Raw genomic sequence first — 142,606 nt, forward strand, 5'->3', positions numbered from 1 at the left:
GGAGGCCTTTAAGGAGGCTGGTGAATGAACTACTTCCTGTCTCTCAACAACAGAGAAACTTCTTTCTTTAGTAATGATATGAACAACTTACTGTGATCAGGTCACCCAGGCTTCTAATATCACTCGTCCATTCCTCGGCCTCGTTGCCAGTCCAGTACTCACTTGGGATCCACAGGAACAGAACATGTTGGCAGATACTTTATAATGTGTTCAACATTTTAAAAGAGCTACAGTCTTATAGTGGGAGAAAATAATAAAAACAGGTTAATAAACCTTCATCCACAACACTGGTTCGCACCAGTGCTCGTCCTCTGGGGGGTGTATATTCCAGCCTTGAGGAGGTGGTGAGGTGGCTGACCCAGCACTTCTACAATACCTCTCATCTGGAGAGAGGATATAGAGAATCACATCAGTCGACATCCAACATCAAGACTCCTATTGGATTTGGGCAGAATGTTATAGTCTTTGCATTTAAATCGACACATATTTGAATACTTACTTCCTGGTACTCACAGTTGACCGAAAAAGGTTGTTTGGCAAGGTAGAGGAGTACGCAGGCAAGACCCCACATATCGATGGCCTTTTATTCACGGAGGCCATCGATATGTGGGGTCTTGCCTGACTCCAGGCTCCAGGGTAACTTCTGGTGACCTGTGAGTAAAACAAGAACCAAAAGAGCTAAATCCACTTTTGGTTTGATTTGATTTACAAATCGTAACCATGGTACTACTTGCATAACACTAACCCTTAACCCAACCCAAACCCAACCTTAACTTTAACCTTAACCTTAACATTAACATTAACATTAACATTAACATTAACATTAACATTAACATTAACATTAACATTAACATGTCTTTCCTTCAAATTTTATGATCTATTCTGAGTGGGTTCACTTTTTGTTCCCTTGAGAATTCTGACTTAGGTCCAATAAACATGAGTAATGAGTGTGCCCACCCACCCAAACACATATACACACACACACACACACACACACACACACACAATTAATTTCTCAATTGCATACAAACACACATCTCTGACAGATATCAGCGTTCGTGACTCCTCAGTCATTTACCCATAATTCCCCTCCCTTCTTTCCTCAGCTCCCTGCTCTCTCTATCTCTCTTCACTTACTTCCTCCTTCCTCCTCTTTTCATTTCCCTCGGTCTCAGTCTGGTGGCTAGAGTTAATTGGCTGCTGTCTAATTGCTGCTCATTAGCCTGAGTAACAAAACATGTGAGACGTGGCAAACAAAAACCTTCCTCTGGCTCTCGCTCGGCTCTGCTCTGGGTCTTTGGAATTCCCATTCCGGTGTCATTCCCCATCCCTGCCTCATAGCGGCAGTGAGCGCAATACCTGCTGCTTGTCGCTTCACTCACCCTGAACCGAACATCTGAAAGACACAGATGAGTAAGTTTGATGCACAATGAGAATTTGAAACTTAACAAATCATTCATTTCGGGCTGTTTGCTTACACTCATGATTAAACTAGAATGTGCGTACCTCTGCCAAGGCCCAACAGTCTCCTTATTCAACCACGTTCAAATTCATTAGATCCAGTTACATCAGAGTCAGTAACTGTAAATTATTTGACTTATGCACCGCTCCATCATTACGCTGCTGTTAAACTACTGTTATTTACTACTGACCAAATTTACACATCATTTAGTTCACTATAGAACATAATGATTAATACACTGTTAAATTACTGTTAAGCTCCTGCGATTCTACCTTTGACATTCATTTTTGCACATTTGTTTTGTTACATTTTTCAATGTATTTCCTGCAAATCTAGTACTATTATTATTGATTATTATTTGATTGCAGCTTTTTACTTTATTAACACATTTACTTCCTTTTACCCCCTGATTCTTCACCTACAGTGTATAATATGCACACGAGGTAATGTACACAGACACAAGACCAGGCATATGTTTTCCTTCACACACATTGTAGAAATCCTCATGGTGCATGCAAGCACCCACCCACATGTGCAGACACACACATCAGAGAGGCCAGCCTCCTCGCCCACACCCTGTTTGCATTTGGCAGGTTCTTTATATTTGGGTAATGCCCCTCCACGGAGCCTGGCCCTCTAGTCTCCCCTCCCAATTTAATCCATCATAGAAAAACCTTGTGGGTTTAATTCCTCTCTCAAGGCAAAGTGCTTTGCTGGCATGGCAGTCAAATCTATACACAAGGAGTGCATCAAGCTTTAAAGTGGACATCGCCACAGCAGAGCAGTTTAGTCGGAGTGACATGAAATATAGACTATGCTGTGTCACCGTAGAACAAGGGAGGACAAAAAGCAAAAAAAATTTTTTAAAAGGGCTGCTGCTGTCCTCAGGGTGTGTGGTGCGCTGTGGTGAGAAACGAGAAAGAGTGAGATGGAAAACACAATACTCACAATAGTACACATACACAGACACACACCGGCAAACCTTGTGATATGCCAAGAAAATTATTTACTACTCAAGAGCCGGCCCTAAATGATTAGATTAGTCTCCTGGCTCAGTGGCTTCTGTAGCGCAAAGAGACAGGACGGGATGAGACATTAATAATGTTGGAGAGACAACACAAGAAATGAAAGAACAGTGAAATGATAAGAAATGAAACCCTGTACATTTCAAAATAGCTCTAAAATCAACCCAACATAGGTTTCAGTGAGTCCGATCTTTTTCTCCCACCATATAAACTGATCTTTGCAGCCACGAAATATTCATCGTCCAGTCAGAGGGCGCGAAAATCTGCAGCGTCACTCAACTATCATCAACCAAATGAAGTATGAGAGGATGTTTGTTAAATTCAGGAGAGTGACTTACGAGTAAATGTGAGTTCAACAAATAAGTAAACTTGAGGGCACGGATATTTTTTTAACTGATAATAATAACAACGTGTTGAATGACAATGTGAAAAATGACTCGACAATGTTAAAGGGGTCGCCGTGGTAACAACCCTGCAGAGTTATCACCTGAATCGGCCTCTACCCTCAGTGTTGAGGTGTTTTATAGTCGCCTGGCCCATAAACTTTACTGTTTTAAATCAAACTCACCCCATTCATGCTGCCGTTTTCCACCGTTTTGAAGGTAATAAGCTCATAAAAATCCAACTGTACCTGGACCTGTTCAGCATCAAGTAGCCGTTAGCGCTGTTTCCGGTCCCTGTTAAACACTGAGGGAAACATCTGGCTCTTACACTGCAAAATGCACCAGCTAGTAGCTTTTCAGTCCTTTGGTAATGATCTGAAAGTTACAATAAATCTCCAGGTGAAGGGAGCTGTAAGGTTGATGATGATTATCTATGGGTTTGTCAATGATAGTTACTGCCTAATACTATCCCTTTTCGATTCAAATGTATGTATTGGCTGTAGCTGCTAAAAGTAAATTACTATGAGATATGGAACAAATGGAAACAAAATAGTTATATTGTAAACAAATTGACAAACAATAACTGCACTCAGACCTGCTGCAACCAACATGCTCACACCCGTAGATATCAGTTCTTTTAATGTGTTGATTAACATTAAGATCCATGTGGAAAATGTTGAAAAATGCTGTATCTCTCAATGTTTTCTACGGTTGTAATAAGACAATTCCTGGATCCGCACCTTGGTCCATGTCCCATCTTTCCGCCAAGTTTTGTGGAAATCCGTCACGCAATTTTTTGTGTAATCTTATTGACAAAAAGCTACTTCCAACCCCCATAGCAAAATGATTTGGCCCAGATGTGGCCCACACTGACAACCAGCCAAGTAACCTTGCTGAATTATGACACATGGGCGGTCCGCTCCTGTTTACCAGTATCGCATGTAAACCCGACTTTTGGTTATATCTGGGCTGTAATCACCATATCCGTCATTGGCCAAATCATGTTCACATCACAATTACACTTGCATGTTTGCCAAGAAAGTTCCTGAAGGAGACAATATTTAACATTTGTTTTGGGATATCAGGTCCACATGTGTTACTTTACAAGTTCACATCCATTTTGTTCGGGCTACAAAAGGCCACAAGTGCCACATCATTGCCTTTAGTGGCCCACATCTGTATGCTATCTGAAACTCAGTGCTGTCTCAACAAAATGTCTTCTTGTGAAGAGCAAATTTGGTTAAAAAATTCAACAATGCAAGCCTACCTCTGCACAATCTACAGCGCTCAAAACTCACTGGCAACAGAAACAGCATGCTGCCCCAGTGGCCGCCATGCGAGGTGGTAGAAGCTCCATGTCACCTTCTTCAAACTCTACAGCCCTGTGTACTCTTGACCTCAGCATGAGCAGATTATGGGAGACTCTACTTAAACTCACTGAGGCTGCTGGAGGGGTTCTTTGCAAGCGGCTCTGAATGGAAGAAAGAAAGAAAGAAAGAAAGAAAGAATGAAAGAAAGAAAGAAAGAAAGAAAGAAAGAAAGAAAGAAAGAAAGAAAGAAAGATAGAAAGAAAGATAGAAAGAAATAAAGAAGGAATCCATTCTTGAAAGCATTGAATGCTCTGATGAGAAATTAAAGTGGGGGATGCCAGCAGCTCATGGGTGAAGGGGTGTCACAACAGAGACAATGCAGAGCAATAGAGGAAAGAGAGAGGGATGATGAGTGAAGAAGAGAAAGAAGGAGAGCGTGAGGGAGAGAGAGAGAGAGAGAGAGATGTGGGCGATTGTTCCTATGAGAGAGTTGTCATGGTAACAAGTCATCATGATCAGCCTGATGATGATCAGAGAAGACTTTTGGAAAGGAAAGTGCAAATACGTACAGACGACATGTAATCACATGAGACAGGAAATGCCAATACAGCGTGCCACTGCGATAGGTCAGAGTGGGCTGCGTGTGGCAGAATCTCATTTTAATTTTGCACTTATGTTTCAAACTTTTTATTACACAAACAAGCACTTAATTTACCCGATTAAGCTGGAGTAAATCGAATGAACGCTCAAATTAATTGGCTTGTTTGTGCTCATTTATTGCTAATGTGTGTGGCTGCATTTGCCATCAGATATATCATGCAGCATACAGTGTCCACAGTGTGAGCAGTATCGTGCCTGATCTTAAAGGCCCAGTCCACTCACTTGACTTCAAATTGTTGCAGTTCAATTTGTCAATATTTGGCAAACGTAAATCTTCACTCATTAAACTCGCCTTTTTTTATTCCCTATGCAACTGCAATTTGGACACCATCAATAACTGCCTAATGCCCACTTAACTGGTTATAACTAGTTATACTTAATGAGCAAACACATGAACCTGAGGAAGGAGAGGGAGTTGCTGGGAACAGTAGAGACATTTGCTTTTCAGAACTTTGGGTAATGGAACTCTTCCTTCCTTGTATTTGGTCATTGATTTGGATTTGTACCTCTGTCGAGGAGTTCATGTTTTCTTCTTGTTTCATTTTTACTGTTTGTGCACAATTATGCAATATCGATTGGACCGATCACCATGACACTTTGAAGGTGAAAGGATAGGGTATCGCTCGGGAAACGACCCATCCAAATTTGGCTGTGGTTCCCGATCAGGGGGAAGATCTAGGAATTATCTGACACACCCACCAAACGATCAAAAATGTACCTTGAAGCCTGTTGAACATATAGGTTCAAGTGAACCTGTTGTTAGACCCACAAACTGTGGAAAAAACAGTGCAAACTTTTTTGAGATTGAACGTGTCCCTTGTTTCCCTCCTCTGTGATCATCTGCTCCATCCTGATTTGTTTCTCCTGTGTTCAGTCATCTCTACCTCCCCTGTGTATTTAGTCCAGTGCTCCTTGTTCTCTCTTAGTTTTGAGATGTTTACAAGTCTTATATTACTATTTGAGGAACAGCAGCCGGTTGTTTTGTTTCACCACAGGAAAATTTCTGGCAGAAGTTAAATACAACCGATGTTCTGGTTTTTTTTATGCTGCTGAGAGAATAAAACTTGGTGAGCTATGGGCACCTTTGACTGTCTGTCCCCTTTGGCAGGTCAAGACAGATCACACGCACTGATCTGAAAGAGATGTCTGTGTCTCTCTCCTTTTTCTTGCTTTGCCAAGAGGGACACCCCGCCCACTTCTTCTGGTGAGAGTCATAGTATCACGTTAGAGAACATGGCTGGTGAAGGTAAGAACAAACACTGCAGAAAGGGACTGGTTGTGTGGAATGATTGTCTTGCAGTCAGCCTTAATACGCCTATAGTGGTAAACTTTAGCAGCTCTAGGGGATTACCACAGATGACAATTCTGGGGCCTTCAATCTCACCACACTCAAAGTGTGAAGGAGTTGCTATTTGACTATAAAAGTCAGAAATCAAAGTGCAGGAAGTTTGAATTATAGCAGACATATGATTCTTTTTCAGTGTTTCAGAGACAGGAGCTAATTATCAACCTGAATGAGAATAATACGTCTCCTTTAACCATTAAGTTTAAAAGCACAGATCCTGAATCATGCTTGTGCTAAGCATTTCAAATAAGAAGATCATGGGATCATGAAGTGTCTATATCTAGACCACTGTACCTCATATGAAATAAATCCCTATCTGCTTTTGTTCCATAGTTATACATATTGTTATTCTGGATCCTAACATCGCCATTAAAGTGTGAGTAGCTCTCTTCTTTTACCCTTTAACTGCTTTAATATTTTGAGGTGACCATCATACATATGCAATTAGGAAGAGAAGAAGACGAGTGGAAAGAAGTCCTAAGCGCTTGTAGAAAAAAGCTGGCAGTGCCATCTGAAAGAGCCTTGTCCCCACTGAGCTGCTGAGGTGAGGTAATGTAGCAACAACCAGCAATGAGTCTGTGGGCTGGTGTCACAGAGGTAGCTAATCTCAACCTATGTCAGGGGGGATGCATTATTCATTTGACTTGTACTGCTTTAGGTAACAACAGGTGTCAAATTGAGCAGTAAAGGATTTGTCTTTCGAGAGTCTCGCCGAAGGAAATATTACCCTAAATAAATGAAGGGAAGAGAAGTCCCCTCTCAAGACTTTTTTCCTGAGGCATCTCTTTAAAAAAGTTTAGTATAGCAAACCGCTGGGGTTTTTACAAATGTTGGTACCACCATTAACCTTAATATGCAACCTGGTGCGTTTTGGTCCCCTGTAGCTCTGTGCTAAAGTTCATGTTTCACTTCCCTCGGATTTAAGATACAGCAAAATATTTAAAATAATTTCTCACCAGAGATTGTTAATCCTATGATTAGATTATGGTGTTCAAAGGTTACATTTGCTATTGCTTAACACATTTTGTGTCTTGTGAACACAAGAACACATGGGGGACTTTCTCAAAGAAGAATTGATAAGAATTTGGTGATCAAACGTTAAGGTCGCTTTGATCTCATGAAAAACATTTTCTGTCTCTGGAACATGACAGTTCAAACACCTTGTGGGAATTTATTTAAATTTTGTGTGAGCATCCATAAACAAATTTATACAGAGTTCAGGGTGACCTCATGCTCAACATTCAATTGGGGATGCGTTCAAAAAGTCAGAATAATCTCTATTCCTAACTATTATGCCTTGACCCTGATGGGATATCTCACAGGGTCAAGGAAAGATGTGAAGCAGAAGCTGTAAGAAATTAGGAAAAGAGAACCACTGTGCGGAGAAATTACTGCTCTATCTAAACTTTGCCTTTTTTTAAATAACAACTTTATTTATACCAGAAGATATTCACAAAATGTGCAGTACTCTGTGCTGTAGACTGTGTGCTGACAGTTAAAGTAAAGTTTCCTGTCCAAAATAGAATGGCAGTTCAGATTAGATGCAGGGAACATTAATTCATCACTTACGTAGAGGTATTTAACACAAAACAGATTTAATAAAAAATTTAACCAAAAGGACTGAAATGCTGAAATAATATAACAACGTGATGAGAAAACCTTATATTACTGGTGGGGAGATTTCGTTGTGATGATGTTGTGAACTATAAATTTGAACAGCTCTTAAAATGGTGGACATTGAAATACTTCCAGGTCATTTCACTCAGTTAGGAAGGATCCTATCAACAAGGCCTATTTGAACGCAACCTACAACTCCGGATGACCAGATTAGAATCTGGGGATCAAAGGTCAACATCACTGTGACCTTACAAACACGTTTTGCCTTGTTACCTTAAGTATTAGAGAATATGGGTCTGGAAAATAAATGTATGTAGACTGATACTGCACTGGTTCGTGGAGGCCTAAAACAGTTTGGCACTTCTTGTTATCTCATAAAATTATAATGTGAGTCAGTGTGAAAAATAATTGGGGGACATTGGAAACCCCCTAATGCTCCTTTTTTCTTATGGGTTGCGCAAATAACCTTTTAATGCATTTCGCAACTTCAACATTAAAATAACATTGTGCCTTATGCTTTTAACAACTAAAGTCTAAGTCTCTCTCAACCTTTCTCTCTGGGCTCTTCTCCCCTGCAGCATAGCTTGGTCTACTCCCTCTAATATATCGGCACATGTGTTGTGATGTTTAGATGCATCTAGTCTCAGTGCTTTGCTGTGTGTGTGTTGTGTGTGTGTGTGTTAAACAAGTGCCTAAGTCTCTTTTGTGTGCACTTGTCAGAGGGGATAATTTGTCCCATATAAGCAAGATATTGTCATGCTGGAGCTTGTTTTAGAGGAAACACGGTTTCTGGGCTGACAGTGGCTGCTGCCCCCGGCCGAGCTTTTACTTTCTACTCTCTCGGTCGCATCTGGTTAATTTTCCTTCCTCTCTTTTCTTCTCTCTTCCTCTCCTTTCCTTGTCTCTTCACCACGCACCCCTGTCCACCTCTGTTGTGCGTCTCAGCCTCCCTCTATGCACTGCTGTGACAGCTAACAGAGGTCTCTGTTTACCCTCATTCATCAGTCAATCATCGCTCGCTGCAGGGTTCCAAACACAACTATTTTCCATCCTTGCCATCACTGTTTTCACATTGACGACAAAAAAGGTTGACACATAATTATGAGATGTTAATTCATCGAGCTGCGATGGACTTGTACATTTCTTTTTCTTTTTTTTTCAATTTACAATAATATCCGGCCACAACCCATTCCTGCTTAATTCTTTGGGGGAAATATGTAGTGACGGACAAGATATTATCATCTTTGTCAGTGTGAAAAGTGGGGCAGAGAATATATTATTATGTGGTCGGTGTAATAAACTATCACACTAAGGGATTCTCAAGATATATTTTGGTCCATTTGGTAATTGTTATATATCAGAAGCGACACTATAATTATTTTGTCAGCCTGATAAAGAATTAATGTAGATCGCTGTAAAAGCTCAGTAGGAAGATCTTGAATTCTCCCAATATGTCATCAATGGATTCGCAAAAAAAATTCTGAATCTTTCTCATGTTCATTTCTCTCCTTTTAAATTATATTTACTTAAGCCAATTCAATATAGTGTGCCTTATTCTGTTGCATGTATTTATATGAATAAATCACAGTTTGAGGGCTATTTTTTTAAATGTGATTATATTTTTAGCTTTTGAGCCAAATGCATGTCAAATTACCATAGCAGTATTTTTAATAAGGCGTTGATGTTCTCTGTGTTGTGTGCCCCATTAGGTTTTTTCGGCACAGTCTGGGGGAATGATTAATTCATCAGTAAGCTGTCTTTAAATATGAAAGTGCATGCCTCTATCTTGACAACAAAACTCACAGTTGGAGGACTTGAATAATGCGCTAGTTATCTGTTCTTACCAAAACCACGGCCAATGACTTATTTTTCTGTGAAGAGAAACAACGGGGCCCGAAGTAGCTTTAAGGAGAAATATCTGCATAGCGGTAACAAATGAGGGAATGCCGACAATGATTGGTGATCCTGGAAACATCAGCTATACATCACATGGAAAACAAGCATCAAAAGCACACTATTCACCATTTATTACATTTATTACATTACATTACATGTCATTTAGCTGACGCTTTTGTCCAAAGCGACTTACAATTTTATTACAATCAACATTTATGAGGGGCCATTTAGGGGTTCAGTATCTTGCCAAGGACACTTAGGCATGCAGATGGGAAAGAGCGGGATTCGAACCAGCAACCTTCTTGTTGCAGAATACCCACTCTATTCCCTAGGCCACCTTGCCTCCTACCATGTCAATTTATAATGGCAACAGAGAATCTCCAGGGGCCGAGGGATCACTTGACTTAAATACGGGCTAAGGCTGGCACTGTCATACCACAGACCATCTGTTTTTTTGGGCTGATAAATTTAACGTCTTGTTTTTTCTTTTGATGAAGATGATGATTGTGATGTGATTCTTAATTTTACATATGGAAACTAAAGCCCTGCGGCTGAATTTAAGTTATTCTCATTTTATTGGAAAATGACCCCAAAGGGAGCCCTGAGGGACACCATATTTTAATTATGAATATGGCTATTAATGGCTAATTCCTATGTAAAGAGATGGTGGGGTAATAGTCCTGAGCAATGTCTCAATTTGCATTCCCTCTGTGTGTGTGTTGGGATCCAAACATCCCTGTGACCATTGTCCCTCTCAAAGTTTATAAAGCAAAAATGTAATGTGTGGACTTGCTAATTGTCATCCCTTTTATGCGATGGGATGTCTTTCGGACAAAACTTTAAAACCAGAAATACTGAAACTAGACCTTATGTATTAGTCTTTGGGCTATACACAGCATGGCAGGGCTTGGCTAACAATGTTATCCTAGACTGTCTATTCAGATGGAAAACAGCTCTCCAAAAGTGAAGCTAGACCATCTTGATCACTTCCTGGTGGCTGTCTGCAGTGTAGCTCATAAACCCTGCCTCCTCCATGTTAGCAGATGGGACATGGACCAAAATAAAAGTACACATCAAATGATTTTTTTCTCAAAAATGGTTGCTATCATTTTAGGTTCTGGTTATCACATCGATGTTGGATCAAGGAACTTATAAGTCTGGTTGTAATTAGTCAAAACTAGGTGAAATGTCATGATTGACAGGATATTGATGGGACTTTGATACTATGATACAAAACCACAGACAATACTGTGCAGACTCTGGCTCCAGATTAAGTGAAAAGCGTAAAATGGCGGCGCTCGTATCTGAGATATTTTGGCTCCATTTTTGTACAATTGGAGGAAGTGGAGAGGTGTTGTCCACCTTCAGATACAGACTATAGTTAGCTAGCTTGATTGTTCTTTTGATAGGTCTACCATATACAGGGAAGCTTTATTCAGTTAAGGTTCTGGTTGAAGGTCACTCGGCTTCACAACCCCCATGGACTTTATAGGTGACACCTTGAAGGGAGCACAAACGTCGAGGGCAGGGTCTTCCTACGAAAACATTTTTGATCACAGATTTGTGAAAAGAGTATTGGCTATATTACCTTTAAAGAAAAGCACTTTGACACAATACCCAGATTTACTCCAGACCGATCACGGAGGGTCATCGTTTTCCCACTGGGGATGTTACCATAAACCAGAGAAACATATGTATGTGCCTCCTCTCTTCTTGTATGAGGCCTGCAGGAATATTATAATCTAATCATGACTCCAATAAGTCTCATTCTAACTAGATCATGGACTCTGTATATTTCTCATCCAGGTTTCCATGGTATGCACACAAACACACACACACACACACACACACACACACACACACACAAACACACACACACACACACACACACAGCAACGTCATGTTCCAAATAATCTGCGACAACCACAAAACAAGTAGTTTCCACAGGTCCTGCAGGCATACACGTATATATATATTTAAATTGTGCATTGTAACAGTGTGTGAAAGTGTGTATATATAAATATAAAGTGTGTATATATACACACTTTCACACACTTTCACCTCACAACATGATGTCCTATGATTTTTCTTTTTGTAATTAAAATTTGAATAAATATATATATATATATATATATATATATATACACACTTTCACACACTGTTACAATGTCATTATTTGAAACATTTCAAAGAAGTTGCTGTTTTATGTTTTTAAATGATGTATATGTTTGTTTTGTCCTACGGGGACCAATAAAGTTTATTCAAATTACAAAAAGAAAAATCATAGGACATTATGTTGTGAGGTCCTTTGATTTCATAGGACATCATGTTGTTAGGTCCTTTGAGAGGCTTAGCTTTAATGGAAAGGAGAGTTTTGATGGACAGGACTCAGTTCGCCTTTGGTGGTTGGGGAGATATCCACCAGCAAGTAGTCTCTGGATTACAAATTGGTTCCCAGTTTTACTGAACTGCTAATATCATGTCATCCTGGGAATATCTAGAAGATTCTTCTGCTGCCTCAGGTAAGACTCTGAAAACAGTGGCCTGTGTGTCACTTTCTGCACTGACTTCATGTCCGAGAAAGATCAACTCTTTGTTTGTGACCTGAGGCCAATGAGGTTTTAGCTGTTTGATCTACAGCATCAACATTATCTTGTCTGATCCGTTTACTGAAAACATAAATAACTTAAGTCATCAGGTTATCAACGCAATGTCGGTCAAATGTTTAGTCTTCACATGGTCTTAAAATGACAACCAGAGAAATGCAAAGACATTTGAGTCCTGTTGTGCGTTATTTCGTATTGTGTTCTCTGAATGTATCTCTCACACTGAAAACACACGTCACATAATCTGTATCCACCATCTCTCTTCACAGTTTCACTGACAGCACCTGACGCTCAGGACTGCCTCACGATCCACAGCAGCTCTTCCTCCTATTCAGTCCTGGAATTTCTTGGGGAAGGCGGCTTTGGAACAATCGTCTCGTCTATGAACCTCATCACCAAAAAGATGGTGGCTTTGAAGATCATGAAGGACACCAGGTCCGCCCGGGACGCTGAGCATGAGGCAGGACACTGAAGTCTTTGTTAAATTCCTGTGCTCAGGTGTTGTCTGCTCCATCAGAGCATGTCGCTGCTCACAAACTGCTGATAGTGTAGTCTTATCACGTCTCCTCTCCTCTCTTCAGGTAACCATGCTGAAAGTCATCAGCGACCTGGATGCTGATCTCAACAACATGGTCAAGTTCCATGAAGTATTCCAGCACCTGGGCCAGACCTGTTTGGTGTTTGAACGGCTGGACATTAGTCTCTATGACCTGCTAAAGCAGCGAGAGTGGGAGCCGTATCCTCTCCATGAGATCCGCCCAGTTGCCAAGCAGGTATGTTGCAGCGATCAATGCATCATGAAACCAACACTCTTCTGTTAAAAAGATCCCCTAAACCTAAACCTAAACCGAACACCCAACAATAGCACATGGAAGAAATAATTCTAAATGTTGTGTATTCTTTGTGTCCCTGCAGCTCTTTGTGGCCTTAGATGCCCTGAAGGGTCTCGGGGTCCTGCACACGGACATAAAACCAGACAATGTTATGTTCGTGAACATGAAGGATCAGCCACTCAAGGTTAAGTTAATTGACTTTGGCTTAGCCGTGATGGCGTCCCAAGTCTGGCTGGGGATGAAGATCCAGCCGTGTGGGTACAGGTGAGTTCATCCTGCACAGCATCTGTTTAGCAACGTTATTTTCTCTGCCCTGAAATGTTCCAACAGATTTTTCATCTGTGGCTCATGTCTTTCCTTCTCAGGGCTCCGGAGATCTCTCTGGGTCTTCCATTCACCGAGGCCGTCGATGTATGGGGGGTCGGGTGCGTACTGGCGTTCCTGTACCTGGCTCAAAACCTGTTCTCCTTAAAGTGCGAATATGAAATGGTATATATCACATAACCAATTGGATTTTTTATTCATATTTATAGAGAATGCAAGGGGATGTGATTCTCATGATGTGTACTCTGTCTGCAGATGAAGGACTTGGTGACAGTGCTGGGCCTGCCGCAGGACCACCAGCTCCGTGCTGGCAAGTACAGCGAGCGATTCTTCATCGAAGAGGAGGGTGAAGACAGTCCATCATGGAGACTGATGGTAGAGTAAACATGTTCTTGTATGTTTGGGAATTTTAATGGAGCATGTTTAAATCATACTGCCCTGTTCTCATCTTTATTTATTTTTGTTCCTTCAGACTGCAGACGAATACAATGCTGTTAATAACGTGAAAACAGAGGAAAACGAGAGCTTCATCCAGCAGCTGGACTCCCTCAACGGCCTGATTCATGTGAGTACTCACTCATGAGTTGAACAAGTAAAGACTGGATCTGCACCAATTATTTATCTTTCATTCGGGAGCTTGATCATCTGACCTGAAACCTGTTTTAAAATCCAGATCCATCCAAAATTGGGGGCGGCTGAGATGGGAGACCGCATGGCCTTTGTGTCTCTGTTGGAGGGGCTGCTGCATCTCGACTGGGATCAGAGGATCTCTCCTCGTCAAGCTCTGAAGCTGCCCTTCATATCCATGAGCCACCTGAGGGAGGACGTCCGCAGCAGAGACTAGTTAGTGCCCACATGTCCTTTCACACTGGAACAAAACACATCAGGTTGGATGGATGGATGGTTTGAATTAATTTACAGTGACTGATTTACTAATTGATTGTCTTCCTTCATCCAGTCGGACCACCTCCGAAGAAGCAATGAGGGTCTGCCCCACTGAGGACAGCGTCCACTGTTCAACCTCAGACAGCGGCTACTCTGGCTCCATGGACCAAGACTCCTCGGATTTGATGGAGGCTCTAGACTCCCCAATTGCCACCAGTGAACTGTCCTGGTGTTCTGACATGACAATAGTGTCCCCAGACACCACCTGCTCGCCGACCTTCAATGACACCAGAGAGAAAGTCTCCAAAGGGTCTGACCTGCAGATCCACTCCAGCGTTACCTGGGTCTGGTCGCCCATCAGAGATTATGACGACAGTGAGGAACTCTACAAAGGGTCTGACCTGCAGATCCACTCCAGCGCTACCTGGGCCTGGTCGCCCATCAGAGAATATGACATCAGTGAGGAACTCTACAAAGGGTCTGACTTGCAGAGCAACCCCAGAGATACCACAGTCTGGTCGACCATCGGAGATGATGACACCAGTGAGGAAGTCTCCAAAGGGTCTGATCTGAAGAGCAACCCTAGAGATACCTCGGTCTGGTCGGCCATCAGAGATGATGACACCAGTGAGGACGGCTCCAAAGGGTCTGATCTGAAGAGCAACCCCAGAGATACCTCGGTCTGGTCAGCCATCAGAGATGATGACACCAGTGAGGAACTCTACAAAGGGTCTGACCTGCAGAGCAACCCCAGAGATGCCTCGGTCTGGTTGACCATCGGAGATGATGACACCAGTGAGGACGTCTCCAAAGGGTCTGACCTGCAGAGCAACCCCAGAGATACCTCGGTCTGGTTGACCATTGGAGATGATGACACTAGTGAGGAACTCTCCAAAGGGTCTAACCCGATGATCAACTCCAGCGATACCTCGGTCTGGTTGACCATCGAAGATGATAACACCAGTGAGGATGTCTCCAAAGGGTCTGACGTGAAGAGCAACCCTAGAGATACCTCGGTCTGGTCGGCCATCAGTGATGATGCCACCAGTGAGGAAGTCTCCAAAGGGTCTGATCTGCAGAGCAACCCCAGAGATGCCTTGGTCTGGTTGACCATCAGAGATGATGACGTCAGTGAGGTAGTCTCCGTAGAGTCTGACCTGATGATCAACCCCAGAGATACCTCTGTCTGTTTGATCATTGGAAATGATGACACCAGTGAGGAAGTCTCCTGGAGTTCTGACGAGGCCTCAGACATCACCGCTCCAGCCAAAGCTTCCTCGAGTGGAAAAAAAAAGCTGCTGAAAAGAATAAGAAAGAGAATTAGAAAATTCTTCTCATGCCTCACATGCTGCTTCCGTCCAAATTTGGAAGACTGAACTATTTTTGAGGGATTTAACATGCTGAACTTCTTACCAAACTTTGCAGAAAATGAGAAAGTGGTGAAAATGTACACTACCGTTAAAAAGTTTGGGGTCACTTAGAAATGTCCTTATTTTTCCAAGAAAAGCACTGTTTTTTTCAATGACGATAACATTAAATTAATCAGAAAAACACTTTATACATTGTTAAAGTGGTAAATGATTATTCATTGAACTATCTACATAGGTGTATAGAGGCCCATTTCCAGCAACTATCACTATATTGTTCTAATGGTACATTGTGTTTCCTAATCACCTTAGAAGACTAATGGATGATTAGAAAACCTTTGAAAACACTTGCGCAATTATGTTAGCACAGCTGAAAACTGTTTAGCTGGTGAGAGAAGCTATAAAACTGGCCTTCCTTTGAGCTAGTTGAGTATCTGGAGCATCCCATTTGTGGGTTCCATTATACTCTCAAAATGGCCAAAGAAAGAGAACTTTAATGTGAAACTCCCCAGTCTATTCTTGTTCTTAGAAATGAAGGCTATTCCATGCGAGAAATTGTGAAGAAATTTCCTACAACGGTGTGTACTACTCCCTTCAGAGAACAGCACAAACGGGCTCTAACCAGAGTAGAAAGAGAAGTGGGAGGCCCCGGTGAACAACTCAGCAAGAAGACTATATTAGAGAGAGTATATTAGTTTGAGATATAGACGCCTCGCAGGTCTTCAACTGGCGGCATCTTTAAATGGTAGCCGCAAAACACCAGTGTCAACGTCTACAGTGAAAAGGCGACTCCGGGATGCTAGCCTTCTAGGCAGAGTGGCAATGAAAAAGCCCTATCTGAGACTGGCCAATGAAAAGAAAAGATTGATATTGGCAAAAGAACAGAGACATTGGACAGAGGAAGATTGAAAAAAAGTGTTATGGAGAGACGAACCAAAGTTTGAGGTGTTTGGATCACACAGAAGAACATTTGTGAGATGCAGAACAGGTGGAAAGATGCTGGAAGAGTGCCTGACGCCATCTGCCAAGCATGGTGGAGGTAATGTGATGGTCTGTGGCTGCTTTGGTGCTGGTAAAGTAGGAGATTTGTTCAAGGTAACAGGGATTTTAAATAAGTAAGGCTATCACTCCATTTTGCAACGCCATGCCATACCCTGTGGACAGCGCTTGATTGGAGCCAATTTCCTTCTACAACAGGACAATGACCCAACGCACACCTCCAAATTATGCAAGAACTATTTAGGGAAGAAGCAGGCTGGTATGCTGTCTGTAATGGAGTGGCCAGCGCAGTCACCAGATCTCAACCCCCTTGAGCTGTTGTGGGAGCAGCTTGACCGTATGGTACGCAAGAAGTGCCCATCAAGCTAATCCAACTTAACGGGAGGGGCTTCAGGAAGCGTGGGTTGCTAATTTTTACAGATTACCTCAACAAATTAACAGCTAGAATGCCAAAGGTCTATAATGCTGTACTTGCTGCAAATGGAGCATTCTTTGACGAAAGCAACGTTTGAAGAACAGAATTTATATTTCAAATAAAAATCATTAGTTCTAACCTTTTCAATGTCTTGACTATATTTTCTATTCATTTTGCAACTCATTCAATTAATAAAAGTGTGACTTTTCATGGAAAACACGAAATTGTCTGGGTGACCCCAAACTATTGAACGATAGTGTACATATTCTGAAAATTGGCTCTGCAAGGCCCCCTGGAACCAGCCCCTAGGTTTCCCCTTGACCGATCTTCACTAAAATCGGTATATAGGTGTATCATGACCAGCTACAAAAAAAAAAGTCGCTAGGGGTATAATGAAAGTACTTGTCCGAGGGCTTTCATCAGATCAACTTCAAACTAAGATTAGTGTCATCACAACAAGATGGAGGTAAAACACATCAAAGTCCCGGCCTGATGACGTCTACTAAGAATTTATGACTTAAAACCCCAGCGCCCCCTGGTGGCAACAAGAAATGTCTTCTTTTTTGCTTGTCTTACACTTGGATGTATTCCTCCTCATCCACTGACCTCAACCATATCAGACTGTATCAGATGTGTCTCAAGACATTGATAATGTTTTAAAGTCAACTCGCTGTGAAATACGAAATTGCTGTAACTTCCGTGTTCATGGTTCCATCTCACTCAAACTACATGTGTGTGTTAACATCCCCCCTGAAGATATTCATATGGTTTTACGGAATGGTGTTATTAAAGCAAGATGGAGAAAAAAACTGATTTAACTGAAAAAAACTGATTTAAAGATCGATCGTTCGTCACACCGTGTGACCGTGGCGTGGCTTCAAAGTTTGATTAAACGCCATCAAAACACGAGGTTCTGTACCTCAGACACATATTGTCCAATCAAGACCAAACTACAGACACAAACACGCACACACACACACACACACACACATACACACACACACACACACACACACGCACACACACAGACAAACAGGCCGACATCCAGCACGTCCTCTTCTTCTCCTCCTCTACCTCCTCCCATCTCCTGGACGCTATGCTGTAAATAAGCATCTTATGTGACCCCCCCCCCCAGGAAAAAAACCACCAACCCATTTCCAACAGCACCACCACCACCACCACGTCCCCAGGGGCATCTGCAGAAGTATTATTATCTAATCAAAGCTCTAATAAGACCAAACAAGATCCTGGGGCCTTCTTACACACCCACCCACCCTCCCAACCACCTACCCTCTGGGCTGAGAGTGGCCATTAACCACCCTCCACCCCCTGGTTCTCAGTAACACACACACACACTCTTTCCCTCTGCACTCCCTACATCAGTCTTTAGCACTGGCCGGGCTGTGGAGGCAGTGAGAGGAAAGACACAGTATTAGTATTCAGAGCACAGGGAGGAAAACCAGAAGAGAGAGAGAGAGAGAGAGAGAGAGAGAGAGAGGGGGACAGTGAAATAGAGAGGAGGAAAAAACAGAAGGAGGGGGTAAAATATAAGAGAAGAACACAGGAAACGGGAGGGAGAAGAGGGGAGGGGAGAGATATCATATTGTTCATTTCTCCCTCCCAGTCTACACCATCTCCTTCTCCTTCTTCTTCTTCTTCCTCTCTTCTTCCTCTTTTTCTTCTTGCTCGGTGCGTCCTGGAGAGGACGGCAGATAGAGGCACGGACAGAAGGAGGGCGGACTGCCCCTTTAACAAGCGTCGCATCTGACTAAAACAGCGGAGCAGCTCGTAAATCGGGAATCGGACGGAGAGGGAGGCAGTGGGTTCTGCAGCGCCGAGGTAGGGAGACAGTCCCCATGTTTTTTTGTTAAAAGGCTCCCGCAGGCAGCGATGAGTCCAAGGCTCCGTGGTGCGATGCGCGTTATTCGCGTCATCCATGTACCTGCTTCGATCCCGCAGATCCCGCACCGTGCACTGACGCTGGATCTGCCCTGAATCCAGCATCATGTTTTCCATCAATATTACATGTGTGTTAATCGTGTCCCCAACATTTTGCATCCTGCCATTGGTGGCTACATGTTCCCGAGCACATAGAGTGGACATGCATGTACAGGCAGTCCACATAGAAAGGGTGCACGAGCCTGTGTAACACGTAACATGTCTGCATTACAAGTGGATCAATGGCAGCTCTCCTCACTGGTGATGATGATGATTTAACTTTTTTTTTCTTCTTGATCCCACGCAAACCCCATTAGATGCAAGCCGAACAGACAGTGGGGTGATGCGAGCACGGGCACGCGAAAAACACACAGACAGGTTGACGTGCGTAAGACGTGCGTAATCCCCCCCCCCCCCTTCCCCTCCCCATCCCCTGCACCCTCCTCTCCACCCACACCCCACCATCAGGGAGGCACCAGGTCCTCTGGTTCTCAAAAAGAGAGAAAAAAGACCCACTGAGACCCACTGACTCACCGACTCTGACATAGCAGGAGGTGAAAAATGAAGTGAGGGCGGCCCGTTGTCTGTGTGTGTGTGTGTGTGATTACACTCCCTGTCTGTAAATAGGTCCCCCTCTGCAGCTCCAGTGGCTGTGTGCCGGAGACAGGAAGAGCAGCACCAGTATCTCAGGGTTTTCCTGGCTGCACGGCCACTCGCTTTCTATTTCCGGTTTCATGTTATAGATAATTTAGTCACTGGCAGCTCCAAATGGGCCAACGTGCTGAGGAGCTGTGAAAGCCTGAACAGCAGCCTTTTTGAATGTGTGAATGACTGTGCGATAGAAATAGGTGGAGATAAAAGATCTTGCTCGGATGCGAGTGCATGTCCGATTGCATGTTTATAGAGATATATGGTCTTAGCCAGATATAACAGCCCCCTGTCTCCCATCTCATGTTGTTTATTTGCTGAAAGGGTGTCCAGGAGCTATTATAGGACAGGCTAAATTGGAACAACCTCGAGGCAGAGGCTCAGCAAAGCCATTACCTCTAGTCAATAGACATTAATATCCCCACGCTCAATCTTGGCCTCATACGGCGCCCTCTCTGTCCCGTTGAAACACAGCACTGCTCCACTGGAGTAACCAGAAGGATGGGTTGTAGTAGCCCGATCTGTTTAGCCCTGTGCATCAATCCGTCACAGACGAATAAGCAGAGGGGAGCGATGATAGCATTGTGTCACGCAGACCTCGCTGTGGCCTCAAAAAGGAAGTGATGCAAAACAAAAGGGTGGATATGCCAGAGCCGGTGGAGCGAGGTCATGACCTCCCTGAATCAGGGGCCATCCCGGAAAATGGCGGATGATCTAAGGGTACAAAAGTACATCGATTCGAGGTGGTACACAACATGATGCTGCTCAGCAGGGTACAACGGAGCAGACAGCATCAAAGTCTGGAACAGAGAGGAGCGGGGTCACAGGGCCAAGTCGCCCGTCTGTGGCGTAGCAGCAGCTTGGAACCGACGTGAATTTAGAAGGAAGACTGTTAATGTGAAAAATGTTGTGAAAGCACAGACATCGCAAGTGTAAAATTTGCTTAAACACTTAAGCACATTTGCAGACTTTATAAAAAATAACAAATAAAGCATTCGGGGCAAGGATGAGAGGTTCAATTAAAGATTACTTCTAGGTACAGATGGAAACAAAAGAGAAAGCGTGGCAGCAGATAAGAGGACTTGAAAGCAGGTTCAATGAAATCCGCTTGAAACATCCTATTAGGTATATCCAATGGATTAGACTCCTTTGTCTACGGGAGCATTATGTTCACACACAAAAACCAGTCTGACTGTTCTCAGTTAAATTTTGCAATTATGAAAGTGTTCAGTGTTCGTAGACAATTTGCCTACGAACTAAAAGCCAGATGATGATATAGGGTTGCAATAGATCACAGGGCTGTGGTGAGCATCTTCTGCTTCTCATTCAGCTGGCAGCAGCGTTTCAAATGCCTTATCACTGTAAATCCCCAACCAGGCTGAGGTGTGTGATTCATCCCTCGGAGACAGATTCCACAGACAGATTTCAGGTTTCCGGCGCGCTCTCTAACATGATCCTTGTTACTGAATACAAAAAAAAGCAGCCCCTTTGATTTTTCCTTTTTTTGAAAAAAAAAAAGGTGTTCGGATTCGTGCCGGTTCCAGGATTTTTGTTCTGTTCTGACTGTTTTTGTTGGAATATCTGAGAGATGGGGAAAAACCAGCGGAATTCTTCTGTGATGAATGCTGAGCCAAATATCCAAGAAATCCAGCGCATCTATTCAAAATATGTATTGGTGTATGCCCAGGCAATAAGATTCAGGAGCACTGTGTCGACTTTTTTTTTTTCTTTGCATTTTGGATGTGCTTCCTCAGTCTAATTTGTATTGGATTTTGGGGATTTTATTTTCTCTGCTCTCCATGCACCTGATGGCAGCTCCAAATCTCCCTGCCCTGTGCAAATACAAGAATGATCCCTTCATTATAAGGGAGAACAAACATAGACGCCTCATCTGCTTTATCGCCTGTAAACTACATTGAGGAGGTAACGACTGGACAGAGCCAATCAAAAAGAGATGTTTAACTGGAGGGGCCGGCCAGGGGGCTCAGTGTCTTGCTCAAGGACACCTGTGAAGTGTTGAACTCGCAGCAGCTCTGACTTCGCAGCAGCCTTGTTTCAGGTGTTTCCCTCAGATTTCACCCCCCTGATCTGACTGACCGGCTTATTTTCGTAGCACGACCTGCAAACTCGGATTTATCTTACTCCATCTTGTGATTAGATGGTGACCTTGCACTTGGTCCAGTCTCATCTGCCCGATTGGACAGTGACCTTACTGGTGGACTGGTCTGTGTTGTGGCGTATTTGTTCCCGGGGAGTATTGATCCCGGGCAGAGCAGCAGTCAATGGGAGCATCTGTGGGAGGTTTAGTGTTGCTCTCAGCACTTCAGTTGAAAAGTGTGTTTCTGGGCATGACGGTATCTAAGTGGACAGTTTCGTCGACACGTGTCTGAAGACATATTTATCAGTAAATAACGAGAAAATATTTTGCCTGTTGTAACTTGCATCCTCAAACCCGTGATTACCATTGTTGCTGTGTCACCCTCGCCGGCGGCTTCCTATGTGATTTGTTTCGGCCCATCTGTACTCCAATTTCTTTCCCTCCCTCTTTATCTGTCTCGCCACCAATTTAATGTCAGCATCTCTCTTATCCCTCCCTCCCCTTCTTTCTCTTCCTCTTTCTCTAACCACACAATCTTTCTTTCTGTCCGTCTCGTGCCTTTCTACTTTTCCTCTCCCTCCCTTCGGATGCTCTCGCTGGCATTTGAGGCGGCCAGTTTTTGTGCCAGACAGCCATTCCTCAGATTGAGATATCCTGGGTTTTAAAGTCACTCAGACAGATTTAGTATCTTAATGGGGGGAGAGTGAAGGTTGGGGGGAGGGTTGCAGGGGGTTCAAGAGGAGCGCCAGTGTGGGGATGTTGGGTGAGGATGGCGTTTTTTGATTCGCTTATTTGGGATTCACTTCACGGCAGTAGGCTGTGCCGTGATGGACAGATAAACCGACTCTGCAATAAATTGAGTAAGACTGAGTTAGACTGACACACTATCCTAATGTGACAATCAGCCTCTCAAAAGAGACAAGGACGGAGCGGGAGACAAGAGAGGAGGAGTGTGTTTCTGTCCTCAGCAGGAGAGACAGAAAACTCTGAGGGGAGTGGACGTATTTCTTGTTTCGGCTCTTGTTGGGAGTGAAATGTGTCTTTGCCTAATGTGGTGATTGATTGATGGCCGGAAGACAGATGGACACATAAGTTGAACATTGCTGGGGAGGAACTACTCAATGCACAAAGACTGACACTGACACCTCACAGAGCAACATACATCAAATGATCAATAGCCCTTCCCCTGTCGACCAGGCCCTTTGCTTGAGAAATAGGCCCGTCGCTTTACAAGGACAAAGCATCTCGGCGGAGAAGTGAGCTGACCTCTCACCATGAACATTGTTTTTTCCAGTGATTTATTCTCGATCAAGATCAGGGCATGTGCAGGACTCCCGGCGAGGCATATTCAATACCAGTTTTTTTTTGTTGCAACCAATCTGTATTATTAGACGCAACTTTGCATATACTCCCCTTAGACCATGTCCCCCGAGCCTCACAGACTGTGAGAAACTGGAGTTTGGGCATTGACCCGCTTTTATTTCGACAGAATGAGTTCAAAAATAAAGACAGTATGCTAAAGAAGTCTAGTTTCTCTTCGATGAAAGGACATGGATCCCACACATTCAGACTCAATGCGGTTAATTATTCCTTAATCTGATGTTTTAGAGGACTTTATCGCTCTCAAAACGTTGCTGTTCCTGCTGTTGTTTGTCTCTGCTGCACTTGTCTTTGTGTGTCTTATTGATTCATTGATCTCTTTTTTTTCCAGGTGATGTTGGAGAGCTTCAAAAAAAGAGTCTCCACAAATCCACCGGCGACGCCAAAGCCACGCTGATGAGACCACAGAAAGCGACGAGTTCCGCAGTTTCCTGTTGGAGCTTCACGCCCAAGAGCTTGTCTCCTTCACCAACTTAAACAAGTGAGGAAAAACAAAAAGATCCACTAGTCTGCAGGCGCCCGTTTCTGGGCTGGGAAACGTTTAGGAAAATAACAAGCTAAAGGTTACGCATGCACTGCAGGCATAACTCTCCATTCCGCAGCCAAATATATTTGGATAGAAAACATTACATGCAGAGAAAGTCCCCGCTCCGGTTTGTAAAGTCACCATTGCCCAGAACCTTGAGAGTCAAGCTCAAAAAAGGTAAAACACAATAAATCTGGCTTTTTAACAACATTTAAGCTAAAAAGAATGATTTCATTTGGATTTGCTTCCCCCTTTAGATCTACAGTGAATGGTGAAAATGTTGAGCTGAATCTGTGGTAGCTGGTGGTTCTTTCAGCCAAGACACTTAATCTCTTTCTTCTAATCTTTTGGTTTTGTTTGAGCAGCGTGTGTCCCTCACTCTCACACGGATTTGATTTGACTATTCAAAATTATCTAAATTACCCCGTAATAACAGTAAACACTGCTTTGTATGGACATTTTACATAAAGTGTCAGAATGATCGACTCATTCGTTAGCTTTAGACACCAAACTCATCACTGGTTCCACAGGAGGTCACTGCCAGTATGGCCCTGCGCAATCCAGTACCACGTGGAGTGAGAACTGAATTATCTGGTGCTATTCAAGGTCTGAAGATTGAATTTTAATTATTAGTGAAAATGAGTCCTTTGGTATGAAACATGTCCGTTAGGAAATTGGGAGAATAAATGATTAACTCAGTGTAATGTGTGTTAGAGAAGGTTTGTGTTTGGAACGCTCAAAGAATCAATACACAACTGTGCATAACGTTGCAGCTTTCAGCCACTTTTCAGAATACTTTATTTGTACCTCAAGGGGTAATTTAATGTTCATTACCTCAGCGATTTGGTTCTTCCAGCCACATAAGACTGTATAGTGTCTTCATTTGCCCAAAAGCCTTTCAACGCCAGCCCTGCACAGGGGGAAATGAAAATTAATTTCGGATTTGAAAAACGCTGAGGAGCAAAGCCGTGAGCGGTGTTTTGTTTTTCAACAATCACTTAATCAATTACAACAAATCCGCAGATGTTGTTGTCAATGTTGTTCAATCAGGTAGTATTTTCTACCAAATGTTTAGCCTCTGGTGTGACAAGTGGTTTGATACGTTTCTTTGGATAAATTGGGTGAACTGAACCAACCACTCATCCCTCCATCTTTCTATATAGCTTCTTCTTTTGAGGGTTGTGGGTGGAGCTCGACCCAATCGTAGCTGACATAGGGTGAAAGGGCAGGTTGACCAGCGGATCGCAGAGCTGACATACAGAGACAAACAACCATTCACAGACCATTAAGAGTCTCTCATTAACCTGAGCACTGTCTTTGGACTGCGTGAGGAAGCTGGAGAACACCCACGCAGACCAAGGGAGAACGTGACCCAACCCAAGCTGAACTGTGGCTTTACTGTAAATTTCAACAATCTCAGCAAACATCTCGCTAACTTTCTCACACACCAGGAGATACGTGACTGCAACACGATCAAATGTTCTCACCTTGTACTTGATGCCAGGCCCTGAGACGTACAACTCTTTAAAGTGTATGCTAAAGCGATATTATGTAGCACTGAAGCCAATGATCTATCGGGCACACACCGATGGTTTTGGCATCGGTGTTCCCACTTTAATAGTTAAGGTGACCAATCTGCCAAAAAGTTGATTTGTACACTTTTATGTTCTTACTCTGACGCTGCCAGTTTCTCTCCCTTTATCTTTTTCAGTGTGGGCGGTGGGTGTTGCTCAGTCATTCATGGGCACTTCAGTCTGGTCTCTGTGATCTGGACCAAGACACCCGGCAGAGCTTCTTGTGTTCTTCCTCCATCGCTGCCTCCCTCCCTCAGCTTCCTCCTCCTGCTCCTCAGTTCACACATTGTAAAAGGTGGACGGGCCAATACTCCACTTACCAGAGCGCCGTCCGATAGGTGAGGGCGGCGAGGGCTGCGCTGTCATTGGCTGACTGCTGGTGAGAGTGCGATGCGGATAGGAGGATGTCGGGGGACTGGGATGAAGACCTGTGTAAGAAGGCGCTGGTGTTGGTGGAAGAGCTGTGCTTCAACTCCCCAAGGGGCTACAGCCAAAGCGAACGCTGCCAGGAGTTCGTCTACCTGCTGAGAGGTCACAACAGACTGGACACAGGTAACTCACAGCTACCCGGAGTGTGAAAGTACATACACATACAGTATATAATAGTAAACTTAAAGTGCAACCCCCCACCAGACATTCTAGTCTTCAACTAGACTTTCAAAATTACAGAGCTACCAGGTTAGTGGCATGGGGCCTCGTTGGGGGTTTCTGACCATGGTGTTGTCGGAGTGTCCTGTACATGGCTGATGGATAGAATTCAAAGATGGGGTAAATGCTTCACAAGGACAACTGTAGATGTTTGAACTAAAGACAAAAACAAATACACCCCTCTTTTCACTGCCTGGTCAGCCCCCCACATGCACTGTAATAACTTGCAATACAAAGCGAATCACCGATCTCAACTGTTTGGATCAAGCCACCACAAACCTTAGCAGATGGGACAACAGAATACTGAACACAATTCAAGCAAATGAAAATGAATGTTACCGCCTGTCAAACAGAGACAGGAACCTCTTCATTCATCTTAACTCATGATGGCCTCTGCACTGTTGATCGATGTTGCTTTTACGGCTTACAGATGTTCATGGAGGTCTTCATCCATTTGTTATTTCTTCTTTGGCTTAGCTGCAGTCGGTGGTGCTTGCACTTAGCATTTGGATCAAAACTGCGGAAATGATTGTGTGGATAACTTGTGAGATAGTGGTGTTAAGCAATCTGAAGACACTTTTTCAGGTCGTCCTCCCATCCCCCAATAGTAGGAGTGATGACGTTCCTGTGTACAAGCACAAACATCTATGTTGCTAATTGGCTGGAACATGTGTCATGCTGCTCGGGTGTAGTCCAGCTTTCTTTGTTTCACAAAAACAGAGCGAGGGCTGTGTATTTAAACCCGATTTTTATTCCAGTTTACGCACAGAATGTAGCTAGTGAGGAGATATTAGCAGACTTTGATAAATAAAGTATTAGAATAAAACTGCTAACCCCACCTTTCAGGTTCTCACAAAACTGTCATTGCTGTAGGTTTATCAGATTATCACAGAATATCAGCCATTCCTGGGGCCCCCTCTTAGCTCGGGGCCCCAGGCAACTGCCTGTATGCGCATGTATCACAAATGTAAAAGGGGCTTTTATCGCATTTGTTTTGAAAGGACTCCACAGTTTGTCGAGCCGGCTTCATCCTGCCTAAAGCAGTACCCCACTGTAGTAGTAAAGGGTCATCTCCTGCAGACTTGAAATGTGGCTTATAAAACCAAGTAGTTTCCTCCCTCACTCAGAACAGAGGCTGTGGTCAGCTGGATTTGTGTCAGTTGGAATGTAAGCTTTAACATTGGAAGAGGTGTGAAAACGTCCAGAGGAGCGTGTCAAACATCAGTATGAGCTGCTCTGCGAGAAACAAAACCATGAATTTAACAGACTCCTTTCAAGCCTGCAGGGGGCGAATCTTTGATACCAAAAGATTTTGTGTTTTGCTGTAACTGATCACTCAGACCTGTAGTCTGGGCTTCAGTGAAGATTTCCAGGTTCCCACCCTGATCGGAATCAATGTGATTCTGTGGTGGAAACAATAACATTCAGAATACCCACACATAACGTGAACAGGTCATTTTCAGGGTTGCCAGATCTCCTGTGAAAACCCACAGCAACATGAGTGTACGCTTGACTTTCCGGTATGAAAGGCAAATGTTAAGGAGTGCTTATGTTTAAAGAAAGTTAGAAAACTTTGCACTCAGGACAACAAACTATGAAATATTCATCTGTTAGATTGAAATGGCAACGGTACAAGTCCATCCCATTTCTTTTACGAGCCTCAAAAGACTCTCAGTAGAACCCGGAGATTGTTATCATAGAGTTGGGTTACACACACGTTTATAGATATATATATCTATGTATATATTTATATATATAGATATCTATATCTATATATATATATTTATAAAAAAAGTATATATATATATATATAATTATATACATAATTTTTTTTTACCAAACTGAGCAGATGGATGTTGCTGCATTGTGAAGTGTGCCGTGTGCAGGGTATTGTGTGGTTTCTCATTGAGGCATTTGGAAATGCAATGCACTGTTATGCAGATTAGCGTGGATATCTGTGGCTCAGTGTAGATTAGCCCGGATTGGCTGCGTGTTGCCTCTGGAGATTTGGATGGCTCTATGAAGAAATGGCACACCGTGGTTTGAGGCGTTGCCCCCCCTCGCTTGCCAGCTGTGATTTTTTTTCTTTTTCGGTGTTTGCTGACGGAAGTCTCTGAGCCCTCCGAGGACTGCGACCGCCGAAAGCTGTCAACGAATGGCTTGTGTAAGCAGCAGAGAAGTGTTTGATGTGGAGCAATGTAAAACTCCCTATGGACTTGCATCAGGCGCTGATTGACAGGGAGTCTCGGTCGCTCTTCGCGGTGCACTTCAGAGACCTCCATCCCACCCACCTTCCCTCCCGCTGACTCGCTCTTTATGCTTTGTGGATTAGCAATGGATCTTTGGCAGGATCAGTGCTTGGGAAGGCACTGTGACTGCCCTAAAGAGAGAGAAATGGAGGAGCGTGGTTTGGCCTCCGACAGTCCCTGTGCCCGTTGGATCACAGCCGCGTCTTATCAACGTCCCCTGATCTGCCAGACACGTTCAACCTACTCCTCTGCCTCCTCGCTGTGTTTTACCCCCTCCAGATCAATACATTAACCTTTCCCATCCTTAAACCCCTCCCCTCTTTATGTTTTGCTCTAAATCACTGTCAATTATTTTACCCATGCTGTTGTAGCTGGATCGACTTTATCAGTCTTCCCCCATTCTTCCTCCACCTCTGAGGAAACAAGAAAAGGGAATAAACCCAGTCAGCTTATATGTCCGTTCCAACATGTGCACCAATCCATTTTCACCCCTCTTTTTCCGTCTATCCCAGCCCTGCAGGCCATTCGCTGCTTCGGATCGTTTTTTTCTTTTCCTCCATTCCGATTCATCACTACTGTCCTTTCTGCCCTGATTGTTTTTCTACCTAGTCTCTACCTTCCTTTGCCTGCTTTTCCTTTCCTCGCGCTCCATCACTCTCCTCCCTCCTCCTGTCTCCCGATCTTCATCGTCACGTACTGTCTTGCCTCGCTCTCGCTTCCCCTGTTCTCTCTTTTCCATCTCTTGTCGCTCACTTCCCACCCCTTCTTGTTCCCCACCGCGACAGATCGATGTCCCCCATCGCCCATCCCCCACCTCCCCCCCTTCCCCCAATCATATCTTTGGAACAAGTGCTGATTAATGACATACACAGACTGATGAATAATTCAAACCAGACAGAGCGAAGAGAGGGAGGCAGCGGAGGTGGTGGAGAAGGTAAGGGTGACAAACAAAAGAGACAGTCGGCAGGAGAGGAATCAAGTCGGAGCGTGCAGAGGCAGACAGCATGGAGAAAGAAATTACAGCGAGGAATGAGGGTTGTTGGAGGGGATTGTATAGAGGAGAATGTGAGAGAGAAAAAAGAGAGGGAGGGACACGTAAAGACGGAAGCGAACAGAATTCCAGAGGACATACCCAAGGGCCCGAGGGTTGACGGCTGCTGTTGTGTTTTTATTCTGTTACGGATAAAACATCCTTCTCTTTGTGTATCATTTAACAATGTCGTTGTCATTCACACTGAATTTGAGTAAACTGGAAAAAAAAATGGGTTCAGGAAAAGGAGCCATTTGTGTGACACTGTCAAAGTGTGTTGTGGTGGTGGGAGGGAGGGGTCGGGAAACATTATCCTCTGATGTTAAGTACACTACAGCAATGATTGGCCTGCCCACAGACAGGAGGACTTGTTAATTAGTGGGCCCCTGGTCTGGATGGCGACAGGGAAAAATCCCCATTAGACAATGCATCTGTATTTTGTCTTCCTGGTCTTCTTACATGGAATTTTCATGTTCAGATCTATGTTTCTATATTTCATTGGGATCTATGATTGATTACTTTTTTACACTAGTAACATGCTCCTAAAGAAAAAGGCTTTAGTATATTTATAATTTTTCAATGTATGTTTAGTCGATTTATTCAGAATTAGGTTTTATTATATTTTTTATTTTATTATATGTTATAAGCGCTTTGGGTATTTACCAATTTATGAATTCATCATTCATTTACATATGATACACTCAGACACATGCAGTCGTGTCCTTCTCCACGACAGGCTGAAATAAAAAAAGTTCCCGAGCTCTGGAGCTGATTCTCTCTTTCCTTCCTGCTCCCTCTCTGACGGAGGCTGTTGCAGGAGCTGTCCAGCAGTCTGGTGCTGAAACTGCGTTTTTTTCTTTTTAGTAGCCTACTTTCTTTTCTTTTTTTTTACCATTTGGATGAGTCATGCTCCACCCTCACAAACACCCACATCCCCACCCTCACATCCACCCCCCCCCCCACCGCCCCACCCCACCCCTCAACCACAATCCTTGAGCCGGTACAGATTAAAACGCTCATAAACCATGAGGAAATGCAGGCCGACATTGAAAAGAGGCATCCCCGCGGGGTGGTAGTATTTTTTTCTTTATTTTAATTATTTTCAAAATCCCCCCATCCGACTCACCCGCCTCACCTCCTCTCCTCCCCTAATAATATCCACTCCACCGACGTTTGCCCCCATTTTAAGCTCAGGATTTAAACGTGGGATCTGAGCTCCTGGGGATGGTTGCATTATAGGATTTTATACCCACTGCAGGCTCCCTCTCCTGCTCCACAATATGTGATTTTTAGATCCAGTGGTTGTGGTGATGCGGCTGCATGGTCTACAGTTGATTTGTCAGGCACATGATCTTCACAATGTTTAAATGTGTAAATACAGGACACACATTCACTGGGAGCACAGAAGTATGGGTTGTGTTGTAACTCTTTCCACTGGTCAGTCCACAGCTTTGCTTCAGCTCAATGGATTGCCAAGACATTTTAAACACTCATTCATGTTTCTGAGATGATGAAACTTACCGACAATGGTGATTTTCTGACTTTTTTCTTAACTTCGATCAGGAGTTTCACATTTGTGGTTTTAACACTGAACTAACACGTATGCGTTGCTTGACAGTTGGCATTCCCGACGCTTGGTGCCAGTGGGATTGTCTTAACAACAAAAATCCCATTCTAATGCTTGGGACGGTTTCATGCTTACGTGCCTTGCTAGCTATTAATGCTAAAGAGAAGTACACAAGAAATAAAATCCACAACTACAGCAGCTGCCTCTGCCACCCCTTTCACATGAATGTACATTTTATTGGCTAGGAACTGTGTTTTGTTTGTTAAATATGATTTGATTAGATGAGCGGTAAATTAATATGTAAAACAAAAGCAACACAGCCATTGTGGGATCTCACACAGTAACGCAAGACTAATTTGTGTGCGTTGAAGGCTTTAACTGAAACGCTGCTTATTCACTTGTGTTCGTGTCGCAGTTGGTTACTGATCTGTTGCTGAGATGTTCTTCTCTCTGTGTGAAAATAAACATTTTATTCTGTATTTCCTCTCCTTTACCTTCTTCCCTGACCCTCTGCAGAAATCTCTGTCAGTCTGCTGTCGGTCATCGTGACATTCTGCGGCATCGTCCTCCTCTCCGTCTCCCTCTTCGTCTCTTGGAAGCTCTGCTGGCTGCCATGGCGGGACAAGGAGGGCGGAGGCCTGAGCCTGACGTCGGGGCTGCTGCCCGGAAGCGCCGGCGTCGGAAGCCTCGGTGGCACAGGGGGGTCGTCACTCTTGCCGCCTCTGCTGCAGAGGAAGGAGGGCACCTCCTCGTCCTCGCTCTACCCCTCACTGGGCCAGCAGGGCCAGCACCATCCCCACTTCTCTGACCTGGTGGGCCTGGAGAGGGGGGAAGTGGGATGTGTGGCTGGTGGGCCACAAGAGACCCAGGAGCATTCCTACCTGGACATGGACTCCTACCCCAACAACGCTGGTGAGAAAGGTAGCTGACATTAGACACTATCTGTACCAGTGTGGCTGTGAAGCTTTGGCAGATAACTTCTCGTCTTAATAAACCCACAGCAGTGAGTTCAGTGCATATATCCACATACAGTACAAATAATATATCGCTGTTGCACCAATGTGATGCATGCTGACCATTATTGTTCATATAAATTCTTTTTTTTTCAAGTGCATGTAATTTCTTTCAGTACATATAAATTCAAGTACTATCACTTTTGCATCTTACTGGCCTAGTTTCTCATTACAGACCCTTAGTTATGCAGAAGTAAAAAGTTTAAGCTACAACAAATATTGCCTACATTTCCATTGAAGGATGGATTTGTTTATTCCTCATAGCTGCATAATGAATGTTTGGCCTTAAGGTGCAGCTCACAGACTTACAGACTGACATCTAATCGCCTCATAAGGTTGTTGGATAATGTGTTTGCAGCCAGAAGACGTGTGGACACCTGACGATTATGGCCCCACCTTTCACTTGCCTTTCAGCTGTGCATTGGTCTCTGTAAACTCCAGAGAAAATATGGCTCTTTAGCTACTAAACGTTTACCTTTTATTCACCGTTTAGTTTTATCAGAGCTTGTTTGCAGAACACTGCTGCCTGCTGCCCCTGTTGGAAACGAGGCTGATGTGAGCAGTGGTACTGAACCGAAGACTAAATGTGCCCGAACAATGAGCTCGCCAAAGCCGGAGCATTGGCCATTAATTCTGTGTTGGTTTGTTATGGCAAACAACCCCTCCACATTAAACAAAGTAATTTGATCTAATCGTCAAACATGAGGAATACATACTCAGATTTATTGCTGCATCTGCTGGTGGACATCAAGCCACTTCACGTCACTCATTCAACAGTTTGACCACATCTCAAGTGGGAGAACGGGCGGCTTTCCTTTGTGTTACATGATTGTAAATTTAATATCTGATTCTGAGCCGTTCGGAGAAAACAAGATATATGATAACATCCCCTTGGACTCTATCATTGTTTCGGTTGTGTATGTCGTATAGGCCAAATCCACAAAAGACTAAGCAATTAAATGAGTTAATAAGCATGTACATATTGGTGTGTTTGGAATTGGCCACAAAAGTCCAATATCAACCCAAACAATTACAGCAAAAGCCAATGTCACAGAAAAATTATGTTTTAAACAGATGGGCCCAGGCGGCAGCTCTGAGTTGATTCTGTTGTATTTGTGCTGGCTGTCAACACCAGTGCAGGTTGTTTATCATCGCTCACAGTCAAATATTTGCTGGCTGTCTGTATTGAAGCTGGATGTTCCCTCTTTTCATGTGTCTGGGTTGTACTGCACTCGCCCTGGCTCATGTTCTGCTGCTGTAAATACGTCTGATCATTTCTCTCCTCCTCTGCGCTGTTAAATCAGTGGCTGTTAAATCAGTGTAATAAAATCAATGAGATCAATGATGCCGTCCCCGGGTTACGAAAAGACACATTGCTTTTTCTGTTAGAGTCGCTGTAACAAGCGACGCCACAGCAGCGCTCACAAAAGAGAAGGACTTTATCTGTTTTTTTCCCTGTGGTAGGAACTCTGAAGCTGAGTCAGACGTCTCCGGATGTGCCCAACACAGAGGGTGGAGCCCACCCACCAAAAGACCTGCCCAATGCTCATTCCCAGCAGCAGGTCACCCCACGGTCAGTGTACGTGTTTTAATCAAATCCGGCAGTTTGTAGTTGTGTGTTGTTTTTAAAGTCAGAGCAAAACAGTGAATAAAACCAGGGTTGGGCTTTAATCTCAGGCTCATGATCATTAAAGGGAATCCATGGAAAAAGGCTTGATTAAAAATAACATGAAGGAAAAATTACCTGGTAGTTTTTTTTGTAATCGTATTGCTCTTAGAAGATGCTGGCTTTAATCTGGCTTCCCTCTAATGAAGGCTTCTTTTTAAGGGTCCGTAAAAGCAAAAACATCGCTTTTGTTTTGAGCTTCTCCAAATTGGTCTCATCTCGAACCGCATATTATTTATATTTTCAGATTTTTTCCGATCTTCAGATAATTCAACGAGGTCCATGCTGCACATTCTGCTGTTTAGCTCTGTGTTATTTGTGGTTTTAACTCAGAACCAACATCATACAACTAACTAAAAGTTAATTGCATGCAGGTGTAAAAATGGTGTGTCATCTCTTTTGCAAACGCAGTGCAAACAATGGGTAAACTCATTTACATGATTTTAGCCGCTAGAGGTTCTTTGATTAAGCTGCTTTAAAACAAAGTATGTGTTTGTGTGTGTGTGTGTGGGTGTGTGTGTGTGTTTGTACTGTGCTCTCCATTTGATATTCACCCTCTAAGCTCTTATGTGTCTGTTTAGGCCCAAGCCCATGACTCACCAGCTCTCCAGTCCGGATTTCCATGGTGAGGAGAAGGAGCAGGTCACCAGCATTGGGCAAATCAAGCCGGAGCTCTACAGACCCAAGGGCGACCAGGGCGAAGGCAAACAGGGCGACAACTGTGGCAAGATCAGCTTCCTCCTGCGCTACGCCTTTAAGTAGGTTAACACCCGAACAACCAACTACTCTGGAAAAAATTTTAGGATTTTAACAAACATCAAATAATAATAATAAATCATTGGCAGGAATCATTTTATGATCTAAACTCTTACCTGCAAAGATGAGGGCTGTTAATGCACCACCATGTTCACCCAAAGGTGCTGCATCCGCATTTGTGTGTAGTGAAAAAACCTTCTGTCTCTTCTGTGATGCTTATTCCCCTAGGAGCTAGATTGACAAAACAAGCTTTCATATATTTGAGACTTAGAAATGTATAAGCCAACACAGTGTTACCGGACATCATCTTGTTGTCATTGGCAGGTATCCTCAGAGTTACAAATTGGAAGAATGATTTTTACTTGAACTTGAAGTGTAGGCGACTTAAAAACAGAACAACACTGCTGCTTTCAGACGTGCACTAATGTCCAGACATTTTCCAGTAGGGGCTGTATGTGAAAACACAAATGTCTGAGTCAGTTGTTCTGGACATTTTGGAGAACTTTTCCTGCCAAGCCCCCTGGTAAATGTCTGGAAAATGTCACAGCGAGCAAGTGGGCGTGCTGATGACAAGTCCATCACACAACAGGTGCAAAACTAGAAAAGTGCAAATATGTCGGAATGAAATGCACATATAAACTCAAAGGTGAGATGTCATCTTGGAAAGACAATGTGATTCGAGAGCTTTTGGTGATAAGGTGATCGCCTGAATGTTCCAGAAGTTCTCCTATAATATGAACATGTCTGATCCAGATAATCTCTTGCTGTGTTCTTCATATGTAAAAGACAAAGTCCAATTTGTTTTTGTCTGGAAATGGCTTTGTTTCATGTTGTAAGATCCTCTTCTCAGCAGGTTGTCACTTTGGGTTACTAACTTTGCCACATATGAACAAATATGTGGTCGCCGTCAATCGATGTGATCTACGTTACTTGGTTGTTTATGGTTTGACTGAATAACACTGAGGCAATCCGGAACTTATGGCAGATCCGATCCATTTCGTTACATCTCTTTGGAATGAGAGGAACAAAAAATGTCTGGAATATATGAAGCTGAATTTTCCTGCAGTTTATGTCTGAAAACAGCTTGGGAGTCTACAGGAGTGTTAGTGAGCTCTAGTGTGGAGCTGTGCAGCGGTGCTTTGAGCTAAATGCTCACATTAGCATGCTAACATAGAAACGACTCACTGGTTTCGGTATTAACAATTAATCGTTTTTTAATAAAGAAACATGGGACCAATGTAATGACATGATGGGTTCATGTTCAGGCCACTAGTTTGAATTATTTCAATTAATTTTGGTACTACATTAGGATCTAATTATAATACTACCCACAAGCCTTTGCTGTCATTGCCATGGCAAAGAAGACAGAAACTAGAATCCGAGCATTTGCAAATCTTAAAGACTCTGTTGTGAGAGCTGAGAAGGTAACGGAGCACCAAGTTGAAGAATTCACCCTCAAATGACGCCGAATTCCAAAATGAACAGATTTAAGCGGCATCAGTTTTCTCAGCCGAAGTCACATCCAGCTGTCACTCGGCTTATCGGCTCATGTTGAAGGATTTCGGGCTCAGTGATTAGATGCACCTAGGGAGTCGCAGATAATGTTTACAGCTGTGTGTTTTTTTATGTACACTCTAATGTACCTTTAGACCTTTTATCACAGAGCCACATATATTCTATCGCCAATGCATTCTGGCCGACACTGCCGTCCATGGAGTCCTAGCAGGCCGGAAAAAAAAACAAAAAAAACAACAGATAGTCAGTATTGTGTGAGCCACAGTGATAGCAGAGCACTGTGAGGAGAATTTAAACCTTTAAACGAGACCTGAACACTGTTTGATGAATGCAACACTGGGTGTTACTGCCCACACTGTAGCCGTGCATGTCTGCGGTGAATGTAGATGCATCTGTTTTTTTGCACCACTTTGATCACACTTCTTCAGTCAGAGGGCTGCTAGCAGATGCTGGTGTTGCCGCGTCTCTTTATGGCGCACAACAGAGAGAGAGAGAGGGAGCAGGGTGCTTCTTGGGAAAATACCTTTCAGCGTGTTTATCCTCCGCACTTAGCGTTGGAGCATCCATCCTTACTCTGGAAAAGACAACACAATGGTGGCATGAGATGTAGCTCAAATGGGCTCTCGTGTTGTGTTTTATTATACTTTTATTATATTATACATTTATTGGTCACACACACACATGCATACGCACACGACATGCACACACACACGACATGCAAGGGGGGGAAATTTGTCCTCTGCTATGACCCATCTGGTGAACACAGGAGGACACACAGAGCAGTGGGCAGCCATGCACCGTGCCCGTGGAGCAGGTGTTGGGGGAATAAGTTGCCTTACTCAGGGGCACTTAGACAGCGGGTTGGGGTAGGCACTTTGACAGTGGGGAACAGATCCAGGTGTTGTCATCCAGGTATGTTTTGTGTTGTCACTCCGTGGAGTCGAACCAGAGACCACCGTCGGATTTTCTGCCCATAGTCCAACTTTCTGGCACTAGTCCAACGCCTCTGGTGTAGAATTAGACAATCATTACGGATATATCCGAATGAAAACGAAGTAAAACATGACAACTAAGAATTTGGAAAAAGGTTGAGGCGGATGTGTTGTAAACAAAACATGTCCTGTGTCATGTCCTGCCTCCTGCCTGCTCTACCCAGGCTCCACAACACTGCGTTCCTCGAATGTGAAAGACAAAGTCGAAGTAGTTCATGTCTGAAAATGGCTTTTGTTCCACGTTGGACGGTTGTTTTTCACTGGTTCTTCACTCAGCGGGTAGGTTTTGCAAAGTTTGCCACATCTGAACAAACGTGTTGCCTCCACTACCCGTTGGCTTTTTTTCCGAGGAAATGTACACGTCAGATTTGATACAGCATGCCCTTCCTCTTGCATGCTCTACTTAGACACCAGCCCTCGCCTGAATGCTCCAGAAATGTCCCTGTCGCTGTGAACAGGCCTGGCCAAGATAATCTCCTTCTGCATTATTCACTAGACACGAAACAAAATCGAGTTTGAGGCAGTGAGCATTGGATTCATAATCATTCTGAAAAACACATCTGAATATGTTGATAGTATGGAGACACGGCTCCAATGTGGTCTTGTGTGTGCTTGTGGTTATACAACTAAATGAATCAATTAAAGTTTAAGAATAGGAAAGTGGTTCTTTTAAATGTAAGTGACATGGAAGCGTTAATGTCTGTAATGTACTTTGTGGCACAGTTTGCTGTAGCTCCTTTCATTTGGCTCCTTTGAGAATTCTCCGTTGAACATTCTCTGCTGGAAGTTTGGATCCACGTAAGTAAGTAATTGGTTAGGTGCCATGCTGTGAGGACTGCGAGGACGTGTGTTCGCACTGTGAGCTGGGGCGGCTCACGGGGAAGAGCGTGCGGCTCACTGTCTGCAGCTCAGCCGGCAGTGGCCCGTTTTTTTGCCTGCCCCGGCATGTAGAAACATTACACAGGCGAAAGTGCTGATGGTCAGAAAAGAGAGGGAGCGAGAGGCCGTTTCAGTCATGAATAATAAATGGGGAGCCACTTTAAACAGCGCCCCCTGTCAACACGTAATAACAGCAGACGGTTATAGCCGGAGCTATACAGACACGGAGAATTAGCAGGAGGGTTGTATGGAGTGGGAGGGTAATGATGGAAACCATTCATGTGTCCTTTTTCTCCCCATTTATAAAGTCGCAGGATAATTGATGTCGTGCTGTAGTTGCCTGTCATTACACTGGAGGGGAATCGTTTTAGTGAGAGGAGTAGGACCGAGCGAGCGACTGAGGAATAAAGGAGAAAGGTTAGAGATGTAGCTGCAAGACGAGTGTGTTACTTACGTGTGCAGAGACACACGTGGAGGTGTGTTAGGGCCGGGACTGCGATAAGATAGGTATGTTAATGTGTGATACCGCGCTATCGGGAGCAGCAGTCACAACAACAGTGTCAATCTCCCTGAGCTCCTCTGGGAAAGGCGTTTCTATTGACAATCCCATTAAAAGCTGACACATTCCCACCATGGGATTCGCAGCTATCTTCCGGGCATTGTCCACCAGGAATAAGGCCGTGAATTCCTCTCTGTGCTCGAGCAGTCACAGGTATGTTCTGTGCAGCACGCCTCAGAGGTTGTGTAAATACGTCGGTTTTGTTTCAGACTCTGTAATGAGACACGCAAGGGCAGGAAAATCTGCAACCGTGTCTTTGTAAAAAACAACCAACAGCTGGAGAAGGTTTCACAATGATCAGGAGAGAGGTGTCTCTTTTTGTTGTGTACAAGCTTCCTGTCGTGTTGTGTTATATTACATTGAGCACTGGTGACGCCTGAGTCTCCACAACCAACATGTCACGAAATTAGACTGGATTAAAGGATCATTAGACACATAATTGAATTGGTCAGGGTTTTTTAAATAAAATATGTCTCTGGCTGAGCTGGAAATGTAATTTCCCGCTACAGTTTGCTCTGTACATCACCTCCCTGATTTGATGTGATTGCAGAGTGGGCATGTTTGTCTAATTGCCTTAATTGGATGTGATGCAGAGGTAAATACGTGCCCCGATTGGCCACGCTTGTTTTGTCAACAAGCATCCTGTTTGTGGTCGGTGCTCGTGCACAGAAGACATTATCAGTGCCGGGGTCACTGTTGCTGTTTGCCCTGCTGCTCCCTCCTCAGCCCCAACGTTCACTGCAGCAGCTAATGAAGTGCTGACACACTGGTTAACACAGGGAGACACAGTCTAACGAGGTCTGATTAAAGGCCTCCGAGCCTTCCTCATCTTCATCTGGTAATTAAAAGCATAATAAATGGCGCGTGAGACACAGACATCAGTGTGGATAGAGTGGTCGAATGTAAACATTTGTGTGTGGGCCCGCTCGTGGGTGTATATTTGCTTGGTTTATTTCTATAGGGGACAATAATGCTGCTGTTATTTATTGTTAGTAAAGGTTCACATTTTGCCCCTATTTTCTCTATCTTGTGGCAAAAATATGTACGTAATATTGTTGTAATGTTGGCTTATTTCTTGGCAGTGAAACATGACATTTAACATAAGAGAGAGTTTTGATAAGCACTGGTTTGAGGATGTTGCCTTGAAAACTTACTTCACATTTGACATAGGCACAGTCGTGACATGTATGTTTACAATTCGGGTTTTGCTTCAGTCATATACATACTACACAAAGGATGCATGGTGTGTTTAACTGTAAATGGTTAAATGAAATATTAATCAAAATGCATATGAGATACCAATAGTTCAAAATAAGTAAGTAGAGCACATACCTTCGCCAAGACCCAACAGTCGCCTTAAATTCAATCAAGCGGCACCAGATTCACACACTCATAGATATCAGTCCTATAAATATGCCTAACTTTTAATTCATCATGATCCATTTATTATTTTTTTAATATAAAAACAAACATTAAGGTAATGAAAATAATTCTGGTTGGTCACCTGATACAGATCTGAGCCATAATTGAATGGGTTCTTCCCTCACCGACACTTCATCCTTCCACCAGCTTTCATGGTAGTTTGTCGACTAACAAACAAACGCAGATGGCATATAACCTCCTTTGGGAAGGTACATGACACTGATAATAAAAGGTAACTGGTAACCCACTTAAATTTTACCCCTTTAATGACGTTCAGTCCTTTAACTGCGTCTTCCACTTTCAGTCGAGCTGTAAGTAGCAATAATGTCCCAATGACCCAATGAATCCTCCGTTTGTGAATCCCCTTCAAGGCTGAAAATCAACCCACCATAATCAAATATTGATACCATTGATAATTAAATATTGGAAAATAATTAACTGATGAACTTTCTTTAGATCGACTAATTAACCAGTCTGCATTCTTACACGTTACCAGCCGTTTGCATGAGGTTCAGAGGGACGATAGAATAACAGGTATTACTAAGGATTACTAATGAGCTCAGTTTCACCCAGACACTGTCTCACTGTCTGTACATCTATGCTTACATTTACATAGTGCAGGCATACAGCTGCAGGAATGACGCACACAAACACACAATTACTATTTTTGCTACTTCTTGATTCAGAGACACAGCACCACCCACGCTTTTTTGTGTGCGTAAAGCCCTGCTCAGGTGTTTGTGAGTGTGGGTTGATCCTGTCTGGTTTGCATTTGTGTATTTTTGTTATTTTGTGCACCCCCCTGCCTTTTGTATATGAGCATGTGAGAGTCTGATAGAGTCTTCAATTTGTGTTTTTGCGTCTCAGCACGGAGCAGTTGGTGGTGAAGATCCTCAAAGCTCTGGACCTGCCAGCGAAGGACGCCAACGGCTTCTCCGACCCGTACGTCAAGATCTACCTACTGCCAGACAGGAAGAAGAAATTCCAGACCAAGGTGCCTCCCACTCCCAAAACACTCACCTGTATCCTGGCTGCTAAACAGAAAAAAAAGAGCCACACCTCAACATTCACATACTTTAACCGTGGTCAGCTGTGACTTGCTGTTCTCCTGTGGCACTGACGACCCAGCCTCCTCCTGGGGAATCATTACAGTTGCACCGGGGTAATCTAATATAATCTGGGGTATAATTTATTCAAGACAATGTGCTTCAGACCATAACAGGGCACTGATACTCAGCTCCACTGTGTTATTCTGGTGGTTGAGGACAGCTGAGTCAATATTTGAGTACTTTCTGGGATGCTCTGTACCAGGAAATGTACCCTTAGCCCTCGAAAAAAAAAGAAAATCTCTCTCAAAATTTATTTTCTGCAGAGGCTCAAGGCACATGAGCCCAGTGGCTTCTCAAATATGAGTTGTAGTGCTCTGTTGTATATCCGTAAATAACATAGGGTGTATGTACAGCCTTGGAATAAGCCAGGGAGAAATCCTGAGGCTGAAAAGTGTCAGAATTGAACTGTAAAGTGTCTTTCACTGTTGATGAAGCTGCACCAGTTTGAAATCCCTCCCTTTGGTTTTTATTTCCTCCTTTGTGCGTCTGTCTTCTGTAAATCACAAAAGCCATTGAAAAGCATGAATGCCTCGCTCATTTGCATGACACCACTCTTTTTATTTCGTATTTAGACGATTGTCTGACTTCAATCACGTCCTCATTAGCAGGGAATTCTTTCACCATTCATGCTTTTGTCCATCAAAAGCGACAGAGACATCACCTACAAGTAGACGCCGGGGCTTTGTGTTCCCGGTTTCTAAAGGCGCCGCGTCTCCGTCAGCTGCTGTTTAATCCAAAGCTAACAAGTAATCATCAAGTGCTAATAAGCCAGAGTGACAGACCCACTTATGCAGCAACAAAAGTTGGAATTTTGAATATCAAGTGTGTCACGCTGTAATTATCGGCAGCTTTATTGCATGACGGCGTTTGCACCAAATGATTTCATGGCACCTTAATCCCACCAGTTAATCAGCAAACACTAAACAAAATTGTGCGGCAGACTGAATGAGATTGAAGACAAATTTGCAAATGCTGTCCGCGACGTGCGTAAATATGATGAGTAGGAAATTATAGCAGCTTTCTTTCCATCAGGCTTATACCCTGATTTAAAATGATCCGTTTCATTTGACTTGTTATGGAGGCGACAGACGGAGAAGTCAGAAAAAAGGCACCACCGAGTCTCAACAGTAAGCACAGTAAACACAGTTACCCATTGGAAACATTGAGAAGAAAGAACGGCCACCCCTTGAACACGTCTAGGAAGGAAATATTGAGTTTTAAATTTCGTTTCAGGTCTTTATTTCGTTCAAGCATGTTTGATTTGATATTTCGTCCCACACGGAAAGGGGAAATTTACTTTTCTCCCTGCGGCTGAGGAACAAGGTCACCCCGTGCACTGAAGGTTAATTAGGTTGCCCGAGGACATTTCAGTCGGCACGGCCGCGCTATTAATCAAGCCCTTCGGAAATGTTCTGCATCTTAATATGTTTTGTTACTAAAGGGAGGCTGCTCAGTCAATTTGAAATACCCAGTCATGACATTTACATGTGATAATATATCTCCTGCTGCTTTCAGCACAATGTGATTCATCCTGCGGGCAGTTAATCAAGTTTTTATTTTCCCATCGAGTGTGTGTTAAGGCTTTGTGATATGTGAGGAAGTGAGGCCTTTCTTTGTCTCCTATTTTTTCTGGGTGGAACTGAAAAAGAGTTGGGTGGTTAACAGGAGCAGGAAACAGGAACAAATAAAAACATCACTTGCAGTGATACATATTCAGCAAGAGAAACATAACAGCAGAGGGAAGAGCATTTTGACCAACGACAGCTCTATTCTGTTCTTCTCAGGTAAAGAGGTGTTTTCACAAATGAGACACTTTGCATTGAAAGCCACAGACTAAAACTCCGGCAGCTCGTTTGACAGCGGTTACTGTGTCGGTGAAGACACATCCAGGAATCCTCTGCAACTCACAGATTCTACTTCTATAAAAGCATCCTGTTTATGTTATGTTCAAGAAACGCAGACGAGAAATCGACTCAACTGCTCAGCAGATTAGCAAAATATCAACATCTTTGAGGATCATAGATTCCGTCTTCCAAACAGCATCACTCACATTTGTCATTGCAAAATATCCTGAATCTAAAAAACAACAGTTTCATAAAAAAACAAATAGGCGCTCAGCCATAAAATAAGAGTGGTAACTAATTTGTAATTATATAAAGAGTTAACACAAAAATATGAATATCATATGTAAGTAGAAGGAAATTAGAAACTGGTTTACACTATAGATACTGGTGTACAGTATAGATACTGGTGTATCCAAAGCAATGAATGAAAGGAACGACTACAATTGAGGAAAAGTAGATGATAAAAGAATGAAAATAAACAAATAAACAAAAAAAAATACTAATGATTGAAAAAGTGAGAGTATTTAATTTAATTTTGTTCTTTTGTAATTTGTTTCATTAAGGACATATTAATTACAAAGTGCATTAAAAAGGCAAGAAAGGCGTTTTTTGATGATTTTGATATTGCGATGAAGTTATATTTACAAAAACCACAAAGTGTTTTTATAATGAGAACGTATTATCAATAATACAGCAGACATTATTTTTATTGCAGGTGCACAAAGTCTGCAAGGAGGGGTTTATCTTTGTAGCTGTAGCTATGAACTGGTAATGTGTAAAGTGATGATAAAACAGAGTACCCTGAGCCAGCTTTAATGTTCTTTCATATTATCTGATCATAAACAAGGGTCCACACATGCTAAAGATAAAGTTAAGTGGATCTTCATTAATTCAACAAATGAAATATACATTTTCTTTTAGTTTCACCAGTTTTTGAAACATATGTAATTTCAGCTCATGTAATAGGCATTACCGTTTATTGACAGAACTTCAGAGTCAAAAGAAAGGGCTGAAACTGTTGCATGAGGTGGGTGAGCATTAAAGTGAAAGTATGTTATTCACTTGCCCTTTCACTCTCAAAAATATTGCAGGTTGTTGCACCATGAGTCCCTTTCCCAATGCCCCCATACCCACACAGCATTACCCTGTTATGTCGGGTGTTATTATTAATTGTCACTGTGTGTGTGTCTCCTCTCAGGTTCACAGAAAGACCTTAAACCCAGTGTTCAACGAGACGTTTCAGTTCGGCGTGCCGCTGAGTGAGCTACATTCCAGGAAGCTGCATTTCTCTGTGTACGACTTCGACCGCTTCTCCAGACACGACCTGATCGGCCAGGTGGTGGTGGACAACCTGCTGGACTTCAGCGAGGGCAGCGGGGACAAACCCGTCTGGAGGGACATCGTGGAGGGCACCGCGGTAAGGAGGAGATTCCCGCTCTAGATTTGACCAGATCAACAAAAATGAATGAATGCTCAGATTGTTGAAGTCCGACCACAAGATTAAACTGTCCTCTCTTTTTTAAACGGCAAAACTTAAAATTATTTTCTGAGGATTTTATGAAATATAGGCATTATTGTTTGTTGTGTTCAGATGGTGGATGTGCAAATTGGATGCTTGTGATTTGTGCAGACTGGGAATTGCCTGCAGTGGCCTATTGATTCATTCAGCCTGCTTAGGTGAAAAACCAGCTCCCACAGATTACTGGAAAGGCACTGCTGAATACATTCAAACTTTGTATCAAGCAGTGTCCAAGCAGATTTTATATGAACTATTCATTGAAGGCTATAAGCAAATTGAATAGAGGAAAGTCTTCAAATGTTTTGGCAGTGGCGTTTCATTTATTAAATAAGTTTAAAACACTGGCGTCTCAGTGTATTTCAGTGTTGGGACATATTGATTAGTGAGGCCCAGAGCCACCGAGGAGTCATCACGCCGCAGTGTGACCCGAATATCACCGGTGTCATTACCGTGGTGGCACTGAGACCACAGGCGGGGGGTGGGGGGGATCAGTAGATGGGAGTGGAGGGAGGGATATAAAAAGCCTGGAGAATCGTCACCTCTACTTAACACTTTCCTCCACTCGGGGCCATTGACAGATGGGCATATGATTCATTTACAGTGACGGCAGCCCGCCCCCCAATGAAACACCCCCCCTGCCTAAACACTCTGCCTGTCCACATTAGGACGCCTGCTGTCACTCAGCGTCAGTCAAAGACGCACAGTAGCTCTTTTCAAGCAACACACATTCATTGAACACCACGGGATCTCTGCCCGTTAGCGTTTTTTAGCGTCTGTTTCTGATACTAAGTGTGTGTGTGATCGCAGTGTCCCTGCTCCATTTCTGATCCCTAACTGTGTGTGTGTGTTTTTGCGTGTGTGCGTGTGTGTGTGGCTGTGTGTGTGTCTGTGTCTGTGTGTGTGTGCGTGGTGACCCACAGGAGAAGGCTGATCTCGGGGAGCTTAATTTCTCGCTGTGTTACCTCCCCACTGCGGGCAGGCTCACTGCTACAATCATCAAGGCCACCAACCTCAAAGCCATGGACCTGACCGGCTTCTCAGGTAACGGATTAACACGCTCGTACACATCCTGCTGCTGCCAGACCTTCAGCAAGTCATGACCAGACAGTCACTTGAGGGTCAAATATGACAGGAAAGAGCTTCAATGCTAATATCATATTCTGATTTAGAACATCTGGCATGAAGCTCTTCAGATATATTTTTAAACATTTGTTATTATGGTGCCAGTTCCCTGGAATAAAGAAATAACAAATATAAAAAATTTACCTTTCAATAACAAATAAATAACCTTTTTTCCCCACCGATTGCAGTCTCAACTAGAGTGACACTCCTCCGCCAGTAGAGCACACAACTCCGCCATGGCCCTGTCCCCGAATGAAACCAAATTAAAAAGGGATAGTTCACCCAAAGTTGAAAATTCGCTCATTATCTACTCACCACTATGCTGACGGAAGGGTGGGTGAAGGGTTTGAGTCCACTTCAAATTTGACTTTGGAGCAGTATGGACATCTTATGTTAATTTTGTTTACGTTTAAATAATCTGTACAAAAGTATTTTGATAATAATTAATAATGAGTGAATTCCCCCTCATTCCCTTTAAATTCACTGGATCTGATTAAAAGAAAGTAAAAAAAAATATTCCTTAATCTGTCCACTGATCCGCATCTGCACCAAAATGTCGTGCCACACCCCTCCCCAAAATTTGTCATGGAAATCGTTTGCGTAGCTTCTGCATAATCCTGCTAACAAACAAACAAACGCAGATGAAAACATATCTTCCTAGGCGGAGGTAATAAACCTGAATGCAAAGCAGATACAAGAAACCCAACCAGTTGCTTTTGGCTTCAGGAATACATCCTCTCTTTTGTTGGAAGACTCATTTATATGTATTCTCATTATCATAACTGTTTCCTCCTTATACGAGTGAAATCAACAAGTTTACAGACAAAACGAAAAACTGAGAGCGATTCTTCAACGCCTAATAAATCGACAACTGAAGTAGAAGAAGACGAAGCATGATAAACAGAAGAAATTTTTTTTTAAATTACTTTAAATCTTTGCTAAATAACTCCTGGAATGAACTGAGCAACAGAAGATTGATCATTTTGTAAGAGAATCATGGGGTAGATTTTTCCCTCAAGAAATAGAAGTGTGAGTTTATACATTATGAATAAATTACTTAAAGCTGTAAACTTCATTTGTTGCAAAAATGACATCCAGTAAAAATGTGCTACCATATTTTGTTGCAAGCGCAAGTAGGTGGAGCAGCAATTACTGCACGTCTGCAGAAATAGAGGGAGAAACATCGATAGCTTTCCCCCTTGAGACAAACACGACTGCTAATGCTAATATCGAATTAACAATGTTGTTATATACAGGTTTTGGTCTTTAGTTACCTCTCAGCTAAAGACTTGATGATTGCAGCGGCAATGAATTCTCAGATGAAATTAGATCTCAAATGATAATGACCACACACTATTATTGCCCCAGTGATCCCAGGATAATTGCCGCTGCTGAAAAATGCAGGATTGAAATTTGTTGTCTATTGTGTGTGTGTGTGTGTGTGTGTGTGTGTGTGTGTGTGTGTGTGTGTGTGTGTGTTGTCACTGAGCTGCACATGTTGAACGTATAACTAAAGTGATTCAACCTGCACTGCCTTTCTCCCTTTGTGCTCTTAATCCAGCTTTGCCAAGGTGACTTGATTTTCATGCCTTTTATGTTCCCGTCACAGAAACCTGTGAGCATGATCGTGAACAGTGTTTGCAGGAGCCCCCCCACCACCACCACCTTATCTTATGCTCTGTCTCCCTCTCTTTTTCCCTCTCTTTCTTCTTCGTCGTCTCATATCCTATATCCCCTGTTCCATATTTTGTTGCACACCACTCCCTTTTCTCTTCCATCTCTCTCTCTCTCTCTCTCTTTCTCTTTCTCTCTATGTGCTTCTCCCTCAGACCCGTACGTGAAGGCCTCTCTGATCTGCGACGGGCGAAGGCTAAAAAAGCGGAAGACCTCCATTAAGAAAAACACGCTGAACCCCACGTACAACGAGGCGCTGGTGTTTGACATTCCCAATGAAAACATAGAAAGTGTTTCCATCTTCATTGCGGTGATGGACTACGACTGGTGAGTGTGATCATATTGCTGCATGCTCCGGGGACTGATCGTTACTGTGCGAGGGGGCTGTTTATTGAATGTGTGTTTGCACATGCGGCGTGATGTTTGCAATTGCATCATGCTCGTCAAATGTCGGTGGTGTCGCGGCCGTGTTGAACACTGCGAGGGGGCCCCCTCATGAGTCAGCCTCCTGGTGGATCTTCCCTGTTTTACAAAGACGGGCGCCTCATGAATAAGCATGGCTTATGCTAATGGCGTAAGAAGGAGATGTGTAACCCTGCCAGCGTTTGTCTGCCGCTCGCAGCAACACTTGGCTGGCTGATGCATTTGTGTATAGATGCACCACCTCCCTATTATAGTCTGCCCTCCATTTGGCATCTCCATAGGTGTGTGCTTTTGTTATGTTTGTGAGTGTGCCGGCTCCCCCTGCTGACATCAAGCTTTTACACAGCGCTGTGTGTATTTGTGAGCTGCTCTTCAAAATCCTTCCTCAGCCGCTGTACTCTTTCCCTAATACTCAAGGTTGATAAATGAGACTCTCTATGCCTGTTTCTTACCAGCCCTGTCTTCCTCTCTCTCTCTCTCTGCTTTTTTATTTCCTCCCTCTCCCTCTCCAACCCCTTCCCTCTTGTACTCTCTGCTCTGGACACTCTTTTTCTCTGTCTCTCTTGTCCATGCATCCACCCCTCATCCCTTGCTGCGTGTCAGTATTGGTCATAACGAGGTTATAGGGATGTGTCGTGTAGGCAGCGAAGCTGAAGGCCCAGGAAGAGAGCACTGGACGGCCATGCTGGCCAATCCACGCAAACCCATAGAGCACTGGCATCAGCTTGTGGAGGTAATCAGCATAGCATTGTGTGTGTGTGCGTGCACGGCTCATGTGTCATAAGTATGATCCCATACCACATATGTTATGAGGAGCTTGGTGCTGGGCATATAATCAAAGAGATTTTATCATATGATTATCATTAGAAGTAGCAGCAGCAGTGATATTTGAAGAACAGCAGGAGTTGTAGGGAATGTAGTATTGAAATATTGGAACAATAACATTAGCAGTGATCGATGAATTATTCACATGTTCACTTTATATAAGCATTACCAAAATCGTAAAATGTTTCACTGTAAGTTAAGTTCTTGTGTTCATGTAAGGTAAAGGAAAATGACATTATATTAAAGGACCAGTGTGTACGATTAAGTGACATCTAGTGTTGAGGTTGCCAAATGCGACCAAGTGACTACGTTTCGCCTCACCCTATCCCACCTTAGATAGGAATATCTAAGGTGGCCTTCAGGTAATTGTAAAAAAGTGAAAAGTCTTTTGTAGAGTAAAAGTTAGTTTTTTTCCTAAATGGGCTACTGGAGAAAAATGGCGACAATGGGACAACCCAGTAGCTGAATGGTTTTTACCACATAGGCCCATATACTTTGAGAAGCAGGTCTTGGTTAGATTAACCATTTACTGCAGGCCATTCCCCTACTCTTTACTTTGCCAAGGAGGTTATGTTTTCATCTGTGTTTATTTGTCTGTTAGTTGTGTTCTCCGGGGGGGGGGGGGGGGGGGGGGTAATGCTAAATCTATTGAATCAATGAATATTATATTCCGTGTCTGATGAAAGATCCTACTTAGTCCTACACACTGGTCTTCTATATTTGATATCAGCCAAATAAATAAAAAGTGTTGTTTGTTTGGAATAGACATTTATGAAATTTCTTCTCTCCCTGCAGGAAAAAGCGATTGGTACATTTGTGTCGAAGAGCACTACAGAGTCCTCGCCTAAGCCTCACATCGTCGTGGACAGTCCTCACTCTGATTAAAACTGTGAGCCTCCCCCCACTTTGGTGCTTTACAGCATTGGTTTTACACATTTTCGGTCGACAGTGTATCACCACTCTCCAAACGCTCCAATAGTGACTTGATTTCTGCTATTAAAAAAAAAAGAGCAGTGTCTGAATTGGAATCTGGAAGTTTAGAATGCATTCACGTAGTGAGCAGCAGATGCTCTCCAGTCAGATTGACATAAGAGAAGTGGTGGAGCCTTTAAAAGCATGACCTGACTGTAAGTGTGCGATAAAGAGGGGGCTGTCAGATGTAGGAGCTCTGAGGCAGAAGCATCTGTATAATCTAGATATCATAGGTTACGTAATGCTTCGCCCCCTCCTCCCCCAAACTTACAGGGCTGCATACTGTTTATATATTCTCTGGGCCCCCTACTGTCTCTCTCTGGCTTAATCTGCCTCTTCTCCCTTATTCCCTCTTTCCTCAGGTCATTACCATCTCTCCAGCTCCAGACGTTTCTTTCTCTCCTCTCATCTGTGAATAATTCTCTCCATCAAAGAAAGAGAGACGTGGAGACACTGCTAGTGTCCGACTGCTAGTTGCTGTTTGCTCCTGCTAATGAATCCTCCACGTCCTGTGCCGACTTAACGGAGGCGGAACACACATCTACCACAATCTACACCTTGAGCGTCAGACTACACATTTACAAACACACACAGACCTTAAACGGAAAAAATTGGGGCTGATATCAGGTGTAAATTTGGGATCTAACAAACACATAACGTACACACACACACACACACACACACACACACAAATACACACAGAGTTTGTAGTATGTGCGTAGTTCATGTGTGCTTCACATTAGAGTAGTTTTCATCTAGGAGGAGCGTGATGTGACAAACTGGTCTCTCTTCAAAAAAAAAAAAGAAAAAAGAAAGCCATCATAGAATGGTCATTTTAACCAGGACCAAAGGTTCATGCCCTTGTACAGACTATAAAAGAAGAAAATCACTATGTCGATATTTTTCTTTGCAACATTGTTGTACAGTGTATATGCCGTAATGTACAGGAAAGCAGACATTTTCCTGCACAGTACGGACAAAGCATCCATGGAGGATTCTCACGGCCATTTTGGACGCCTTCTCCAGGCTCCGTACCGTCTGGGTTTGGACTTATCTCGCTTATTTTCCCCAGAGGAAAGAAGACGAAGCATCCAGTGGTCTTTATTGATGTCAGAGGAGCGAAAAATGAGAACTCATTGGTCTAAGCATGTTACACAACCTTGAAATGTGTCCCTCTTCGTCATGCGTTTTTCCCCGGCCCACGTGGTGCTCATCAGCATCAACTTTTATTCTTCTGAATGATTTTGCTCCGTCTTTTGTGTCATAGAAAATAAAGGAAAGGGGTTTCTTCATGTCATTTTTGAATCATCCACTGAGGATGAGATGGTGTAGGTGAGTGAGAGACCTGGACTTATTTGATTCTGGCCAAAGTGGCTGACTTTTCCTCAAGTAGATCCACGCAGGTTGATCGCAGCCTGTGTTTAGCATCGGACCAGCATCTGTTTGGAGTGCACTCGCTGGAGGAATAATCCCACGGGAAAGGATTTCACCACTCTGTTTTATTTTTCTATCACCCCAGGACTTATCGAATTATTTTCTCAAAAAGTCATCGTCCAGCTTCAACCGAGAAATGGTAATCGTCGAGTCCACATTCCTCATCATCATCTGACAAGACTTTAGAAGGAGACACACGTCTGTGTTGCTTTTATTAGTGTGTGTTTCCGTGTTTGTGAGCGTGTTTGTTTTGTATTTTCTGTGTGTGTGCGTATGCCTGGGTGTGTCACTGTGACCTTGTGTGTGACACGTTCCTGTGTTCCCCGCCTCCCTCGTCCGTTTCTCTGTCGTCGCCTCCCCCACTTCCCAAACTCCCGGCATCCACAGACTGAAACGCTCGTCTCGGGGCCAAACGTGTCTCCTGTCCCGTGTCTTTACAAGGAGCCATTTTGTGTGTGTGTGTGTGTGTGTGTGTGTAAGTTTGGGAGAGAAAGCATGTGTGTGTGTGTGTATGTGTGTACTATATGTGCCTCATTGCACTAGGTGGGGGAACACTGTCTTTCATAGACATTAGTTTGTATTGTCTATGTCGTCTCAGCTGCCAATCATTCAACCCTCCTTTCCTCTCTTACCCTTTGCCTGATGTAAGTAACTGTGTTGACCGTGTACTTCTTTCAGTAATTTGTGTACTGTATGTGCGAGAAAAAAAACAAAAAACTGAAGGCACAGTTGGTTGAAAATTAAATTGTTGGGTGTGTTTTGATGAAAGAAGGAATGCAAAAAAATAAATAAAAAAGCCTCATTTGTTGCGGCCTACAGATCATGACCAATTTAGTTCCCCTTAAAGCAAGACATCAGGGAGGAGGTGTTGTGAGAAAATAGGCGACTGGAGCTTTTCTGCACTTCCTGTGTGAACCGAGACTTATAAAGCCATGTCTGTCACTGCTACTACGACTACTACTGTAACCTCAGCAAAACAACAGTATAACACCTCACTGCAGCTACTCGTATTGCTGTCGTTGCCCCTTCTCTCATCGTTTCCCCCGAAAACACACACCGTTTCTTTGTGTGTACGTGTGTTTGTGTGTGTGTGTGTTTGTTTCAGGGGGAGGGATCCTGTTTATTTCTCTTTACCTTTGGGTGGTGAGGGTGCAGCGAGACTTGTGGGGGCGTGCTTGATCAGGTATTCGGGAGGGGACACGTCCCGCATAATACCCAGCAAGTATTCAGGGTGGGTTTGTCAGCTGCGGGGTTATCGATCTGCTTGTATAAGTAGATATGGTATTGATCCATCGGTCTCGAGGCCCCATAATTCTCTCTCTTTCCCCAGTCTCTCTATGTCTCTGCCTTTGTCTACCCTATTTAGCCCTTGTGTTAGTGCCTGGTGATAAATTACAGAACTCATAGTGGAACCAGCACATTCCCCTATTCTCTCCCTCCCTCGGCCTGCCTCCCCCCCATCTCTTTTTCTGTCCTTCTGATTACTCTCTGATTACTCATTCTCTCCCCCAGCGATCCTTACCTTTCCTCCTCTCCCGCCACCTATTCCTTTCTCGCTCTGTTTTTCCTCCCACCGCCATCCCCTCTCCCCCGCTCCCTCCACATCCCTCCATCTTGCCCTCTTTCTTTCTCTCGTTCGTTTCTCCGTGTCTCTCCCCTCCCTCTCGATTCTCTTTTCTCTCGCTGTCTTCTCGTGTTAGTGCAGTTCCGAATGGTCATGGGGAAACATGTTTGCATGCTTATATTAACATGAATGATGTCAACTTGATGCAATGAAAAATTATATAAGTGATGCTTTAAGCAAAATCTGACAATGAACTTGATACTAATACTACTAATGATGACTAAATGGAGATCTAGCAATTGTTTATCTCTGTGGTCAAAAACAACAATGATGAAAAAACATTGTTTATGCTGTATTTATCTTTCTGGAATTGGTATTCTTTTTTGATCTTCAGTTGTTTTTTATATATGATTTATTCAAGAGGTTTACTTTTTTATTGGTTATTGCTGAGAATTTGAGTGAGGGGTTCAGTCGGGGGGGGGGGATTGTTTCAGTCAGGACAGCTGTATCAGGTCGCAGGATGTTGGTGAATGTGTCAGCAACAGTGTGACTGAAGCAATGATAATGGAAATAAAGGATATGTATAATCCAGCCTCGTGTTTCTCGCCTCTTTTTTCGTCTGCTCGCTTTAGGAGGTAGACAAGGTGGTGAGGCCTCTGTCACATGTGTCAGGTGGTGAGCTATATATAAAATCCAAAGCCGTGAGCGATTCAGATGCACATAGTCTATATGTGACTCAGGTATGGAAGGTTAGACACTCCTGGACAGAAATAGCATGAACTTGAAATTTCTTTTCCAAGCTCTGACTTTCTGCTGTGCATTAAGTTGTGTGTAATTATTCAGCCACTTTGTCATGAATTCTTTATTGTGGCCGCATTTTTGCCTAAATGCAAAATGGAGCACGGAGGCCTGCCCTGTGTGCTTTCCTCCCCCCCCCACATCTGTTTCATCCCCCTTTATTTTTAAACACTCTTATTATTATTATTTGTCATGTAGCTATTATCTCCTGTTTATGTGAGGAGGCCCAGTAGTAGCAATCCACACAGAGAGAGAGAGAGAGAGTGAGAAGAGGAAGACCAAGCTAAGATGTGCAGGGAAATGACAGAGGAGGAGGAGTGGGAGAGGATTAAACAAATGAAAGAGGATGAAGAGCGGGAGAATGCCAGTGAGGAGGTGGAGCAGGAGGAGGACACAAATGGGAAAACCTGGAAGAGGAGAGGAGATGGCTGCATGCAGGATGTGAGTGGAGACTGGAGGTGGAGGAGGATAGGCTCCGTATATAGACACACTCATCATGGGGCACCTGCAGCATACTGACAGTGTTAACAGTTCAAGAAGAGGGAAACACACACATACACACAAACAGTGATCACATGCACACACACACTCACACACACGTGACAGCGCACCAGTTAGCACAGCTTTAATGCTGTGGACTGTTGAGAAAAAAAGTGAGAGGAGGGAGGGGGGGGGGGGCTGTTGTCTCCATGGCAACGTTCCCACCGTGCAAAAAAAAAAATTCATTTAGTCGGAAAGACATTTCACTCAGTTCAGTGAGCTGAAAGAGGCAAAGAGGGAGGGAGGGGGAGCAAGTTAGAGACCAGGGGAGGTGTGTGTGTGTGTGTGTGTGTGTGTGTGTGTGCGTGTGCGTGTGTGTGTGTGCGTGTGCGTGTGTCTGTGTGCTATATAGAGCTGTTTGGATCACACTGGAGGGATTTATCTCAAGTGGGCTGACAGAGGCATTAGCTCTTATTGCTAATATACCTGATTATTATATAGCACATATTGATAATGAACTCCCTGGCATCATTAAAGATGGATGCAGTAGGTTTGGGTGATACTCGTGCTATTACGTTTGCATGTATCTTTATGTTCAAATGTATTTAAGAGCATGAGATTGCACGCCATAAACCTTCCGTGACTCTAACGCCAAAGTTTTGTTTGCAACGGGACCCTGACCTCTTCATAAAACTCCTTATTATGCCACGCACACAGTTTTTAACATTTTATTCCATCACTATAAATAATACTCAAAACCTTTCAAAATAATGAATTCAATGAATGCATGCGAGTGGAAACCTCAGCCAGTATTAAAGTAGCTTGCCTCTGCAGGGGAACAGTGTATTAATACAGGAGCGGGGCCCCGGGATCTGACCTTCACTATAAATTGCTTTCAAGGCAGAACTTAACGATGCTCACCTTACAAACACAAACTTTTGTGAAACATCCTTTGACATCACGTCTCACCACGGATTCGAATAAGGAACGCTAAAGAGCAATTCATGACTGTAGGATTTTTCATCAAAGGAATTAAATATTTTATGCTATTTAAGAAACGGAAGCCAAAAAAAATCCATATTTAAGCTCTGTTCATTAATCACTACCTGAATTGCACCGCACCAGTGCCAGACTCGATAGAAAGAGCCCCAGAGGCAGGCAGGGCAGGGTTACTATCCCTGCATCCCAAATGCTCTGGGTAGTTCTGGTAACCCATTTGTGTGGATGTCAATGTATCAGCATGCTGGCTGTGATTACCTGTTGTGAGCGGACCATCTGGCCCTCAGCATCCCAGCTGGGTACCACGGTCAGGAGAATGATTGTCTTCAGCGCACCACCTGGACCTTGCAGACATGCAGCACTGGCAATATTCCTCATTCATATTCTATTATGTCGTTTTCTGACCAAACAAAACAGAAATTTCCCAGTTTTTCCAGAGGTACACCCGAAATGCAGGCTTTCTGTAATTGCTTGGCAACTGCCAGCACTGTGTGTGTTGAAGTTCAAAGCAGCGAGTCACACAGTATATTCCTCTGAGCAGCATAAAGCATCAGAGTTGCAAAGTGAAGGGTTGCCTACGCAGGCACATTCACACACATTAACACGCACACACACACACACGCTGAGAAACATTCATGAGCCATTCTGTCGGTTTAATTTGGCCATGTTGCTCAGTCAGAATAAAAAGCTCTTTTGGGGCGAGGGGGGGAGGCTACTTCCATGCAGGAAGTAGCCTTGAGCACAAACCCTCCTCAGGTGAACTCTTCTCAGGTCACCTGTCCATGCTCCTTGACGCCTAAATGGAAAAGCTGCTCTAGCCCACAGCTTGTTGGCCTTCACAGGATTTGGGTGGAATTGACATGTAGCATTGTTTCTGTGGGAGGCTTTGAGTTTGATGAGCTCCGAAGCCCTTTGCTTTGCTGAGCAGATGAGCTGGCATTGCCACAGGGGAGATGATGCTATTGTTGGACCCACAGAAACTGTGCTACCAATGTGTTACAACCACAGGTCAAAGGCCCTGGTGTATTCCACTGATTTGACAGCGGGTTCACATGCTGTGAGCTGGTGCAGTAACTATCCACCTGTTTTCTGCACTGTAGCTATAAGGGAGGTTTAGTGCCGTACAGGAAATATGGTTTGGGGTAGAAGAGCTGCAAACCATGAGGAGGCTTCAGTGTTTCTATCAAATCACAACACTTTTTATTCATTTAAAAACAATTTAAAGAAGAATCAGATGAGATACCACCAAAGGATCAGGCTGTTGTTGGTTTTTGTCCCTTGAGATTTTCCTTTATGTAACTTAACTTAGTCTAAACATAACACATACATTCTCAAGATAGATCCATCTCAAGGCTTTCCGGCTCATGGGAGTACAAGGCCCTATGAGTAACCATGTGTAACAGCAAGAACCAGCATCTACTGTATTTACTGTAGATATTTGCTGACATCTCCTGGAGATCTGGCTCAACAGCATTTTGAAACCTCCAGTGGTTTTGCTGAGAACGCTGTTTTAAACAGCTGTGGCTGAGGGGTAGAGTGGTCGTCCTCCAACCTGAAGGTCGGCGGTTCGATCCCCAGTCTGAACAATCTGCATGCCGAAGTGTCCTTGGGCAAGATGCTGAACCCTGAATGGCCCCCATAGAATAACAAAGTGCTGGGATAGATGCACTGTATGAATGTGTGTATGATTGGGTGAATGTGAAACTGTAGTGTAAAGCGCTTTGAGAGGTCATCAAGACTAGAAAAGCGCTATATAAATACAAATCCATTTACCAAATCCATTTACAAGAAGGAGGAAAACACACTCAACAGTATGACCTGTTATCCATAAAACAATGCACATTTTATTTCACCAGTGAATGTCTCTCACAGGACTTAAGGTTAGGTTTGCTGTCAGCAAATCTCAAGCCGACATCCGTAGTTTTCTACATGTTTTGTCCAGAATATTTTAGTTCTTTGAATGGTGCATATTTCTCACATCACCCTGCTTTCTATGCAAGAAACATACTCAAGGTCAATCTTGAGCAGGGGCTGGGTATCCAGCAGGTCCTGTAGCAGCATCTATTCTGCTGCTCTTCACGTAATGCCAGCAACATGTCAGGTTTCCCTCTCCCTTTCAGGTCGAGCATCACACCAGCAGCAGTTAGATTTGTATATAACCTCACATCTGTACATGATCTTCACTGGGTCAGCAGAGCCAAACTGAATGGAATATCATGCCTCTGTCATTGCAATAATTTAAAAGTCAATGGTTAATGCAATGCAATCTTTTCACAGTCATTTAGGATTTGAAATGTCTTGCACAGATTTCCAGTTTTACCCTTGTCGAAAGTCATCTGTTGGCCCTCTGCCCTGTCTGCCTCAGAATGGCCATTAGATGGATTTGACGCAGATACGATAACAGATGACCTTTGCAATGAGTAATGCCACCGGAGGAGCACTTACAAAGAGTGAGGTTTCAAGGTTTAATCCAAGATAATACTGTATGAGTGATGACCTGGCGCTTCCCAGCTTCATTCAATGTCAGCATCTGATGTCAGGAAAATGCAAATAGACTTGAAATCAATTCAACTTCACTGGATGCAGTTGAATAAATAGCCCCCTCAAATACAGAAGGGCTGCACATTACAGTTTAACTGAGTTAATTTTCTTACCAAATTATATTCAAAGAGATTGTAGATATGGTCTCTTGAAAAAGCATTGCAAATTTCAATTTAAAACATGCTTGGCTGCTCATTGTGTCTTTGGAGGTCTTTGTAAAAAGTCAATGACAAAGAGCCTATTCAAGAAAGTGGAACACATCACAACACTTCTCATACCTCTATGCATTTTCTCTCTGTTAATAAAAGACATTAACAACAAAACTCTACTGTTGGATGGTTGTGGGCCTTAACAAAATGTCCTATTTTGTGAACCTACCAGATGTCAGTTCTTCGGATACAGTTGTGTTTACTGCCCAGAGGCAAAAAGCCAAACATAAGTGCTGACTTTTATGCACCAAATATCACCAACAGCCTCCAAGCAGATTTCAAAGCTATTCTTTAGGCCACTGCCATATTTTTACATCTGTAACCATTATTCATATATACTGCACTGTCTCTGAGCAGCATATTTTATTTATATACCTGTGTATACCTGTTTTATTTTCTTATGTTTAGAAAAAAAGGTTTTCCTTTACATTTTGCAAATCTCAATGTAATAAATTATATGTGTCATGAAAAGCACTTTGATTTGCCTTGGAATTTAAAAGTGCAAATAAATAAATTTGAGAGGGATGATAATGTGGCATTATTATAACCATGACACAGAGATGCTTTAAATTTAATGGATGCTGCCGGCCAATAAAAACAGGATAGTGGATGCCTGTGGCCTTCAGTAAAATACATTTGGCATACATCATAAAAACAAGTTTTCACTTTGATAGTTTGCAGCATGATTTTACACATATTTTCACAAGGTAGGAGCTAATTGATCCGAATCAATATAACCTTGTAACATTTTGCATTTCTAGATGTAAATATAACTATAGAATAATATTAAACTTTATTTATAGACAGCGCATTTTTCAAAAATGGTTGCATAGTGCCTCACAATAAGCAAGACAGCAAATCAGTGAAATCAACATTTAAATAATCAAACAACACAATTTATGTAATTATTGTTATAATCTTGTGATGAACAGCATCTAACAACATCTTTGAATCAGCCTTTTTGTTTTGCATCCATCTTGATTGCAGACTTTAAACAGTAGGTGGCAGCACTCCGCCCCGGTGCGTCTTATCTGCACAAGAGACGGACAAGATGACCCCAACGTTATATTTTGTGGGCGTGTCTTTGTGTCACTTCCGTCATAAATACAACAAATGGCTGATGCTAGCTGTTCCGCTTCAGTCTACTGTCGATTCAGGCTCAGCTTTTCCTTATTTTTGTGTGTTTTCTGAGCCCACGTCTCCATTAGCGGCTGCTCACCATCAGGTCAGTGCACAGCATGTACCAGCCGGATGCTAGCTGGCTAGCTCAGGTTGCTTTAGCTGAGTTAGTTCAAATCGTACCCTGACGTTTACCCTCAAACCACCGTCAAAACCCTGTTGTGGACGCGCAGCGTTCTTATTGTATTTCGTGTGCGCGTGAATAGATAGATAATATCAGTCATAAGGACATTAGTGCTTTGTCTTAGGTGCTAGGGTGGACGCTAGCTTGTTAGCATGCTAGCCCCAGTGCTCACTAACTTTTGGGAACAAATACGCACACACCATCAGGAACAGGAAGCGGTTACAGTGCAAAAGTCAAACTTTGATTACACGTGTGATACTTTTGTTTTTAAAGCCATCAGAGGAATAAAATGTCCCATAAGATGCACTGGCTCCATTTTTCAACTTGTATCGCTAAGCATCTTGGGTAGTTCCATGTCAAATCATCAGGCTCATTACTTCATTATAAACAGTGATGTAAGTGTGCTGAACGAAATTCAATTGATATGTATCTAAACAGGACCATTCCCAGCCCATCAACACATACGTGCTTTGGTCTGACAATGCTGTGATGCTACTTGAGATAATCAATGATATCCCAGCAACCAGTCTAAAACCAAAGACCTGGATGTTCTGATGACATTAAAAATATACCTGGTTGAAAATGTTACCAATTTGATTGAACTGCTGTTTTTGTAATTCAACTTTAAATGTTATTATCACTCATGTGCTTTTATATTCAGGATAGTGCACTGTTAAGTTAAACTGACATGAGAATTTCTCTCTGTGACATGTCAAGGGAGATGTGACCAGTTTAAATCACCCCGCAAAAACTTTATTCATCAAAATGAACTTCCCTTAATTGAGACCTGAGACACATCCAATTGTGGTTCCAATGACCCAGTCGTTCACTGTAGTCAGTGTCAATGAATGCTGAAAAGATTTGATGCTGCTGCCCGTCTCTCCCAGTTGTTCCTTTTCTTTGCCGATAATCAACATAACAGATGAATGAATTTTCTAGGGAGACATTTCATTACTTGTCAAATCTGCTCCTTCTTTGTCCAGTTCCATGGTGGCAGGTTCGACACTCATGGAGCCTTCAGCTAAGCCTGGGACCAACCAGGTGGCCGATGTGGTGTTTGTCATCGAAGGGACAGCGAACCTTGGACCCTACTTTGAATCTTTAAGGAAAAATTACATTCTTCCAGCTATTGAGTAAGGACACAGCAGCACTCCTGTTCTAAGGAATTCTTTTTTTATTCATATTTTATTTATGTTTTGATTTATTTCTGATTTTTGTTTACCATAGATATTTCAATGGAGGGCCCCCAGCAGAAACAGATTTTGGTGGAGATGTGAGTTTTTTTGTCCTTTTTACTATTTAAAAAAATTGTAATGGGTAGTTTAAAAAGTGTTTTTTGAATGTTACTAATAAACTGTTTTTCTGCTTTTCAAGTATGGAGGAACACAGTATGGCCTCGTGGTGTTCAACACAGTGGACTGTGCTCCTGAGTCATACGTCCAATGCCACGCACCAACAAGCTCGGCCTTCGAGTTTGTCTCATGGATCGACAGCATTCAGTAATACATCTTTTATTTACTTAAATATTAAGAAGTGGATGTAACCCTAATCCTAACAGATTGAAAACAGACATTATAAATGGTCAAATATTAAACATTTTCTGTTCTTTTTCCACATAGGTTCATGGGAGGTGGAGCAGAAAGTTGTAGTCTAATTGCAGAGGGCCTCTCTGTGGCCCTGCAACTCTTTGATGATTTTAAGAAGATGAGGGAGCAAATGTAAGACAGTCTCTCTGTTACACACTCCTTACAAAGTTATCTTTAAACAACTATGCATCACTCAGTCTATTGCACTTTAGAAGTTTGTCCTGTTTGGTCATAATAAAGTAAAGTAATTATCATAGTAGCAGTAGGTACTTAACTCTTATAGGGACACAAGTCATGGGGAAAATCTCATCTATTTGCCTTTTCTCTTTTTGCCTTTTCCAGAGGTCAAACCCACAAGGTGTGTGTGCTGCTGTGTAACTCTCCTCCTTATCTGCTCCCTGCTGTGGAGAGTGTCAGCTACACCGGCTGCACAGCAGACAACTTGGTCAAAATCATCAGAGATGTAAGTTCGGAGTGATATTTTCTCCATTAGGCACTTTTATTTCAAAATTAAGTGTATCATTATTTTGTATTATACATATTCTTAGAATTTTTTTTTGTTGTTGGCTTTGTTAGCTCATTATAGAACAACATTATTTAATTTCATTGAATGTGTTTATTTTTTCATACTTTTCTTAGAAAGGAATTCACTTCTCAGTGGTGGCTCCTCGGAAGCTACCGGCTCTCAGGTCGTTGTTTGAGCGGGCGTCTCCTGGAGGTGGCGTGGTTGAACCCCATCCAGACTACAGTCAGGACCCTTTCCACATGGTCCTTGTCAGAGGAATTTCACTTCCTGGTGAGAAACAAAGATTTAAACCTCTATCATTCTGAAATGTCCTCTGAAAGGAACAAGATTGCATAAGACTGTGAGGACATGCTTAATAATATATCTTCACTGATAGCCCTATTGCTTTTCGTTTGATTATTCAGTAAATAATCGCATTTTTGATGGCTTGAACATACTCAAAAACTCACCAAGCTTTGCAAGGGCTTCTGGCCTGATGAAAATGTACATATTCCAGTGTTTCCCCTAGGTTTACGGCTTTTGGGGGGGGAAGCTCGGGGCAGTGGATGCTCTCTGTCCGCTCGTGATGCTCTCTGTCCGCTGGTGGGAGTGTGCTCACACCTGTCTGTGTGTTTGTGTGTGCGCATCGGGATGGAACTCCGCCCTGCACGATACAGAGAGCAGAGGAGAAATCTAAACGTGCGACCATGTAGAGACAGAAATGACATGCTGTTGTATAAATGAGATGAATAACATAAGGCCATTTAGTTTGTTTAATAAAAGAGCAAGCTATAGATCTGTCTTATAGGAAAGGTAACCTTAAATGACTTGTGTTGAGATCTGGCGCTATATTAAAAAAATATATATGGCGCGCCGCCCCCCTAATATAATGGTAGGGGAAACACTGTATTCTAGGGTCATTTGAAATTTGAGTGGAAAAATATCTCAACAGATACGAGGGTCTGGGTTAACCGATATTTATGATATTCGGTACACACAGTATCATGACCGGACGGTAAAAGAAGTCCACGGCACCAATTTTGGTAAAGCAGCAGGAAGTCTGCCATTTTGAATTTGTTTTGGCCTTTTTGGCGATTTTACATTTTGTGTATTTTAACAATCTCCTCCTAGAGCTTTCACCAGTTCAACTTCAAATTTGGTTAGTGTCATCTTGACTTCTTGGAGATTAAAAACAACTGAGTTTTTCTCACACGGTGTGGCCGTGGCATGGCATCAAATTTCAATGTGTCGCAGTGATACAGAAAATTGCTGTTACTTCAGTGTACAATGTTCAATCTCCTTCATATTACATGTGTGTAAAAAAAGCCCCATCCCTTAAGACATTAATATGGTTTAAAGAAATGAGCCTGGCAAAGAAGCTGAATAGCGCCCGCTAAAGAGCAGCCCTGGCACCACGATTGACCGACATGTACCGAAATTGGTAGTGATGTCATTTCATTACAAACAAAGTCACTTAATGACTTGCAAAGTAATGTGCCTCAGTGCAGTCACACTGCTAAGGGGGGCCAGGTGTGGCCACCCGGATAAACAGTAAAGGTTAGAATCAGTTTGTCCTTTAATCAACTCTAAACTGCGTGAATGTTGAACGCAGAAAAATTGAGCTTTATAGTTTTCCATTTTTCTTAGCACAGTACACTGCTGTTTTCTACTTCTTCAGGCTGCAATTAACATGAGTAAATGAGTAAACCCGGCATTAATGTTGTTAATCTCATTCTGTCCATCTTTCTTTGTCTGTGCTTTTCAACTGTGGCTCTAAATTGCCCCTTTCTTTGTATACCTCCTCTATCAATATCAAACTCCTCCAACTTCTACTCTGATTTAGTTTTTTGGTTTTATTCTTGCCAGTTTCCTTTAATCACATCCCGGTAAAATATGGTTTTACGTCACGAGTTGCTAATTTTACATCTGTTAATTGCTGCAGGAGATATAAAAAAATGTGTTAAGTTCGCGCTAGTTCCCATTGTTATAAATAAAACCATTTGAGCTCTTCCCATTGGCTACTCCTACACTTTTGAGAGATGAATATAGAATTCCCTGATAATTATGTGTTATTTTTTACCTATAACGAGGCACTGTTGTACTCTAACACTGTGAATTCTAAATGTTCTCAAGTTTGCCTTGCAAAACTGTGTGAAATCTCTAAGCATCTATTATTGACTGTCTCCAGTTTCCTCAGGTGGAGGACCCGGACCGCTCAAACCCGTCCTCCCTCCTCAGGTGCTCTCTGTCTCTCAGCCTCTCGTTGGACCCTCACAGCCCCCTCTATCCATAAACACACCCCACCCTTATCAGGTAATGGGCAAGAAGCCATACAGCGCAAGGCTGACTGGAGACTTAACTCCTGCCACTTGCTTTTGGCTCAGTTTCAGACTGTGGTGTTTAAGTTCCTTCCCCAAAAGTTTCACCCTTCTTTGTTTTCCCTTTCATCTGCTTGCTGACAGAATTCGGCTGCCATGAGTGCAGCTCAGGTGGCTGCACAGATGGCTGTGGAGGCAGCCAACGTCCAGAAGAGTCGCTGTAAGTTACCTGTGGACTCTGTGGGCATCTGTGAACAATTCATGTCGCCAACATTTTAGTTTCCTTGCCTCTGTGTTAACATAATTTTAGTGTGACTTAAAGTTTGTGCTTTTTACTGAATGTTCTCTTTTACTGGACAATATTTTCTTAAAATAGTATTGATGTATAGATTCTGCATATTTAGATTATTCACTTGTTGCCCAAAATTACAGGAAAAAATTGACAGAATTTATTGTTTTGGGGCATCATAGCTTTTTTGTCTCTTACCATCAATAATGTTCATGTTTTTAAATTTATATAGCGTATGTTCTTGCTAACCCTTTTCTCTCTCTTCCTCCAGTCCCAGGAATGGTCAATCAAGGCCCCCCGTTCAACAGTCAGCAAAACATCCCATCAGTCCCTGGGGTGAAGCTCAGTCAGCCCAGCATATCAACGGTCACCACGTCATCCCAGCCTATGATGCCACAGCAACAGGTTCCTCCAAATCAGCAGCAGCCGGTCCCACCCCCAGGACAGCCGATACCCAATCAGCAACCACAGCAGCAACCTCAGCAGCAGCCCTCAGCGAATCAGCCCACAGCGCCTTCAGTGCAGCCCAACATGGTAAGTTCTGACAAGAATCAATATTATTAAACTAATGAAATTATACCATTTGTTAAAACTTCCGGAACAGTAGCTTAACACCACCTAACTCAATATATAGCCATTGTCACATATTGTTTTATCACTTGAACTCCTGAACCTAAATATTAATTAGTATATAAATTATATATATCCAAAACATAACAAAAAGCAGAACCTAGAGCCAGAGACTTAAAGTATATGTTAACACTTTTTAAAGTTTCCCGTATCGGTGATTGGTTGCTGTAATCCTTCTTCCTGTCTATACTGGCCTTAAAGCAATCCCCTAATCTATTCAAGTGTCCAAGTACAATTGAGCTAGACAAATGAAGAGGATGCATTTCTACAGGAGTCTTGCTTTGTGCCAGATTCCCTCTGTGCTTCCTCTCTGGGTTTCCTTATGGAGCAGCAGTTGAAGGATCATAACGCATTGCAGGAATTTGTACAAAAGACTCAGTAACTTGGAAGAAACTGGCTTGATTTGATTCGCTCAGACTGCGAAAACCAGATGCTACCTTCAACTGAACCTGCACAGAACGAGGACTGTAGATTCTGTCCCCTGTATCTTACATTGTGAATATAAAAGATCTACTATGTAGAAACAAATATCATTTCTAGGTTAAAGGAAGCTCCTCTAAACTGGAAGAATTGCTTTGCTGTTTTCACCCCCTTGTAAACAATATTCATTTTTAATCATATTGATATATTTGAATGGAAATGGCCCAGCTTAAGTCTTGAGTCAGTAAAACCAAGACTTCACTGATCTGTGATGCTGTATCACCAGCAGCCGAGAGCGGAATTTACAGACGCACACACTGTCTGAAGTCTGATATCAAAATGAATTTTAAATTTTAGTAGTACAATCAGATCAAAACCAGAACATGTTCCACTTTCACTAGAAAAGCACAGAGGGTACAGTCATTGTTTTCTTTCTGCTCTCAAATTCATTCATTGAATCTTCTTTCTAGTAGAAGAACATGAATTTTATTTAAATATTGATTAAACCGTCTAAAATGAGCCAAACCTAATATTGAATGATGTTCAACTTTAATCCACTCTACAGAATGACATGCTTTGTTTTATTAACCTAATGAGAAATATAATTTATTTTGTGAACATGTGTTTCAATGAAAGTGTTGGACAGGTAGAGGCTCTGTTCTGTTCTTGAATTGCACCTGTTAACAACATGTAACCTCCTCCTCTTCTATTTCTTTGGACAGCCTGGTGTGTCAGGACCTCAAAGCAATGCAATTGGACAGCAGCAAGGAGTAGCCAATAAGATTGTTGCATGGACTGGCGTTCTCGAGTGGCAAGAGGTAACACTCAGTAAAGTCTATTTTTTAAATAGATCCTTTTTAGTGAAAACATGACTCCCACTGATACACTGATACCTTCAAAGAATGGAATTTCCCAATGGAATTAGTTGGGAACTGGATTTTAGCTGCACTGGCAGGCCAACTTTGTCACCTTCACACAGTCTTAATCCTAAACTAAGCTAACAAGCTTCTGGCTCCAGATTTATATTTAACAGACAGATAAGAGAGTGGTATTGATCCTCTCATCCTACTCTCTGCAGTAAAGTGATTATTTCCCAAAAACTTAAAACTGTTTATTTTTAATTAACTTTCCTGGCCTGATGTCCCAGCTGCCTGTAGTACAAAGCTGAACTCAAAACTTGAGTTGGTATCAACTCCTCTGCCAACATGCTGTGATCATCACCGCTGTGGTATGTCTTTAATAATCGTTGGTCATTGATTGTTATGCACTGTGATTAATTGCACATCATTATGCCATCCTATTTCTATTGGTTTAGCTCAAGGTCAAATCGATTTAGTTTACAGTCGCTGTGCTGATCTTGGAGAGTGGATGTTAAATGGCTTTTATGCGACACTCGTAAGGCCTTTAAGTGTTTGTGTTGGGTAGGACAGACTCGGATCAATCCCCTCTATTGACTACACCCTCATCCTCTCATCTTCTTTGTCAAAAATTATCGGTTAAATGGACCGCAATAAGAGTGAAAAGCTCAGGAAACTCTAAATCTTGCAAATTAAAAATGTACAGTCGCAAAATGGCCTGAGAGGGAAGAATAGGAGAAGGAAACACTGCTCGTAATCTGCTGTTACCTGTTCACAGTGTTATCAGTATGATGATGTTTTGGCTGAATTTCAATCTGTTGATTCTGGAAAGATTTTGCCCTGCAATAACGTTTCAGAATGTGCTTCTTTTTTTGTCCCACCTATAACTGCAAGGAGATGTGTTTAGTCACTGTTCATCCTCCTCCAAATAAGTAATCCATTTGTCCGCATAGAAATCCTAGCATATTGCATAGACAGCACAGGACGTACAGTAGTTCTGACTAATATTTGATTGATGAGCATTGATCCTTTATTGATGTTCTGAAGATTAAGAGTGATGGAATGATTCCCAGTAGGATTGCTGCACAGACGTGTTCTTTTGTGAACAGGTTATCTGTAAAAGTTCATCCATCCATCCTTATTTTAGTTGCTTGTCCTAATTGAGGTCACAGGGCAGAGAGGTGAAGAGTGCAGCTCATTTATGATCATTTTCTTCTATATTCTCAAACTGCTCCTAGGCCAGTTGAGAAAATACTAAATATTCCCTCAGACAATCCCAGTGTCCTGTACCCGTGTATTAAACCCAAGATTAGTGGGTATACGAATGTTTTTTAAACATGTGTAAACTAGCTAGAGAAGGAGATAAACTCCCTTCCCATTGACAGTTGAGGAGTTTGCATTTCTGTTGACCCTCGTGATTCATGTTTGACATCACAAATGCACCATAAGCTGTAGCGCTGTCTCACCTCAGGGTTTTGCCAAGGGAGCGTTCACCTGGGTGTGATGTTTCCATCACTGCTGAATGGACCCTGAGCCATTTAACCTTAGGGACAGGCTCTCCTCTCCCTTTACATGACTGAGCAATCAAGCCTATTCCTGCAGAGAACCTTGATGTTTGATTCGCAGATGTCGTTCCTCATCCAGACCTCCAGCGAACATTGAATATCACGCTCGGACACATACAATACAGCAACCTAATCCACACATAACAGAGGTGTTACTGCAGTTTCACCAGCAGCACCTTGTGGCCCTGTCCATACATTTCCAAACAGAAGGAGTGACACTCTTGCTGGAGTCCAGGGACCATGTTGAACATGCTTTAGTAAACACTTAATTAACAGCTAGCGTGCTACAGACCACATCGTAATCTCAAAATCTTGAGCTTGATAACCCTGTTCTCTTGCCAGAGGCTGTAAACTGATTTAGTCCTTGTCGTGTTGCAGTGTTTTCTTGTTGTGTGTCTTGAACTTGCTACAGGTTTGTCTTTTTTTCCCTTTTTCCAAAACAAATGCACATGCTGTCTGTTCCAAGGTTTTTATGACAGGTGACAGTGGAAACAACACCGCTTTTGTCCACAGAGGTGCCAAAGTCAACAAAAAGGCCTTTAATGGATGTGGTATGGTTCTGGGAAGAATCTATTTCGGTGCAGGTCTAGATCACAGGGCAGATCGAGGATTTTCTTTTTAAAACTGCCATTATAACTCTTAGTAATGTGTCTATAATTTTTGTGAAGTAAGTAAGTTTAAAGAGCTTTGTTTGGTTTTTGTCTCAAAACCCTGTGAGATACTTGTAAAGAACTGTTACCCCTTTATTTGTTTTCAGACTCGCTTCCTAATTTTCAATTTATCTCATTCCACACCCATTCCCCTCTGAATCCATTCCCTGCAGAAGCCTAAAGCCTCATCAATGGATTCCGCCACCAAACTAACGCGTTCTCTGCCATGTCAAGTACATGTGAACCAGGGTGAAAATCTGTGAGTAGCCACTGAAATACTCAGTCCTTGTCTGTATAAATATTTTTTTTTTAAATTGCTGTCCTATTTGTGTCTCCGTACAGAAACACAGACCAGTGGCCCCAGAAGCTTATTATGCAGCTGATTCCACAGCAGTTATTGGTGAGAAATGTTTTTTTTTTTTTCAGTTTGTGAAAGTGCTCCGCTGACTCTAATTTGCAGCAGTGATTTCTTTATGAATGATGCATAACTAAGTCATTTCTCCCCTGCTCTCTTTCTAGACAACCTTAGGTCACCTCTTCAGAAACTCTCGAATGGTTCAGTTTCTCTTCACCAACAAAGACTTGGAGTCGCTGAAAGGCCTCTACCGCATTATGGCCAGTGGTTTCGTAAGTGTTTAATCACTTGTCCTCTTGCTGAACCTCAAATGTGCATTTTCTCCATGTCCCTCGTCTTATGCATCATTCAGTGTGACTCAATACATTTTCCATGAGTGACAAATGAGTGCAGCTCCCACCTCTGTCCAGTAGAAGGGCTGAACCTGAATGTGTGTTGCAGTGATGTGTTCCAGACTCTAGAGGGGGTTCCAGGCCATACGTTCAGACACATTCAGGCTAGATAATAGGATTTTTAAATATGCTTTGCCATCAGTTCAGACAAAAAAAAGCTTTTATTGTTTAGGTCTGATTCAGTTCCAGAAGGCTAGCATAATGATAGGGGTTTTGTCAGTGCGGTGCATTGTTAATAAGGTAACACCATTGAGAAATAGCATTAATAGTATTCAGTCCAGCTGAGCTCTGCCTCAATTTGATTTACGGCCTAGGGAAAGCACTGTATGAATTAAATTAATACCATTTCCATTCAATTTATAAAACCGATATGTTTGATTGAGCAAAGGAGCTCAGGAGGAGGTTATGTCCCCAAGCTCGACCCCATCCCATAATTATGCAAGAGTCCCATGTCAAGGTCTTAATCTGCCCCCCCCCCCCCCCCCCCCGGCAGGCTGGCTGCGTCCACTTCCCCCACACTACGTCGCCCTGTGAGGTGCGGGTGCTGATGCTGCTCTATTCATCCAAGAAGAGAATATTCATGGGCCTCATTCCCAACGACCAGGGCGGTTTCGTCAACGGCATCCGGCAAGTCATCACCAACCACAAGCAGGTCCAGCAGCACAGAGCGGTGAGTGGGGATGGGAGGAGGAAGTGGAGCGGGGTGGTGGGAAGAGAGGAAGGTTTCAGTGCGGGGGAGAATATGTGGTGTGTGGATACCGAAGGGAGGTGATAATGAGGAGGCATTATAGAGCAGCACCAGGGAATTGAGGTGCAATGTTTAAAGCATTAAGGTGCTTTGTTATTGACATTTCATTTAGTGAACCCAGTATCTTCACAGCAGCCACTAACTTCTCTCACTCTAGTGGAGGCTAATGGGGTTAGCATTAGCTGCAGCTGCAACATTAGCTGACTGTTGCACTCTCACCTCATTACCAATGCTTAGGTGATGGGAATATATATGCAATACATCGGTGCATTTTTGTGTTATTAATAACATTATCCATTGGATTAAAAAAAGGTTTACCTGAGCTGAATGCTAAAATATAGCACCCTTAAGAAATGGACATAGCCTCAATATTTTAGGTTTAACAAATATCTTTACCAGCGTTTAGATGTCAACCGAAGTGCAAAGCTATTGTCACCATCATCAACCATTCTATTACTGTGGCAGATACGAGCTGATGAGCACTGCTGTGAAAACTGTTGAAACTACATTCAAGCTAAAGCCAAAAGCAGCTAAACCCTTCCTACATTTATCTTCAGTAGTGTTTTGTAGCTAACTGAGAGTGAAACTTACCTCCAAGCGTTTTTAAAGTCAAAGCGATGGTGATGTTGTCTGAAGTGGACATTTATTTTGGCCGGGCTGCTGCAATTACACAGTTGTTTTTAATTTTAGCCTGTTCACACAATGGAGCACTTTTCAAAGAAACCCCCATGTGCCAACACACAATAACCTTATCATCATAAAGCAACATTAGTTAAGGTCTTATTTAAAATAAAAAAGACATGGACTTTTATTAAGCTGCTTTCAGAGATGCACTGGACTCCAGAAAATCTCCTGACATGCTGTGGAGGGCCTCTGTGAGAACACAGCAGGAGATTCTCCGAAGGATTCACAGCGAGTGGGGGGGTGCGTTAATGATGCAGATGCAGAAATTCACATCTAAAAATGTCGCCAAACGTACTTGTATTTTTTTCCGGACAAATTCATAAACCAAACATTATTTAAAAACGTATCAGGAGATTAATCAGTAACTCAATTAGTTACCCAACCCTCTGGACCTGTGTGTTTTTTTTTTAACAAAATACCGGTTCAGTGTAATGTCATTACAGTAACACAATTTAGAAAAGACACCATATATCAACAACAAGGCAAAAGCACTTTGAGATTCAGTTTTAAATACATTTGAATGTAGTACAAATGTTGCTTTGCCAGGCTCTCAAGATGTAATTGTACATGAGATGCTTTTAGCAAAATGAGGGAGTGGCAGCGATTCAGGCCCGTCTTAAGGGACAGGAAAAGGGAATCTCAAATCCAGGCCCGTCCTTTCAGCCCCCACGGACCAGGTGAACCAGTTCCTGGTGCTGAGTTCACCACGGGTTACAAACTGCTGCCTCGTCCACGTGGCAGAGGAACTTCACTTTCCCTTCCCTGTTCATCTTCATCCCTGGAGACAGGGTAATTTAAAATGTGTCCTCTGGATAAGCCGTCTCCTCCGCTCCAGCTTATTGCATAGCTGCATTTGAGACAATGCAGCATCCAGTCACAGAGAAGAAGCATTCCTCTGTTTAAAAAAGAATGAGGCTTTCTGTTTGGTTAACACGAGTTAAATTACGTTTCTTGTGGCAGTCTGCTCTCGTCAGTGGTGATGGCAGTTGTTTACTCACCCTGCTAATTTTACGTCATTGTAAACCGCGTCTGCCCTATATGTAACTTGAATCTTTGTGTGTGAGCATCGGGGCATTTAGAGAAGCCAGAAGACATAAAATTATAATGAAGATATTTTTTTTTTCCTACCTCTTGTGTATCATCACATATTCAGTGCTGCATCGCTAATAGGGAAGCGCTACAGCAATCTTAACATAATTAAAATTTCAATTTGGACCAGTAGTTAAGGTTTCTCTGTGCAAAGCCCTGGAGTGGCATTCTTCAGGAAGGAGATTGTAGTTTGTTCTGTTCACAGCGAGGATAAATTGAATAATTTCACCCTGAGAAGTGATGTAGGCTTTAAATCGTGATCCAGGATGTTACAGGTTACTGGGTTAAAGACGGGAGATAAATCACAGACAGCACAAGAGAAGAAGAAGCCGATGTTATTGTCGGTCAGAAAACACACCATCCATTAGCGCTGTACCTGGGTGACTTTTTCGATGAATCTCCTTTTTCTCTGAGTCTGTAGTTAATAATTTGTGGTTCAGAGGAGGAGAGAAAAACCCTTTTCCCTCTGTGTCTCCCCCTCTGTGTGAAAAACACACAAACCACCACTGTACCTGCAGAGCACAGCTAGCAACATCACACTTCTCAGATCTCCTTTAATCCTTTTTAAGTCCAGGACCGTCCGAGTTAAATGTGCATACATATTTGTTTTAAATATAAACCTGGATTGTCAGGACCTACTTTGAGGTATGTGTTGGTTGCAGTTAGAGCAACAGGTTGCCTCCTTTCTCCTCACTTTGCCTTCCACTGTGGATTGATAAGATTTTTTACACTGCAGACAGCTGAAGTCGTAAATCATCAATTTGTTTTAAAACCGTGAAATCCAAAATAGCAATCACCTCAGCGGGAGGTGCTTAAAGTAGAATCTCAACTGGTGCATCATCATCCTCCAAGGTTATTTTTGCTTTCCGTCTGTACGCCTACCGACAAAAGGAGCGGACATGCAGATTTAGAGCAACACTTTCAATGTTGTTAACACAGAAAACCTCCAAAACATGCTGCAAATGTGTTGAATTTACTTATTTGTTTGCTTCCTCGAACAGCGTTTTGTGAAGGTACGTTGGCGACAAAATCTATTTGAGTTGTCGGCGATCAGTCATGGATTCGTCAGAGCGGAATCCGTTTTGACTGAGCCTGTCCACTCATAAATGCACTCGTTTTTCTGGAATCGTCTGAGCACACAAGATTGATGTAGCAAGCTGCAACAGGACACGCCCACATCCAGATGTTAGGGTCATCATTTTTTTACTCTCAAATAACCAGGCCTGTCTCCACAGAGCTGGAGAATGGAAAGCTGAAAAATAAATATAGATACTTCCTGACTTATGAGGAGTTTGTTTTTTTCAGAAATAAGCTATCCTCAGAATCTGTAATTTTGACTGGATCTAAATGAATAGGTAAATCATGTCTGTATCTGTTGATTTCACTGACTCCAAGAAAAAAGGATGATTTCTGATGCAAATTTCAGCAGTTACACAATAAGGCAATTCCAGCCTGTGTTAATTCACCTGTTTGTACACTTCATATATTATCACCTCTCACCTCTGTGCAGAGCCACATCACACCGTGAAAAAAAATCCTCGAGCTTCGTACATCTTTATAAAGAAAAGATCTGCTCGGTTTTAAAAGTTCTTCATATATATTTTTTTTCCCCCCAGATTTAATAGTTTAATATTCATTTTGCTACTTTACAAATCGGTGTATTTGAATGTTTATAAAACGCACAGGTCACTTGATCTTGATACTCTCATGTCCTACAATGTGATGTGCTTGAGCAAAGTAGTGAGACACCATCACTTTTAGCCCTGAACGCAGGAAAATAAAGACTTATTTGAAATGGGCATCTTGAAGAGATCTATGGGGATAGAGGTAAGGCAGAGTGGTACTTGAGAAGAGTATGCATACTGAGTAGAGAGTGGCCGGTTAGGATGCTGATACACACAGAGTAGAAAACTTCCAATACTGATATAGATATATTCAAATTTGCAATGATTCCTAAAATGTCGTATTCAAACCCTTCCAACAAAGAAAGGTAGTATTGATATTTTACAGTTCAACCATAAACGTTATTAGGAATAAGAAATAAATGTTTTTAACATAAAATGTAAACATAAATGCACATCTTCTCTTCAGTGATTATTCTGTAGAATAAAAAGTTTTCTTATTGGCAAACATAAAGCAAGATACAGATTTTTCTGTAAAATGCTCATATTGTCACATCCTTCAGTTAGCTAGGCTCTACTACTGAGTTGATAAATAAAGGTGATGAAATGTTGCATGTTTCCACTTCTAATCCTCCTGTTTCACATTCTCTCTGTTTCCATGCAGCAGCTGGGCGGTGCAGGTGGACCAATGCAACCTGGTCAGGTCCCACCGAACCAGAACTTCCTCAACAGGCCCTCTGGTCCCATCCCTGTCTCCCATGGCAACGTCCAGCAGCAGGTTTGTGAGCCCACTCTGTGCTGGCATGTGTACCTGTGCTCCCACATCAGTTCCCCCTCTCTCACTGCCTATTGTTGACACCTTTACTACCCCCAGTGCTTGCTGGTTTTCTGCACGTCTTACTATTAACACTCTCCTCCGCTGTGCTCCCTTTTTTCCCCACACTTCCACCACTCTCCCCCCATTCCTCCTTCTCTCTGATCCGTCCTGTGAACCAGTCTGTGGTGGTGGGCATGCCTCCTGTTAGTCAGGTTTCTATGATGGAGGAGCAGCAGAGGCAGAACAACATGGTGAGCCCCTCAGGAGCCTCTTATCATACAATGTGGACGGAAACTCAAGTTTAAAATCTTTTAACCCATTGAAGCATAATTCAGTTTTCTACTATGCATTAGCAGGTTTTATTGAACCACATATATTCATCCATACATCACAGTCCTTCTGTCGTATTTGTCTTTTTTAGAGAATGCTCATAGAGTGTATATATAACTCGAAATAACCATACATACCTAGTAAGCTGCTTTTAAAATTACATTAAAACCTGTTTAGAGCTGGGTAACAATAATAATGCTGAATAATAAACAATAACAATCACTGCAATTTATTTTATCCATAGCAATAGAACAAAGTACATTATAGAGATATATTGCTTTGACATTGTGCAAGCATGAAGTACGTACTTTTAAAGATTTAAAGATTTGTAAAATGATAGTTTAACTGTTTAGGTGCAAGTTTTTGTAAAAAGATTAATACCACATCTTCTAATTAAGAGCAAAAATCTTTAAACTTAAAACGAGTTATAGAGTTACTTTTTTATAATAAGTATCGATTTGATATGAAAACTGAAATTGAAAATTGATATATTTACATATCCTTCATACTTTCAGACATATTGCCCAGCCCTAAACCAGTTTTTCTTAAGTTTGTGGACATGCTTCTTTTTTTTGTTCCATGTTCAATCAAGTCTCTCACAGCATTAAAACCAGTAACTGTGTTTAATGCTGTAGCAGATGGCCGTATTCTAAACAATCAGTATTGTGCTTCACAACATATTCTGTAGTTTCAGTTATATTACATCATTGTCTGAGTAAAAAATACACCGATCAACCATAACATTAAAACCTTTTACCTGCATTATTGTTGTGGCTGATTGATAAACCCACTGCTCAACATCATGCTGGTGTACATCTAATTTCCTATTAGCATGTGTTGACTCGAATGCTCTGCTTGTAGCATGTCTCTGAACAAAATATATTAATTGATAACATGCATGCAGGAGTTTGTGTTATTGAAGAGCAAGTATTTGTTGGTGAGCACGTGGTGACGGGCAACACAAAACCAACCGGATAGACAGACCTGGTCACGTCATCTGACATGTGTGTAACACATTAGTTTCATCCTTAAGGTGGTTAAGATAAACCTGGAGAGATCCGTAATAACATGCCAGTATTATCCAGATCATCACTTCCCCACTGAAAGCAGTGACTTGTTAGTATTTTGGTGGTTGACACAGAACATTCAAACGTGTAAAGGCTGATCACATATAGCCAAAATCTTTAGATTTTTTAAACAACAAATTCACTGTGTATTTCTTGTATCACCTTATAGATTTTAAATGATAGGTGCAGTCTTGTTACATTTCCTTCCATCTGATATTTGTTCCATCGCCTCTTCTTTTCATTTGAAGCACAAACACAAGCATGTATTTCCTGTTCTGATGTGATGTTCTAGCTGGTTTTGGTGAATTCACAGGTCAGGTCTGCCATTAGAGGCACTTTTTTGCTGAGCTTGGAAATGTAGGAGTTCTAATTTAATTTAGTTTCACTGGCATAATTACTAAATTATAACACGATAGTCTGTAAACACACTGGTTAGTGTCTGGGTTGCGTGTTCTGTAAATTAATTGAGAGGAAATGTAATGTGACCATATATTGTGTCTGGTTAAAATGTGTGGCTTTCTTCAGATGGCAATGAGAGCAACCGGACCAGGTAACCAGCAGCCGCCGGTCGGTGGTGTTCCATCCAACCAGGGGGCACAGGGCGGACAAGCCCCGCCCCAGGGCCCCATATTGCGGCTCTCAAACCCAGGAGCCAATCCACAGCTTCGCAGTCTTCTCCTGAGCCAACAGCAGCCAGTAAGAATGCAGCCAGGGGCTTCTTATTAGTGGATTTCTCATACTGTTAATGACTGTTCCAGAAGAGTTTCAGCACAGCTAACGTTGCTCTTCTGTCTCTGTGTCCTCGCAGCAGGGCGGCGTGTCTCACATGCCGGGGATAATGTCCCACCAGGGTTTAGGGCAGCAGTTGGTCCACTCTGCACCAGGAGGGGGGGCTCAAATGCAGGGCCAGTGGAGACAACCCCTGGCAGGTCAGCATGCACCCCCACAACTTTTGAAGGAGTTCTCAAACATGTGATTCAAGTTCACATGAAATTATTAGAATGTAGGACTGGAAAGTTCCTCAATGAAAGGTCATAAGGTTGATATCTAAAAGCATTTAAACACATATGAGATAAGTCATTTTTGACTCAACATAACTACATGGATCGCATCAGTCACCCAAAGTTACATGTAGAAAAGCTCATTACATCTTATTACCTACACTGCTTTCATATTTACATTACTCTAATATATTGTCCTAAGCAAAGAACTGTTTATTTAATTTACCAATTTTAATTTCTAATTTCACACTGTATCTGTAACACATATCATCTAGAGAGACTGGCTTGAGTTGGATGTTTCATTCAATATTTTTCTTCTCATTGATTGAAAAAGTTTGCAGAGCTTATGGTCCGTTTAGATATTGATTTTGAGATCGAAATGGTTTTTCCAGCACCATGATCCTACTCAGACAAACAAAGATGCACTGAAGATAAGATTAAACTAGTGACAGGGCAGATTGGTTTCCTCAGTGTCAGTCAATGGTCGTCCTATGTGGTTTGACATGTTCTTCACATTTGAGCTCCTCAAACCTTCTTCACCTAGTTTTTCCATGTTGCATCTTTTGACTGAAATGCATGAAGTTTATTTATGTTTATTTCAAGATATATTTGTAAGAGCCGAACTAATTTAACATCACCGGTGTAGTTCTTGTCCATATTCACTCATTGTTAGTTCTTCTGGTTTGTTTTTCCGAGTAAATAATAATACACCAATATGTTAAATTTTGATGACATTGTTGATTGTCCTGGATTTTCGAGGCTCGAGTCGGCTTATTATCTTATCATGCGAGTTCAAATCCCTGTTCACGATTGTAAACTACCTATAGGTGTTGACCTGTATCAGTTGGTGGCTGACTCAGGAAATTTCAGGAAAATATGTGGACTTCATTGGATGTCTGAAAGCAGCTTGAATAATTGGTTACTGATGACTGCATTGAGTTCAACAAAAATACAAATGTAAAACAGTTAATTTTGTATAAAGATCAAACATTTTTTAACTACAGACATGATTTAATCCACAGAAGACGCTGTCCTTTTCATGTGTAGTTAAAGACAACATTGAAAAAGCACATAATCCTTAAAAAGCAGCACATGAGGACATCACAGAAACAGAATTAAACAGGATGGAGCTTTCATCAGGTGGACGATCATGCTTGAAGTCTCTCTGTTCATATACTTTAGTTTGATTTCCTGAAATCATAAAGGGAAAATCCCTCTAATGTATTTCTCTTCTTTTCTTGACCCCCCCTCTCAAATCCACGTGCAGGTCCCGTGCTGATGTCCGGGGGTCAGAGAGGAGCGGTACCGCAGCCCGGGATGCCCATAGTCTCAAGCGCCATGGAAGATGAAATCCTCATGGACCTTATCTGACCGAACGCCGTGGACTCTGGGTTTTTAGCGAACACTCTGCAGCCATTTGCCAGTTTTGCCAGATACATCCACTCCGTTGCTCTATTGCTACAAATGTTCAACATAATTAAGGAACAAGGCATGAGTAGTTTCTTCGTTTTTTTCCAAGAGACTGAGCATCTGAAGTTAATTAGGGGCAGACAATGCAAGCATTAGTTTTTCTTGTAAATGGTCAAACCGACGGGACGCTAATCCTCCACGTTACACACTGGATGGAGCCAAACCAGTGGAAACGGTGAACTGTGTTATGCTTCAGAAGAAAATCTTCTATCTCAAGATTTCTACATTTTGTCAAGGAAATCTGGAAAGTAGTATTAGTTTTTTTTATTGAAATTTTACTTTTCTGTTCATTCCTCTGTTTGATATTGATGAAGTTGTTTTCTGAGGGTTGAATAAAACTAAGGAGCCTAGATCTCTGAAGAAGTCATGTATGATTGTGAGGAGGCTTTGCTGTTGATGCACATGCACATGAGTTTGTGCTTTTGATAGAGGGCCAGAGACTCCAGAGTCCTGCCTCCCCCTGCGTGAATGCTGCGTGGATCCTTAAGGTGAGAGAGACTGATTTAGACACAGTAAGAGATGGTACAGTGTCTTTTTCTGCCAAATAGTGTCACAGTGTTAATTTTAACTCCTACAATATGTCGCGGAACCACAGAGTCCCCTTGTGCCAAGTAGTCCTACCAGATGGCATCAGTTGGCCATGTTTCCTTTGGCACAACGTACTCTCAGTGACCGCATGCGCACATGGCACAGACTCCACATATACGCCCGCAGTCTGCTTTCTCGAAAACGCGCCTTCGCACTGCACACGCCACGCATGCAAGTCAAACTCCTGCACGCCGACAAACGCCATCCCGTCGTGGCGTGGCGACTCGGGGGCTGAAACTGCCGACTGCGCGGGGGAGCGGGAGAGGAGCCCGTGAACTTTGCACAGCTTCACACGCACGATCATGACACATTCACGTATCAGTTTGTGCCGGTTCTTTTTCTTTTTTCTCCCTTATTTCACCCCCCCCACCCCCCGCACTTGGACATTGTGTATACATACTCTCACCAACAGGAAGTGATGTCAGTCCCTGTCACCTGGGAGACAGAGACGGTTGCTAAGAGACCGTGACAGTGGGTTCTTGTTTCCGAGCTTTTCCTCAGCCCTGCGTTCACATTGACTCACACAGATAGACACTAGTCCCTCAGTGGCTGGTGTTCATCCCTCCCATCCCTTAATCACTGGCTGGCCCTCGGAGCCTGGCTTAGCTTCACTTTATCTTTCTCTCTCTCTCTCTCTCTCTCGCTCCCCCCCCCCCCATCTCAATCTATCCGCCTCCATCTCACTATCACGCCATTAGCGTCTGTCTGAGCTCATAAGTTTTTTAGTATTTCTTTTATTAACAGTGAAAATGTTCACAAGTTCACATGATGAGTATAATGGAGGCTAACTGGCCTTGATTTATCACGGTTATTTGGCGAGCATCCACCGTGTGAGCTTAAAAACTCAATACAGATCACACTTAAGAGAAAATCATTATGTTATTCCCTTTTCCTTTAACAGCTTGATGTTGTCTTTTGTACAGTGAGTATGTGTCCCTCGAAGAAAATTCGGGCTCCATTTCTCCACCATGTCACATAGTGTCATCGTGTCATCATGTTAACTGTAGGACAGTTTTGCTGCTTCTTTTATCCTCAGCAACCTAACATTACACTTAAGTGTAATAATGATCTGACCCGTGGTTCCATCAAAGAACCGCCACCGAGCTCTAACACCATTCTTCCTAAATACACTCCCGCATTGTGCTCCACGGAAAATTATTCAAATCTTGTTCTTAATTTGAGGTATTGATATATCAGTGGTGTTTAGTCATAAAAAACTGCTGCAATGTGTATTTCCATGTCCTCTCTTCTGCCTCTCTCTGGAGCTGCAGACAGAACAGGCTGTTCTCACCTGCCTCTTGAGTTCCTCCTCTGATTGGCTGACTGCACTTTGAGTGACATGCGACCAGCCTTATCAATGGTCTCATTCTGGCACGTTCACTCTGGTAAACAGAGCTGAAAGTCAAGTTATGTTTGGATACCAGCCACATATTTACAGTCGGTTAAAACAGGAAGTTAATGAACGGTAAGTTACATGGTCCTCATGTTTGTCCAGGTTTTAGCTGGACAGTCGGCCAAGGTATGAGTAACGTTCCGAGTTACGGTACGGAGTTTCAATACAGGGTAACGTCTACATGGGTTTGGAGGCTGGACTGGGACCGGCTGGGTGGGCGGGGCTGAGAGACGAGTGCGATAAATTATTTAATAGCTAAACTCCCGAAATCTTTTGATTACACTTTTTAAATTACATTAGGAGTTTTACTTGGTCTGACTAGTCTAAACATTTAAAGATGTTAAGCTGTGACTAGAAATAGGTGTTCCTCCCTTGATGAATTAATTTAATAATCAAGAAAATAATCAACTCATCAATCTGTGCGGCCCTACAGTGACCTCTGGTGCCTCGTGTGGAAGCACTTGTGAGTTTTCCCTCTAATCTGTCAGCATCCGTCCTTAGAACACAGTGCACCAGATGATTGATATTATTTTCTATATTGCTTATTGTGCACAGTGCAGTGTTGTTGTGCAAATGAAGATAACATTATGTTAAATGAAATGGAGATAAATAACACAGAACGGTTCTACCATTAAAACATCTTGGTTGTAAAGTGTGATTTCAGTTCAACTGTAACATATCCTCTGCTCGTAGTTTCTCCAGTTGTGAACTGCAAGTGTTCCGATTCTCTTCCAACAGCAGCTGACATCCGAACAGCGCTGCTTGTAGAAATATGGATGTGCCATTGATTTATTTTGCAGCAGACACATTAAAGTGGATTCATCGGTCAGTAAAACAGATGAAAAATGTATCACTCAATAACAGAAAAAGTACAAATGGTAAGTAATAATAACAAATGGGTTCAAAATACAATGACAACAGGTAAAACCATACATTAGGTTTTATAACCTGCATTAAGCTCACAGTCCTTTAACATGTGAACCTATCCCTTTTAAAGTCAAAGTCCTTCACCGTCCCACTGACCCCAACGGGACAATCAGACATTTTCTGGAGGACTCTGTGGTGGCAACAGGAATTGAGTTGAAACACTCATCCTCTGCTGTTTTCAGCTCATCCAACAATGTAAAAGCTGCGTCTGTCCACTGAGATAAAGACTGTGCAGGTTCATATGGGAGAAGCCGTTTACCAAAGACTGCAGTTTTTTCTGAGGGGACATCTCACTGGATGGAACACTGGACCAATCTTAAGGCCAGGAACAACGAAGAAGGATCTCCAAAGTGATGCTTTAGTTTTGGATCTGGCGCCATCACCTTTAGCCAGTGATCTGTATAGAAGAACTCTGATCCGCTTCAACGTGTCTCGGCCATTTGCATGAACAAAGCCGCAGCCCTGACATCTGCTCAGCACCTGTTGATCAGGTCAAACTGGCAGACCTATGAGGGTGAACTGGGAACGCCTGGAACTGAGGGGGGTTTCCTACTTGTTGAGAAATGTTTCTGGCCTTCTTGGAGGAGCCTTGAGAAACCGAAACCGTGTGGACCTTGTTACAGAGGATGCCGTCTGAACAAGCTTTGTGGTTTTGAAGATCTCGCCCCCCCGGGATGTCGTGTAGAGGGCTACTGTGGGAATGTGGAGAGGTGGGGCTGTTAGAAGGAGTCATAAAAGCCATCTGGGCTTTGTACACCCGGAGAGAGAGCCATGGCATGTTCTCTGTGGGTGGTGGGCTTTATCAAGTAATATGAGACTTGTACTGTAAGAGTTTTTTTTCAAGTTAGAGTCATGAGAATGTTAAGATCTCAGTCAAATCTTCATGTGCTGCAGGTGCTGCTTTTCCTCTGATGGGAACCTGTTTGTGTGGCAGCAGAATTGTCCTAATTCAAAGATGAATAACACACACACACACACAAACACGCACACACACACACACACACACAAACCATATCAAACCTCAGTTTTCTGCTGAAGCAACTTTAGGGCAAAACTATTTTTTTAGATTTTTCTGAAGAACAGCAGACATCGCTCAGCTCCCTATGGACACTCACGTGTGCCACAAATGTTTCAACTCACTGAAGGATACTGCTAGCCTGATGTTGTCATAATGTTGTGGGCGGGGCTAAGTTCGTCTGGCATCCAGGCTAGGATACTGCACCTCATGGAATCGAGCCTTCCAGCCCACATGCTCATGATACCAGAGATTTTCATTAATTAGAGATTATTTTTCTAGAAGATCACAATTTATTCTCATCTTAATGCATCAAATACTTGCAAATGTTCATTTGTACAGATCATGAGAGACATGTTTTAACACAGTAAACTGCATCACCCAGGTCTCAACATCTGATTGGTGAACTGTGTAATATGACAAAATGGGTGATACAATAAAGTTAAATGCGGTCTGGGTTTCGAATGGAGACTATTTTCTCTTTTTTACGTAAAAATGCTCATTTTTACATTTTCTTTTATCTTACTTCTCAATTCCCCACAGTGACCTATTTTACCTCCAGATCCTGGTGGCTTCATCTCGCTCTGCTGCTGTGACTGTCCGGTTCCACAGCTAGTGTTCGCTCCATGTACACCTGCAGCCTGCAGCTGAATGTAACATGACCTGGCAGTTACTTGTGAAGGACGATCTAAGAAATCAAGCTCTGTTCAACATATATCAAATATTTCCACCTACACACGGAGTATGTAGAATGTTGATGTTGCAGCCCTCTTTCCAGGAGCGCAAACCAGATCTATCTCATGAAGAAACACGTTATGGAAATGATGGAGCTGCTTTGAGTTGAAATAAATTATGGATGACAGTGTAATAGCCTTGATAATAGCTAGTAATACAAATAAATTGACAAACATTTATTTTATATATATTTTGGGGGATACAAACTGCAAACCCAATTTTAAAATCATGTGTTATTGGGGTATTACAAAAATAGGGCAAAGTTGTGGAAATCTTTCGACTGTTAACCGTAAGATATTAAACGGCTCAATAAATAATGTGAGTACAGTTATTTCCTTTAACATGCCTCATATGGATTTATAACATGTAAATTAAATATGTAATTAAAAGCATTGAATGCACTTAAACCTTACTCATAATATCGTAGAACACATCTTAACATATGATCGTATCCTGGTCTGCTCTTTTCTGCAAAGTGGTTCGGGTCAGAGCAACATTTGCCTGAATAAAGAAAAAGGTCCTGCTACATGTTGATCGTGTGGCATTTGGATTGTTGTTGTCTGCCCCTATCGTCACCACGAGGAAAAGGCAGAGGACCAGTTTAAAGGCCAGTTAGGGGAGGCTGTGGGCGAGAGATGAAGATTATACAGCCTGGTCGCAGGAGTGCTGCTCAGCATAATGGGGTTTATAGGCCTGGGGGCAGAGTTTGTTTTACGCCCTGCCGGAGGAGGTGATGACAGGAGCGAGCGACGGAGGAGCAGGAGAGACAGTCTGATTATTAAACCTTGCCACATGGAGAGTGGATGCGTTGTGAAGGTCCTGGTGGTGAATGAGCTCAGCCGGCAGATGAGGAGGTGGAGGAAGGTGGCGGGCGGAGGAGCACATAACACCGAAAATTGGATTTGTCTTCAGGGGCCTGGTGGTTGAGGTCCACTTGGCCGGGTGTGGGAAGATCAATGTCACTATCGGCCCAAATGGATGCGGTTGCCAGATAGGGCTGTTTCTGATAAGGGATGAGTATTGGCTTTAGTGTTGGAGAAACAAGCTTGGTTAACTCTGTGTTTAAAAGAGCTTCTCCTCTCTCTGTGGGAGAAAACTTTGTGTTTCGGGGTGTACACAGGCATAAGCGTTCAAGCGTTCAACCCTTGCTTGCTAGTCACGACAGCCCAAATGTTCAGTTTGGTATCACACAGGTTGGGATCCCTGCAGCCGGTGGCGTGCTGTTTCACCATCAGATACGGATCAGGGCTCCGTTAGGGCCTCGGAGGCTGTGGAGGGTTCGGCGTTGAGATAGCGTGTGAGGAGGGTGGAGGGAGGACAAGATGCAGAAAGGGCAGGAGGAGAAAGACAGGCGGTGTGTTCTCTACCCCAGCGGCGTATCTGCCCCACTTCCTCTCGCCACGCCATTCCAGCGCAGCGATGGCAGAGGTCTCACCCCAGGGCAGCAACTGCCGCTGAGGGCCCGGGACCTGAACATAACTCAGGGCAAAGACAGCGGCCGGATGTCTCTCCAACCAAAATGCCAGCACAGCACAACACACAGCAACACAAGGCCGAGGCACGGGAGGCGCGAGCAGCCTCATCCGTGGAGCAGCGGCAGAAATACTAGATGGCAAGCTTTCCGTCTTCATATGAGGCGCATTAATCCTCGCTGTGGCTCCCATCTTTATTCATTTATCGGCCTGTGGTGTCCACTCAATCAGTGAGTTAAAGGCTGGGCTGATGGAGCGAGCCCTGCACACCCACCAGAGAGAGGAGGAGGAGGAGGAGGAGGAGAAGAAGGAGGGGAGGTTGTACTCCACAGCCTGAGCAGACACTGCAGTACAGAGATACAAACAGAGTGGGTTGGGGAGGAAGAGGAGGAAATGTGAGGGGGCTCATTTAAATAATGAGGCAAGGGGAGTGTGTGTGTATGTGTGTGTGTGTGTGGGGGTGGGGGGGTGACAACTGGAGGTGAAAAGAGAGGAGCCTTGCATCAAGAGTGAGCGAGATTGAGAGGTTCAAAGTAAAGGGGGGGGGGGGGTGAGAACAGTCCATATGAAGAGCGAGCGGTGGGGAGAGATCCAGGACGACACCTCCACAGACTACTGAGGTATGTATGTGTGAGGGAGAGGGAGGGAGACGAGGAGGAGAGGGATGTGGTGGTGGTGGTGGTGGAGAGTGTGTGAGAGTTAGAGAGAGGGAGGGATATCCACTGCACTGTTGTGTGACTGGAAATTTAATAGAGAGAGAGAGGGAGGGAGGCAGGAAGGCAGCAGGGGAGGGGGGAGAGAGAGAGAGAGAGAGAGAGAGGAAGGAGCGACGCAATGCAAAAGCAGCGAGCGGGAGCCGTTGTTGTTGGAATGACAGAGGACTGGGACGGGCTGTGGGCGCTGCTAGACCCTCACTGCAGAGCGTGGGGCTGTGGGGAGGGGGGTTGGGGGGTCAAGTGAGCGAGAACATATTGTGCATAAAGTGGAAAAGGGCAACCAAGGCCATGTGGTGTGCGTGTGTGTGTGTGTGTGTGGCAATGTTTAATAAGAGAAACAGGTTGGCCACCCTGTTGCTGCAACCTGACTAAATATGTCAGGGTCAGTCATTACCTTGTTCCCCATCTACATCATGCTTCTCTGTGTGTGTGTGTTTGTGTGTGTGTGTGTGATTGTGTGTGAGTAATAGAGCAGTGCTTGAGGCAAGACACGTGTGTGGGGAGTGTGTGTGTGTGTGAGAACACGTGCCCGTGATGGAGAGCTGGCGTTGAGGTGCGAGGATGTGAGAAAGAGTGATCCTCGGAGTCTCGATATAGAACCTTATCAATCCAGCACTAATCACCCGTCTGAACACCCCACCACCACCAGCACCACCACCGCTCCCCCCCAACGTTCACCCATCGCTCTCCACCTCCCTCCTTCTCTCCCTCTGCTATCTGATGGACGCACTCAACCACCCACCCACCCACCCAACAGCCCGACACTCTCGCATCCTCGTGATGATGTCCTTCTGAGGTGATTGACAACTCAACCCTGACCAGATCTGTGACCTTAACCTGACCTTAACCCCCCCCATACACACACACACACACACACACACACACACACACACACAAACACACACACACACACAATCTCAGGATTTCTTTCTTACTTCATATGAATGACATAATTTCTCACTTTCTTTGAATAGGAAATCTCGTTTTTGTGAAAAGAATATATATATATATATATAGATAGATATTTATTTGACTGGAGCTGCAATGGCAGGCAGGACACAAATCCAATGAGGCGGTGCTGCTCAGGTGTGTGTGTGTGTGTGTGTGTGTGTGCTTCAGCGTTGCCAAGGGAACCGGCCAAGCAGCAAATGTCCCTTGTAACAAGCTGTAAACACCATCATCGTATTATAGAGACATGAGTGCATGGACACACGTCAGGAATCAAATGCTACATAAAACAAAATGTGCAGTTTAACACTGTAGAGGAGAGCTGTGGGGTTCACACAGCTAATTGTAGTTCTAATCCCTATGAGGAGTATTATTGCCATTACAGTTGATGCATGTGTCTTATGTCATCTAATTTTGGCTTGTTCATATTTAAACCTGCGCCATTGGCTGTGTGCAGCTCTGGTGCAACGTGCACGGTCTGCGGAGAGCAATAGAGACACTGTGATGTTTGTTTGTTTATTTGCATGTCATACAAAAGAGGACGATGCAGTAAATAAACATATTAAGTTTCATTTTCACTGTAGCAGCAGCAGCAGCAGCAGCGGTGCAGTCAGACCTCCCCGCACCGTCCTGCAGCAGTGGTTCCATCCACCTGAAGATCTCTGAGACAATTCTCATTACCAGCGGTGGCAGCAGCAGCACCTGGAGAGGGTGAATCAATCTGAGGGAGAGAGGGAGAGAGAGAGAGAGAGAGAGAGAGAAATAGAAATAGAGGAGAGAGAGAGAGAGAGAGAGAGAGAGAGAGAGAGAGAGAGAGAGAGAGAGATAGCAGAGGAGAGATAGAAACAGTTTGGGAGAGAGTGAAGAGAGAGAGAGAGAGAGAGAAAGAGGAGGGAAACAGTGAGCGAGAGAGAGAAAAGGAGAGATAGAAAGATACAGAAACAGTGAGGGAGACAGAGAGAGAGAGAGAGAGAGAGGAGGGAACAGTGAGGGAGACGAGGAGAGAGAGGAGAGAGAGAAACAGTGAGGGAGAGGGGGAGAAAGAGAGGAGAGGACTCGGCTCTGCAGTGGAATACTCGCTGGTTCGAGGGAAGGCGAAGCTCTCGGAGTTATCGGAGCTCCGATGCGTTTCAGGAGCGGATCGTGAAATAAAAAGGTAAGAGAGACGATGCCATCCACACAGACGTGGTGCACACGCATGTGCGCGCATTCTCCTGTTGGTCACGCGTGTGTGTGTGCGTGCGTGCATGTGTGCGTAGCCGGACAGTTTGTGCATTTGCAACAAAACTACTAATTAGAAAATCCTTGGCCACGATGTGATGTGTGCGTGCGTGTGCGTAGCCCCCCCACGGCTCAGGATTGACATGTTTGACGCGTGAGATTATTATTTCGGGGGCTGGAAAACAATTAAGTAGATCAATACATTTCCAATGTCTGATTGCTTTGTCAATACGCAGGATTTCAAACTTTTTCTACACCCTCATCATTGTAAATGAGTCTTTTTCTATTGCATCTCCAAGTGTGCTCGTGCATACAAGTTGATAATCCTGATCTAACCTTGGCGGTGGCAGGAGCCTCCGCCGGAGCACAAGCTGTTGACAGGGTTTAATGTGTGATCCGGTTTGCGCGCAGCTCTCGCGCACACACACTCATCCGAACCCGCCTAATCGCACCAGTTTACAGTGTTAATTTGTGCGTCGGGGGCCGTGGCCCCTGAGCGATGACCCCAGATTTGGAGGAAAAATGCGCAGCCACCTTGCGGCTTATGCGCGGTGGGTTAAGCTCTGAGTCAGAGCCCGGGTTCCCTCCGGCTGGAGAACAAGGAGCAGATAGATTAGGACTGATGAATGAAGATCTACTGCCTCTATCTGCAACACAACGATACGCTTATGAGAGGATTTGAATGCTAATGTGCGCTGTTTCAGGGAAATCCGAGCAGGCTGGGAAGTGGCGGGAGGAGGCGTGTGTGTGTGCGTGTGTGTGTGTGTGTGTTTGTGCGTGCGCGTCGGCGTGTGATGTGGACGAGCCAGATGATCTCCCGAGTTTAATCATAGACAGAATAAGTTATTAATGGTGGGAGGTGAAGTGGGGCACTGGGGCAGGATTTGACAAGAGAGGGGTGTGGGCCTCACATGGAGGGACATGGGGATGATGCCTCCCCCCCCCCATCCTCCTCACTCTGCAAGTTTTTCCTTCTGAAGGAAATTGTGGTGATAAGATTTAAAGCATCTCTGCCGGACACAATACTGGACAATGGATGTGGTGTCATTATTGATGTTCTTTTAACTCTCCCCCCCGGCACAATCATTCTCTTCTGTTTTGCTGCTTGTATTTTACAACCTGTGTTTTTTTATTCATGCACCCATATTCGATTTAATGCTTGTTCCAGTACCTGTAAACTCCTACACCGTCGTAGCCCAGCCGTCAAATAGGAGACCACGACACATGCCATTTACGAGGCCCTGCTTCACGACATATTCTCTCCATTAGATCTAAAATAGACCCAGTGATGTAAAACTTTAAGAGGACGGTATACTTTTATGTAGCCTGTGAAAGTATGTATTTTATCCACTCATATTGTGGTGGCTCTGAGTTCATATAGTGAGGAAGTGGGGCTTCATTCTCAGCTGATCAGGACCTGTGTGCAGCAGCACCAGTCACCACAGGCCTCGGCTTCATGACAGGCTTGTCACATGGTATCACATTTAAAAGGCAAGGCTGGGCTCAGGGAGGTGCTTCACATATCAAAACGCACGAGCGAGACCTACATATCAGTAGAATTTGTTCATCCCGAAACTTGGGACGCTGAAGTTTTTCAACTCGTCGAAACCAACGCGTTGCCAAATGGATTCAAACTTTGCTCAGGTTACATAAAGCCAGTCATTTATGAGAACGCAGCCACTCGTCAGGGAAACAAGGAAGCATTTATTTAAAATCTGTCTTGTGGTTTTAACGTCCGAGGGATTTAAACTCCTGCGAGCCACATTCGGGAAATTGGTGGCAGAGAAATCCGAGAGCACGCTGTCCTGAATAAGTAAAGCACTGGAAGTGGAGGGAATCTGTTGCACGATTTAGATCCATCCAGCTTTTTAACTCCTGAAGGTGCAGAGGCACGCCACCTCTTGACCTAATATGCATGTTATTAAAATTGAACAATGTCACGATTCACAAGGAAAGGTTAACATGGATTAGTCAATGGGATGCAGGTGGAATGTTTTATTCAGTTTTATTCCTCCTTAAAGGATTCTGCACCTGTAACAGGCTCCACATTCAGACACCTCCGTCGGAGGCTTCATTCTCCTCATCATGGTGGACAAAGGGAAAGACTTGCCTTACAACATGTGAGAAGAGTGTAACCACCAAACATACTTATGATAACGGATACAGTAGATCCACTTTTACTCCTCTGCTGCGGTTGGAGGAAAAAACTTTTTATTTTGTATTACTTTTCCACCAGCCTGATGACTTCCTGTGGTCATCTTGCTAATTTTAACATGGGTGCATAGGTCCCACATACCCGATCTCAGAGTCCTCCCTGTGTCGCAAATCAAACAGCGGCTGAGTGATTTCAGTCATCTGAGGAATCAGGCCATGGCTGATGAGCCTGATGAAAACAAGCAAGCAGGCTAACAGGGACATGGTAAATTACACCTGCACACCTGGCCTAGAGGGAAGGTGTGACTTTGAGATAGTGCCCGGCCCTCCGCTGCTCCGCCGCCGTTGGATTTGTGGAGCCAGTGCGATTTATTTCCGGAGGAGATGTGGAGAAGTCGCAGCAAATCCTCCGAAACCAAACACGCGGGGCGGGAAAGGTCACGGGAGGAGTCCAGCATATAAATGATTACCCCCCCCCTCCCCAAAACACAGCCCAATGTCAATGATTTGTGCGTCTCTCAAATGACGCCCGGGATGCTTTCAATCCGGTGTGTCTAGTTTGCCTTTCCCTCGTCCCCGTACTGTACTCAAAAGGACAAAGGGCCGCATTCATTCTGAGGGACGTCTCTGCTGCTACATTAAAATGCAAAGAGTGGAACTGTTGCCCTAAATTTGGAGTCTGTGTGCGCGTGCGTTTGGGCATGCGCGTGTTTTAATGCACATTTCCGCGTGTGTGGCGGAGGGCCAGAGAGAGACAGATTATAGATGACACTAAAACTGCTCTAATCAGGCCAAGCTGGTCGCTGATCTCTTCATAGGGCGCGGGTGTCATTGATTGATGGCTGCACGACTTGCTGATGTACACAGGTTGAAGGGTGAGGAGCGGCTCGCTGATCAGCGGGAGAGGCTGACAATTGAAGGAACAACCTCCGGCTGTCCCTTAATAATGCAGCACGACAAGTCCGTCCCCCCCCCCCCCCACCCGATCGGAGACACTGGGATCATATCACACATGTCGCCGCCGGCCGCCACGTGCTCAAGCCATGCCTGAACCCGCAGACAGAGATCTGAGATTCAGCTTTCCTCGCATGATATGGCACAATATGAATCTCTGTAACCGGGAGGAGGGGGGGAGTGCATAACTGACCCATCCGCTGCACAAATGCTAAGCTGTCTATGATGGTGGGGGGGGGTATAATTAGCCAACATTGGTTGATTGAGTTTCCCCATCCCGACCCGGGTGTTGGCCCTTCGGGGATCATGATGTCTGTCCGGGTATTAATTATTGAGTAACAGTTGGAAGAGCGGCGATGGTTAATGACACCAAATGAATGCAATAATCCATTGAATTGACATAATTAGAAATGGTGAGATTTCCCCCGGGGAGAATATCCACACCATGACCCGAAGTGGAGAGGGAAGCCTGGAAAGAGGGCCGAGGCGATTCATCTGCCTCCCCTCCTCGTGCCCTGTGCGTCGGTGCTCGGCCACATATCCGATCATCTGTTCAGAGGAGACGGTCAAAAAGTGGCCGTCCGCTCGCGTGTCACCGCAGTAGCTCCACGGACTGAGCGAGTCCGGACGCAGTCGGTCGCATGCCGGTTGAAACGGGCTGGCCGCAGAGAGAGCGGTCAGCCCTGCGTGTCTCATATTGAGTTTGGCAAAGAAAGGAGATATTATCTTCTTAGTAAATGTGATTGGGTAATGAAGGCGGTCAGGCCTCGGTGACCACCGTGCTTTGCGACCACAGCCAGCTCGGCTGCGTCTCGGCACAGAGTCTTGAGGGAGTTTGTTTCGGGTCAGTGACGGCATAAGAGCCCAATACAGCATTGCAGAGTCAGGCTGGGGCCTTTCCTCTGTCTGCCTCGCTGACTGGCTGCGCTGGCTGGAGGCACAACGGTAGTGGCATACTGATGCTGCTCGTGATGACAGTATAAATATTGATGATGTAGATGGCAAGAAACAGATAGTGCATGAGAGCAGTAAACATAAAATTATACCCAAAGTGTGATGCTTAACAGGTTTTCGCCCCCCCTCCTTGTTGTTGTTATTTTTCGGTGCCGTGATTCAATCCTGACACAGACAGGTTTGGTTTCCCCGGCACTCTGAGAGATCACGACGAGGCGCCCGGAGAGAAGCGTGGGCGCTCTGTCGCACGAGAACCAGACGTCCTTTTTGGATCCGGTTGGATGTTGTCGTGTTTTCAGGTGGCGGGCTAATTTGGTGATGTCACAATGAGATGGTGGCGATGAGACATGCCAGCAGAGGTCCCAGGAGGCCGCCTGAGGGCCCCGGAGGAGGTAGTTAGGGAAGCGACGCCCCATCGTCGTCGTGATAAATCACAGATCAGGCTGCGCGGCCGGGACGATTACTCTCGGTGCCACCACGTGAACCCGCACATGCCTTCGCTATTTGTTCTCCAAGTCCCAGGACTCCCCGCGAAATATGTAAAGTGTTGACTCAGTTGTACGGGTTTATTTATATATTTTGCCCGTCTTGCACTTTCCTGTCGTCATACTGGATTGGTTGGCGCAGTGGCGAGGCGTTCGGGCTCAAATTTCACTGTGTGGACTTTTGAAACTTTGGTCGATAATTGCTGAGGTGATGTGCCCGATGTGCCACATGAAGCCCAAGTGAGTCCTAATTTGGACATTTTATTAAAAGTTGGAAGCCATAACCAGCCTATCCGGAGAATTAAGAACCAATTTCCCTCTCAGCTGTGTGCCTCCGGTGACCCCTGTCTAATGACATAGCAAACTGACCTGCAGGTAGCTATAGTCATCAGTCACTGACCTCTTCAGAGGGCATGGTCGTCTGGAAGTTTGCAGAGAGACTTCTCCATCACGTCCCCGCTTTGGGAGCTGCAGATCAGGGCCGCGGACACCCCCGAGCCCCCCCCCCCCAACGTGATGGAGACACGCAAGATGGTGAGTGGTTACTATGGCAGGTTACTATGGCAACCTCAGGTCTCTGTGAGAGCTTCCATTTCGCACAGCGTGGGAGAGAGAGGGAGAGAGAGAGAGAGAGAGAGAGAGAGAGAGAGAGAGGGGTGGAGAGAAGAACCCGCAGAGAGGGGAAGGGTGGAGAAACCGGCAGAGGAGGTGAGGTGTGGAAGTAAACATGCCGTAGGTGAGGGAAAGGGAAAGGGGGCGCGCGGAGAGGGGCAGATGCGGAGGTTGTAGGAGAAGAAAAAGTGATGGAGGCGTGTGAGTGATGGGTTGAGGCCGAGGTGTGAGAGGAGCTGATCGGAGGGCAAGGAGGACGATCACATGGCCCGCTAGACCCGATCTGCGCCGCGTCCGCGCATATGCCGGAATATTTCAACGGTGCCCTGCAATCATTCTGCTGCTGCACAGTGTGTTTCCACTCTTTATCTCCCCCTCTCTCCCCCGTCCCTCTCCTTCCTCTCCCTCACCTCCCTGATTCGGTTGGCAAGGCGCTCGGCGGCGAGAGACATTGTGTCAGTCTTGGTGACTGGTCTACATGGAGACGTCCATCAGTCAGTCCGTGTCAGCGTTTCGTGGGCAAAGCCTTATCGTGTTTGTCAGTGTGAGTGTTTATCTGTCTGTGTATTAGTCAGTGTGTCACTCATACGGAAGGCTGGGGCGAGGCCCGGATCGATGGGAGCCAGCACAGTGTTTCTTATCATGCACGCACGCACATGCCGTTTGTTTGTTTGTTTGTTTGTTTGTTTGTAAGAAGGCAGCCATCTATACAAGGAACTGTAAGGTCTGGTGGACGGTCAAGGGAGATGCACTGACAGATGGACACATCATTAAAGCGTCTCCACCCCTGCTCCACATGTTGCACCACACTGTCTCAATGTTTATTTCCCTTTTTTTTCCCCTCTCAAATTCTAATTAGGCACGAGCCCCCCCCGTACACCGCAGACGTCGGCTAATATTACACAACCTGCTTTTTTTCCATGTATTTTAATCTTGTTAACTTGTGGGGTACAGCAACTAGACCCTGTGGTGGAATCTCATCTCTGATTCATAATAGTGAATAATGTGTTTTAGCATTATCCCTCTTTTCTGACATTTTCATACGGATGCGTGCAATGCTGCCACGCCGCCATATTTGTGCATAATATATTGTTAACCTTGACTTATATTTATAGAAAACTGCACTAATTTCCTTTGGACCCATTTCTTATTATTCATATTTTAAGTTGGGATTGTTAATCGTTCTTCTATTCTCATTTTCTTTCTAAGAGATGTGGCATGAGGGGAGGCAGCAACTCCATTTGTAGAATGTTGTACTGATGACCTTGACCTTGAGTTGTAGGGAACTTGTAATACTTGAAAGGACAGTTACTTATTTTGATTAGAGGCTCCTGTGTTTGCATGTTTAACACGCTCGGGTGGAGCAGCGGGGTGGAGCGTGTGCATAACCAAATACACCTCTAAACAGGAGCGCCTCATGAAGAGGAAAAGTTAGGACCATTCAAAAAGGCCTGTGACTGCGTTTACGTCTGTTGCATTTTGTATTACTGGCTTAGAAATACAATATTGAAAAACTCTTAATTAAAATGTCTGAAAATGACTAGATGAATATTATATATTTTTTATTGGCTTTTGTAATTACAGTCATCCAAAAAGTTTCCAACTAGGTTCATACCCAGAGAATTCCCCAATTTCATTCAAGGTAATGGGAGGTTTCTTTTTGGTCCTCATATCACCTTCCTCTCACAAATTGCTGCGTCACATGAATAAAACCTAAATACATGACATGATGATTTGTGTCAGGTAGATTGTCATCCGTAGTGGTGGTGAGGACAACTCCCACGATCCAACACTGCTTCAGGGCAGCCTGATAAAGACACATCATCATGACATTGATATAGACAGTGATGACACTGGACAATGCGTGGACAGGACCATATCACATAGAGCAGAGAAAAGTGCAAAGTGTTTAAAGAGCATGTCCATCATGGCTGTTGCAAGGAGTTCAGAGTCCTGCATGGTTTTGGGGGAAAAAACGTTTTGAAACCAGATCATTTGGTGGAAAACCGATGGTGAGCAGAATGGGAGGGATCAGAGGACTTGTGTGCCCTTGTGATGGTGCGTCTGGGGTGCAGGGATTCAATTGAGGCTGTCGCACCAGACTGTTATGGATGAGGTGAGTGCTCTCATTGATGCCCGTGCAGAACCGGACGAGGAGGTTCTGTTTGATTTTGAACAATTCGTTCCACTTTTAACCAACGCTGAATCAGTGCTGAAGTTTGAGAAGTGACAAAATCACTTGTCCCTGTCTGGTGCCAGGCCCAGCTGAACCCTCTCCCCAACCAATGAAGCAGCTGTACTCCCAGCTGAAGAGGGAAGTGGGCAGCTTTGAGCTGGATCATGCGTCAGTTGCCAACTTTAACTTTATTATAATAAAAATAACTAATGGTAAAATCTTTATAAAAAATAAAATTGCACACACTGTAATTTCTCACGCAATTATAATCGTCCTTTGGCGCCACCATCCCACCCTCATGTCTTTTACATTATACAGCTGCTTATTTTTCTACTTGAGAATATTTATGCTCACTTTCTCCTTTTGTTTGTTATTCTTTAGAATATGTAAAGTTAGCAGAGGTTAATTTACAATTCAGTTGTATTTATTATAGCCTACATTAATAATTCAATGTTTGCCCTAAAAGATGCCTTCAGCACATTTCTTATAGAGTTCCTCAGTTCTGCATTAAGTGGTGCATGCATGTCTGCACACAGCTCTCAATGGTGATGGGGCCCACTCTAACATTTGTTTGTGGGCCTCCAAATCCCTGGCAGCGCCCCTGCCTGGTACCGCTGCAACTCCACTTTGAGAATCAGGGAGCTGTGTCTTGGTATGTGGTTGGTCAGCACACCTGTCTCTGACCATTAGATTCATATTTAATAACAAGAGTGCACGCTCTGGGGCACTGCACCACCTAAATGGTGCAAAATATAAATCCCCCTCAGAGCGCGTTTCACACAAATTACTGGAACAAATTGCAGAGGATGACACTTACTGTACGTGCTGCTCCAGAGAAGCTCAAAAAGGAAACTACAGGGTACAATAATTGAAGTTAGATAAAGCATTGCACAGACAATGTGTTTAATCCAATATTTGTATTTTTCATAACATATAGTGTTTGTACTTGCTGAAAATGTCAAACCACATAATTTGCACAAAAAAAAACAATCTCTGCAAATTTCTATAATGTACCATGGGGAATCCATTACAGATAAAGTTCTGGTCAGTTTAGGAGAATCTTTGGATATGGAAATGGAAAATAATATTCACAATTACGTTTGTAGTAGTGAATAATCACATAAAACGAATCACTGTTTTCATTACCTTGGAATGATCCCTTTATTTCTACATCAGCAGCCGGTCCTCTTGCATGGAGTCTGCCATGTTGCACCTCCAAGTTTCTACAGAAGCTCAGAATGGACAAACCTAACACTGGCTTTAAACGTTCTCCTTTGCATTTTTTACTTTACCAAAAGGCCACCATACTTTCTTCGCCCTTGGACGGGGAGTTTGGGGTGAAGGGGTGCTCACTTAGTAACACAATTCACCTTCACCACTAGATGCCTCTAAATTCCACACAATGAATCTTTATGTATTGTCGCCTTATTAGCTGTGTGTCCCTTTAACCATGTGTAACGTTAGCCTTTCAGTTCAGTTGACATTGGATGTCTCACTGCTTGTCGGCGCCATTCCCTCTTTGAAAAATGATTTGTCATTGAGGTGCAATGAATCCCGGGATTCATAGATTTGTTGGGCCGGGATGGATCCACCAGTTGAAGTCATCGTTTCTCTGGGATGTATGGACACATTAGTCAGCCGCGTTTGAAGGAGCCTCAGAAATGGGACAGACTAGTCATGTTGCTGCTATGCAATCAGTCTTTGAATTCAGCCTCCGAAAGATGTGGCCCCTGAAATGAGACACAGCTATTGTTTTATGATGATGCATTAAGTGTAAACTCTTTTAAAGCATGTATCACCAGCTTGATGATGCGTTTTCATGCGGGTTAAATGAGATGTGTGCAGTAAAAGTTTACTGCAGAATAACACTGGATTCCAATCCAAAAGAAGCAAAATACATAAATGTGTATTTATAAAAGAAGAATGTGAATTTGACAGCCAACAGCTGAAATGTTTCAATCATAAGTGATCGTAGAACAATCATGTTAATGCATCGATAATCCAAGAAGTGTCAGTGACAGGAAACAAACGCTCCTCTCCAGTTTGATCTGAGTAAGAGCGGCTTTTTTGGTTAGGTAAATGCTCAATGCTGTCCAAAAGACAAAATCAATGGATTCAGTGTAGGAAATAAAGACATTGTATACAGATATATTACACCACCTAAGCATACCATATTAAACAATTTATTATCTATTATCATTGTTATCTTTGATGAGCTTTGTCTTGGACCCAAACATTAATCAGCAATTCTCTTATTCTGTTCTATTGACCAAAAATGTAACTGAATATGATTTTAAACACTGCTCATGCACATGGTAAACACGTATAAAAGATTCTTGCACTCTCACCCATGCTCCATTAACTTTATCTTAACACAACATACTCACTGAATGCAGCATCGACTGAACCCATCGCAGCAATATCACCGAGCACACATAGACGGTCACATGGAGTCAGAGTTGACATGCCACAGTTTGACCTCCTGGAAGAAATCACGCACACACTCACAAGCTTCCTCCTGAGTACAGAGGGAAAAAACTGCTAAAAGCGAGGGCAGCGTGAAAACACAGAAATGCTGAACCTAGTCGTCCTCGCCAAAAACAGCTGGGAGCAACAAACGCTCGGCTCAGATACACCAGCAAACCTGATTCCCAGCAACCCCCCCCCCCCCAAAAAAAAAAAATTTGGAGTTTACAATGTTTTGCAATTCAGAGTTTACAAATTTAGCAATGTGGAGTTTACATTGCTCTGTAAATGTCTGAGAGACGTTTTGATTAGCTGCTGGCTCTGGCTCCCCCCCTCAGCGCACAGGAATTGAGTGTATCAACACACTTAACAACCTTAAATACGGATTAATTGTTCAGGAAATCGGCGCCCCGACCAGGCGGCGCCACAGAACGGACAGTAATAACTGGATTTCATTTGAAGTTGAGAGCTGGTGTAGTGAATGTGAAAATGTTAACATTAGAAAGACTTTCATCCCAGCATGTAATGACAAGTGGTACGGAGCCCCCAGTTAGGGATTTGAACACGCGGGGTAGGTAATGTAATGTCTGTTAATGGGAGTGCTTTAGCAGGGTGATGAACACAGTGACTTTTAATCTGCAGCTCTTGGCCCCCTCAGAAGGGGAGGAGGTCCCCGCTCCTGTAGGAGCAATTGTGAATAGATCAGGGCTCCTCGCCGCATCCAGCATCCTAATGAGAGCAACGGCGCGTCTTTGGACATGTTGAGTGGGAGGGCGAGCTCGGAGACGGATACAGTGCAGAGGGGGCTGTATATATCCCATTTGACAAGGATGAGTTGTGATTAAAACGTGGAACGCCGAATGCTCCGGTTTATGAAACCTCATCAGGCTGTTGTGCTGTTTTCCCAAAATAAGCGTTTATTGTAATATGGCTCCAATAAAGCGGCCAAACTAAATGTGAGCGTGGCGTCGTCGGAGGCTGCACGTCCTGCCACAAGATCACATCAAGAATCTCAGTAAGTAAACAAGGAGGAGTTCAGTGTAGTTAATAGTTTATTGTACAATCATAAGCTCAATTGACCTTCTGTGCATTTAGCTTCACAGGGCACGAGGAGACATCAGAAGTGCATTAACTACATTATAAATATGTCACATTCATTACGGCAGGGCCATGATATAATGCAGAGAGGATCAAATAAATGTATGTTTGTCCCGTACGGATTTAAAATGGTGTGGTCTCCATTTCATGATGATTTAATTTGAATGAAATATTGATGAGTTTGTAATTTTCTTGTAACCCATTAAAATGCAGTGTAATGCAGGTTTAGAGGAATTCCTAAATAAATCAGACTTTCAGAGAATCCTCATATGACACATTTGCATTAAATATTGATTATCAATATTAGAAAATCACACAGTAGAGTTTGGACCTCAAATAGTTCCCTTATGATACTACATTAAAATTACAAAATCAAGATTTTTGCTTGGATTTGGATCAAATTTGAGCCCGCTCATAAATATCAGTCTGCTAAATGTGCCTGATTGTTTTTCATCAAGATTTATGAATTAGATTTGAGAACTACTGAATTATTAGTTGGAAAACTCTTTATCTCCCTCTCATCTGGATCCACACCAAAATGGAATGGGCCCTTCCATAACTCATGCCCCACCCCTCTGCAGATCTCAAATCTGTTGAGTAGTTTTTGTGTTATTCTGCAACACTCAAACAAAAAAACATGACCCACTTGGTGGAGTTTCTAGATATATGTATTAAAGGTGACAGAATAAGAATGAAGTTCCTAGTACACCTACTAACTAACTGTGGAGCCCTCTCCTCTTCCAAGGCGGCACAGTCACTTTAATAACAGAAAATCTGTATCACATTTAAGCCCTTTTCAGATATGGCCTCCGGGTAAAACCTGGAGAATTGGCTCCGGAGTTTACCCGGAGTTTGCTCTTCACACATGCACAACACAGCGGGAGGTTTTCTGCACAGACGCGTTCACAACAGCATCAAATCCTGTGCATTACTCTAGAGAGAGGTGGAGCAGCCGGGTGCAGCCGACAGAGGCAGGAAGTGACGTATTAACTCTGCTGCAAAGATCACATGATTTTCCTTATAGCAACCAGCGACTTCTCCTGGATTTCTACAGACATTATAACAAGAGGCCTGGTGGCTAAAGTCTGTAGTAACTGCAGAGCGTCTCACTGAGAAATTTGCGTTCACACATGCAAATGTTTCAAATCTGGAAATCTTACCCTTTTTTTCCTCCTTACTGCAGCTCCTACAGCTCTAGAATCAAAAGTGAAGACTTTCGGTGATGCATTCTTCCTCTGCTGCTCAGGTGCAAGAAGGTGATTCAGGATGAACAGGGAGTAAAATGTGCAGTACAGTGAGATAGGTAAGGAAAAAATTGGATGAGGTTCCTGTTAGAAAAAAACAAGCACACTATCCAATTCCTTCTGCTGTTTTTACCATCAGCAAACATGTTGAGTTTCTGTGTTAGTCCCCTCATTTTTAACAGGGATAGTGTCCGGAGGCAGGATGGAGAATTAGTCACAGTTCTAAATCACTTGACTTTCATCTCGTCTTCTTCATGGGAGAAAAGGTCACTGATGACCGTATTTAATCTCAACTTTCATTAACAAACGCTCATGCCTGAGTCTTATTGTAAACAAGAAATAAATCCATGAATGTGGTTGCAATGTCTTCCGTGTAACATTTGGAAATGCACATCTTCATGATGCACCAGATCTTTACAGGCATTATTACCATGGCGATGATGATACAAATAATAACAGTTAACCACGCTTCACACATTCACCACCTGCCGCCCTTGTCCCTGCTGCCCCGTTACAACATACCAGTCACTTAATGATACCAGCGATCTAACACAGACTGAGTCAATAGGTGGAAAGACTCAAATATGTTTCTTCATGAACTTACACTTATGGGGAAATCACGGTGCCATATCAGGGAGAATAAAAATCGATATCAAGTACAATAGAGGTGTGTTTGGCATAACAGAGCCCCGTCCTTAAATGCCTGTTGGGGGCTTATTGACTGGCATCATCGATTCACCTGTAAGAACATCTGACGTCTCTGCATATTTCAGCAACCTTGGGGGCTTCTTCCCCTGGGAGCCAGATATGAATCAGGTATAACTGAGGCAACACAAAGGACGTAAGTACACTATTAGTCACACCGCTTGCAGTGTGTGTGCGTGTGCGTGTGTGTGGGCAACTGACGTCAGGGCTTCATTCACCAGCAAGGCCAGTGCTCGTCCAGCTTCCTTTCAGTGCCATGGGGTGGGAGGGTAAAGACAGCGGAGGAGGCCGACAGAGGATTCGTTAGGGAAGGAAGTGGGCGAGTGCGAGGGGCTTCCTCTCCTGCATCCAGCACAATGTGACCCAGTCCCTCCCACCCCCCGCACCCCCCGCACCCCTTGTGAATAAGAACTATTCACAAGCACCTTCTGTCATAGTCCCATATTCCAAACCCCACCCCCACCCGCTATCATTAAAAAGAGAAAGCCCTGTGCGTGACTCGGCTTTTTCTGCAGGACAAAACGGCTTTTTTTGTTTTCCATTAAATCAGGGCTTCTGTGTCCTGCTGCAGAATTTCCCTTTTCATTTTTTTAAAAGCTTCCTGGTCTTTCATCCCAAAGTCAGTTTTGCCTGGCAGTTAGTCAAATGCTTTAAATGTTTATAAGGGCCTGTGAAGACTGTAAGCTTTAAGTGTGATAGACTACCCTGGGACCAGGAAGGGGCTGAGCGTGAAGGGAAAAGGAGGCTGGATGAGCAGACTGGGCTAAAAGTGTATGGTGGTTAGTAGCAGACTGTGGATGGTCTGGATGGGATTAGAATGGGCGGGTTATGGTGAAACTGTCTCCACAGCAGGATTATCATCTGACATGACTATGAAAGGCTGTAACAAACAAATGTTTAACATTTTACATTTCTGAATATTGTTTTTTAGCTTAGGTGGCACGATTTATATTTAGTTTGGCCTCTGCATACTGTATGTTATTCTGCATGAGCTGCTTCCCCCCCTCCCTCCTGGCTGGGACAAACAAGATATTTCATGCTGAGTGAGGAACGCCTGCTAAGTGAAAATTTAGTGTGTTTTTTTTTCATGTTAACCAGCAGACACTGAGGGTAATCATATTAGTGCTGATTTATCATATCCTAAATTTGACTGCTTCTTATGAGCTGTGCCGCACCAAGATCACACGTGTGGTAGAGTGGTGCCGCCGCGGCCCGGGAAGGCCTCGAGAAATTAACGTCTGGGAAAATGGGAGACCTCTCTGCATCCTCCTGCTTGATTGTGTTGTGGCCGGTCATATTCCCTTCTAATAAGAAGCAGTGAGGTGGAACTGATTTGGTTTGGATCCTTGTGGTCAGGTGGAGTTCACTGGAGGAGCGAGTCTTTTTAGGAAACCTGAATTATGACGGAGCTGCTCTGCTGGTACTGCCACACAGTTTTTAGTACTGCTAAGTTATAAATATTTAAATACTTTCAAAAGTGTGAACCTACAGTATGTATAATTATCATCTGGCTTTGCAGAGACCCTCAGCTAAACAAAGCTTAAAAGTGAGACTATGAAACCTTTTTCAGGAGAAATAACCCGTTCTTCCCCATTGCAAATAAAATTTGTATTCATTATCAATAAAACGCACCATTTCTCAATTGGTATGACTAATAGCTTATGGCGGCTGATGTTAGACAATTTTAGCTAAATGTTGCTGTAGAACACGTCACTAAGTCAGCTGGTGACCTTTTTGACTAGTTTACAATAGTTTTGCATTTTTACTCATTGCTGCAAGTAGTACATTTCAGATGCAGTAGCTCCATTTTCTGTCCCATATCGTTGCTGTTTTGGTTATTTCTTTCTGCTCTCCGACCATGTTTTGGTTTTGGCCACCGTAGGCTGCTGTTTTCTGAAAAAAAGCTTTGGGAATGTAACTGTGAACCAACCGCTCAGCACCACACAGAGAGAGAAACTCATGAATATAGCCGAGCATTTAGCATCAAAAGAGACAGGAAGACCCTCAGGAGTTGGTGGAGACCAAACACAGAGATTAAAGAGTAAATATTGGACTGAAACGTGAATCTAAATGACCTTGTGTTGGATGTGTTTATACGATTTCTCGCTAACATGTTTACCCTATCAGTTTAAAACGGTTGGGACAATATTGTGATCGGGGCACATTTACCCCGTGCTCAGGTGGCAAAAACAATCAGTCATTGCAGTTTAACGTGTTGGTTAAATATGTGATAGCTGATCACTCTTGATATAAAGAAACAACAGGATAGAGACGGATCACTTTTTGATAACTGATTCACCCCCGCTCTGACCACATATTCTGATTCTGAGTCAGATGTGGCTGTACTAACCAATCAGACTGAGGTTGTGACGGAATCACAGACGCAGAATACAAGATGCTTTTAAATTAAATATGCAGTAAACATAAATATGTAAATATTCAGCTATGCAAACATCATAAATATACCATAAAATAATTAGCTTACTAAATGCAACGTTATTGGCTTGTAATCCCTTAAAATACAAATATACTAACTTGAATGTTTTTATCTATGTTCTATCCTCAGTGGAGATATAAGAATGCTTAATTTGAAGGATTTTGTGGAAGGTGTATTATCAGGTATGAAAAAAGTATGATAATTTTTGTATCCCACTTATTCATGTCAAAATATAATTTCCTAAAACAAGTGAAAAAATCCTCATTGCGCTTTGGTACTGTGACACTATCAGTCTGTTTTCAACAGAAACATGTTCAGTTCAGTAATATCTAGAAGAAGTTGAGCAAAATGACCAAAAACTTAGGCTGATGTTCAAGAATAAAGTAAAATTAAATTTGACTTTATAAAAATACTCAAATAAACTTGGCAAAAAAATTGGTGTTGCTGAAATTACGAATTCCTTTTTCAAGATACTCCCCTCAAATCCATAAGCCTAGGTGATAGAAGGTATAAAAAACTGGATCCGACAGAGACACAGTCGGTGACCCAGTGAGATGACCATCCGCATGAGCACCCAAAAGTGTGACATAGTCCTGGAAATGAAGCTCAAAAGAATCTCCTCAAAGGTGGGAGAGCGGGGACAATCCTCTATTCGACACACGGACCTCACATTTCCCCTGAGACTTTGCCCCCTAGCGATGCCTCAAGGTGCCGAGCCGCTGTCAGTTTGTGAGGAAACATCCACTCGTGGCTGCTGGCGCTCAACCTGAAACAGGAGACGGAGGGTTGGAGGGGGCGAGGCAGGGGGTGGATCTGGGTTCTCACTTTTGCCCTGTTCATCACCCTCTGCCAGTCGTGAGCAATTAGACCTCGAGTATTGTCCCTATTTCCTCGTTTGCTGCAAATTCTGAAGAGATAGTTTCTGAATTGTTTAATTGCGATCAGTTACGTTGGCTGTTAAGGCCGATATCGATGCTGTTTAGATCAGAGGAGCCAATTTTCCCTCAGAATTTTATTTTTCTGTGGGTGGTAAAGCCTCTGAAACAGTTGTTACTGCAGAACATGCGGCACTAAAGGTCTGTACTGATACACAAGATTTACCTAAATGTAGCCGCTCCCAAAGGAATCTGATCCCTGGATCCTGTTCAGATTAAGAGGCTCAGACAGTGTTGTCGATCAATGTTGATATTGATCAAAAAAGCATTATCATATTCATCATTCCAGACATGGGCCAGCGCTAACTGAATTTTAATAAAAAGTAAATTGGGTAAATTGACTGAATCATCAGCTGCCGTGAAATATGCCATCCCTCATATAACAGAAGTATCAGCAGCTGTGTCTCAGTAGGGAAACTTGTTATCTGCTGTTCGGGATAAAATCTGTTTTAGGTAAATGACTCCCTCGTCCCAGGAACTGAGGTGTGTGAGAACAAGTTTTCCATTGTCTTTAAGCGTCGCACGGAACAACACTGGGACCAGAAAGATCCCAGCTCTCTTTCCGCCGCACAAGCATTATTCGCTCCTTTTTTCTTCTTCTTCCTGTGGCTGAATGAGCTGGCATCTTTGTGCGTGCGAAATGTCAACCCACCATGATATTGGTTAGCGCACTGACGTTTTGGAGCCGAGAGTTTGGCATTTTGTTCAGCACCACCATCCTGTTTTTTTAAACTTGCAGCAATTCGGCGTTACTATCTCTCAATCTCACGCTATCCAAGCCTAAATGCATACAGTGCTTTATCGTCTTTTTTACTCTAAATGGAACCATCATTTATTAAATGAAGTGTTATATACACTTATAGAAACTGACTTATTTTTACAACCCCAACCCCAGTGTCTCTCCGGTGAGCCGCGCTGCTCCTCAAAAGTCGGGGTCTCACCTGTTTTATCCCCTTGCTGCATGTGGTTCACAGCACAATAGACAGTGAGAATATTCTTTCTCCACAGTTGTTGTTGAAGTGGGTTTTTTTTGTATGTCACAAACGTAAATACCTCCTGTACCCGTTTCAAAGTAAAAGCATCCATTGTTTTTGTTAACGGGATCAATTCATTTGTTTTAACCCTTTTTTTATAGATTCCAAGTCGGCTTCCGTTTCTAGACCCAGAGTCCATAAGTCCATTTTTATATCAAGTTGTTATTGGTGGGCCTACATGCTGATGTGCAGCAGAACACTTGAGAGAGCAGCTCAACAACCATGTGCTGCACAGCCCGTTCATGATCATTGTACCCTGCTGAAGATCCCTCACTCAGCACAAGGAGTAAAATCGTGTGCTGCTGATACTTCCCCCTGACATTATGGTTCTGTGGTCACAGGCAGAGTTGTAGTAGAGGGGAAAATTATACAAACTCAATTACCCAACCTTATGAGGCTGACATAAATCTTTATGAAATAAATACATCATTGCAGCTTGGATCAAAAACATGAAGATAGGGGTCTTTTCACCTTTTAGACCCGACGGGGCCTGTGGCAAATCATGCATAAAAAATGAATATTGCGCAACCAAGCATTTGCTCAAATGCACAAAATGTTCTTTTAAATTCCTGTCAAGATCCTAAAGATGTCAAATGAGTCAGACTGAATTAGAGGGAAGAACTGTATCAGAAGAAAAATGCAGAGGACAGTTGGAATATTACATTTGATGAACTCAATTTGAATATTTCATCGAGCAGAGATTATGTTGTATGTGTAATGTTGTCTAACAGTGTGGGGAGACGTTTTTAATTTAACTTTGAAGCTACTCTGTGAAGCTCAAGGGAAACTTAAAAAGGAATACTGGGAACATTCTGGGCCATCAGCTTCTGACCATTTTGCAGAACATTCAACTGGGTTTTAGGAATTTTAGTGACTTTAATCCTCCGTTGCAAGAATCTGCTGGTTGTATTCATTTCTCTTTCAGAGAAAAAACTACTCGCACATTTTAAACTTGTACGTGTTGCTGTCACCACTTCAGTTCTGAATTAACTTCCACATGTAGACACTTAACTCTACTGTACGTTATCATCTGATGATATTGAAGTTGACTGTGCAACATCAGCAACTATCAATCTGATTATTAGTTTTTGAACAGAAATGAATGAAAACAGCAGCTGCATGAAACTGTAGAGGAAAGGTTTTACGCTGCATTACACTACCTGGTTCCATATGAATTTACTAAACTTTTAGCTCCTACTTTACTTACTCCTGATGGAAAATTCTGGATCTTTATCTTCTAAATGCTCACCCTTGTTCAACAGCATATAGTTTGTAACTTTCACGGCTTTGCTGATTGGTTGTAAGCAGGTGGTGAACAGTTGGTTTAACAGAGAGATTCCCCTGAAAGAAGCAGCCGACTGCAGCTGAATGAGTGTGAACCAAAACAATGAGCTGAGAGAGGCTAAAAAAGCTCCACTGAGCTCTGATGTTCTCTGATGAATCGGTTTGTCGGTTGGTTCGTAGGAATGTTTGTTTATCAGCAAGATTACACAAAAACTGCTGGATGGATTTCCATATAACTTGGCCAGAGGATGCAGTGTAGGTCAGAGAAGACATTAAAGTTGAACAAAGATCCAGAGTTTTATTTAAGTTTAGGAGAATTTTTGGTAATTGGTGGAGGTATGTGCTCTACTGAGTACTATTCTAGTCTCAAATTGTGTTAATAATTGAAATGATTGCATTCTTTATAATGTTCAGAACTACAGTATGTCCTTGTTTAAAAGTAGTTATGTGTACTCAAATGAATACCAGGACTATTGAGTATGAAGCTGAGAATCCTACGCACCTGCAAATACTTTACAATAAAATGTGTGTGAGAGAGAGGGAGAGAGAGAGATAGAGAGAGAGAGAGAGAGAGAGAGAGAGAGAGACTACAGCCCATCACCTGAAGTTCTTTACATTAACTTTGAATTTAACTACAGCCTTTCTGAGGTTCTGTTATAACTACAGTATTTCCTTGTTTAAAAGTAGTTCCGTGTACTCCAATAAACACCAGGACTATTGAGTATGAAGCTGAGCATTATACGCACCTGCAACTGCTTTACAATTAAACTCTTTGGAAAACAAATGAATGAATTCAGTCAACAGAGGCGCGTGTTAGGGTGCAAGAAGAGCACCACTGAACAGCAGCTGATCACCCTGTGCTCCTGGCCAAAGAGTTACAATTTGAGCCGTTTATTTTTCTGTGTGTGCAACCCTTTGCTTTCAGTCAATCCATGTAACCTGCAGTGCTTCCCCGTAGACATGCATCTCTTCTCTCACTGCAGCAGCTGTCACATATACATCTACAATAAGAAGTTATTAAAGTTAACAACATCTTGATCTTTACAATAATCCAAATTATATACAGCCTTCATGCATGAATACACACAATCAAGACAACAAGAAAACAGATAAACAAATGTATTAAGCATGGCAATAATGAGCATAGATAACATTTTAAGTCTGGCATTTCATGGAAGCTCAAACCCAGGATTAGCATGCACACTACTGGAGCCTCACAAAATAATTAAACCCTCTGCTAGGAAAAATGTATCACCATAATTTTTCTAACCCTTTTTTTTTCACTGCAGAAGGCTGGCTCAACTAGAGCCAATCTATTTTTCTTAAGTATCTCAAAAATGTATCTAAAAAGTATCAGTATCAATATTCATGACTTGGTATCGGTATCAATTTATAGCGACAACACTACACTGCCCACTGCTGGAGCTCCCCGTTCCAGCCTCTGTCTGTAACACTTGGTTTTAGCCCCTGTCTTTTTAAGGCCCCCCTCTTGGTGCTTCCCAGTTTGCTCTGATTGGCCAGCTGTCCCACTCTGTTGTGATTGGTCGCCTGCTTCCAACTCATGTAGGAAATGTTGAAGGAGCTTCAGTGTTTTTATTTTTAACCTTGAAAAAGTTTTACACACTAGAGGAGAGAAACACTGAGAAAGCATCATATGTTTCCTTTAAAGAGTTGACAGGAATGCAGAATGCAGTCTTCAACCTGCCTTAGTTTACTAACACAACACGCTCCTCCGTTCCTACTTTGGCTAAGAAGATGGTCTAAGTCAAGTTGCACTTATATGTAGCACTAGTAGTTTGTCTTTTTTTAAGCTAATGTTCTTGGTTTGTACCCTCATGGTTGAATGCACTTCCTGTAACTCGTAGTCGTTGTTGGCTGAATGATATGTAATGTTATGTAACAGGTTAGCATCATGAGGAAAAAGAACAACTGTCATCATGTTGTGATTGGTTCAAGGTAACATTTTACATCACCTCTGTCATGCCCCACAGTAAGGACACGAGTCACAAATATGGAAATATTTCCTGCCATAACCAAAACTGTTTTTGACTTGGGTAGAAAATTTGATGTCTTTTCATGTCAAGGCCCATCGCTAATATTGAGAATCTGATTTAGGGCCGTAAGGTGCTAAAAGCTGCCCTTTCATTTTATTATTTCTATGTCCATTTAATTTATTTTAAGTCCCCAGAATGTCAGTTTGCTTACCTTTTAATCTGCCACTGCATCATCACTCACAGGAAGAGTGACCCTGACCTTTGGGTGTGTGATTTATGGCTGTTTGTCATTTGGGCCGACACTCTGGACAAATTAAAATGATCGGTGCTAAAAACCTGAATGCGGCCCGCTGCAACGCAGACTTAATGGTCTCTCAGAGGGTCGATGTCATTCACACTCGTGTTTCGCTCCGTGCCTTCTCTATATGAATGTGTATAGGGGGCTAATGAGGGGGGAGGAGGAGCGGGGTGGATGTGGAATTGGTGGGATACAGCTGGACAGAGTGTGAGACTGTGGTGAATAGGTAACCATGGTAACTCTGTTGGCTAAGATTTGAATGCAGCGAGCGAGCGCAAAAGGGGGGAAAGGAAGCTGCAGTGTGTTTGTGTGTGTGTGCCTCTGTGTGTGTTTGTGGTGGCAGGAGAATCGGGGGTTGTGATGAGGAGTGTGTGTGTGTGTGTGTGTGTGTGTGTGTGTGTGTGTGTTTTGGGGTTAGGGATTAATATGCATCATTGTAGCAGATTGATCTTTCATCAAACTGGGAGGTCAGTGTGGCGTTGACACCCCTGATAGTGGACAAAGGGTCATACAGGTGGGCAGGTGGGCTGTGGGAGGTCCAGGAAATACCGTATGCTGTACTAGGGAGGAAGGAAGTGTGAGGGGAGGCAACATAAGGGGGGGGGGGGGGGGGGGAGAAGGGTGAATGAGTTTGCAAAAGTGTTCACAGAGAAGAAGAAGACAAAGTGAGTGTTCCTCGTTATATAGAAGGAGATGGGAGATATCAGGGGAGATGGAGAGAGGAAGAGGAGGGAGTGCAGGTGGAGACTATTGTATCATGTGGGAAGTGACAGCAGCGAGGCAGAGCACAATCAAACAGCCTCTAACCAGCTGTCAGCTCCAACTAGTCTCCGTCTTTTCAGCCACCCCAACCCCACCCGCCAGACATCAGAGCGACCATCTTAACCCCGGCCTCCACTCTCTCTTTTTCTCGCACTTTTCGACTACGCTCAGACGCCGTCTTCCCTGAAATAGCTCCGCAACGTAGGTAGGAGGAAGAAAAATGTGACTGGAAATTAAAACGTAAAAAAAAAAGGAGGTGAGAGCTGAGCCAAAAATAACGCTTGAGTGCCTCTTTATCCGTCGCTGCTGGCACCGCTGTGTGTCGTGATGGAGGCGAAGGGCAGTTGCAGGGCAGCGAGAGCCGGCGTCCCCCAGGTGACGGCTGCATCCCCCCCCACCGCCGCTGCCGTCGTCCTGTTCTGTCTGAGCGGAGATGATGCCACTGATATGATTTATCATGTCGTCCTTGTGTGTGTGTTTTAATGTCATTGAACTATACTGCGTACACATTATTGATTAATCTCACCCCCACCTCTCCTCCCACCCATCCAGCACTCAGGAGAAACCTCCCTCCCTCTCTCTCTCTCTCTCTCTCTCTCTCTCTCTCTCTCTCTCTCCCTCCGTCTCTCTCTCTCTCTCTCTCTCCGTCTCTGTGTCTCCACCTGTTTCATATTCATCCCCTCATATTGTCTCTTGCCCCCATCTCTCCGTTGCTCTCTGTTTTATATGCGTCTCTGTGTTGTCATTCCCCTCCCTCCATCTCTCTCTATTTTATATTCATCTCTCTATTGAAAACCCATCTCTCTCTCTCTCTCTCTCTCTCTCTCTCTCTCTCTCTCTCTCTCTCTCTCTCTCTCGCTGGTGATTAATATTAATGTGTCTTCTTCCTCTCTCCCTCCTTATTTTCCCTCCTCCACTTTTTTTTACCTTTCTTTTTACTGATCTCTTTTTTTGCTCTTCTCACTATTTATACCTCTCCCTGGGTCTTTATCCCTCATCATCCCTCTCACTCAACCTTTCCTCCATCTGTCTCCATCGCTATCTCTTTATTTCTCTCTCTCCCTCTCTCTTTCTCCGGCCCGCTCTCTGCAGCTGTTCAGTATTCATCTATTACTGTAGTGTTGATAATTCCCTTCTCTGCCTGCAGCCATACAGTCATCTATCAGATTAATAATCCTTCCCTCCTTCTCATGCGCTCTCTCTCTCTCTCTCTCTCTCTCTCTCTCTCTCTCTCACCCCGTCTCCTTTCTTACTGTGCTCAGTGTTTCAAATGAGTTTGCGTGTCAAAATCCCGTCATTACAACCATCATCATCATTGATAACCATATCCATATTGCTGGATGCCCTTCATTTCTTAGGTTATTCAGGTCTAACCTGTAGAGGGAGATTTGCTCTCCGTGCTGGTGGAGCCGGACAGAACCTGGCCATACATTACTGTTGATGTAGACTGCACCATTCGCTACCATTCTCCAGCCCCTGGAGCACACAATACTGTTCTTATACAGCAGCGGAAATTCAGCCTAGTGAACTTTTCCAGAGCTGGAACCTGAATTGATAAGTATAAGTTTAAATAAGGGGATATTTCAACCAAAAATGAAAATGCACTCTATCTACTCCCCACTGTGCTGATGGAGGGCTGGGTGATGTGTTTGACTGTGTTTAACAGTTATGGAGTTTCAGGGGTAAACAGAGTTGCAGCCAAATCCAATACAATTGAAGTAAATGGCGACCATTCCTCAAAATGCAAAAAAAAAACATACTGCTCCTGTTGTGTCATCAAAGTGCCGTAGGCTCAGATATTCAAATTCCACTCGAAACAGTTTAATTTCCATGTTTTTAGCCCAAATTTTCGCTGTCGGGGCGGCATACAGCTCACCTGGTAGAGCTGCTGCCCCAAGGAGCTTGCAGAGGCCTGGGTTCGATTGCGACCCGTGGCCATGTAAGCATGTCCTCCCCACTCTCTCTCTAACCCACTTTCACAAGCTTACTCTGTCCTATCCATTAAAGGCGATAAAAAAGCCCCCCCCCCAAATAAATAAATAAATGTTTGCTGTTATCCTCCTCCTAATTACTGCTGCAGTAACTGCAGCTATCACGAGTTCTCGCAAGAGCTGCACCAGTAACTAGGAGGCATAGTGGTGAGTCTATAGAGTGAATTTTCATTTTTGGCTGGACTATCCCTTTAAAGGTGGTTGCACATTCAAACATCAATATGTCATCGTCTTGTTAATTGGTGTACCGTGGTATAATTAGTGTTAACAAATGTTGCTTTCACAAAGTGGAGATTTTTTTACTTGAAAGGATTGTTAGGATTACCACAACCACAAAGATCACTTTGCCAACGATCGGCGATTCATTTAGTTTACCACAGAGCAAACACAATGTCCCTTTCTAAGCATGCTGTGGTTTTCTTCTACTACTTTTTCACAAAAATGTGTGGTTATATGCGGTTATTTAAATCTGCCCGGGGAGTGAATTTGGACAAAAGAAAAAGGGGGTTTAGATAGTAGGTCATGTACTGGAGTGTAGTGTTAGTAATGAGCAGCATATTGGTTGACATTGGCTGTGTAGTTCCCTTCCCACTCTTAAAATAATTATGCACACAGTCTTGTACCTTAGCCTTTTTCCAATATTTTTTTTGTTTTGAATCAAAAAGTATATGGTCACGATTCAGCTGGTAGCTGGTTGGCTAAAACCAACAGGATTTTCTCAAACGTCTGACATGGAGAAGATGAATGGAAAAGCTACTCATTAAACCAGATCTGTTCTAAAGTCGGTCACTGTTACGCTTTACCTGTGCCCTTTTAAGCGGTTTATCTGTTCACCCTTTAAGAAAGACAACATTGGGATTCACATTGCAAAGAGTGAATTATTCATAGGTTGTAGTTTTAGACTCACTTGTATTTCAGCCATGAGTTCCCCAAACCACATGTCAAGTTCTTTAGTTTTTCATTGATCCTGTGGTTCACATTTATTAATACTCTTTTATATACAGATTAAAAATCATACATGGTTTAATTTTTTTTTTTTATTATTATTATTATGTGGTAATATCATCATTTTGCCTCTCTTAGATGCAGAAAAACCTGATCTAATCTACAATTTTCATAATTGATTAACAATCAAACTCATTAATCAAGTGAAGCTTAAAAACATGAAAAAATATAATAGAACTTTTTGTTTTTCTTTTCTGATGGAAGTTTAAAAGGTTGGATGCTCTGCATTATTTCACGTATTTATGAAAAGCAGACTTCTTCAGGCTACTAGCAGTGGTCTGTAGGCAACCCTGCCAGGATGCTTCGTTATTTGAGGAGCAGTTAAGTTCAGTAAGTTGCTGCTATACGCTAATTAAATTAAGTGCATTGTGTGGATTATCGTGTATTCATAAGCAATAACAATGTAACATTAGCATGCTAGCTCCAGATACTTCTGCAGGTGTAAAGAATGATCACAATACATTAAAACAAAATTAAACTTACTTTAAATACCTATTAATGGAGAAAATGCTACACTCATGGGTCTCTCTAGCCATTGATTTGCAAGGCATTCTGGGAAATCTGTAAAGACCTAACACTTGCCCCAAACCCTCCATCCCAACAAGAAGTAGGACACCCTACCCCTCCGTTTGGCGCGGCCACGTGTAGGGTGAAGAGGTGAAATGGGATAGGCCCTAATATCCTTCACAACACATCTGAAATCTTCCAAGATCATTTTTCCTGAAAACATTTTAGCAAATATTTTACATTTATTTATTAAATGCATCATGAAAAAACTTGCAATACTTTATGCTCTGGAACAAAACATTTCCACAGTATATCGGCCTTGGGAACTCGAAGTGAAAAATATGGTAAAACCACAATTGCTTTACCGTTTCAGTTTGATGGTGTGTGATGCAGCTCATCTGTTTACAATCATAAAAAATTTGTCAAAAATGTATGTCTTTTTGATTTATTCATGTGTTCATGCTGAATGCAGTCCTGTAAAGACGGAACATATCCTGCTGTCCTACTTAAGATTGAATGGTTTCGTATTTCCGTTCCAGCACCTTGAACCACTAATTACAGAAATCGGCTTCCACCTGCCCTGGGTGTAAGGATTTGATTTCTGACAAAATGTCTGCTCAGGGATTATGTGGGATTTGATATGAGCAGAGACAAAGAAGTTCTAATGCTTCTCACAGATTTTTAGACAGTCTGTCCCATGATATGCTACACTGTAGATGTCTTCCTATTATTTGCTCTATTCATTCTCTGTTGGTGAAAACACGGCGCGCAGTCTGTGTTCTTGCTTTAATATCTGCTCTGTCTTTGTCTCTCTCTCTTTTGTTCTTCCACAGTAACTCCTGGGTTCTTCTCACTTCACAAAAAGCCTCAGTCGAATCCCCAGATAACAAACGGGAGGAAAGAAAAGGGAATAACATCTGTTTATCTGCATATTTCTATGTGGAAAAAAACAAGAGGAAAACGCACAGGGATCGACAGAGGACACGAGACATCTCAAAGGATGTGGACTTAGAAAGAACAAATTGCCACTGGAGAACCAAAGGGAAAGTAAACCTTTTCTCGCAAATCCACCAGAGTGGAGTCACCTCACCTGTACCTTCGGATTAAAGAGCAGGGTCATGTCCCAGTTGCCATGCGCATCGCCACGCTGACCTGCCTTCCCGGCCCTTCCCCCTTCCTCTTTCTATTGGCCCAGCTGCTACTGCGGCTCCTCCTCCCTGGGCCGGAGTTGGTAGGAGCCGCTTCCTCCTGCCCCTCCCTCTGCACCTGCTCCAACCAGGCCAGCCGAGTCATCTGCACCAGGCAAAACCTGGAGCAGGTGCCCGAGAGCATATCTGTCAACACGCGATACCTCAATCTGCAGGAGAACTCAATACAGGTAAATGCTCGCTCGTCAGGTCAAAGCATGTCTTTTCAGTGGTTACTTTACCATGTGCCTTGTTTGGTCCGGACCTCTGGACGTTTCAGTAAAGTCTGATTCAAATTAACTGGATTGAAAGTTGTTCTCGGACCAGGATCAAGACAAACTAACAAAAATTGTGTCCAACACAATACGCCATGTGGTTTGTGTTGTGCACGATATACACAGCAAAAAGTTAAAACACAAATATGGCAGAGATGCACATATAGAGATGATAACTAATTGTCTAGGTGTCGGTAAAACGTCTTTTAGTTTAAAATAAATTCATATTTTACTGCTCCAACTCGCATCAAGCAGAGTAATTTAATGCTTGTCTGAAAGTATTATTGATTTCTTTTGACTGCCGGTTGTTTCTCGAATAGCGATGACCGAGCGGAGGTCATGGTTCACTCTGGTTTTTATTTACAACAGCATCACACATAACTCACACACGTAGAAAACACACATTCTATCATTTCATACATGCCACTGTGTCTAGTTTTCACAGTCGACACATCTTAATACAGTTATTGATTTCATTTATTGTAAGTGTAGCAATTTAAGTTATTGATAGAAGAGACATATCCCGTGTGACAGACTGAGGATTTTCTCCTTCAGAGTGCTCAAATAAATCCACACATACCTGATTATACTTATGTGTCTTTTTATACTTATATATGCATTATTATATTTGTTTATTTTCTACCCATTATAATAAGAACCTTAGGCAGGAACAGATGTTAGGATTAACTTGTTGATACAGGTTTTCTCTCAGAACTTAAGTTCAGAGAATGGACAGGAAAGTAAGGGGTGATAATGGTAGAGAAAGTGCAGTAAAGCCTCGACTGAACTCAGGGAATATTTTATGAATTGAAAGCAAGGCATATTTCTATGACACAGTGCTGCCTTTTGTATGCATTACCAATTTATCTAGTGTCCCTAGACTGTGTTTTGTGGCTTTACAGCTGCAAGGGAAGATCATTTAACCACAGACCATCGATACAAAGCACACGAGTCTCTACATTTATAAACACAGTGGTTGGAGTTTACTCTTTGCAACATCATTTGAAGTAATTGGATTCCTCCTCATGGTGCTGACAGTGCTTTGTTCTTTTTGTGATTTAAAAATTCATTTCCACTACATTAATGAAAAGCAACGAGTATCCTAGACATTGTTAAAATTGTCTAGTGCATCTCTAATCATGTCAGACTGCTCTGTGCATCAGGCAGAGCAGTCTGATATCCTCTATTCCTCAGAGGAAACATCTTATTAAACGTTATGTGATAGTAACGGAGCATAAATGGGACATCATGCCGCATGATTGTGTGTGTGACGGTTAAAGCGATGCTGCTCACATTGAAGAAAAGAGTAAAGAACTAATAACAACATTTGTTGTGTTTCATTTTTAGCCTTCACATTTCGATTTGGTTTGTCATATCCTGCAGGCCCATTTGAAATGATTAAAAATCTAAAAATGTTTTAACACCTGAAGGCATCCTAGATTCTCTGGCTTATTTTGTCCTACACTGAGTACCCTTAGAGTAAAGCCTTGACAGCTCCCACCTCCTCTTAACATCCCCACTCCTCTCTCTCTCTCTGGCCCCCCTTTGCCTACCCCCCATCCTGCCCTACATACAGAAGAGGCGATGGCCTGACTCCAGGAGTCTCTGTGTGTCCCACAGAGGGCTTTGGCCACACATATCTCAAACAGTCACCGATTTAAGGGGCTTTTGGTCGCGCTCACTTGCTGTCTGTCTTTGACATCTCGTCAAATGAGCTATGGTTGGACGGACGGCAGCGATGCTAGTTTGCAGCGTCCAGGGCCTGCAGCTCCCATGTTTCACAGATTCATGTCCTCCTGGAGAAAAAGATTGATTTCAGTTGTTCATCTGTGAAATGGGTTAAAGAAAAGAGTCACACAGAATATTTTGACTGTTTTCTTTAATTAAATTGGTTTCTTAGCTTCGTCTCTGTGGTGAATTGTACTGTCACCTCTTGTGAATAGTCCAACACTGATAATCAGTTTGTTATCAAGGGATTATAATGTGTCATTACAAAGTCCCCAGAGTCTCATTGAATCAACAGAGTGTAAGTAACTTCCGTGTCTGAAGCCTGCACTGAAATAGGGGCAGTGTTAGGAATAGGAATGGGCTCATCGTAGCTTTACCATAGTCCTTATTAGCGATGGAACCAAAAGTTTATTTTCTGCTTTTTATCACATTTGCTGAATGTCAGCCTGTTAACTACAAATTAAGTGTGATCGCTGATTCTTGCCTTTTTTTAATCTCACAACTTCTGCTGGTCTGTGTGTATTCTTCGTCACCCTATTGATATGTGAAGGGAAACAAAAAAATCAAAACAAGATAACTATGCTTATTAGCTGTTCAGGATTATGGTTCGGGGTTTTACTGTACAACAACGATTTTATGGGATCAGGGTATTCGGTAAAACTCTTACCTGATGGCTTACCCCTGCAGGCATCAACAATAGCAACTAGGATGGAGAGATTGGCTTTTACCATTATGAGCAGAGAAATTAACTATTAACATCTGCATACGTTGTTTATTAAAACATATGTTTAGCTATATTAATTACACTTTTTATAACCTTCCATTGTCAAATTGAAACAAAATCAAATACTTAAATATCTGTTTGTAATCTACCTTTACCATTCTACATCTTGTACAGTAACTTCCTCATTGTCTGTCTTTCCAGATTATCAAGTCTGACACCTTCAAGCACTTGAGGCACCTCGAGATCCTCCAACTCTCCAAGAATCAGATCCGTCAGATTGAAGTCGGAGCATTCAATGGCCTCCCCAACCTCAACACGCTGGAGCTCTTCGACAACCGCCTCACACTGGTGCCATCACATGCCTTTGAGTACCTCAGCAAGCTGCGGGAGCTGTGGCTGCGCAACAATCCCATTGAGACTCTGCCAGGCTATGCCTTCCACCGCGTGCCCTCGCTTCGTCGCCTGGACCTGGGTGAGCTCAAGAAGTTGGATTTCATCTCCGACGCGGCATTCGTGGGCCTCATCAATCTACGGTACCTGAACCTGGGCATGTGTGGACTGAAGGACATTCCAAAATTGACAGCCCTTTTGCGTTTGGAGGAGCTGGAGCTGTCTGGAAACCGACTGGAGATCATCCGACCCGGCTCCTTCCAGGGCTTAGAGTCTCTCCGCAAGCTCTGGCTCATGCACTCACAGGTGTCGGTCATTGAGCGTAATGCCTTCGATGACCTGAAAAGCCTAGAGGAGCTTAACCTGTCCCATAACTCCCTGCACTCCTTGCCCCATGACCTGTTCACGCCCCTTCACCAGCTGGAGAGGGTACACCTTAACCACAACCCCTGGGTCTGCAACTGTGATGTGCTTTGGCTTAGTTGGTGGTTGAAAGAAACGGTGCCCAGCAACACCACCTGCTGTGCCCGTTGCCATGCGCCGCCATTCTTAAAGGGCAAGTACATTGGAGAGCTTGACCAAAGCCACTTCACCTGCTATGCGCCTGTCATTGTTGAACCACCGACAGACCTCAATGTCACAGAGGGTATGGCCGCTGAACTCAAGTGTCGCACAAGCACCTCCACGACATCTGTTAACTGGATAACCCCTAATGGCACTCTAATGACACACGGCTCTTACAAGGTTAGGATATCAGTCCTGCATGATGGCACGCTCAACTTTACAAATGTCACCCTGCGAGACACAGGCCAGTACACCTGCATGGTCACCAATGCTGCTGGCAACACCACAGCAACTGCTGTCCTCAATGTCACTGCTGCTGACGCAAGTGTCAACTACACCTACTTTACAACAGTCACTGTGGAAACAGTGGAGACCATAGGAGATGAGGAGCCTGCGCTGGTTGCCACCAATGAAACCATCATTCGAATTCACCCTGGCCCCACTCCCACGCGTCACTTGTGGCAAGATGGTTTTCCCACCACAGCTTCTTCTCTGTCAGGTGGCTGGTCCTCTACAACTCCCCGCACCACCCGACCAAGCTTCACTCCGCCCATCACTGAGCCGGGCTTCTCAGGTCTAGATGATGTGATGAAGACCACCAAGATCATCATTGGCTGCTTTGTAGCCATTACTTTCATGGCAGCAGTGATGCTGGTGGTGTTCTACAAGTTGAGGAAGCAGCACCAGCTGCATAAACACCATGGCCCTGCTCGTGCCATTGAGATCATCAATGTGGAGGATGAGCTGGGGGCCGGGACGAGTGGCAGAGGCAGCGGCATCTCAGGAGGCTCCACCGTTACGCAGAGTGGAAGCAGTGGAATTGGAGGGGGCCAGAGCCTCCGGCTGCACCATCCGGAGATGGTCAACCTGCCGAACCTGGCTCGGTCAGAGCACCTCAACCACTACTACAAAACCCATCACTTCAACAACAACATGATGGGCCTGGGCATGGGCACAGTCTCCGGTTTGGGCCTCAACAACAACAACAACCCCTCATCCTGCTCTCAGAACACATCCTTATCCTGTTCCCAGGTTCCAACTTCCACATGTGGGGGAAATACCACAGGGTGCACCTTACCCTCCCCTGTACCCCTTCCCCAGCTGGGTCTCCACAGTTCTCTGAAAGGCCTCATGGGGAAAGGCCAGAATGAGCCACTGCTTTTTAAGAGTGGCTCCAAAGAAAATGTGCAAGAGACTCAAATCTGAGTAAAAGTAAGAGTGGAAGTAAGAGTTAAGGAGAAAGGGATGCTGGATAGAGACAATGACACAGAAAGTGTCTGTGAGTATATGAGACTGATTGTAGCCGTCTGTCCTCATGGACAGGTTTCAGCAGACATGACATTTCACATAGTCACTGCTTTGTGGGAGAAGCAGATAGAAAGACTGAAGGAGACAGAGGCCAATATCTGATCACTAGGCCCAGAATAGCTTCTGCACATAATTTTTAACGAAACAAACATTTATAAAATACACCAGAATCATCAGAATCATTCAGTTACCTGTGCAACCTGCTAAAGTCTTTGCCAAAGTCTAAGATCAAGCCAACTATTTCCATATGCGTCCACAATCAGAGTGGAAAGCTACAATGTGCACATGTGCAGTGATCCTCTAGGTTTTATACAGATTCGTATATTTCCAGACATATTCAGTGTACGTATTTGGAGGGCGATGTGATAATGGCCATTGACCCTGTTGTTAGATTATTGTTTTTCAGAGACACTGAATAACAAATGAATGGTTTGGATGAACGGAATGGGCCCCAGGTTTCCAGGAAGCGAGATTAGAGCGGTGCAGCGATTCTGTCCAGGACACACGTATCAGACCTGGAGTTTGCAGGGAGACAGATCAACAACAGTGGTTTCAATCTCCCTTTCTCCCTTTTTTTCCGTTCACACCTTACTGGCTACTGTCTTCTCTGGTGGGTTAATCGTGGGAGGAGAAAAAATCCCATCGCAAAAAGGACAATGAGCGATAAAAGAGATAAAAAGTGACTGAAAGTACATATTATATATACCGTAAATATATTTTCATTCAAATAAATAAATTATAAAGAGTCCTTATCAAGCTTCAGACTGAAAACTACAACGTCTGAAGAATATATATATAAAAAAAAAGAAAAACAAGACAGATGTTGTAGTTGCCCTCCCACAACTACTCTCCAAGTTGGAACAAGATAACCGCCCAGACTGTACTGCTAAAGGACACACGTTGCACAGAGGTATTTCATGAGATGGAGGCAAAACTAAAAATCTTGCAAAGTAAATTTGAGTGAAATTATTTTGGTCTCGACTGTTTTTGTAGCTGCACAAAGTGTCCACCCCCCCACCCGAAGCATTCACATTAAAAAGATCATTGGTGGATATAGGATCTTTGTGATACTACCACGGAAATATGAACTACAACTATAGCTCCTCATCATTTGGTATCCAGCTCAGCTTCAGTATTAATAATAATGATCATAATGGTAATAATGATAACAAGCGAGAGCTTTGTTTTGTTATTTAAAGGTCGACATAACACAATGATCAACAGTATGTTATGTATATTACTAAAAACTTGCACATGCTACTTAAGCATGCGCTGGAAAAACTAATTCTAGATTTGATCAGCATTCGGTTTCAACATATAAGATCCATCACTACGGCACATGACATATCATTGTTGTGTTATCATTGTTAGTGTTCCCATGATTATTATTATTACTACTACTTGTTCATACAAATAGCTGGGTACATTTTTATCATTTGAATTTGATACTGAAGTTGTGTTATGACTGATGCTGTTGGACTTCAGCTGGTGACCAGCAGTGGGGCGGACTCATCGTGCCACTAAGTGAGCTCCACATGCATCTGCAGGAAATAACCTGGCCCTCAAAATGGCTCCCTCCATCCAGCCCCCACTGACTTGTCTGCGCCGATGTCTCAAGCAGTCAGGACCCCTCATGTCACCAAGCATCACAGACAGGACATGAACCTTTTGATGAAGACTGCTCCTTTGCAGAGGATAATTTCACAACTGTATCTCAGTGTTACCGTGTGTGAGTGGATTTCATGGCAACAGGGAGCTAAATGGACCACAGGCATTGCCAAGCATTTTTAAAGGTAAGCGCAGCTCGTTGGGTGAAGGCGAAGGTGACATAAAGTACAGTATACAGTGGTGGGTGAATTTTTTTCTAAAGAAAAAGACAATGAAATGAAAAAATATAGAACCTTATAGATCTCTTTTAAAAAAAAAAAACTATTATAAGTGTTTTTCATTTTGGGTTTTTATCTAGTTTGGATTATTTTCTGTTTTTTTAAATCAAGTGTTACCTTTATTGTAATATTGTTATTGTTATTATAATTAGCTAATTACACTGGTTATAATTATGAGAGATGTTCTGTTAGCAGAGGTCACTTTGAAAATTAAAAAAACCTGGCACATAAAATAGCAGTTGAAGTCTGTGAAAATTGGTGGCTATTTTTTATTTTTATTTTTGTTCTTATCATCATTAATTGTAGTGATGTTTCCCTTCGGCTCGGCTCGAGAGGAGAAACAGCGAATGTGAACTGGTCGGCACGGGGTCCTTTTCTGTCTGCACGGGGGGAAATAGGAAAAACCCCGCTCTGGTTTACAAGCTCACTCACACTCGCTCTGTGTTTTCCTGAATGTCATCGCCATCCCAGTGCTCGGAGTGCGACTGCGCCATGTCAACACCGCGTTGCCACGACTACGAACTCAGACTAATGCGCCAAACGGCATGACCACCGGCGCAACGCGAGGCACCTCGCTGCCCCTCGTCAGTCAGGTTCCTTCGAGGTGCCGTATCTCGACTAGTCGGCCAGTGTTCCTTGAGTGGTAGCAAATCAACCTGAGCATTGTACCCGTGTCCTCACGTAAAAACGCCCCCCCCACCCCCCCACCCCCCGCATCTCTACTCCTCCAGCACCAACCCTCAGCATCCTGCCATCAGGTTTCCCTGGCAACTGTTGCAGCCCTTATCACAGCGTCTTGGTTTGAGTTTCGAATGTTAAACAGACACGAGCGGAACGGTATAGAATTTCATCCACGTGCACCAGCATCCAAAGATTTTCTTTGCCAGGTAATTCGCCCCATAATGTTCCTCGTTTATATGTTTGATTTGTTTGCACCAACGTCTATATTTCTTGCACCGCTGACTTCCTGTCACTGAGTAATGCGATTTACATGCCTCTGTCCCCCATGCATTTAATTTGCATATGCCCCACACCATTGCTAAACGCATCTATGCACCCTACACTTGTGATTAACACTCATACCCTGCATCGGTCATTAACATATTCCTTTCCCAGCGCAGGGGATCCATATTCCCCTCTCGAGTTATTTACATATTCATCTGCCTCTCTGTGTGCAAATGACAGGGAAATTATCATGTGGGCATGCTTATGGGTGAGTTTTGTGTACATCAGTGGCTGAAAGCAAGGACTGTTACAAAAGCTATTTACCCCTAATTCCTTGGATACTGCGTGCCATGCCTATTGCCTGTAGTAGCTCATCACTTTGGACAGCATTGTGTAGCCCCTATAGCTCCTGTGAAGTGGCACAAACCAGAGGCCATGTTATTGATGCTCGGTGTAAGAGAGAGCATCGGTTGAGCCGGAGACACACAGTCACGGCGCTGCAGTGTCTGAGTCACAGAGCACTGAACACACTCCCAACTCTCTAATGGAAATGCTGTGTTTACTGTGCAGGAAGGGACCCGCTCGTTCACCCATTCAGGGAATAGGTAAAAAACACCAGTGTGTTTGTGCGTGTTCGTGTGTGTGTGTGTGTGTGTATGTGTGTGCGTGTTTGTGCACCTCTGGATTATAAAATGCCTGTTGTAGTGTTGTATAAAGCAAAGAAATCAGGACTTTTGAAGCGCTACGCTGTTTATGGCAAAAGGATGTTACACCATTGTTGATGCAATACTGCTCGGCGTGTGTGTGTGCGTGTTCAGGTGGGCTTACGCTAGCTAGGTTGTGTAAGGAGGGGAGGAGGGAGGATGGGCGGTCAGACCTCCATTTTAAATCCCCAGTTAAAACGAGCTCTGTGTGTCTCCCTCTGCTTCAGGCCATTTTTATGATCCTCTCACTGACACTTCAAGTCAAAACAGGATTTTTTTTTTTGCTTTAAGCAGTCCCCCCCCCACACACACACCCACCCACCTCCTCTTCTCTCGCTCCCTCTCTCCATGTTGGGATAAGCCCAACTGATGAAAGGTCTGTTCAATCAGGCCGACCTCTCCCTTTGATAGAACATCCCCAGCCACTTTTAGCTCAGTGTCAATCTGAAACTTCTAGCCTTCGAGGGTTAAAGGTCAAGGCCAGTGGCAGCTCTGCTTTACCTCATTTCTTTAGCCAACCGATCGAGGTTAGTGTTCCCTTTTCGGGTTGGGTTGGTTTTGTTGTTAATTGTCTTGCCCTGGCTTGGCTGTACACGAGAGCAACACCTGTTGATGCAGCCTAAGGGATTTTGAATGTGTCATTTCAGTGGCTGTGTTTGTGGTTAATCTCTTGGATTGTGAATTGGATTTTTCGTCATAATCGTAATGATGCACATTAGCTGGTTTGAGGCTGCTCTCTTGCAGTGGGGGTGGGGGGGGGGGGGGGGGGGGGGGTCTGTGTAATCACAGATATGAGGGTGTTCCAGGCTCATTCGGTTGTTCTCTGTGGCCGGCAGTGTTAGATACCCCGGCCTCACTTGCGCCAGTCCCCAAGGGCGGTGTTGCACTCGTGTTATCCTCGGCACTACAAGCCCTGCGTGAGCTCCACACTGCTAAATTTTCTTTTCTGTCACCCCTCCCTTTAAAAATTGCAGTGAAGCGACAGCAGAGCTCAATGCATTATTGATACGCATGGTGTCATTGATGCATGTGCTTAGGCACCGGTGCAAATTTTCCTCCCGTTGTAGAGGTTCAAAAGCATCCTGCCGCTGTAAGTTATATGCATCCTTATTGCAATTATGTTTCACCCAGCCATCCAGACGCTCTGTGAGAGAGGAGCCAAGCGCTGCAGCTTGTCTACTCGCATGATGGCGGCTGTGATTCCGTAAAGTGCAGCAGTGTTCGCGTGCCACTGTGTCACCGAGGCCCTCTCCCACCAGCAGCCCTGCCTCGCCTCGCTCCGCCGTGTCCCTGCTGTGGGATGTTTGTCAGCAAGGGGCCGGTTTCATCACCATCACGCTGGTGTGAGGTCGATTCCATGGCACCAGTTCTCAGATGCCCGGGTCAATCTGCTCAGTCACGTTAGGAAGACAGTTGTTGGCTTTTATTGTTGTTGATTTTGGTCACTGCAACATTGCTCATGCTGGAGCTGGGGATGAGATGTGCACAGACGTTTTTCTGTGTCATCACTGTGAAAACCGTACCCTGCAGTCACTTATCAAATCTGACAAAACACACTGACATGCACACATACACAAAACACCCCAAAACACTCACACACATATACACGCACACAAACACCCACACACACATACATGCTGTCACTGACTGAGTGATTTATCGATTGAGGTGGAGCTTTCTCAAACTATTTGCAGCTGAGTGCAGTGAAGGTTGACACCGACCTCTCAACCGCTGCCAGGTGTGTGTGTGTGTGTGTGCTCTACACCCTGTGAAGGTGTCCTTAATTTGAGAATGGCCGGTTCATTAGCACATGGCTTATTTCCCTGTTGCCTTGGTAACCACGTGGTGGTCACAAGATGTCCGTTTCCGTCGTCTTGCGAGCTTTGAGCTGTGTGGAGTCGGAGTGGGGCTTGTCAGTTTGTGTGGGCTGTGATGTGAGAGTGATGAGTGGTGTCTCATCCCAGATGACTATCTCCTCTGTGTCACTCAGCTGTGGGTCAGCGAACCTCTGAGCTGCAGCTCAGAAGAAAACTGACAAAAATCCACACAGTCACCGAAAAACTGAAATGGGACATGCTCACAGCCCATGTAAGTGTAAAGCACCGATAAATGGGAATAGTAAAGCCGGAGCACTGCTTTACACAGAGCTTCTCGTGCTTTATAAAGGAGAAGATCATGTGAAAACCTTGTAACTCCAATTTCGAACATCAGTGGATTGGTTCAATTTTTCTATATGTGCTGAGAAAGCCTTTCAGTAAAAAAGCTGTGTGGCAAGCAAGTTCAAAAGAAGTCTGTTGTTGTTAGATCCTGAAAACCGGACATTTGGGTCGATGGGTTTTCACCACAGCGTCAAACAATCTGGGATGTTGTAGCTCGTGTTGGGATTTGGAAACATTATTCTGGAGCCACTTCACGCCCCGGAGCTCTGTGGAAAACCAGTTTTGTGAAGTGTGCAGAATCGGGGACTTGTATTGGACTGTCCTGAACCACATGTAACTATTAAGGGATGTGCTGACCCAGCAGCTGTGCTCCTCTCCGAGGACAGGCCCACTGTTAAGTTTCCAAAAGCACATTCTCCTCCATCCACAGCAGCCTGACTCCCAGATTTACTGTTTATGGGCACCTTGGCTCAGCATCATAATCACACTCTGCTGTGTCTGATATTTGTTTGAAGCTGGGCGGGGGCCATAGCGTACACTTTTCGATGCTTTGAAGTGTAAATTCAGGTCTGGTGTGGAGCAACATGAGGAGACAGCAGCAGCCATATGGATATAAGCTGCTGATTTGATAATAGAGCTGTCAACTGCCTCTCTGTCTGCCGGGGTGGCAGAGGCCCAGGAGGACACGAGGTCAAACCAGTCGTCGACAGTGAGGCTGAGGAGCTTGTTGGACTTAGAGAGGTGAAGCCTGCAGCGCAGAAATCAGCTCTGACCCAGATAAGCCTCCCCAGCTGAGCTTTGCATCAGACCTGAAACATCCTCCCAGTGAAAGAAGTAAAAAAATAAAGAAAGCAGGAAACAGTTGTAAACAGTCATCAATATGAAACAAACTTTTACTGGAGATATTGATTTTTCTTTACCCTTTTTTTGTCTCCACCCCCACATGTCAGCCAGCGAGGCGTGCTGCTTTTCTCATTGGTGCTGATTTATTTATCCAGTCTGGCCCTCGGTACCCTCATTTCATGTCTGCTCTCCTTTCTGCTCACGGCCTATGTGACACCAACCTCACAAGTTATATTTGTACCCCTGATGTCCATGAGCAGCTACGAGCGACAATCAGCAGGCGTGACGGCGGGCCCCGCATTGTGCTCCAGCTGCGGCGGTCCTGTGTGGCACATTTCCCAGGCGCAGCCGGCAGCGGAGCCCGCTTACCTCGCAACAGCTTCTGTCGCCTCAGGCCTCCCCGCCCTCTGAGCCCGAAGGAGCTGGAGTGACAGGGGAGAGCGGGGCAGACAGAAATAGAGAAAGAGAAAGGAGAGATGGATTGAGAGGAGACGAGGATGACAGGAGGAATTAAAGATGACACTGAGGGACATCTTGTCATTCCACATCTATGTAGGGTTTAGTCTGTACGTGGGAGTGCGTTCGCGTGTGTGTATGGATGTAATAGGTCATACCCATAGACAAACCCCCAATGTGTTTGTGTGTATAATATCCACATGAGTTGCATAAGTATGCATATTTATGCATACGTCCAAGTTGGTTCCGTGTGTACATGTGTGCACTTGGGTGCGCGCGGTATCCATGTTTGTGTATCTGTGTGCAGCACAGATAAAGACATGAAGGAGGAAGGGCCACCGTGGTGCTTATATGTCACCCAGCGCCGGAGGGGAAATGACTCCTCCATGTCCCCCACCCAGGGGAGGCAGAGGAGGAGCACGGCTGACTTCCCCTGCACTCTGCCTTTTTCTCACCCTCTCCTTCAGAAATGTAGCTAAAGCCTCAGTCATGGCCTCTCTTTCCCTGAGTCCCCCACACACACACCTATGCTCGCTCTCTCTCAGAAGAAGTACGTCTCATTATCCCCCCTTCCTCCTCTTGTGTCTCTCACCCCCTTAACCCCCCCTGTTCGCTCTTCTCAATCTACCTCATACTTCCTATTCCACCCCCCATCCTCTCCTTCGGCCATTTTTCATGCCTCCCCCCTCTCCTGCAGTTAGATGTCAATTTGAGATTCTGCATTAACCCCTCGATCCAACCCACACACACACACACACACACACACAGACACATACACACTCTCTCATGCACCTGTTCGCCCCCTGCACCACTCCAATTCTCTCTCAGGAAAATGGAAAACAAACCCAACAGCAAACCAAGGCTTCTGATATTTCCTTCCCTCTGTTCAATTAAACATGGCCTCCATCTGCTTCTCTGTTTCGCTTCAACTTTTCTTCTGCAATATTGACTATGGTTGTTCTTGTGATTGTTTCTTAAAGACTGTGTTTTAACCTGTTATAACCACAGATGTGAATATTAACACTGGAGAAACATGTCACGTGTGTGTGTGTGTGTGTGTGTGTGTGTGTGTGTGTGTGTTCGGTAGCGAATGTGAGTGTGCGAGCAGGAGGGTGGGTTTGTTCTGCTTCAAGGTTCTGTGCCAAATCTTTTTCAGAACATTCAATCTCTGTTCATGTGCCATACCGAGAAATTTATGAAATAAAAATAACGTTTTTTCACAAAATTCAAAGTGCAATTGTTGTGCTTATTTTCCACTGTAGGTCTGTCAACTGATATCATAGAGGCAGAAGTCAAGCGGACTGCCATGTGTGCCCCCTCACTAGAGCACAGCAGCAAGAAAACAGTGTTTGTCTGCAGGTTATTTCACCTGCATGTGTGTATGTGACTGAATTTCATATTAATCATGTTTTTCCTAATACTTATTAATGTGCATGATCTTCCATGTCTGTTATTTATCCAAAGCTCCTCTTCCTTCTGTCGACATAGTTTGTGCTGCAGTGTGTATGTGTGTGTGTGTGTGTGTGTGTGTGTCTGGAAGGCCTCGTGTCAGTGTGTTAATGTCGATTTGAGACTGAGGCTGTGGACCGGCTGGCTGCAGGGTGTGTATTGTGACCCAAGCTGCTGACCTACGCCTGCGACTCGCGTCTGCCTATATGTGTGCGTTTGTATTCATGTGGTTGCAGGGGTGTGAGTGTGTGTCTGTTTGTGTGAAAACGGTGTTCGTGGGATGTTTAGCCTGCAGTGAACACTTTGCTCGTGCTGGCTGGGGGTTTGCCAAGAGGTCAGCTTCTGAATGCTACCGAGTGAGGGTTACACTTATTGGCTTACAGTGTATGTCTGTGTGCGTGTGTTTACCTGTGTGTGTGTGGGGGGGGGTGCAGGGATAGGGGGTGTTTGGGTGGGTTAACACTGATTTGCCAAATTTTAACAGAGCTTCTCCTGTTTCGTTTGAGGTTGTCGATCGACAACAAAGGCGCAGAGTTTGGAAAGTGTTAAACGCGATTTCAGTGAAGTGCCTTTGCAGACCTATCACTAAAGTTTGCTGCTGACAGCTGAGCACAACCAGTGATGGACAACAGATTTACTATGGGTGTGTGTCTGTGTGTATGTGTGGCCTCACATGCAGCACTCTGTGGCCTCATTGGGACAACGCAGGTCTCCAATTTTATTAATGGTTCAACCAGTTTTCATTGGATAATATAATCTGGGAAAAAAACTCACAATTGACACAGAGCTGTGGGCTTAATCTGGTCTCGAATGCTTTGACTCTTGATTCTAATGTGTTGACTTTTTGATGGCCTTGCTAGTTTCTCTATCCCGCTCTGCTCAGGCCAACATGCACACATCAGAGACTGTAAAGAAAGATGGAGGTTGCATCTGCACTTCCTCCAACTATCCAGACATGAAGGCAAACAAAATCCTGCATATGAAAGTCATTTGGAGCCACAGTCTGTACGGCAATTGGGCGAGGGAGCCGCGGACTCAATGTCCTGACGATACACAAACTCGACCAATCGCGAGTCAGCCTCAGCCGTCAGTCAAAATGTTTACAATTAATTTGATACCAGCAAATTAATAATTAACACCAAATTTTCAGAAACATGAAAACTTGAACATCAGTGTGATAAAAACCACCTAAGATGACAAACAATCATTACGAAAAATATATTTAACAATTAGGCTTAATCTGACTTTTGAGTTGTCCGGTCTGTTAACGTGGAAGAAGTGGGGAATAAAAAAAACATAATTGTTGAGGTATTTCAGATTGGACCATATTGGTGAATTGACATTGTTTTCCTTTGTGAGGAAAACATTGAAAAAAATCTACTGTCAGACTTGAGAGACTTTATAATCAATATAGTTTGACAAGTGGACATATATCTTAGACTTCCCCTTAAAGACTTGATACATACGCTGACTCATAATTTTGTCTTAAAAGACTTCAAAACAGCTCAACTCTTACATTATTTCTCGGTTACTTTGCGTGTTGGTTATCACAGCACTCTGAAACGTCACACGCCATAAATATGCATAATCTTTTCAGTTATCCAAGGCATAACGTTTTATCCCATTTAATTTAATAATAAAAGTACTGAAATGTGTTACCTGCAACTTTTATAAAATCCTGCATATTGTCCCAATACACTGTCTCTCCCCTCAAACAGCTCTAACATGTAAACTAGAAAGCATTTATTCGTCTTCTTAAAGCTGGTAATCTAGCAACTTAGCTTTTCTATTTTTTTTTTTCTCAGAAGATTCCGAAAATTCTGTAATCAGATTATTGTAATCCAGTTACACATGTATTACTCCTCCAGCCTTTGTGTGGGTGTGTGCATGAGGAGCAGAAGCAGCAGCAGCAAAAAAATAAATGCAAACAAGCTCTGTCCTCTTTTGCGTGACGTCTCAGCACAATCCGCGTTAGAGCACACAGGTTTGAATTGCATGACCGTCATGTGATCGGTAATAACATTTGAAAAAGAGCGTGACATGCTGTTTACATTGGTGCATGAACAGTAGAAGGTTACTGGTCGTGCATCGGAAGTTCAAAATGCTGATGCGACACCGCCCTGTGTTCGCAAAACATGCTATGTAGGATGCAGTCCATGGTGCCACTGAGTCGATTATGCGAAACAGCCCCAAAGATTCTAATTTTCACCACAGCGGCACTAGTATCCACATGACCTAAGGGTAAACTAGCAAGTACGCATTTAGGATTAGAACAGATTGCATGAAATCCATAGCGATTTATAGGTGACAGAGAAGCAAGGCAACTCAATCACGAGGCTCGATTTCTCCTTTAGCTCTTAGTAACATTGAAGTAGTTGTGATTGAAGGGGGCAGAGGGGGAGCGAGGTCGGCTGGGGGAACTGTGAAGGAAAAACAGAAGTTGATAGAAGGACAGGGACGGAGGGTTGAGAAGCAGGAGGAGGAAGAGGGGGAAAAGAGGAGGGGAGGGCAGTCCTAATGATGAGCTGCAAACAAGTTTCCGTTTTTCTGCCTCTCCTTCTCATGAAAAGGCCAATTCTTGCAGTTGGCTGGAATCTAAGTGATTTGTCCCCCTTCCTCTCCCCTTCTGGGGCCTGTGGCATGTCACTCTCCTCCCCGCTGCCATTTGTCTCTGGTTTTCTGCTCCGGTGCTCATGCTGTGTTGGCGTTGGCAGCATCGTCGTCAGTGTAGTTACTCCGGGCAGGCATTGGGGGGGAGTGTGCATGCATCGTCTGGAGGTCAGGGCTGGCATTAGTCCTGGATGTGAAGGTCAGAGCCGGAAAAAGGTGCCTCAGTCTTCTTTGATTCCGTCTCGTGTGATGAACGGTCCGAGCCGCCCTCCCTCAGCCCCCACCTGCTCGCTCCTCCTCCACATCGCCACTCTCCCACTCTGCGGTGATACAGTTGTAAAGTGTACCCTTGGAGACAGGGGCTAATCATCCATCCCAGCTACCCTTTCAATCCTTCTCCCTCCAGCTCGTCCCCCCAACAGCTCGCTTCCTCTTCTCCGCAACAGGCGACTTCGGCATTTCATTGGGCTTTACAGTATTTTCTCAATTATCTGCCTACCTCTTTACCTCCCCTCCTTCCTCCCCCTCCCCTCTCTTTGTTTGTCCTGTGGAAGGACGTTTGTTTTCCTGTGGGGGTAGAGGGGAATCGACATCGAGAGATGAGTTATTGATTAGAAAGCAGGTTGCAGGGGAGAGGTAATGCAACGCAGGAGAGAGAGAGAGAAGGAGCTAGCGAGGACCCGGATAACACGTACCACTAATGACACATCCTGCATACTGTATCCAGGCGGCGTGCCGGTTTAACATACTTGCAATGTGGTGTGTACATGTTGTGAACACACACTTAAAGGTGACACCAAGCATCACTGCGGTGTGAAAATCTTTGCAATTCAGATTTGGTGGATCCTAATGTTCAACAGACTCGTGGATGCATGCTGCAGAAAAATCTACCCTCTGCTACAGGCTGGTAAAAACAGATTTTGCTTCACTTATACTGATTTAATTATATTTAATTATGGCTTTTTCCGTGACATTATCAGCAGGTGATTAACCCTTCCAAAATGAATCTAAAAGAAAGTTGGGATCAACATACTTTTTTAAAAATAAATTTAGGAAACAGAAATCATCATAGCTGGCTTTACAATGTTGGCAAATCTCACCTCAACCAACTTTCAATATAATTCCTGAAAAGATTGGAGAAAAACCAGCTGTTTATCGCAGCTGTAGCTTGAAGTAGTATACTGCAATGGCCGTTCTATAAACCTGCCGGCTGGGAATGGATTGTTTCCTTGGCCTGTGTTAGTGCTGGTTGCGCCTTTCTTTCTGAAACTGTAAAAGTGGCCTGCAGTAATTGAACTGCAGCAAGTAGAGCTCAGTCCACAAAGAGCTGTTCACTTGTTTATTCAAAGTTCACTGAACCTCGACCTTGACAATCAGTCAGTCCGTGGTCATCTCTTAATTCCAAGTTTATAAATACTGAATCTTATCGCATGTCCAAAGGGCACCAAATTCAACGCTCAGTTCCCTGGGCCCTTAAAAAAGGAAACATGCCAAGTGCGAAGGGGAAAGATGTACAGTTCTCTGGATATGTGTTCTACAGGCCGAGATTTCTGGAATTGGTAGGTTGATGTTCACGTGTGTGGAAGCTGATATGCGTTGAGTTGGCCCTCAAACTTTAAATCCACTGCTGCTGGTGGTCGTTATCGTATAAAACACTTTACATAAATTGCTAATTTGTTTTCGGTCTAAGCTGCCGAACTCGATCAATTCCCAGAGGACCTTTTTCGGACAGAAATGACTGAGATCAGTTTCGGACTGGCTTTTTCGAGGCTCTGCATGTTGGTCAAGCTGAACACAATGCCGTTTATGTTGGTCCCCGAAAGGCAGCACATGGGAGACACAATTTTCCACCTGGCAGTGACACATTTTTACCGCACTGTTAAACACAATGTAGCATAATGGAAAAAAACGACACACTTTGGGCCACATGTGGCTCACGTACAAGGACAGGTATGACACCAGCAGTTTGCAGTGAGACCAAGCAGAGAATGTCATCCCAGGAGAAGGTACAAAAAAAATCCAGCAAACAACACAAGATGTAATTTATAACAAGGATCTACCCAGGGACACTGTTTCATGCACAGCTATCCATGAAGAGATGTCTTTTTTTTTTCCTGCGAGCGAGCATATGTTCCGTGAGACACCGGTGGAGGCTTCAATGTATCACCAGTCCACCAGCCAACATGTGTGAGTGTGTGCGCGGTGTAAACAGCTCTGTAAGGAGGTGCCAGAGCCTCCTCTGTGATGCGTAGTGTTTTCTTCAGCGTGTTGACTTGTGATATGACGCTATCCTTGGCTCCCGTTTGGACTCTAGGAGTCTGACAAATGAGTTGAGAGGGTTTCGGCCGGTCGGATTGCAGCCCTCTATCCCGGATAATTATCTGTGATATTCAGCATTCCGTACTAGAGCAGCACAACCAGGAGACAATCTGTACAAACAAGCACGATGTGATTACGAATGCATTACCATCCAGCAGACAGGCAATCAACACGCGATGCCTTGTCGTGCAACCCTGCGGCATTAGGAGTCCTCTCAGGTTTCTTACACATTGGAGATGATTGACATGCAAACAGCGGCAGCTTGTGTAGAGTCAGCCTCACTTCAACCCTCCCGTCCTCACCCGCGACCGGCTCTTAATCTTCTCTCTGTGTCTGCTGGTTACATAAAGGTGCTGTGCTCGCTTTTCCAATGTGATTTGACGGGCTTGATGGTGTGTACCCGGGACGTGATTGCGCACTTGTAGTACATTTTAAAAGCCATGTACTGTATGGCGCGCAACCTTCACTTGTGCACATGGCCACTGCTGCCACCACTTACTTCCATCCCTATGCTGCAGTGCTAAACGATTCAAGTAGTCGCGGTAATGACTTGAGGCAGAGAGGCGATGGTTGAGGTGAATCTCTCTCTCTCTCTCTCTCTCTCTCTCTCTCTCTCTCTCTCTCTCTCTCTCTCTCTCTCTCTCTTTCTCTCTCAGTCTCATCAGCGTCTTCAATCCATCGATTAGCTACAGGGGAGCACTGACAGGCAACAGCCACTGCGGTCTTGCAGGATTGCCGGTGTGGGTGTGTGTGTGTATGTCTGTTTGTGTTATCCTGCAGGTGTGAACAAGAAATGGGGATAGAGACAGCAGACACGGGGGCAGAGCCTGTCGTCGTGCACACCTTTGCGAGGGAGTGCGAGAGCCTTATTTACTCCAGGACCTGGTTTATTGAGTCAACCCCTGCAGTCAGGCTCCAATGCAGCTGCCTGGCCCCTCAGCTCGACTCCACCAAGTCACCGGACCTCAGCCGCGTTCATGCCCCTGGCGAGTGAGCACCGCCACAAAGGCGCACTCTTGTGCACATGCAAACATCTTTGACCACGCAGGGGGCGCCTCACCTCTGCGCCCACACGACACACACATCAGACCTATTCATGCATGGACCAGCGGCAGTGGCTGTGCTGCCTAATGAGACAACATTATTTATAGTCCGGTGTGAAGGCAGCGGCTTCGCCATTAGACTGATAATGAGTCATTGGGATATTGATGGATGCTTGTCTCTATTGGTATTCACCAAGGCGCCAGGGACACTACCCTAGGTTGCCGTGGATACCAACGTTGCCAGCTAAATGATACAGTAATAATAATGATAACAATGACAGCACTATGTGGAGAATGAGATTTAAAACCACAGGGAGAAGGACGCAGTCAGGAGCGTGCGAGTAATGAGGATGGAAGGAGAGCGATACAATTGAAAAGAGGGATAGAACTATTGGCGGAAGGAGGGACCGGGGATGTTGTGCCGGGGGATTGGTTTTGGGTGAGGGGGTGAGGGTAGGATGGCGAGGGGTGACACACACACACAGACACAGAACCAATGATAAGTAAAGTAGCATTAGCATTGTTCACACATCCCCAGCCTCGCCTCCACCCCTACAACCCACCACCCTGCGTCCCCCCCCCCCCCCCCTTCCTCTTGCGGCCTCTTTCTTTCGTGCTGCAGCGTTGCCATGGTGACCGAGAAATGTGGGAATACCTCTGTCCTTCAGAGAGAGAGGGAGAGTAAAAGAGAGAGACGGAATAGGAATAGGTGGTATGAGATGAAGGAGGGAAGTAAGGTGGTGGGCAAAAGATGCAGGAGAAGGGGAGCACACATAAGGAATGAAGGAAGGAAGGAAGGAAGGAAGGAAGGAAGGTGGACAGAAGATGCAGGGGGTACAGGGGAAGGGGTGCAGACATCACTCACTGGCTGAACGCACATTTAAAGCCTTGTTTAGCCCTTGAAGGAGCAGCTAAAGTATGACACATTGTGATCTTACACACTTGTGTACACACATAAACAATTGTGCGTCAGAGTCGCCCCCCCCCCACCCTCACCCCACCCCACCTCTAACGCATACATCTCCCTTCACCGTCTCCGCTTCCATGAAAGAGAGTTAGTGCAAAGTGTTTTGAGTGAGTTTGTGCGTGCAGACACACAAACGCACAGACACAGTCTCAATGCACAAGCTTGCTGAGACTCTTCTTCACCTTCATTCTCTCTAACACACAGACACACAAACACACACACATGGTTGTGATTGCACGCATGTTAATCAGTGACCAGCCAGGCTCCTATGTATTTACCTGCTCCCTCTGTTGTGAGGCCATGGTTACTATGGCAACCCATCCAGACTGAAATAGGCTCTGTGCCTTTTGCTTTCCACTGCGCGGCATGTTCCCCCCCTCACCTTGTTTTCCTTAAATTCTTCTCCTTGTCATCCGCCCATGCAAGTGACTGCTGCATTAGGGGAACGAGAGAAGTGGCCTCCCACTCTCTCTCTCTCTCTCTCTCTCTCTCTCTGTCTCTCTCTCTCCCCCATTCCTCCCTTCCCACTCTTCCTCTCCAGTCGGTCCCTTCTCCCGCCTCGCTCTCACCTTCCTGCCAACCTGCCGCAAAGATCCTCCTCAAATTCATATTTATTGGCAGCTAGCATTTCCATGGAAACATCTCGAAACCATGGCAACCCCGCGAACGGAGCCAACCGCTTTCAGGACGGCTGCACTCGTCCCCTCGCTCTACCTCTTTTCTCCCTCCGCCTCACTCCATCTTCACTCTCTCCCTTCTCTCCTCCTCGATATGGACAAGACTGTTGTTGCAGTTAAACTAAACATGCATAAATATATGTATACATCACGTCAACGTCATGTGTGTCCATGTGTTCGAGATGTAGTGAACTTTTTATGCAGCTCACATGCCGTGTCTGCACCGGTGTACAGTTCTTGCATGGATTTGACGGATTTGAGCTTTGATAGGTTTTGGCTGTGTGGCTTTGTGAGCCGATTGTTTTTAACACGCGTGTGTGGGTCCTTGCATGTTCTGCGTCCTCTCCTTGTGCACCCTCTGCAAGAACCAAACATGATTACGGGCCGAGTGCCTTATGCCTAAGCCTCCTTTCTCCTCCTGCACTACTTACCTTCAGCTTGTCCTCTCTCAAGTGTTTCAGCTGCACGCCTGTCTGTCAAACTCTGTCTCCTCCCCCGGGACGATGTGAACTGGAGTAAGACTGAAGTGAACGACAGTCACAGCAGGCCCGGCCCTGCTGCAGGCACCGGCCTCCAGCCACCAGGGAAAGTTAGATTCAGTTCTCACCGTAAAGCTGCAGTGGGTGTGGTGAATGTCTAATGACTGTAGCCCTTAAATAGCATCCACTCTTTATTTGTCATCCAAATTAACTCTGTAAAACATTTTGTAATGTGTTTTTTTACAGTAAGAAGTAGAGCACAACACTATATATGAGATAATATCAATCTTTAGAAAGATAATATATGTGATATAAGTCAATTCTGCACAACAAAAGAGAAGTGAAGGAAACTAATATATGTACACAACTTAGTAGTGTATATCTCCATCAAGGCCCAACAGTCCCAACACATTTAAATGAACTAGATGCTGATTTTTATTTAGATCTTAGAAACTTTATTAATTTATAAATATCAGCCCACCTTGAAATATTATCTTCTGTACCTCATCCTCACTCCAACTTTTGTGGTGATCAATCAAATATCATCTGTATGGGTTTTCTCATGGCCCTGTGCCTCTAATGAGTTTGATTTTGAATATGTAGATGGTGCTATGTTCACTTACTGTTTTATGGTTTCTAGGTTTTATACAGCGACTCTGATTTTGTATTTTTTTCCGGATCTGTGAACACACAAAAGGCTGAAGTTGTACTATTTTGCATGAGAAACTGACTGTGTCGTTCCAGTGGAAGGGCAAAGCTCCCTTTACAACGGAGGAGGACATAAAGCGTAGAAGTTTTAGTTGAAACAGCGTTCACAGCTGACTGTCTAGTCAAACATATTTACTGCCTCATTTACCAACCCTGATAGATCCCCCTTCCTCAGATGAGACAGGAGTGAACTATGATGGTCGAGAAAATCTGCAGCGTGAGACTTTCTGCAGCGTGCACCCTGCTTCTGTTGTGTAATAATACATTTTTTCAAAGTAAAAGTTTTCATGTACCTACCAGAGGGACTCACAACTTGACTGGACTCCTCAGTGACAGTGAGCTGGATCTGACTTCTCATCAGAGAGCTATTAAAAGTTGTTTATTTCTATTTTTTGAGGAGTAGCTTCTGTAACGCTGAGGCTTTGGATGTGACAGTGCGCTGACTGAGACAAGAGATGTGAAGAAAGCGTTTATACAGAATCTCAACTAATAATGCTTTGTGTGACTTTTTTTTTGTGTCAAAGAGGAAAAGGGGGGAGTAAAAAAAAAAGTGCCAAAACTGTGAAATTGAATCTGCCCTATTTTAGATCCGTCGGTAATAATTAATATCTCTCCACAGCTCTAATGCGTCAATAGGCTTTGATTTTATCGGAGAGATCTAATTGTGAGGCCGTGGTCATACAAGCACAGGGAAACTAATAACATCACTCTTGACACGAAACTGGGCCGATAGAATAATCTCCAGCCTTAATGATAAGGGAGGAAGTGGAGAGAGATATCTGTTTAAAGTCGAGCTGCCCTTATTGTCTTCATCAAAGCCGCCCGTGAACACAAATCATGCAATAATCACTTTTATCTCGAACCATGACAATCTTCCACTCAGCTTGTCCTCTCTCGCACAGCTTCTTATTTGGATGTACTGTACTTTTGTCCAACCTTAGATTCTTTAAAATAAAGCACTTCCATTTATTTTTTCTTGGCAAGTAAAGTGAAATTAGCCTAATCGTTTTAATGGGGGGAAGACCTCAGGGCATTTTTTCAGATGAGTTTCTTTCAACTGAAGACTCTCCCCAAAATCCGAGAAGACGTAAACGGCGGCGAAAGCAGAAAACATAACAAATGTTTTTTTTGTTTTTTTTTAACAACGAGCTAAAACAATCCCCTCAAATAATAAATACAATTACTAAACATAATGCAGATGAAAGCGCAGCCATATACACAAGTCTATTCCCCAAAGACCTGCTCGGGATTTGCTCAGCGGGAGGAAAAAAAAACAATTGCTGTGCCATGAAATGAATAAAAGGTATATTCAGTTATCTGAGCCCTTTGAAGACGGGTGAGCACGAGTAAGCAAATCTAATTCAACACTGAGGGTTTCTCAACTGCAGAGGAAGAAAACTCCCCAAGTGCAGAGATTAGTTGTTAGTCGTTCCAGTTTCGTCTTCTCTTGGGAGTGTGTGCGTGTGTGTGTGTGTGTGTGTGTTTATTGGGGAGGGTGGAGTTCGTACTGGGACAGACTGCAGAGATGACTTCAACAGTTGCAGAATTCTTAGGAGTTAATAAGGAGGAGACAGCAGAGGTGAGGACATTATGATCAAACACATGCAGAGCACAAACGGGGGGGGGGGGGGGGGGGGTGAAGAAGCATCCGAGCAATATGTGGAAATCAAGCAGCTCATAAGCAGGATGGCCGGCCCTTTGGAGCCCCTCTCCCTCCCTGTGACGCTTTAAAGACGACTCTCAGACTGCGAGTGGAGGGGTTGTGAAGCGTCTTTCAAGTCTGGAAACCTCTCGTCCTATAAGGGACAAGGGGGGGGGCGTGAGAATGTAAAAAAAAAAGAGTGATAGATCTCAGACGACGCTGAGGCTGAGCTGCTGCTGCCAGCCGCTCATGAATTCTTCTTCAAACCCTCTTGTTTCCCGGGACAGGGATGTCCAGACGTCTCGGATTCACCCAGAAATGTTGTTATTGTCTAGAACAGATTAAACTTATTTTACCACTGTCATGGAGTGAGCACTGTCATGTGTCTCACTGGGAATCAAAACCTTGAATTGTTGTCAAAGTCCCATGAACGATTTCTTGCCCTTTTTTTATGCCGTCGCTCCCAACCCTTTTCTGTCTGATATTCTCCTACAGTCCAGTCACACTTTAATCACCAGATTTTAAACTAAATCTTATTAAGCACTGATGATTAAAAGTGAATCATTATTAATTATTACTTCTGCCGAGGAGGTTATGTTTTCCTCTGTGTCTGTAAGAAGGATGAACACAAAACTCGTTGGAGGGATGTGGTATGTGAGGAAAAGAACCCGTTACATTTTGGTGTGGCTCTGGCTCGGGGGATGGATCCGGGATTCATTTTTACTTTTCACACTTTCTCAGAGAACTTGTTATTGATCTTGATGAAAAAAAATCTGATTGATATTTATGAGCGTGTGTGATTTGGTGCAGATATAAATAAAAATCTGGATCTCGTGAAAACGTGGTTTCATAAGGGGATTGTTGTGCCGTGTTAGCCATCATTGTAGTTGGATTCCGTGTGTCCGGTTTTTGGATTATTTGCAATTTGAGTTTATTACTTTCTGTTTTATTTTGTAATTACATGTGTTTCTCATCTCTGAGCACTTTATCATGTCTGCCTTCCCGCCCTTTGTGATTACTGGGTCTACCTTTCCTTAGTTCAGCTGGTGTATTTAGTCAGTGCCAGGTCGTTGCATCAGTTTTCTGTAAGTGAACCAGGATTTCTCCTGGTGTTCGTTCCCTGTGTTTGAGTTTTTTTTACCTTGCCTTAAGTGATTTGGATTCCTCTGCCTGATCTGACTACCTTTCTGTAAATCAGATTAAAGACAGTACATGGTCGAGATTTTATTGTTTTGTTGAGGCTTCCATCGTATGGAAGTGTGCATGGTTTCATCTAAAGTTTGTTGGAACAAAGCGTTGGATGGGGCTGGATATCAGGGTCGTGCTCACCATCTCCTCCAGGGTCTCCTATCGTCTCTGCATTGCAGTGTTCAGAGAAGTAGTTCTTGGTCCACCATGACTTGCTCAGTTTCAGTTTCTGTTGATTGACGGACCAAAACAAAATCAACACAGTGGCATCAAAGCACCACTGCCCACTAGTGATTTGGACATGATGTTAAGCGACACAGACACATCAGGTCACAAGTATCATTCATAGACTGTATACAGAGATGGCCCAAAGTGAAGCTAAAGTGTCTGGATAACCACCTGGTGGTTGGTTGCAGTACTGGTCATAAATCCCACCTCCTCTATGTTAATCTAATAGTAAACATCCCCCCAATTTTTTTTCAGAGATGGTTTCTTTCATTTTACATGTCACATTGATGTTTGTTCAAGTGCTCATTTTTGGTTTTAATTTTGTATTATCTAAAAAGGAAGTGAAATGTCACGATTGACAGCGGAGATTGATTGGTCACATTCATGTATCGACCGGACCTCGTTACTGTGGCTCCATGTCCCGATCGCCATGGTGTACAAGTACTCAAGTAGGCAGTGTTCGTTTGCGGGATATTTTGGCTTCATTTCTGTAAATCGGGAGGAAGTAGAGTTGCGTCGTCCATCTTTATTTACCGTCCATGGGCTAAATGCTCACAATGGCGTAGCCCTCTTGTTGTACCCTCTGCGACAATCCTGCACGGACGTATACTGCAGCCTTTAGTGATCAGGACTGAAATCTGTCTGCACTGTAGTGACATACGGTATGTAAACACAGGCCGGCTCTCAGTAAGTAGTATTTTCATTCTCCCTAAGTGTGTGTGTGGGTAGTTGCGTCACGAGTGGAGACATCATGATGGAGCAGTGTTTGCACCCAAGGCTGCTTCTGCCATTTCAAACGGCCCTGTAGTCCTTGTCTGTTACATGATCATGCAGATCAATCATCAGAGGTAATTCCAGTAGAAAACTGACCATAGTTACTGCTCCATATCCAGTGTCACGTCAGAGCCGACCACGCATACTGAAGGGCTTCTCTGTCTTTCTCCAGCAGAACACGACCAAAGCTTAATTTCTGTGACTACAGTTTGCGTTTGTTAACCATCCTTCTCTCCTCATCTGAATATTTGTTAAGCTCATCATATATATTTTTTTCTCTTCGACTAAGCCGTGGTGGAGGAGTTTATTATGTGGTAATATTTCAGACTGGCTGTTTGTACAGTGCAGCCGCCATCCTATTAAGTGTCTGTCTCAACCACTCTTCGTCTTTATCAGAGCAGTGTATCAGTGTTTCGCATCGGTCTTTGGTGATTTTCACACAGCTATTCCTTTCACACTACGCAGATGGATTTACATGCGCACTATGTGACTCACTCTTCACTTGTGTGCCAAAACATTAAACTCCTACACACAGACGCACAAACTTGTGCACTCACACGCGTCACTTACGAGAACCTCCTGGTGACTGTGTTTTCCCCAAACTCATACTCGCAGCTCAAGGTAACATTTTTTAAAGGGTTCAACTCTAATTCTGTCTATCGTTCTTTTTTTAAATCATATCAACATGTTTTTTTATTCAGCAGACATACTCATAACAGCAAACCCATTGGTTTGTGAAGTCTCTGGTTTGGCATTTAATCCAGCGTCATCTTGGTTTTCTGTAACCAGAAGTTAACATATTTGGAGGAGCTTGAGGACACTGCACGCCCACCTACACCTGCAACCTGCACTCATTGGACGGTACTACCTTTCAATCACATGGTAACCACACCTCAATGCAGCAGTACTTAATAATCTATTGGACTCTTAATGGGACAGTTTAAGCAGTTTACTCTGTGCTGCTAAAAAAATGATCTCTGTTTGGCCAATGTGCATAGAAGGAATGATAACAGCACCGTTTATGGATACAAGCAGCTGAAGTGAATTCTCTTTTTAGGATCTGGGCTGCGCCTAAGTGACTTTTAAAGGAGTCCTGCTCACTTCAAATGGTTTGGAAGTCTACCCTGAATGTCTTACTGTGGTTTTCCACACATTTTAAACAAGAAGGAGACTCCAGCAAAGACCCAGAACACACAGGAAGGGTTATTCACCTGAGAACGCCTCAGGATATAGCAGGAGAAGCGGAAACGGGGAGAAGGCTGTGCAGAAGGACTTGCTTTAGCCTTTAATCCCCACTTTACCTGGGCTATGAAAAGTGCCAGAAAATGGATGATATACTGAGAACAATTATGGAAAACATTATCTTTTTCATCTCATTTTGTATTTAACTGCACCACAGCCTCTGTTTCTAGTTCATGTCATGTCTATCTCGGGACTCTACAAAAACTAATAAACAAAAGTTTGAAATGTTTTCCCCGTAGCCTCTGGGTCTGAGACATTCATCATTCAATCACAGTGTCTGTGGTTCAGCTCGGCTCGGAAAAACACTATTGTGTCACAACTACTCTCTTTCTGTCTATAAAAGCAAAATACTGAGAAGAAATCACAGCTGTTGACTTGAGTTGGGGTTTGAATTTTACAATCCCTCCCCCAAAATGTTTCCATAACTCCAATCATGCTGAGCCAGATCAGCATTTTGTAAAGATGTCCCTCATAAACTATAAAGAACCTTCACTAAAGAGGTTATGTTTTCACGTCCATTTGTGGGTTGGTAAGCTTGTTTTTTTCCACGTTTCACAACACTTGGAAGAAGGATGGGTCAAGAAAGAGGTAAAAAAAAATGTGGCGTTGGGATACCTCTGTCCCATCAATAAAGGTTGTTCCAAATGGACAAATAAATCAATTCTTCTATCGATCTTGCAGCTAAGACATCATTTGGAGACAATAATGATCGTGGAGTGGAGCTTTGGTGGCAAAATCCCACAGTACACATGCTTGACAAATATGTTTTTAGTCTCAGCTGTCAATCAAGATGTTCAGATGTGTAGTTGTGTAGTTTGGTCCATCTCCTGTCTTCTAGCTTGGACGACGCAGGGTTTATGACCTTTACTTCATTCAGCCACTAGGAGGTAATCAAGTCAATTTGGCTTCACTTTTGAGGAGCTGTCATGTCGTCCATCTTTATATACAGTCTATGGGTTCAAGTATTCAATAGATTAAACCATGGAAACCAAAATAAGAGCATCACACGATGATCACAAAATGATTACTCTATGTGTGTGTGATGAAGGTGGATGTTGCTCTAAAGTAGATGGACAGACAGAAGAAAACAGGTAAATGTTCCTATGTGACACTCGTGTGTGTTCTCCCTCTGTTTCGTTTAGTTCTCATACTGTAATTACACGGATGAGACTCACTGCGAGGCTCTTTTCCCTCCAGTGCGCTCCCTCTCTCCCTCTGTCTCTTCCTCTCTCACTCCAAAGTCTGTGATTTCATGTATAATTACTTGCATAATTATAGTTCCCTCCATCCTACTGTTTCGGGAGGTCTGTTTCTGTCTCTCTGGTATCGCTTGTCTTTCTTTTCTTGAGCACACACACAATGCCCTGCACACAGACATGAGAGTGCCCCCCCCCCTGCCTCCCGTTCGCCTGGTGGTAAGACTTGTCTTGTCACTCGCTTTTGTCTCGTCTCTGTCTGAGGCGGGCCTGTTCTAATATTGGAAAGACAGCCGAGCAGATACAGTGTGCATGAGGAGGCTGATGGTTTACTCCTGGGCTGCCATGCGTCCTCATTAATTATTCATTCTGGCATCACAAACTTAAAGAGCCTTAAGGTGTGTCAACGGGAATGAGGGGGAAAACAAAATGCTCAAATGTTATTTTGTGCTTTTCTTGTTTCTGGCTCCCTATACTTAAAGCTTCCTGAAACAGGGAGGGAGGACACACACAAACACACACAAATGCGCACACACACTGACGACAGCACTGTAAACCTGCTCTATCTCATGTTTTGAAAGTTTCTCACGACTTGCGGATGATGCCAGTAGACACAATTAGTTTGATTGCTTAGCAACTGAGCGTCAATTGCGAGAGCAGGAGCAGAGGGCAAAGCTCAGGTGAAGTATCCAGGTTACAAATTTTTTGTGTTACTCTTTTTTTTTCAATTTTTTTGAAGAATCTGTTTTCCCCAACACTTTCATGCACAGTAGCATGCAGCGTACCTTCAGCGCAGCTTTCATGTGTCAATCAGAAGAGCAACACACCACGCTGCGTCTTGGGTTAACTCACAACAAGATTATATCAACAACACACATAATCCACACACTGCCGCACACTCTTGCGGAGTCATTTCCTACTCGACAGGGTTCAAATGTTAGCTTTGTGCTGCACTGCAGGTCTACCGTGCAGCCAATCGTGGCCTACTTTCAGGAATCGGGAGGATTTCCCCTGCTTTATCTGGACATTTTCTGCCCTCAGCCCATTTCAACTCATCTCTCACAACATGCTGCAAAGTAAGGGAGTAAAGGTTCTACTCTGTACTCTGACGTGCTAAATGGTTCAGGGCAGTTGGCAGGAGTTGAGACTGGGCCGGCGTGTTTTCGAAGCTTCACGGTTCAGAGCTCGAGTCAGTGAAGTAGTGCTAATGTAATAGTTCTTAATAATCTGCCACTCACGATTACACCACGGACCCTAATGATGGTCAGTCGAGGTCCTTGTCACTGCGCTCTTACCCCCTCTGCTGGAGAGACATGAGATCAAGACCTAGTCAGTGGTGGAACAGGCCTGGAGAGCCAAGTGCCGTCACGTCCCCAGAGGAGGCTGATGTTACTTGTTCTGCAGCTGGAAAACCGTTTGATGAGTTCTGTCGGAACTTCTGCTTTCTCTTTCTCTGACTCGACCTGTTCTCCAAACCCTCTTCAGTCACATGGTGGCGTTAGGGGTGCGTGTGAGGGAGGCCGGAGTCACTAGGGACGTCAGCCTGGGTTGCGGCACATCGGTGAGGCTTTAATTTAGTGTGCGAGGCGAGCCGCGGCGGACTCTCCCAGCAGAGACGGTGCTGTGTTTGTTTTGCGGGTGTGTAAATTAGCGGTAATTCGTTTGCTCAGTAATGACGTGGGAGAGCTAATTAGGGCAGTGTTGATGGGTGCATTAATTAGTCTCTAGTGAGTGATGCTAATGAGACCCTGATTTGGAGTGTGTGTTTGTGTTTGCATGTGCATGAGTGTAAGCCATGTATCTGTAAAGGCCTACCACTATAGGTCATGCCATTAGGAATGTGGCGCGAGAGCACGTGAGAGCGGTGAAGACAGAGCGAGTCGGTCTGGGAGTCGGCGCGTGTCCTCTGTGTGTGTGTGCGTGAAGGACACAGAAGCTCTATATCTGTGTATAAGAACCCCTTTAATCCCAGTGGCTCCATGATGTCGGCCATGCCTGGCTGAAGGC

General features: G+C 43.7%; 3 protein-coding genes across 10 annotated transcripts; all 3 read left to right on the forward strand.

Moving 5' to 3' along the window:
• Nucleotides 1-18,717: 18,717 nt before the first annotated feature.
• Nucleotides 18,718-52,643, forward strand: syt3 (synaptotagmin III). Of its 4 annotated transcripts, none has more exons than XM_062409056.1 (13): nt 18,718-18,966; nt 23,523-23,672; nt 25,429-25,843; nt 31,302-31,706; nt 33,263-33,377; nt 34,046-34,222; nt 40,455-40,581; nt 43,739-43,957; nt 44,980-45,100; nt 47,011-47,182; nt 47,882-48,011; nt 48,899-48,992; nt 49,438-52,643. In XM_062409056.1, the coding sequence occupies exons 3-12, from the start codon at nt 25,696-25,698 to the stop codon at nt 48,986-48,988; spliced, it is 1,704 nt and encodes a 567-aa protein (XP_062265040.1). In that variant the 5' UTR covers nt 18,718-18,966; nt 23,523-23,672; nt 25,429-25,695; the 3' UTR covers nt 48,989-48,992; nt 49,438-52,643. The 4 variants fall into 4 exon arrangements, with proteins under 4 accessions (XP_062265040.1, XP_062265041.1, XP_062265042.1 ...); XM_062409057.1 differs by having other exon boundaries at nt 33,263-33,371; XM_062409058.1 differs by having other exon boundaries at nt 31,302-31,697.
• Nucleotides 52,644-58,206: 5,563 nt separating this feature from the next.
• Nucleotides 58,207-77,165, forward strand: med25 (mediator complex subunit 25). Of its 5 annotated transcripts, none has more exons than XM_062408498.1 (20): nt 58,207-58,325; nt 59,387-59,536; nt 59,631-59,676; nt 59,778-59,902; nt 60,023-60,121; nt 60,332-60,452; nt 60,629-60,785; nt 62,683-62,807; nt 62,957-63,032; nt 63,373-63,635; nt 64,874-64,969; nt 67,397-67,482; nt 67,566-67,623; nt 67,743-67,850; nt 68,464-68,640; nt 72,778-72,891; nt 73,110-73,181; nt 74,853-75,023; nt 75,136-75,256; nt 76,596-77,165. In XM_062408498.1, exons 2-20 carry the CDS (start codon nt 59,391-59,393, stop codon nt 76,697-76,699), a joined length of 2,265 nt encoding a protein of 754 aa, XP_062264482.1. In that variant the 5' UTR covers nt 58,207-58,325; nt 59,387-59,390; the 3' UTR covers nt 76,700-77,165. The 5 variants fall into 5 exon arrangements, with proteins under 5 accessions (XP_062264482.1, XP_062264483.1, XP_062264484.1 ...); XM_062408499.1 differs by having other exon boundaries at nt 72,781-72,891; XM_062408500.1 differs by having other exon boundaries at nt 67,400-67,482.
• Nucleotides 77,166-85,609: 8,444 nt separating this feature from the next.
• On the forward strand, nt 85,610-119,188 carry lrrc4ba (leucine rich repeat containing 4Ba). Its single transcript, XM_062407196.1, has 3 exons — nt 85,610-85,748; nt 111,742-112,286; nt 115,024-119,188. Exons 2-3 carry the CDS (start codon nt 112,041-112,043, stop codon nt 116,980-116,982), a joined length of 2,205 nt encoding a protein of 734 aa, XP_062263180.1. The 5' UTR covers nt 85,610-85,748; nt 111,742-112,040; the 3' UTR covers nt 116,983-119,188.
• The last annotated feature ends 23,418 nt before the right edge of the window (nt 119,189-142,606 follow it).

Source organism: Platichthys flesus, chromosome 16, assembly GCF_949316205.1.
Source record: "Platichthys flesus chromosome 16, fPlaFle2.1, whole genome shotgun sequence".
Taxonomy (NCBI): Eukaryota; Metazoa; Chordata; class Actinopteri; order Pleuronectiformes; family Pleuronectidae; genus Platichthys; species Platichthys flesus.

Bases quoted from the DNA above. Each gene is read 5' to 3' on its own strand.
- syt3 (XM_062409056.1), top strand. From the start codon at position 25,696: ATGTCGGGGGACTGGGATGAAGACCTGTGTAAGAAGGCGCTGGTGTTG. The intron at 33,378-34,045 runs GTACGTGTTTTA...GTGTCTGTTTAG, and splicing joins CAGGTCACCCCACGGTCAGT to GCCCAAGCCCATGACTCACC. The intron at 40,582-43,738 runs GTGCCTCCCACT...GTCTCCTCTCAG, and splicing joins AGAAGAAATTCCAGACCAAG to GTTCACAGAAAGACCTTAAA.
- med25 (XM_062408498.1), top strand. From the start codon at position 59,391: ATGGTGGCAGGTTCGACACTCATGGAGCCTTCAGCTAAGCCTGGGACC. The intron at 63,636-64,873 runs GTAAGTTCTGAC...TTCTTTGGACAG, and splicing joins CTTCAGTGCAGCCCAACATG to CCTGGTGTGTCAGGACCTCA. The intron at 67,851-68,463 runs GTAAGTGTTTAA...CCCCCCCGGCAG, and splicing joins GCATTATGGCCAGTGGTTTC to GCTGGCTGCGTCCACTTCCC.
- lrrc4ba (XM_062407196.1), top strand. From the start codon at position 112,041: ATGCGCATCGCCACGCTGACCTGCCTTCCCGGCCCTTCCCCCTTCCTC. The intron at 112,287-115,023 runs GTAAATGCTCGC...CTGTCTTTCCAG, and splicing joins TGCAGGAGAACTCAATACAG to ATTATCAAGTCTGACACCTT.